Source organism: Octopus bimaculoides, chromosome Z, assembly GCF_046866305.1.
Source record: "Octopus bimaculoides isolate indiv1 chromosome Z, ASM4686630v1, whole genome shotgun sequence".
NCBI lineage: Eukaryota > Metazoa > Mollusca > Cephalopoda > Octopoda > Octopodidae > Octopus > Octopus bimaculoides.
Genome location: NC_142944.1, coordinates 21,350,014 through 21,494,192, shown reverse-complemented (window position 1 = coordinate 21,494,192; position 144,179 = coordinate 21,350,014). Strand labels below are relative to the sequence as shown.

At 36.6% G+C, this 144,179-nt stretch overlaps 1 protein-coding gene across 1 annotated transcript; it reads right to left on the bottom strand.

Annotated features, from left to right (window-relative positions):
- Positions 1–54,323: 54,323 nt before the first annotated feature.
- On the bottom strand, positions 54,324–142,509 carry LOC106874919 (spastin). Its single transcript, XM_089364967.1, has 15 exons — positions 142,418–142,509; positions 131,394–131,477; positions 114,708–114,884; positions 103,957–104,114; positions 102,989–103,115; positions 98,956–99,020; positions 96,540–96,614; positions 88,362–88,433; positions 87,337–87,412; positions 83,162–83,253; positions 79,647–79,726; positions 75,702–75,824; positions 74,467–74,537; positions 70,957–70,997; positions 54,324–55,664 (listed from the first exon to the last, which is right to left on the bottom strand). The coding sequence occupies exons 2-15, from the start codon at positions 131,437–131,439 to the stop codon at positions 55,542–55,544; spliced, it is 1,326 nt and encodes a 441-aa protein (XP_089221093.1). The 5' UTR covers positions 131,440–131,477; positions 142,418–142,509; the 3' UTR covers positions 54,324–55,541.
- Between the last annotated feature and the right edge of the window lie 1,670 nt (positions 142,510–144,179).

Sequence of the window (144,179 nt, the reverse complement as noted above, 5' to 3'; positions counted from 1 at the left end):
TATTAAATCAATATTAGATATAAAATCTAACTTTCAAGCAAAGTGCTTATCCTGCCTGGATTCTTCGTTTTGTTTTTTAACTTAACTCCACAAACTGATCGAGTTTTAAAGCCCTTCCATCCATTTTTACCCCAGATAACATCCTTAATTGTCGTAGTTTATCTGAAATAAATGGATATATTTGAATAAGTGAAATTTATCATTGTTCATTACGAAATATATTGGCATGTATTACATTTGTTTGATTTAATTTCTATCGTTAAAATAATTCGATAATGCATTTAAATGTATGTTAATTTTAAATAAATATTTGTGATTCTTGGTAATAAGGAGTTAAGTGATACATTTTCCCCCAGAGTCATCCACAGGAGTCTATACTTTCACCTATTCTTTTTCTATTTTGCAAAACCATTTTCTAGCTTTTATGTTTTATTTGATTCAGTCATTAAACTGCAGGCATGCTGGGACACCGCCTTGAATTTTTTCAGTCAAAAAAAAAAAAAAATTTGTTGGTGTGTTGCCTGTTTTACCCTTCTACCTTTTGGTTCCAATTATACGTTTTGCATAGAACTGTCCGCAAATTAGTTTCTTGCTGGATAAATCTAGGAACATTCAGTGCCACAATTCGGCCACATTTCTCTAACATACATTTTGCACTTTTTTTTTTTGCACTGTGTGTGTGTATTGGTTTCCTTTGATGTGGGCAAAAGACTTGAGGTGATTTGTGTCCCTGCACAAGTGACGTCTCGGTATTTTTCCCTCAACAACCGCGTGAAGTTTTGTGCCATGTGTTAGGGTTGTGAAGTCTAGATTGGCTTTGACACTTGGTTGATCCGCTTGCATTAACAACTGCACATCCTATCCTGTAACTGTGGGATATTGTTTTTTTTTTTTTACTTCTTTCAAAGAGAACCGCTGCCACCAACCAACCGGTGTTGATTTCTGGTAGTATTTATTCTTATTCAAAGCACTCTTCGGCCAGGGTAAATGGGGATGAGGATGAGTTCGTCACTCGTTTGGGTGGTTGTTGAGACTTTTGGCCGCTCTTCTGGGGTGAACCTCACTTCGACAGTATTTACCATATTTTACCCCTGGCTATATATCTTTTCCTCTTCCAAATTGGTTGCAAATATTTTTCTATCTGTTGATGTGTTGCCTGTTCTACCCTTCTACCTTATGGTTCTAATTATGTGTTTTGTATAGAACTGTCTGCAAATTAGTTTCTTGCTGGACAAATCTAGGAACATTCAGTGCCACAGTTCGGCCACATTTCTCTAACATACATTTTGCACTTTTTAAATACATTTTTATTTCTAAAAAAACTTCATTTATTTGCCGCATCGCGAAAGTGCTAACAGAGGATTTGCATGGTCCGTTTAACCTTCTTTTTTTTTTTAAATTATGTTGTTGGTGGTGTTAATAATGGTGGTGGGTTTGTTGTTGCTACTAGAAGTGGTAGTGTTTTCCGTGCTATATTGTTGTCACTTTTACAGTTAAGTGGTTCTGTTCGGGAGGTAAGTTGTTCTTTTCAGTGGACGAACTACCCTCGTCCGCCACGTTTCTTTTTTATGCAAAAATTGAGGAGCGTGTTAAGCTAAACAAACTCCAATTTAGCCCTTACGGGCTACAGATGGAGAAAAATTAACCAGCTCCCAAAGGTGCTTATTAGTTTATCTATATAACGATAATAAATGTACAATGTATAGCTTTCTGTAACAATATAGCTAACGGGAGCGGTGTGCAATACCTGTCAACTGACTAACAACACCAATAATAATAATAATGGTTTCAAATTTTGCCATTTGTGGGGAGGGGATGAGTCGATTACGTCGACCCAGTGTTTCACTGGTACTTAATTTATCGACCCCGAAAAGGTCAATGGCAAAGTCGGAATTTGAACTGGGGACGTACAGACGGACGAAATACCGCTAAGCATTTTGCCCGGCGTGCTAACGATTCTACCAGCTTGCTGCCTTGATAATAATAAACTAATTTTTGTACAATCTTAACTGCAATTGAATGAGCAAACGAAAATAGTCAGCAATTGATTTATTCTCATGACCCACAAACTTTCAACTATCAATGTGATGAAATATGTTTCAGCATTTAATAACACACACACACACACACACACACACACACACACACACACACACAGAGCTTGGTATTTCTTTTGGTTGAAAATAGGAAGCCCAATTCGTCATCGAAAATATAATTGCTTCGGCATACGAAGGGATACCCAAAAGAAACCGGAATTTTGCAAAGTTATTTTATTCTCATGGTTACACTTTTATCGCCTTCATCATTTGAAGCAATGTATCAGTCCAGGCGCGTTTTCCACTGTTCAAAGCGGTGCTAGAACTCTTGCAAAGTGATGCCTTTTAACGCCTCTGCTTTTTTTTTGGTGGTGGTGGTGGGGGGTTTCTTCACTTCTTCCACTTCTGCAAATTCCATAGCACCAGTTTTCTTTACCAGTGATGATCTTCGAAAAAAAAGGTCCAGATCAATTTCCAATTTTGCTGCAATTCTTCGCTCAAAATTCTTCGCTCTTGGACACATCTATCGTAACAAGTTCATCAATTGTTCACTGATGGTCCTCCAAGATCAGTTCATGAATTTTCACGATGTTTTCATCCATTTGGGAGGTCGACGGTTGCCCCGAACAAAGTTGGTCTTCAAGTGAGCATTCCTAAAGCGTGAAAACCAATCGTAAACTTGTGTTTTGCTCATGGCAGCGTCCTTGTAAGCTGTTTGAAGCATAACAAATCTTTCGGCGGCCATTTTCCCCGGCAGAAAACAGAATTTCACGGAAGCACACTGTTCCTTCGTTTCCGCCATCGCAAAAATCGACGAACAAGGGAGAAGCACTGCAAAACAAAGATGCACCACGTGGCTGTTCGACTTCACTAGACGACGCTGATCGACAGACTGATGCCTGAGAGTCGCATCAAGTGGCTTCTGGCGTCGGAAGCCTGAACTACAACAGGTTTATTCCATGGAGAACGTTTCCGGTTATTTTGGGGTACCTTCGTATGTAAGTACACTGTTTAAATCTTCTCTAATTCAGTAAAAAAAAAAAAAACTTCAACAATGAAGGAACGTTTCTGGTATTTAGTCCTAGTGTATCTAGGACTACATTATCTCATGTATTAATCTTATTTTTATAGTAAGTAAAGCGTGGTTTGAGGGGCGGCTAGTATAAGATCAATTAATAGCTCTTTCTTTTTTCTCTTTCTCGCTCTTACTCACCTTTTCCCCCTCTTTTTGTCTCTTTTTTCTTCTTTCGCCTTTTTTTTTATCTCGCTTTCTCTTGCACACTTCATTTTTACTCCCTATTTTCTTTCTCTTTTTCTTCCCTCTCTTGTTCTCTCTTTTTTTCTTTCTCGTTCGCTCGCTCTCTTTCGCCCTCTCGTTTTCTCTTCCTCGCGTTTTTCTCGTTTTTTTCCTTTCACTTTCTTTATCTCTACCCCCTCCTTCTCTCTCTTCCTCTCTCACATCCCTCTTACCTCCTTCCCTCCCCTTCTGGCTCGCTCTCTTTCGCCCTCTCGTTTTCTCTCCCTCGCGTTTTTCTCGTTTTTTCTTTCACTTTCTTTATCTTTATTCCCTCCCCGTCTCTCTCTCTCACACATCCCTCTCTCCTCCCTCCCCCACTTGCTTGCTCACTTTCTCTCTCTCGTTTTCTCTCCTCGTTTTCTCTTCCACACGTTTTTCTCGTTTTTTTTCTTTCACTTTCTTTATCTCTATCCCCTCCCCCTCTCCCTCTCCCTCCCTCTCTCTCTCTCTCTCTCTCTCTCACACACATCTCTCTCTCCTCCACCTCTCGCTAGCTCACTTTCTCCCTCTCTTTTCCTCTCCCATTTGTCTTTTGCGTTTCCTCTCTCTCTTTCACGTTGTATCCAGTGACATATTGTTCCACTCCTCCTCTCCTTGCCAAACTAAGAATTCGTTATTACTTACGCTTTTGGTGCATCACTTGGTATGTGTACGCATGATTGAACGCACTTGTGTACGTGTAGTAGTAGTAGTAGTTGCGGTTTTTGTTTTTGATTGCCCCACCCACCAACTCTTTAGGTCATCCCCTGAAGAAGTAATTCTATCCGTCCAAAGGCGTTCCAACCATGAACAAGCCGTCTTCTATTCAGATAGAATTTATCCGGAACATTATTTCGACGTGCTCTTACAGCTGACTGCAGAGCGTTCTCCGTCGGTCGAGACGACGAGCATACGGTTGCACGGTCAACTGACTTCCTACTGATGAAATTAACATTATGTGGCTGAGTATTCCTCTGGTGCGTGTACCCTCAATGTAATTCTCAGTCAGAGAGAATTAACATGACACGAGAGGAGACCTTAGAAATACGGGTACGGTCCAGAGAAGAAAAAAATAAACGAGAATGAAAACTCGATCTCAGAAGTTATACTTTATCGGCTCCGAAAGTAATGAAGGCAAAGCTGACTTCGACGCGATTTGAACTCGTAGCACGGAGAGCCGAAACAAATATTGCGAGGCATTCTGTCCGGCATTCTTATGATGCCCCCAATTCTCCGCCTTATTCTTGTTGTCAGAAGGCAAAGACTCAGAACAGATCCTGCAAGGAACAGTTGTGCTAATCCATCGTTCTCAGGTGAAGTACTTAATTTATCAATCCCGAAAAGACGAACAGCAAAGCTGACTTCGGCAGGATTTGATCTCAGGAAATCAGACTCTATTTTTTTCTTTTCAGATAAAATTTATCCAAAACATTATCTCGACGTGCTCCTACAGTTAAAATGACAGCGGAGAGTTCTTCGATCGAATCATGTTAACTGTAAGATCACGTCAAAATATTGTTATTTTGGATAAATTTTATTTGAATAGAAGACGCCAAGACGTTAGTGTGCTTTATGAGATATTTTGCTATTTCTAGCAAATTGAATGACCACATAGAGCCCTGGCATCCTATCTTTTCCATGCCCCATACCACTGGGAAATGTTTGATTAGTTTTCGCACACCCCTACCAAAGTAATAACCTATTTGAAGATGTAAACATCGATTTTTTAATCACTAGTTTATTTTTATCAAATTGAATCGCATACAGTATTGAGGGCGACTAAAATGAGCTGAGCAAATTTAGCTGGTAACCAGTAAAAATCAATCACAGTTGTGAACATGAAGTTCAGTAATTTCTTGCTCCCTGTTTCTCAAATATGACTATCAAAGCATGGAACTTTATTGCTGATTGTCATCCTCAAGTTTGTCTGTGGATTCAGGAATCTCCTAGATTTTCGTCGTGATTGATAAAGAGAACCAAGTCTAGATTCTCACAAGCACGGAGTCGTTTATTCTGCAGGAAAGATGATGGCCTCAGTTTTGGTGGGACGCAAAAGGCACTTTGTTTATTGACTTTCTTCAAAAGAGCCACGCCATCAATGGAGAGTATTATGCCAACTTGCTGAGGCAGTTATGAAAGGCTATCAAGACCAAACACCCAGGAAAACTGATGAAAGGGGTTTTGTTTCATTAGGATAATGCTCCAGCACACAAGTACTTGCTTTCAATGGCAGCTGTGTGTGATTGTGGCTTTGAACCTGTTGATCACCCTCCCTATTTTCCTGATTAGGCCCATTCTAATTACTGTCTGCTCCTCAACATGAAAAAATACTTGGCTGGGAACCGGTATCGTAGTGATGAAGTCATATCTGCTGCGTATGACTTTTTTGACCAACAGGAAGAATGTTTCTTCAGCAATGGGGTCCAAGCACTGTATCACCAATGAAAAGAGTGTGTGAAGTGCAAGGAGTACTTTGTTGAAAACTAAACCTCATTTGCTCACATTCCATGCGAGTATCTTGGTCAGGCTATGAATTTTACAGCCAATCCTCCTAAGTTATTACAAATGGAATGAAAACGCAATTATAGGTCGCTAGTTTCTCTTTTTTTATTTTTCTTTACTTGTTTCAGTCATTTGATTGTGGCCATGATGGAGTACCATCTTGAAGGATTTTAGTCGAACAAATCGTCCCGAGGACTTACTTTTTAAGCCTTAGTACTTATTCAATCGGTTTCTTTTGCTGAACTGCTGAGTTACGGGGATATAAACACACCAACACTGGTTTTCAAGCGGTGATGGGGGAGAAAGACACACAGACATATATATATATGTGTGTGTGTGTGTGTGTGTGTGCGACGGGTTTCATTCAGTTTCCGTCTAACCGAATCCACTCACAAGATTTTAATATACACTTGTCCAAGGTGCCACGCAGTGGGACTGAACCCAGAACCATGTGGTTGGAAAGCAAGCTTCTTACCACACAGTCACGCCTGTTCATAATATCTTGAGCTTTAAATCTTCACAGATAGAACAAGGGCACTCAGAGAGAACAAACCTCTGCCAAGGCAACACCAACGCCCTCTCAATGATTAGCCAGAGATGATTTCTAAAATGAGAATATCTGAAATAAACTCAATTGCTCTCACAAATGAGAATACTAAAAATGAACTCTCAAAAATTAAGTAAAAAAAAACAAAAGAAAAGAACGGAAAAATAATTCAGAATCCTTGTCTGGTACCTGATCGATCCCAATGGAATGTGAAGGTGGGTGTGCGGGCCGTGTTTGTAATGCTGTGTGTGTCGTCTACAGTGGGTACAGGGACAGTTTTCTCTATGAAGGCCATTTTTAGTCTATCCACTGATATAGTGTCATTACGACCATTAAGGTCTATAGTGAAAAATTTATCCGTGCGTGAAAGAAAACAGAAAGGACCTGCGTACGGTGCTGTTAACAGGTTTAACAACAACATTGTGCACAAAAACGTGAGTCCAAGAAGTAAAGCTTCCTTCAAGACAGAGCTAGAAATGCAATTGTCAAGTAGGTAAGAGGTTTTAAACAGGAGTGATATATTAAAAAATTGGTAAAACTAAATATTGTCAAGGATAAATTAAATTTATTACTGTTACTGAATATGTTAGTGTTATTTAATTACTGAATGGTTTTGCTGTCATTTGTTTGTGCAGTTTGATTTCTTGATCCAACAGTTTCTACTAAGGTAGAGACGCGAGTAAAATTAATAGAGAAACGAAAATAAAACTTTGGAAACAGCAACGCCGCCATAACTTACGTAGAAACCAGAGTGTTTTCAAGGGAGATAATCAGAGAAAGCCTTGAAAGGTAATACTTCAAGTAAAGTAGATATAACAAATAATCCAGAATCCTTGTCCGGTACCGGATCAATCCCAAAATCTAATCAGTTTGTGCCAGTCACGAGGCCAAGCATCCCTGAAAGTTTTATCTGAATCCATCCAGCGGTTCTTGAGATATTTTGTCCACGGACAAACAAACTAACAAACAGACAAACAGACAAGACTGAAAACAATACCTCCGCTTTCGCTAAGGTGGAGGTAATAATAAAGTTCTTGGCGTGTTGTATAGAATAGTTAATAATTTTATTCTGAAAAGCACTTTTAATGAAATATATTCTTATCCTTTCTGTTGAATCCCCTGAGGCTATGGGCAGTACCGTTTGGAAATCCCTTATGTAGAGATTCCTCGTTGGTTGAAGCGCGAGCACGAGTGTATTTGCTTAATAGGCGAAGAAATATGTTTTGGAAATATCTTTCAACAGAGAGGAAATGTACCATTGTAGATGCCATAGCAACGATGTCTTATGGGAATGATCTTGTCAAGCGTTTTCTCTTTCTTAACACAATTTATATTATTAGATTTAACAGTATCAAAATAACTTTGAATAAAAATGGAATTAGGTCAGATGCACGAAGGTATTTTAGTGCTGCCAAGCTATTCATACACACACACATATATCCATCAACGTGTTTTTGTTTTTATCGTTGCTGTTGCTGCTATGTTCCTCTTTCCCTAATACTCTGGAAGCAGCTTTTGGGCTGACGTGTACAATTCAGGCTTCCACTTTACTTTTATCCTCCATTTTAGCCCTTGGTTCTGTGATACAAACTTCCTATTTTAAAGTGATCTAAATTAACACCTTCCATCAAAATCTCATGTTAAATTTATTTCAAACACCAGCTTTACCCTTTGGCTGTCCTATGCGTCGCATATGATACATAGGACATACTTCCAAAGTGTCTGTGCATGCATCATATATGATATATATTCTCAGCTTTTTTTTTTTTTTTTTTTTTTTTTTTTTCAACCACCAGAGTAATTGGAAAGCGGTCCTTGCCTTGTTTATTCTCGTCTTAATGTCTTCGTCGGTGCCGCCTGAGAACGTTATCTTACTACCTAAATACGTAAATTCGGCTACATCCTCTAGTTCACCGGTTTCTAGTTTAATACGTTCACTGTATGGAGTGCAAGTGTAATTTCAATAAAGAACAAAATAAGAATTTTTAACACTAATGTAAAAGCGGTGTTATTGTATAAGGCTGAGACATGGAGAACAACAGTTAAGTCAAATAAGCAAATACAATCATTCATCAACAGATGCTTGCGTAGTATACTTAAAATCAGATGGCCCGAACACATAAGCAATATGGAGCTATGGCAAAGAACGAATCAAGTTCCGATTAGAGAGCAAATATTTAAGAAAAAGTGGAAGTGGATTGGTAGCACAATTAAAAAGGACACACCAAATGTAGCGAAAAGCGCTTTACATTGGAATCCGGATGGATATAGAAAGAGGGGTAGGCCTAAGAACTCGTGGCGTAGATCAACACAAAAGGAACTAGAGAAAGGGGGACATTCATGGCAGAGTATAAAGTACAGAAGTAAAAAATTATGCGACATGGAATTCAATTATAAGTGGCCTATACTCCGCGTTGGAGGGCAAGAAAGAAAGAAAGAAAGAAAGAAAGAAAGAGTAATTGGAAACTAATAAAAAGAAAGCTTAACATAACCAAGAACTTATGAAACCAGGGCTAAGTAAAAGTCTGAAAACATGCATGGACATTTAGGACAAACTTGTGAAAATACTTTGGACAAGCAAAGTGTTAATAATCCTTTCAGCCATAAGGCCTGAAATTTTGGGGGAGGAGACAAGTCGATTACATCGACCCCATTGTTTCCCTGGCACTTAAAAGGATGAAAGGCAAAGTCAACCTCGGCGGAATTTGAACTCAGGACATAACTTTCTGCCATTAGGTGTGAAGGGTGCCACAAAGACTATATGGGGCAAACTAGTCTTACCCTAAGAGATTGGATGACAGTCCACTGTCAAAAACTAAGGGATCTCACTGCAAGACAGATGCCACTTAGTGGCCATTTAGTTCTCTGTGCACAAAATAAGTCCCCCAAATTCCTAGTTTTCCCACAAAATAAGTCACCCAAATTCCTAGTTTTCCCACTGTCCAGACAGCACCACTGACCAAACACGGATAAATAAGGAAAATATCCTTATTCAAAAATACAGATCACAACTCAACATACTCTAACATCTCAAAAAATATACTTGGACTGCCGACGCATAAACACAATACCCCTACCCCTTAAGTACACATCCACAACAAACACACACAGAAGTATAAAATCCCCACACATACATATCCATAGACATACGCACAAGCACAATATCCCCACAATATCACAGACACGCATACATAGACACACATCCATAAACACATACATGCACACACACACACCGCCCTGACAATTACAAGACACACTCACACAAATACACCCACACATACACAGATACACACACAAACACACACAAATACAACACAACCCACCCACCCACCCACCCACACGCATATATACACACGCAATACAATTCCAACAATCACAACAAACACCCAGACACACACACATACACACACATACACAAGCACATATATATATATACACACACACACACACACACAAACACACACACACACACACACACACACAAACACACACACACACACACACACACACACACACACACACACACACACACACACACTCACACCATCTTGAACTCTAAAGCCAGTCCAAAAACCACCGAACCATGACAGACTAGCCCAGAAACAAAAAAAAAATCCATTTCATTCCACAAATTATGTAAATGCTTTCCCCCACCAACCAACCTCCCACATTGTTTCTAAAAATAGCAACCATTCTTGCCAAACACACATACAAAACTGGAGATGAAGAAAAAAGGTTGGCCATTCCTCCAAAATTCTGTATAAATATTTAAATATGATTTCTGATGAAGTTTTGACTAAGCAATACACGCTTTCTCCTATCAAATACTGTCTACAAATTCTTTCAGTATATATGTTTCTATACAATCATGATTTTTGATGAACTTATAAATAATTATGAATTTATTTTACTACCTATTTTGAACACTTTTATGTAAACTATTTAAACGCAAAGCCCCTCTTAACATTTTCTTATCATTGGCAAAGATATCACACTTTATCACATTCAAGAATATAAACATGTTTTTTAAGCACAGTACATGCGGAGTCAAACAGAAACACTACCTTTCACCAGCACACCAGGTGAGCCACAGTGTTCTCTCTCCCTAGCGTGCAGCTTCCTGTCTCGGACATGTGAGCATGCGCACAACAACCAAACACGGCATCGCTGGAACTGCGAAGTACACAGTTCTATACAAGGATTTTTTTTCTTTCATAAACTAGGGAATGGGTACTGACATTAAGCTTAAGGATTATATAATGTACAACTATAAAGAAAGAATTAAAGAAAAAAGGACTCGTAATATTGAATGTTATCGATAATATCGAGTGGAAATAAGGGGTGCTGCAATTCTGCAGTGCCTATACACGAGCCGCCACTGCTAGAAACACTGTGAATAATTTTGTCCGTCGCTCTAACAAGTTTGCCTGTCCATGCCGTCTTTAACCTTTAAACGGTGAATATCACCAACTGAAGTCTCAAAAATTATATTTGGATGTAGCCATCATCGAAGGAAAATAAATATTTTATGACGTTCTTCAAAAGATTGTAAATTTTATTGAGTGAGAGACTATCATAGCTTTTGTACTTATTTCAAGTGAAAATAAGTATTAAAAAATGACCCTCAAATAAAAGTTTTTTATTCTTATTTATTATTATTATTATTATTATTATTATTATTATTATTATCTTTTTTGTCCATATGGCACACACATTCATACAACCCTTTCCTGTTGTTTAAGGGTTAATTATTGTATTTATGTTTTAGTTTGGTTTCGATTAACCCAGGGGTCCATTTAAGATTTTGCTATTAAAATTTATCTGCCATGATTTGGCTATACTTCTACAATACACAAAATATTTCAACAATTTTGTTTTATACAATTCCTAATAATATTTAATTATCTAAATATAATATGAAAATTTTTTTTAACATCGAGTGGTTAGAAAAACCCGTCCGAGTGAAATAGGAATTAAAGGGGTCCATAGTTTTTTTTTAAATGGTTGAGAACCATTGGATCGTCCCTGAAATGATATAAACACATGCTTCAGGCCTGTGTTTATACCACTCAGGGTGTATGTTACTTAGAATGTATGAAGCAAGGATTAAGTAAAACATGCTTGGACAAGCAAAGAGTTAATAATGGCAGTTAATTTACTAGATTAATCATTATCTAAAGCAGGTACCACAGATATTTTTCCCAGTGTCGGATTTCTTACAGTCAAAATTTACAGACCCGTGATTCTCTGAACTCTGAGGTCAAATCCTGCCGAAGTCATCTTTGCCTTTCATCTTTTCAGGATCGATAAATTAAGCACTCCACCTGGGGCAGATGAATTAGCACATCTTGTTAGAGGTTCGGGCAAGATGCCATGTAGTGTTTGTTCTGAGTTTGTGCGTTCTGACAAGACATGTGACGACATTGGTAATCTGTATTGATGGCCTTTTCTTCACATGAACATTGGCGGCTGTACAGAGAAGGAAGACTTGCATAAATGGACATCTGCTAGCCTTTCTCAAAAAGGCCTTGTTCCGAAAATGTAGATGTTTAGGCGCATGTGTGTATCCATGTGTAGATTGCATATGTAGATAGATGCATATACTGATAAACGTATAGATGCAGGTGAAGATATATATATACAAGATACAAGTTTATATATATGTGCATATACGTATAGAAGAATGTGTAGAAACGTGTAGACACAGGCGTGACCGTGTGGTAAGAAGCTTGCTTCCCAGCCACATGGTTCAGAGTTCAGTCCCATTGCATGGCACCTTGGGCAAGTATCTTCTGCTATAACCTCGGGCCGACCAAAGCCTTATGAGTGGATTTGGTAGACGGAAACTGATAGAAGCCCGTCGTATATATGTGTGTATGTGTGTGTGTGTGTGTTTGTCTTCCATCACCGCTTGACAACTGGTGTTGGAGTGTTTACGTCTCCATAATTCAGCGGTTTGACAAAAGGCCCTGATGGAATTTTAAAAAATCTTGGGGTCGATTTGTTCGACTAAAACTCTTCAATGAGGTGCCCCAGCATGGCTGCAGTCAAATGACTGAAACAACTAAAAGACAAAAAAAAATAAATAAAAGATACATGTGTAGATGCATGTCGATAAATACATGTTTAGATGTCACATGTAGAGAGATACAGGTATGGGAGCATATGCAGATTAGATACGTGTGTGGATGCACATGCGGGTGCATGGTCAACACAAACTGACCGATGCCTCAAAATAATTCATAATGTAATAAAGGAATTTAAAAAGAAATATAAATTAAAAAAAGAAAAGGAATATAAATTTGCATTTTCTCATAGACCAAAGTACATATCTTTTATTTTTGATCTGTTTCAGTTATTAGACTGCAGCCATACGGGGGCACCACCTTTGAAGAATTTTTCAGTCGAATGAATCGATCCCAATATTTTCTCTTTGTTTTTACAAGTCTGTTACTTACTCTATCGGTCACGTTTGCCGAACTTCTAAGTTACGGGAAAATTAACGCAACAACACAAGTTGATAAACGCAGACACGAACACACACACACACACACACACACACACACACACACACACACACACACACACACACACACACACACAAATATATACATACACACACACACAAATATATACATACACACACACACACACACACACACACACACACACACACACACACAAACACACACACATATACAACGAACTTCTTTCAGTTTCCGTCTACCAAATCCACTCACAAGGCTTTGGTCGGTCCGAGGCTGTAGAAGAAGACACTTGCCCAAGGTGCCACGCAGTGGGACTGAACCCGATTATTTACATATATCAATTAGTGTTATATAAAATCTAAAAACTAATATACAAATCAATCTCGGTAGCTTGTCTAGTTTGGGGAATGTTCTGGAAGAAATGTGAATTGTGTATCTGTTATTTCACGTTCAGCTCTCATATCTTCTTATCATTTTGGACAAAATGAGGTTTACTGTGTTGATGGGTCACCATTGTTTAGGGCTTTAGGGTGGAGGTTGGCACACAACCCCGCTCCGAGTACACATCTCTAGATATTGTTATACTCACAAACAAGTCTTGTTGCCGACTCCACTCATGTGTAGTGTGCTCATTGACGAAATGCATTCTTACTGTGATCATTCCAAGTATTTTAAGTTTATCTAAAACTACATTGCTTAATGAGTTACTTCTTTTTCCAGAGATTATTGAATACGATTTGAGTGAGATTTCGTTGCTATTCCTAACACCTTAAGCGACTATACAGATGTAAGGTTTCCAGATGTGTGGTCTTTAACTCGTTCTCACGTGATGGAAATCAACTTCACCTTCCCTTCTCAGCACTATTTTCTTCCCGTCCAAGAATTACATCTAAAGGCTTCGTTCGATACCAGCATACAGAAAGCTTGTGGAAACATTCAAAAGCCAACAGATGAATTTTATGGTAAATTAGGAATTATATTTATTTCTTTACTCATTATATATATTTGTTCAATGTATTTATATTCTACAGTACAAATTCGCTTTAAAGAATATTTTCCCAGTAACTTTTGCATGATTCTGAAGTACGTTATCTTTCTTATCAGTTTGTTCAGTGGAAACCGTCTAACTGCCGCGAGATTTCAAGGTTAAAATTCTTACGACTTGATTAGAAGAATCTGACTTATTCAAAATCTGCTCAATAAATAATTCAACACCCTTGAGAAAAAATAAAGAAGTAGAATTTAAAAGTACATACACACACACTTGCACACGCACACACACACACACACTTACATACGCACGCACACACACACACACACACATACATGTACGTACATACATACATACATACATGGATACATACATAATGGATACATACATACATACATACATGCATACATACATACATGCATACATACATACATACATGCATATATACATACATACATACATACATACATACATACATACATACATACATACATACATACATATGTGTATATGCATGCAATACACATTATATATAATTTAAAAATAAATGCTTCCACACGCATTATATGTGCGTTTATGTATATTTATAACGAGAGATATATTATATTATATTATATTATATACTGTTCATGTGTGTATTATGTGCTTATGTGGGTATATAAACAGTAGTGGCCAAAATTAGAGAACGAATGTAAAAAATGAAGATATTTACATTTCTGCTTCATTTTTCCGAATGAGATTTTTACTGTATATACTTTAAAGCATGTTCATTCTTTACAATAACTTTTGTAGGAAGTGATTAATAACTAAATAATTTATAATAGAAAAAATGTTTATTTGAAAAATACAAGATGGACAAAATGAAAGAACGTATGACATAAAATTCAAGAAAGCAAAACTTTGCCAGAAATTTTTACAGTTCACATCAATATATTAATGTGTACATTCCTTTATTTTTAAGGACTTCAGCACATCTCCGTCCACAGGATTTGACCAATTTCTCACATTCTTCCAAAAGTTTTTCCTAGAACATCGTAACATTCGGAGGTCGGTGCTCGCTGATCTTATCACCAAGTATCTTTCATAAGTTTTCAATGGGATTAAGGTCAGGACTCTGAGCTGGCCAATGCATTACAGTAATATTTTTCAACTTCAAACACCTTCTTAACTATTTTTGCACTGTAACATGGCGCATTGTCCTGCATAAAGATTGGCTGACGAGTTGGAGATGACCTCATAGCTGGCACAACATGCCGCTGAGCGATGTTTTTGTATATGGCTGCATTGACATTATCAAGAATCCAGATCAAAGACCCAAAACCTGCTGCAGAAATCTTTCTTAACACTTTTAAACACCCACCTCCAAACTTCACTGATTTCTTCTAGCATCTAGGGAACAATCTTTCAATTTTATGACGTCTCACGTATCGTCTACCACCGGAGCCAACCAAATTGAACTTGCTTTCGTCAGTGAAGAACACACGCGAACAGTTGTCGTCCGTCTAAAGTACGTGCTCATTGGCAAAGACTAACCTCACTTTTCGGTTCTTCATACTGACAATAGGTTTAATGGCAGGGAAATAGGCATGCAGTCCAACTTCCTTCAAACGACAAGTCACAGTCTTCCGAGATACATTCATTCTAAAATCACAATTTACTTCCTGCAGTAGTACTGAAACGATCTCTTAACGACAGCCTCTGAATCACACACTTATTTTCTGTGACCTCCCTCGTATTTCGAATGACTCAAACGAGCTTGTTTCTTCATAAAGCTTGAGTTTTCTTGAAACAACACTCTCTGACCTATTAATGTCTTTGGCGGTAGCAGAAATTGCTATTCCTTCTTTTTACAATGTGATCACTCGCTTCCTGAGCCTTTCATCAACTTTACGTCGGTTTACCATGGTTGTTAATTCACTGTTGTTCAGTATAAATATTCATACTGTTAGGTCAACTTAGTTTGCATCGGTCGGAGTGTTGCTAGATTTTACTTCTTGAATTTTACACCATACGTTCTTTCATTTTGTCCATCTTGTATTTTTCAAATAAATATTTTCTCTATTATAAATCATTTAGTTATTAATCACTTCCTACAAAATTTATTGAAAATAATCAACACACTTTAAAGTATATACAGTAAAAATCTCATTCGGAAAAAAAAAGGAGAAATGTAAATATCAGGTCATTAAGAATGAAATGTCAGATTTTCTTATACACCAAGTTTGACAGTCGTTAAATCTAATGTTTTATCCTGACAGTTCTTTGTCTTACAACATTGAAGAGTTACATCATCACTTTTCGAAATGCACTTCATGGTGTCTGATTATATTGTGAGTTTTCTCTTGTAAATCAATTTTTGTGAACCCATAGATAGATCAAAAATTCCTGTTGTCTATGAATATGAGTTCCGTCGTGGAACTAATGCATCCCAAACAGCTCGAAACATCAATGAGGGTGTTTGGTGAAGATGTGGCGAATGAGTGCGCTGTACATCGATGGTTTGAGAAGTTCCGGTCTGATGACTTTACTCTGAGCTGGAAACTGTAGTGGAAGTGAATACATCTCAAACGACGCGTGAGTTAGCAGCAAGGTTTGATGTTCCGATTCTAACTGTATTGGACCATCTGGAACAAATCTGCAAGGTAAAGAAGCTGACAAGTGGATATCACACGAACTGGACGAGCATCAAATGATACGTCTTCTTGAAACTTGCTGTTCTTTGCTGTCACGGCATAAAAGCGAACCATTTTTACATCGTATTGTTACGTGTGATGAAAAATGGATTCTTTTCAACAATAGCAAGCGTTCTGCACGGTGGTTGGATAGAGACGAAATACCAAAACACAATCCGAAAAAGAATATTCACCAAAGAAAGCTAATAGCGTGTGTTTTGTGGTCCAGCGCTGGTGTCATCCACTACAGCTTCATGTGATCTGGTAAGTCAATTACAGCAGATGTACACATCAACCAATTGATTGAAATAATGAGTGAACTTGCAATTAAACAAGTGAAATTGGTCAATAGAGACAGGCCAATTCTCTTGCAAGACAATGCTTGACCACATGTTGCACAAAGAACGCTGATCAAGTTTACAGGAACCGTATTTAGAAGTACTCTGTCACCCACCATATTCACCAGACCTTGCACCAACTATCACGTTTTCCAGGCTTTAGACAACTTTTTGCAAGAAAAAAAACTTCAAATCTGAAGAAGATGCAAAAACAAACAGCCTTTCGTGATTTCATCACCTCTTGCTCTCCAGAATTCTTTGCTACCGGCATAAATAAGCTACTGATAAAATGGCAAAATTGTATTCATAATTGAGGTGCATACTTTGATTAACTGCATTGCTTTTTGTTGAGATGAAGTAAAATAAACTTTCAGTTCAAAATCAGACATTTCATTCTTAATAATTTGGTATCATTAAATTCTATTTTCGTTCACTAATTTTGGTCACTACTATATATATAAAGAATTTGTTAATTTAGATAACAATATCCAAATACTAAGAAGGACCTCAATACTGGTGTTGAGTCAAATATACTAAACATAAATAAGTTGATTATAGCTGCTAATTTCTCCCCTCGAAACAGTCAAACCGTTTGAATGTGTGTGTGTGTGTGTGTGTGTGTGTGTGTGTGTGTGTGTGTGTGTGTGTGCGTTTCCTTCCACCTCCACTTGACAACCGGTTTTGGTGTGTTTACGTCCCTGTAACTTAGCAGTTCGGCACAAGTGGCCGGTAAAATAAGTACGAGGCTTTAAAAAAAATCTTTTAATCCTGTGGTTGAGTCATTCGGTTCAACATTCTTCTAGGTGGTGCCCCAGCATGGCTGCAGTCGAATGACTGAAACAAAAAACCAAAAGATACACACACACACACACACACACACACACACACACACACACACACACACACACACACACATATATATATATATATATATATATATATATATATATATATATATATATATATATAGGAGCACTCCGTCGACGAGGGTCTCAGTTGATCCGATCAACGGAACAGCCTGCTCGTGAAATTAACGTGCAAGTGACTGAGCACTCCACAGACACTGTACCCCTAACGTAGTTCTCAGGGAGACTCAGAGTGACACATAGCGTGACAAGGCCGGCCCTTTGAAATACAGGTACTACTCATTTTTGCCAGCTGAGTGGACTGGAGTGAGGTGAAATAAAGTGTCTTGCTCAAGGACACAACGCGTCGCCGGGAATCGAACTCACGACCTTACGATCGTGGGCCGAATGCCCAAACCACTAAGTCACTACATATATATGTATATATAATACATACACACGCATATAAGCCAGGTCGATACACATGCTCATGCAGATATGGATGGATGGATGGATGGATGGGTGGGTGGGTAGGTGGGTAGGGATTGAAGGTAGGTAGGTAGGTAGGTTGGTAGGTGGGTAAAGAGAGAGATAGATTCATTGACAGGAACATACAGACACACAGATCAGTTAACTTGACGACAGTGTTGATGATAATGATGATGTCAGCCTTAACTAAACAGACCTACTGCCAAAGGCATTCCATCCATGTCTGTCTCGTCTTTTATATATATGTGTGTGTGTGTGCATATGTGTGTACGTATGTATGTATGTATGGGTGTATGTATGTATGTATGTATGTGTGTGTATGTATGTATGTATGTGTGTGTATGTATGTATGTGTGTGTGTATGTATGTATGTGTGTGTGTGTATGTTTGTATGTATGTATGTATGTATGTGTGTGTGTATGTATGTATGTATGTGTGTGTGTATGTTTGTATGTATGTATGTGTGTATGTGTGTATGTATGTATGTATGTATGTATGTATGTATGCGTGTGTGTGTGTGTGTGTGTGTGTGTGTGTGTGTGTGTATGTATTATCCAACCAGTTTTTCGGACGGTAAGGTGTATGATTTGAAAGGAGATTTAGCTGCTATTTCTGAAGGGTCGAGTGACACACGCAAGAGGCTGTATCGTTTGATAATTTCAACATCCTGGATAGTCTTCATGGTGATTCGTCTCAGTGACAATGCTGCAGTGCTAAAATAGAAAAGCAGGGTGTATCTGCACCCAGTTAGGGGGGTGAGCAGCTGTTGAATAATGACGTCATTTTATAAATCATCCCCTCCTCCTCTTCTTGAAAAAAAAAGGGTCAGGAGACATGTTAAAGAAGGCGTGTAATGGTGGAAGTGGTGGTAGTGATGGTGGTGGCGGTGGTGACGGCGGTGGTGACGGCGGTGGTGGTGGTGGCGGTGGTGGTGGTGGTGGTGACGGTGGTGTCATCTGCAAAGCAGGGTGCATAGCTGAAAAGTGACAGCAGTTAATGGAGAGAGAAAGATAAATGTGGGAGATTTACAACAACGCGACGAATACGGCGATGATGATAATGAGGAAGACTAGGATGATGACGACGACGACGACGACTTTGGTGATGGTAGTCACGACGACAGCGACTATGATGACGATGGTGGTGGTGGTGGTGGAGGTGGTAGTAACAATAAAGATGATGATAATGATGACGACAACAGCGACTTTGGCGGTGGTGATGATGATGATGATAATGGTGACGATGATGATGATTATGGTGATGATGGTGATATCTTTTGCCACAGTAATATCGGATGAAGACAGGTTACACGTAGTGTGGTGGTTTACATAAGCTCGAAAATGAAATGGAAACGGGAAAAGAAGGAATGAGGTTAAAAACTATACGTGACGACGAACACGGCGTCGACGACGCCATGGCAACGACGATGCCATGGCAACGACGATGCCACGACGTCCACGAAGCCACCTTGACGGCGGTGTCACGACGTCACGGCGGCGACGACGTCACGGCGGCGACGACGCCATAGCAGCGACGACGTCCACAGCAGCGACGACGTCACGGCAGGGACGACATCGTTGGTTATAATGATGATGATGGTGTCAACGAAAACATGGACACAACAAAAAGGCATACATGTACCCGCACATTGGTGCGGGCGCTATTTGCGGCAAGATCTACTTATTTAAGTGTTTTTAGTACTTTATTCATGAGCAATCACGTCACTCGAACCGTTGTCCATTCGCTAAGTAGGCATGGCTGTGTGGTATGAAGTTTGCTTAACAACGACACGGTTCCGGGTTCAATCTTACTGTACGGCATCTTGAGCAAGCATCTTCTACTACAACCCCGTCTCAACGAAAGCCCTTTGAAGAATTTGGTAAACAGAAACTGAAAGAAGCCCATCGTGTATGTATGTGTGCGTGTGTATGTCTGTGTGTGTGAGCGTGTTGGTGCCTGTATTTGCCCTCCCCACTCCCACGACTTGATAACCGGTGTCGGTGTGTTTACGTCCTCGTAGTGTAGCGGTTCGGCAAAAAGAAGCCGATTGAATAGGTATCAGTTTTTTTTTTTTTTTGTTTTAAAGAAAGAGAAAAACGTTAAATACTAGTTGGTTCAACTAAAAATAGAATTCAAAGCGGTGCCCCAGCATGGCCGCAGTCTAATTACCGAAACAAGTAGAAGATAAGACAGTTCTTTATTTAAGAGATGGCCCACGGGCATATGCCGTAGTGGATAAGAGCGCGGGCTACTAATCCCAAGATTCCGAGTTCGATTCCAGACAGTGACCTGAATAATAAGTGTTTCAGTGAAAGTATCTGAGTCAAGGTATTTATGTTATTTCGTTTTACTTTAACCTCTCATTGAGCTGCCAACATTGTATCATTTGTACAACAACTTCGTTAGTGATTCGCATCAGTGTTGAAATTATAATTTCTAATATTTATTCCGCATATCAGGAATATTTGAGTTAACATACGTAATAAATTTATTCGTATTAACATACGAAACTATTCATGTTTTTGTTTCTTTGTTTTTTCTTTCTTATAAATTATCAACGTCTTTTCTGTTTCCTTGGTTGAAAGTCGAACACATCGGCCATTTTTCTTTGGAAGTTGATTGGGTCGTTTGCTTCCAAGAAAAATTTGGAGACTGTAAAAAATCTTTCGGCTCTATCAAACATCCAAAAGAATGCTGTCAACGTCAAATGGAATAATTAGTCTAGTTTTATGTTATTTCAAGATACGTTACGACCAGCATTCTCAAACAACGATAACATTTCCTTGAAAGAAATTAACTTATAAATTATTCTCTGTGACACACGTATCCAGTTATCGTTTCTTTAAATACTTGTTTTGCCTTCTTATCGTCATATCACGTGTGAAAAGACGATTTCATTTACATAATTTATTTTGGCGCAGGCGTAGCAGCGTGGCCAAGAAGCTTGCTCCCCAACAATGTCGTCTTGCTTTCAGTCCCACTGCGTGGCACCTAGAGAAAATGTCTTCTACTATAGCCCCGAGCCGACCAAAGCCTTATGAGAGGATTTAGTAGACGGAAACTAAAAGAAGCCTGCCATCTGTGTGTGTGTGTTTCTCCCCTGCTACCGCTTGACAACAGCTATCGGTTTTACGTTCTTCCTCGTAATTTAGTGGTTTGCCAAAAAAAGGAGACTGGTTGAATAAATAGTACCGAGCTTTTAAAAAGGAAGTCGACTTGTTCACGGCGGTTCCCCAGCATGGCTGCAGTTCAACGAGTGAAACAAGTAAAAGGAAAACTGTGATATAGTCGAAGACTGGGCCTTTGGAATCCCTAGTTGCCACAAATTTTATGCGATCCCATCTGCCAGTCCTTTCCAAAATTTTAACTGCAGTTATTTTTATGAGTTTCTCCCATTGCAAAATATTGATTTCAAATTTTGGCACAAGGCCAGCAATTTTGGGGTGGGGGGCGAAGTAGGAGGTAAGTCGATTACAGCGACCCCCCAATGCTCAACTGGTACTTATTTCATCAACCCTTAAAGGATGAAAGGCAAAGTCGACCTGGACGGAATTTTCAACCCAGAACGTAAAATTGGACGAAATGCCGCTAAGCATTATGCCCAGCGTGCTAACGACTAATTGCTGCTAATTGCAGCCAAAATTTGTCACACGGCCAGCAATTTTGGGGGAGAGTGTAAGTCAATTAAAGCGACCCCAGTGTTCAACTGGTTCTTATTTTATCGACCCCGAAAGAAAGAAAAGCAAAGTTGACCTGGACTGAATTTTAACCTCAGAAATAACGACGGACGAAATGCCGCTAAGCATTTTACCCGGCGTGCTAACGATTCTAATAACAGCAACGCATTCTTTTTGCTAAATATTGGTTTTAAAATTTGGCACACGGTCAGCAATTTGGTGTGTGCGTGTGTGTGTGTGGGGGGGGTCAGTTGATTACAGCGACCCCAGAGCTCAACTGGTGTTCGAACGCGAAAGGATGAAAAGTAAAGTCGACCTGGTCGTATTTCGGTAATTTCACCTCAATAGACGTCATTGATTGGTTGAAATTACCGAAATACGATGACTTTAACACGAAATAACTTCGAAAATGAAGAATTTTCTTAAAAACGCCAAGAGTAAATGATGTTTTAAATGACACATTCTACCAATATACGAAATTTGAAAGTGTTTAGTTACAAAAAAATTTTTTTTCTATGTGCCAGCCAAAAGGAAAAGATCCTAGTTCTATATTTGTCCTAATCCAACCGTAACCAACACAATACTTTATTAACACATATCTTTTATAAAAGACTTCACTAGCCAAGTATATACTTCTTCAAGGATGATTTAAGGAATTTTTACTGCTATTTCTTGCATGTTAAGTTTGCACAGAAATTCACTCAATGGTTTAACATGTTTTAGTTTTAGTTGAAAAGATAATAATTTTTCATTCAATACATTTGAATTATAGGGCGGTAAGCTGGCAGAATTGTTAGCATGCCGGGCGAAATGCTTAGCGGCATTTCGTCTGTCTTTGTGTTCTGAGTTCCGCCGACGTAGACTTTGTCTTACATCCTTTCGGAATCGATTAAATAAGTACCAGTTACGCAGTGGGGTCGATTTGATCGACTGAATCCCTTTGTCTGTCCTTGTTTGTCCCCTCTATGTTTAGCTTTCTGTGGGCAATAAAGAAACAAATATATTTGAATTATGTCGTGTTCTTTTTTCTTTTTCTTCTTTAAAGAAATAATTTGCTGCTGGAGATTGTTTTATGGCGTATCCAACATGTTCATTTTGTGAGTAATTGTTCTCTGCACAGCACAAAACATTAAAATATACTTTCATATGATTGTAGATCAACTGCTTTCTTAATGTATAATTTTGAACAAGAACAGACCCAATAATTTAGCATTGAAATAATCGCAACAACATCAACAAAAGTAACAACAATCCAGAAAAATGGCGATTACTTTGTTCTGTCGGGTCGTCGTGGTAAGAATATTGATTAAACTCAAAAGCACCAAATTTTGCTATAATTTTCATCTCCAGGAGAAACACTAGCACCACCTCATCATAAGACTCCAGTACAACACCACCAATGATTATTGACTCTAAACTTTGACGTTGTTGTTATTGACGTCGTCATCATCGTCGTCGTCGTTATTGTTGCTTGACCCCCAGCTCAGATCTGATCGGGCATAGGCTTTGTTTAATAAACCGCGATCACAGTGTCAACAATAACATTCACACATACAATACCTAAAACGCAAATCAATACATTTTGCGAGCTTGACAAGCAAAGTGGAAGTTCTGGACAATGTCCCGAAAGTTTTGGCGTCGATTTGCACGTTAATGAGATCTTTCGAGACCTAAGTAGAAAAAATCGAGAACTTAGACGAAACCGGCAGTCAAGTCCAGAAGCTAACGCTGTCATTCAACAGTAACTGGTTGACCGAAAATTTTTGACATGTCTGGGAATATTTCTGGGGTGGTTTTAAGTTCTGTCTATAGGAGCTAGATATTTACGTTATCCAGTGGAATCACATGCACATCAAGAGAACCATTTTTTCTGCTCCTAATATTTCAGTTCTCGAGCCCTTACTATTAGGTTGTCTCCCATGAAATGTCGTATTTCAAATGGGATTCTTATGAGTCATCTATAAATGGATTTTTAATGAGTTTCTATGTATATGCTTGTGTTTACTCACTCTTTTTTTTCTAGATAATACTATTATTCAAAATTGCTACCAACAGCTCTTATGACAATGTTGACAACTGGAACAATACCGAGTGATTTTCTTGTACGAATACAAGTTGCGTCACTCTGCCACCGAAGCTCTACGAAACAACAAGCGGGATTTTGGTAACGATTCTGTTAACATTAGAACTGTTCAGAGATGGTTCCAAAGATTTCATTCAGGAAATGAAAGCCTTCAAATGAACCAAGAGGGAGACCAAAATCAGTTATTCGGCATGATGAATGGAATGTTTTGGTTAAATTGAAATCCGAGAACAACGGTCCGAAAAATCGAACCAGAGCTCTAGATATCTCCCGCAACTGCTTCTCGACACTTGAAGAAAATTGGAAAAGTCAAAAAAATGGATAGGTTTGTTCTCCATCGGCTTAATGAGATTCAAAGAAACAGATGCCTTACAGTGTGTTCCATGTTGATTTCTCAGTTGGAAAGAGAACTATTTTTGTATCGACTAATTACGTGAGATGAGGAATGGATACTCTTTGATAACCAGCAAGAGGACAGGACATTGGTTAGATGCAGGAGAGTCACCAAAACACTACCCAAAACGACCATTGCACCCTAAAAAGTTGATGGTCACTGTATGGAGGTCAACAAAGAGGGTTATTCATTATTCATTTTTGCAACAAGGAAAAACTGTAACAGCAACATATTATTGTCAGCAAATTGATTGTATGCATGAAAAATTAAAAAAGAAGCAACATAAATTAGTGAATAGAGATGGCCCAATTTTGCTTCATGATAATGCACGGCCTCACACTTCTCAAGCTACGGTCCACAAGCTGCAAAGCCTGAATTATGACATTTTGGCACATCCTCCTTATTCTCCTGATATCTCTCCTACTGATTATCACATATTTAAACACTTCAAGCTTGCTATACGCAATAAAGCATTCTTAAATAGAGAAGAGGTAACTGAAGCATTCGAATAGTTTATCAGTGTGCATAAGATGACAAATTCTTTGAAGATGGAATTCATGCCTTAGAGGAACGTTGGATGAAGGTCATAAATGAACAAGATCATATTTTGATTAAATAAATAAATATTCTAAAACTTAAAAACAGTTTTAATGTTTCCTTTTTCAAATGCGATATTTCATGTGAGACAACCTAATAGAAAATACTGGTGTTCATTTCACCGGTTATCCGAATCATCAGCGGCAGTTAGGTGAGAGAGAGAGGGGGGAGAGAGGGGAGGGAAAGAGAGAGAGAGAGGGAGGGAAAGAGAGAGAGGGAGGGAAAGAGAGAGAGAGAGGGAAAGAGAGAGAGAGAGGGAAAGAGAGAGAGAGAGAGAGATGCACGATCTGGCACTATATGAAAAATTGACAACTTTGTGAGGTTCATACAGAAACCGGCTAGTTTTACCCAAACGAAACGATGCAGGTCGACTGTCTTATATATTACCGGAAATAATTATAGGTTGTGGAAGTGTCTTTCAAATGCCTAGATTGGTTGAAACCATTAGCTTAACACACACACACACATGCATGCATGAATACCTACATACATATGCTCATACACATGCATACATATCTCCTTTCGTAAGAGTAAAAGACTTCATTTTAAAAACAGACCTCAATGCTATATATATATATATATATATATATATATATATATATATATATATATATAGCAATAAGAAAATGGAGGGGAATATGTGGTACTCATCAACTTGCAGACGTTGTATTATGTCAATTTACCTGCATATTTTTTAACTAAGAGGACAATAAAAACAATATACAAACACATGTGACATATTATGTCATATCAGTAATTAAAAAGGACATCTAGTGACTGAAGATGGGACAATGTCTTACAGCTGTTTCAGTCTAGGGTTGACATGCATCATTCTATCTATATAACTCCAGTAGGCTGAAGTAATCGATAGATGAAATGGATGAAATAGAGGTACATGTATGATTCTCTAGGCCTCTTCAGAGATTTTATAAAGTTCATGAAGTTAATTTACAATATCCAAATATGATATTATCCCTTAGTGGGTTGGATTCACAACCCCTAATTTACTTGGATTATAAATATATATATATATATATATATATATATATATATATATATTATAGTATAATACATTTATAGGAACTGAATATATAGGCGCAAGCATGTCTGTGTAGTGAATACTTTGTTTCTCAGCCACATGGTTCTGGATACAGTTTAAATGCATGCTACTTTGTGTGTGTGTGTGTGTGTGTGTGTGTGTGTGTGTGTGTGTGTGCGTGTGTGTGTGTGTGTGTGTGTGTGTATTTACATTTGTCTTTCTTTATTCGATTACATTTCACAATCATAACTGAAATTTATGATGTTTTACGTTATTTTTCATTTCAGATTGTGCAAGAGATGAATTAATTAGTTAATCAGAGATTAATTAATTAGTTAATCAAGTTTTCTCCACTTAACCACTTTTCTGACTTTGGGAAACTCGCAAAATGAAACATAAATTATTCAAAATATTCAGTTGTAATAAATGTTGTCTATGAGTACGTAGTTTATGTGTGTGAGATTGTGTGTGTGTGTGTGTGTGTCTCTCTCTCTCTCTCTCTCTCTCTCTCCCTCTCTCTCTCTCTCTCTCTCTCTCTCTCTCTCTCTCTCTCTCTATCTCTCTCATTTTCTCTTTCTCTTTCTCATTCTTCATCTCTTTTCCGATATATACATATATATAACATGCAGCGCAGGAGTGGCTGTATGCTAAGTAGCTTGCTTACCAACCACATGGTTTCGGGTTCAGTCCCACTGCGTGGCACCTTGGGCAAGTGTCTTCTACTATAGCCTCGGGCCGACCAAAGCCTTGTGAGTGGATTTGGTAGACGGAAACTGAAAGAAGCCTGTCGTATATATGTATATATATATATATATGTATGTGTGTTTGTGTGTCTGTGTTTGTCCCCCACCATCGCTTGACAACCGATGCTGGTGTGTTTACGTCCCCATGACTTAGCGGTTCGGCAAAAAGAGACCGTTAGAATAAGTACTAGGCTTACAAAGAATAAGTCCTGGTGTCGATTTGCTCGACTAAAGGCGGGTGCTCCAGCATGACCGCAGTCAAATGACTGAAACAAGTAAAAGAGTAAATAGATATATGACGATATACGTATATATGTGTGTGTGTATATATTTGTGTGTGTGTATGTATATATATATATATATATATATATATATATATATATATATATATATACTCGCAAATGTACTCGTACCTTGGACGGTTTAAGTTGCTTTGGTGGTATTCTTTTCACCAAATGATTAAACTACCGAGAAGGCCTATGAGTAGCACGGCAATCTATGTTTCCGATTAACCTAGGAACGGAAAATCAAATTGAAGGCTGGTTATTCTGCAGGTCGTTGCACTTTAATGACCATGGAGCATATAACTTTGCAAACGATGCAAAGTAGAGCTACAGAAGTGTTTTGGGAGTAGATCACGGATAATGACTACAAAATGTAGTTGTTTTACATGAAAGCAAGATTTCTTGGCAGAAACAGCCTCATAAATGGTGTAAGGAAATTGAAGGAAGACGTTGAAACTTCCCCTCTGCGAGTTTTTATTCTTTTTCAACTGCAAAGGGAGCTATTTTGTCGGAGAGATAAGCTAACAAAATTCCCTTTATTCTGTCTTTCCACATAGCTTGCGCATAAACTAACAGCGAATACTGCATAAATTTAAATTGGTATGGAGCTTTCTGAAAGTTACGTATATCTTTCATTAGTGGAAGCCAAACTCTTATTTAAAGGTTGATTCTTTTGGACGAATAATATGTGATTGTTTTTTAAAAAGTCTAGAACGACAATACTAAAACGTATTTGAAACAATGGACAACAGTCGAAATATCATAATGGATGGGTAAATAAGCATACTTAGACTAATACAACACATTGATAGGTAAACAAAAGTATCAACAAATAGAAGAGAGGGAAGGAAACATCACCTTTCAAATAACTCAGAATAGGTAAAGGTAAGCTTGCCAAAGTTTAATGCAGTTTAAGATTGTTTGGTATTGGATATTCAATTTAATCACCGTGGCAAGTGGGCAGTCGAAATAAATAAATAGACAAAATCATTTCACTTTCATAAAATGATTTAAAACGTATGGAAGACCCTACATAAAAAAAATCTGTGTCCATTTAGGTCCATTTATGCGGGAGCTCTGGGCAAAATGTTTAGTGCATGACCATCCTTGAGACATTAGTAATGTGCGTAAAGTTTGGTGAAAATCGGTTGAGAATTGTGGAAGTGTATGCGTTCAGTGTTCCTAATCAATTTAATCACCGTCGCTGGTGGGCAGTGGAAATAAATAAATAGACGAAATCCTTTCACTTTTATAAAAAGATTAAGAAAGTATGGAAGACCCTACAGATTATAAAACAGCTGATTAATGCAAATGAAGAGGAATCATCTATTGTTGGTTTCCTATCGCTCTAGAGGCCCCGATATCGATTTTTCTAAAATCTAAGTAGCCTATGTTCGGGTCTGGGATAGGAAGCAGCTGTGTACAAAATTTTAAAGAAACTGAATGAAAAATGTAGAAGTTATTGAGGTACATTAAATTTTTGCAAGCACACACACACACACACACACACACACACACACACGCACACACAATAAAATATTCCTTTGAATATTCTTTATAAAGTTTATATATATATATATATATGTGTGTGTGTATATATATATATATATTTATGTGTGTATGTGTGTGTGTGTGTGTGCGTGTATTTCAAAACTGTACAAAAAAGAGACAGAGACAGGTGAGGGAACAACAAGCACCGTGTATTAGTTTGACACTTAGGAAAATTTAAAGACGTTTTCGACGTTTCGAGCCTATGCTCTTCGAAAGAAAGGAATGAGGAAAGAAAACATAAAGACAGAGAAAAGAAAAACGGAGAGAGGGAAAAACGTGTCTGGATTAACAGTTTCACAGACGGGCTTCTTTCAGCTTCCATCTACCAAATCCACTCAAAGGAACTATAGAAGAAGAGATTTGCCGGAGGTGTCACGCGGTTGGAGTGAACCCGGAACCATGTGCTTAGGAAGCAAAGTCTTACCACATAGCCACGCCTGTAAATCTAACCGATATCTTTGGTTTGTTTATCTTTGAAGTCGTCGTATCCATGATTAACATAATTATAAGTAATACATGAATTTTGAATATTTTTGTAAGGTGCGTTTTGATGTGATTCTGTGAAGAACGAAACATATTTTATCCCAGCCCCTTACACACACATTTGCAGTTCTAAGAGGGTTTTAATTCTTATTTCTAGCAATATAGATGCTACCCGGCAACCTCAATTACAACTGTGTGGTGTAAATGTATGTATCTATGTGTGTGGATACCCACCACCACCACTGCTTGACAACTGGTGTTGGTTTGTTTACGTTCTTTTAACTTAGCGGTTCGGTCAAAGACACCGACAGAATGAATACCAGGCTTAAATGTAAAATAAGCACTGGAATTGATTCGTTCGACTAAAATCCAGCATGGTCGCAGTTCAAAGACTCAAACAAGTGAAAGGTAAAAAATAACCCAAGCTGACAACAAACCTTATATTTTTCAGAGTTGTTCTTGTTTCGCCTCTCACCAATTCTCTTCCTGTAAAACACTAATGTTTCTGTACTTGATCTGCTAAAAATAGCAAATAACAATCTTAAAAAAGAATTTCGGTCATTTTGGATGACGTAAATTTTGAGATGTTTTGTCTGTGTGAGAAAAATTCGGATAGTCTTAACTGAAACATCTTTGAGCATCGGTCTACTCAGTGTGATATGATTTGGAGGCTAAACAAATACTAAATAAAAGCTAACATATCCGTCCAGTTGGGATTTAGTTCTGGTGAGTTTTGGGAAAAACGAACGACATGCAACTAAGAGGACAACGAATCGTGTCCTAGCCGGCTACAGAGTAAGTTCACCGCCATCAATTCACCGTGAAGAAAGTTCACCGTGAAGAAAGTTCACCATGAGAAAAGTTCGCCATGAAGAAATTTCACCGCAAGGAAAGTTCACCGAGAAAATATATCCATAGTATCTCACTATTAATAGTTAAAAACTGTTGCATTGAACAAAAATTTTTAAAAAACGGTGAATTGATAACGGTGAATTTTTCCTGCGATGAACTAATGACGGGTGAACTTACCGGACATGATCCCAGCCTGTTTCAAATGTTCACTTAAACTGTAAATAGGTACCACTGCGTGTTAGGCAACTCTGCCGCTTCATGTCTGGTCAATCCATATGTCCACAGTTCAGTCTAGTTAGCTGTGTCTGCCACTACAGTAAGAAGGAGGCTTTCACCCAGCCAACTATTGTCTTATTGCTCTCACATCTAACGACTCAAACGTAATGGAGACAGTAATTTACAAAGACATTTTTCTACACTTACACCTTACATCTCTCTCTCTCCCCTTTCCACTCAATGACCGCAGAACCAGATCCACTGATGATCTATTCTCTTATGTCACTCACCAGAGGATTCTCACTTTAGGGAAGTTCAGTAAAAGCAATGTTGTTACCCTAGGCATCAGCAAAGCATTCGACCATGTCAGGCATGCAAATCTACCAAAAACTACCCACCATCATACTCCATCCTCATTTCTCATCTCTTGAATCCATAGCTTCCTGTCAAATCATACATGTTGACAGAGATCTTTCTGTCTCACTTTCAATCAATTCAGGTGTTCCCCGGGGTTTGGTTTTTCCCCCACTTACTTCCTTCTGTAATTCGTCAATGACCTCCTTACGACTACATCCAGATACAGCTGTTCTTATACAGATAATACAACTCTTCCTTCTTCCTTAGCTTTCCCCAGCCGTTTATCAACTTCACACCAAACCTAAACCTACACTGATTCCATAAACAGAAACCCTGAGAACATCCTTCAGTGAAGCCATGTAAACCTTGTCTCTTTTAACAGCACAAAAACTCAAGCGCTATTCATATCAAGAAAACAACGCCACACAACAGTCTCACTCCATATGAGGGACACTCGGCTAGAGTCTTCACATTCAATTTAAGTCATCACAGTCACTCCGAATCTAGACATCTCTATATTGCTGAGGATCTCTCCTGACAAAAACACATCTTTAGCACAGCTAGGATCACATCCTCCAAACTAGCTCTTCTCTTTAGACTCAGAAAATATTTTAGCCCCAAACAGCTGCTCAAGTTGAACCCACGGTGGAGTATTGCTCTTACATCTGGGACAAAAGCTGCTACTAGGCACACTGATATCTTGGACCGCAATCAATGAAGGATTATTCGACCAATTGGACACACTCCAGCCTCTGGCTCACGGCCATGATGTATCCTCTCTCTATCTTTTCTGCTGCTGCTATAATTGAATAGTCATTACTTCTCAGAGCTGGCTGGTCTTGTACTTCCACCGCTCAGGTATCCCACACCACTCAGCTTCTTTGTTGTATCCAACCACTTTGTTGTATCCAACCACACTTTGCTTGCGCAAACTACTATGCCCAATCCTTTCTCCCTGCACCCAGAACATCATCCCTCTGGAATCTTCATCCAACTCATGTCTTTCCTACGAGTGGTGACCTACAGCAGTTTAAACGGAACATTAACAGCACCGTCCGCACCAATGTTGGAGAGGGGCTGCAAGGAACTGGGTTCTATCCCTCACTTTAGAACTGTGGTTCTCAACTGGGGTCCGTATGGCCCTTGAAGGTCCATATAACGTAATAAAATAGTAAACTGGGGATCCACAATGGTACTTTAAGGACCCCCTGAAAAGATTTTGCTTTAGATGCATGTATTGCAAGAAACAGCGAGATTTCTTTCTCTAATATTTAACAAAGTTCTACGTACACAAGTTAATGGGTGAAAAACAAAACAGGAATTTTGAAAGAAGTTTCTGTTTTAAGCATCGAATGGTTATGGTGTCCACCAGAATAAAATAGTAACGAAAGAGCCCATAGATAAAAAAAAAATGGTTGAGCACCCCTACTTTAGACTCAGTAAATATAACAAATTGCAGCGTGGAAGGTGTTTATAAGCCATTTAAGAAACACACAAAAACCGTCAGATTCACTTCAGCATTTAAATTTAATTTGCCAAAATATTTTCGTCGCTTTGTCAAAATTCTGTGCTGCATCTCTGTGCTGCTGTAAGAGTAGATGCAGCACAGAACTTTGTCAGTGAACAGGTCGCGACGAAAATATTTTGACAAATTAAATTTAAATGTTGAAGTGAATCTGACGGTTTTTGTGTGTTATTTTAAATGGCTTATAAACGCCTTCCACGCTGCAATTGTTTTCGTTCCAGCACACGATCTCAGATCAGGTCACTTGCTATGCAAGTACATCTCCGTAAATGTAACAAAATATTTCATAAAAGTCAAGGAATACGCAAAGCAGCAGCAGCATCAAAAACATATTTCATTCTTTAGAGTGGTTAATTCTTCGTTTAATTCCCATCTATTTCAAGGATAAATTCACCATAACTTTCATACATACTAAAGACATTAGCAAAAGGAGGAAGCGTAAATTTACGATTCAGCCAACATGATAAAAAAAACGAAGAGAATATGTGTTATACAAAAACAGCTGTTGTGGAGAGAATGGAATAGATGTAATGTGTTATAAATATGCTGATATGATATAAAACCACAGAGATTGACGATGAGTAATGCAGTTTGAATGATGTGTATAGTCTGATTAAAATTATTAGCTAGCATCGGCCTGCCATCAACTATCAAATGAATTTGAAACATACACACGCGCGCACGCCAACACAAACACACACACCATAGACACTGTCTCTCTCTCACACACACACACACACAAATGCATACACACGGACAGCAAGTATCACACACCACATACGCATGCACGCACATACATACACACACACACGCATACAGCAACACCTAAAGAAATAACTTAGATGTTTTTGACCTCAACGATGTCAAAAACAGGGCATCTAACGAAACATTTCCAAAAAGTTTATATACAATGTATATATATATATATATATATATATATCATATATATATATATATATATATCATATATATATATATATATATATATATATATATATCATATATATATATATATATATATATATATATATATATATCATATATATATCTATATATATATATATATGATAGATCGTTGACCTACACCATTCAATTTTTTTTCTCCGTACTTTTCTCCTTGTTTTCTCCGTATTCTTTCTGTTGAAGAGCGTAGCTCGAAACGTTAAAGACTTTCCGTATTCCCGAGCGTCATACTAATACATCCTTTTGTTGTTTACACCACCTGTCCTCGTCTGTTGTTGTTTTTTTTTCGTACGTTCTCCCATATATATATATATAGTTCTATATTTAAGAGATGAGGAATTATTTACATTATTTACATTATTTACATTTGACGGATATTTCTCCTCATCTTGTTTGTTGTTAACACAACGTTTCGGCTGATATACCCTCCAGCCTTCGTCAGGTGTCTTGGGGAAATTTCGAACTTGGGTTCTCATTCCTAACCTTGGGGTTAGTAGCCCGCGCTCTTAACCACTACGCCATATGCCCGTGGGCAATTATGAGGTGAATTTTAAGGCTTATAAATCTATTATTTTTCTATCCTTATTTTGAGGGGGCGACAGGGAGCAACTGAAGGCACTAGGTCTCTACTCCCTGGAGCGCAGGCGGGAGAGATATATAATAATATACATATGGAAAATACTGGAAGGACTGGTACCAAACTTTGGCATCAAGTAATACACGAATACCCGCACAGGTCGCCACTGCACGGTACCAAGGGTACCGTCCACTGCATCTCACATAAGAACAAGGTACTGCAACAGCCTCGGTTTCAGAGGACCTCAACTCTTTAATACCCTGCCAAAACATTTGAGAGACCTGCAAGACATGGATATAGAGGTCTTCAAAACAAAACTCGACGCTTTCCTCTCCACGATACCAGACGAACCAATGGCTCGAAATGAGACACAGTTTAGGGCAGCGATGTCAAATTCTCTTATACACCAGATGTGCCATCAAAACTCTTGATTGGACTATATAAGGTAGAGGAGAAGAGCCATGCAAGGAGCGTGAAGAGAGCACAGCATAGAGATGGAAAGTCACGGTGGTGCTCCAGCATGACCACAGCCACTTGGCTGAAACCCATAAATAAATAAATAAATAAAAAAAATATATATATACATATATATGTATATACTTACATATATATACACACACATATACATATATATGCATACATATATTTTTGCGCGCGCGCACCCACGCACACACACACACACATAAACGGGTATGATATAACATTGCTTAGGTGATACTGATTGAGAAGCGAAATATCTATTTGTCTATGTTTGCTGTATTTTCTGTATGTCTTTTCTGAAATTAGTTCTTTTGTAGTAATCACTGTTTGTTAACTCTATGTTCTTCCTTGTTGTAATAAGCTGGTAGGTTTCCGGACAGCGTTTATATTGTTAAAACTGCAGACGCCATCCGATTGAATGACACTGTTCATGTGTCGAAACCATAGCCATATCCGTTTGGGCAGCTGATGATGGGAATGCACATATGTTATGCTTGACTGTGATATTCTTATATCTTAGTCTGGTCATTCTGGGGTTGTACTTTATTCTTGTAAAATGTAAAGTGTTTAGGGATTCATAGTTTGTGGGGATCACTTACACTAATTTTGTTTGGTTTTCATCATAGGTAACCTAATTAGGCTTGGACAATGCTTAGATATTGGTGCCTTCTTTTTTTTTTTGAGGTTCTGCGGCATGTACACACACACTACACCACCTGTCCTCGTCTGTTGTTTTTTTCGTAAATTCTCCCATATATATACACTTATATACACATGCATACATATATATATATATACATGTATTCACATATAAATAAACATATATACATATATACATATATACGCATGCATACACACACACACACATACATATATATATATATATATATATATACACACACACATATACATATATAGCGCAGCTGTTCAGTTCCACTGCGTTGTACCTTGGGCAAGTGTCTTCTACTATAGCCTCGGGCCAACCAACGCCTTGTGAGTAGATTTGGTAAACGGAAACTGAAAGAATCCCGCCGTATATATATATATATATATATATATACACACATCTGTGTGTATGTTTATTCCGTATCCCATCACTGCTTGACAACTGGCGTTGGTATGTTTACGTCCCCGTAATTTAGCGGTTCAGCAAAAAGAGAATACGTACTAGGCTTTAAAAATATAGTCCTGGGGTTGATTCATTCGACTAAAAGCTCTTCAATGCGGTACTCCAGCATGGCCGCAGTCAAATGACTGAAACAAGTAAAAGAATAAGCGTATACACACACATTATATATATTGATCGCTAGCCACTACACATTCTTTTTTTTTCTCTTCCTGTTTCTTTCTGTGGAAGCGCATAGGCTCGAAACGTTAAAGACTTTTTCACTTCCCGAGCGTTAAACGAATACATCTGTTTGTTGTCTACACCACCTGTCTTCGTCTTTTGTTTTGTTGTATTTTTTTGTGTGAATTCTCCCTAGATTTATATATATATATATATATATTTATATAAGGGCATTACTATACAATAACGCCTCACGCCATGAGGGACTCTAAGGTCAGACTACTATAAAAACACATTTTTACCGAATGCGAGGAAATGCAACTCTCAAAGCCAACCCCTTAAAAACGGACTAAATTATAGATCATGATTTGGTAGTTATTGTAGTATTATACAACTTCTACTCGTCAGTATAATATGGTCAAGAAAGGCGCAGGCGAGTTATATGGTAGGAAGTTTGCTTCCCAACAACTTAGTTCCGGATTCAGTGGCATTCCGTAACACCTACTATAGTCATGCGCCCATCAAAGGCTCATGAGAGGATTTGATCTCAGAACACAGATGAAATTGATCGCGTTAGTACATATATTCCTTAGTCAACCTCTTTTTCTTCTTTTTTTTTGGCATACAAAGGATCCAACTAAAGCTAGAAATGTATGACGGGCTGCATTTAGAGGCGGTCTGCAAATAAATCGATGACCATTCCCGATCGCGGACTATTAATTTTTTCCGATCTCCCAATCAAAACATATATAGTAAGTTCGAGTTAGGATTGAGGTTAGGATTAGCGTTAGAGTTATGGTTATATTTCGGTTGGGGTAAGAACAAACCAACTTAAAAGCTTCACTTAAAGAAAAAGAAACAAAAAGTGCAAGGAAAACAAGATATTCCCGTCAATAAAAGCACAAAATACAATGCAAAATCTGAAGAAAATTGAAAAGCATATATTATTTTGTAAATATATGTAAAGGGGACAGCTTCAATGATTGCTTGAAAGTGATATCTCACCCATTACATACAAACATGCACAGAGACGTTTACAATACGTGAATTAACACAACAACAATGATATATAAACAGATATATGAACCTTCTGTCGACGTTTTAGTTTTGGAAAATAACGCAGATATAAGTAACAACTATGAAAAAACATTGAAACAGAAGTAGATGTTATATCTGTAATAGTTAAAATAAACAAACTGTAATGAGCTGTGATTGGAAATAAAGTAGAAGAGGTATGTTGATAGTGTTGACCCATGAAATGAAGAATTTATTGAAGTTTTGAGATGATTTGCTCGTCAGGGAAGATACGAGTTCTTAGACATAAGGTTCTGCTTGAAACATTATTCTCTACTTCATCTCATGCTGCTGCAATATAAACCATTTTTCTTGATATTTCCAAACTAATTCATGCTGACACAAACCACCACTAACTTACCAATTCTAGCGACTATCCTTAACAAGTTCTGATAGTTTGCTTACATTCTTCTAAAAATACATACAAAATCAGCTTAGCTAAATCTCTACTCACTTCCAAAGTTTCACTGAAATTAACATGCTAAAGAAGACTCCTATAAAGAAGAGAAAAAGTAATGATTCATATGCATACGAAGAAAAGTGTTACTACCGTCGACTTACTTGACTATCAAGAAATAGTAGCCAAAGTTCCCTCAAATCACACCTTACCATCTTTAAAACAAATGGAAGAATAAAATATTTTGCCAAATTCTCTTCTGTATGTGTAGGAGTGGCTGTGTGGTAAGTAGCTTGCTTACGAACCACATAGTTCCAGGTTCAGTCCCACTGCGTGGCACCTTGGGCAAGTGTCTTCTACTATAGCCTTGGGTCGACCAAAGCCTTGTGAGTGGATTTAGTAGACGGAAACTGAAAGAAGCCCATCGTATATATATAAATACGTATATATATATATTTGTGTGAGTGTGTGTATGTGTTTCTGTGTCTGTGTTTGTCCCCCCAACATCGCTTGACAACCGATGCTGGTGTGTTTACGTCCCCGTCACTTAGCGGTTCGACAAGAGAGACAGATAGAATAAGTACTAGGCTTACAAAGAATAAGTCCTGGGGACGATTTGCTCGACTAAAGGCAGTACTCCAGCATGACCACAGTCAAATGACTGAAACAAGTAAAAGAATAAAAGAGACTTATTAGTTAATGTCGTCCCTGATAGTCGTATATAAATTCTTCGTCGGTAATGACACCTCAAGCCAATATTTACCTCCAAATTTATTACAAATATTTATCTCTAATTTGCAGAATAAACATCGTCAAACATTGTTTGTTATTAGATTTATATTCCGGCTTTACGCTTTGAGTTCAAATTCCGCCGAGGTCCAACTATGTCTTTCATTCTTTCAGGGTCAGTACCAATTGAGCAGTGAGGTTGATATAATTGACTATAGTACTCTCCACAAAAATTTCAAGCCAAACGCCAGTTGGAGAAAAGATTACTACTACTACTACTGCTGCTGCTGCTGCTGCTGCTACTACTACTACTACTAATAATAATAATAATAATAATAATAATAAGGCGGTGAGCTGGCAGGATCATTAGCACGCGGCCGAAATGCTTAGCGGTATTTCGTCTGTCGCTACGTTCTAAGTTCAAATTCAGCTGAGGTCAACTTTGCCTTTCATCCTTTCGGGGTCGATAAATTAAGTACCAGTTACGCACTGGAGTCGATGTAATCGACTCATCCTCTCCCCCAAAATTGCTGCCCTTGTGGCAAAATGTGAAACCATTATTATTATTATTATTATTTCTGGAAATTATCCATAGGCCCCGGACCAAGCAGATACCGCTATACAAAGCAGCGATCCAACCACGGAAAACCAAACCGAAACCGGCTGCCCTGAGTACAGCTGCCAAGTATTGATGGTCGACCCTATCAAAGACCTTAGACTGATCTGAATTGATCAGAACCCCACCCATGCCAGCTTTGTTCCTACCCTCTCTGTGATGTAGCGCATAAAGTGGAGGTTGTCACGAATAGATCTGTTTGGGATGGTAAATGTGTGCCTTGCCAGTCAGCTTGTCCATGAGAAGCACCAACCTCTTGGCTAACATCTTGGTCAAAATCTTCAACTCTGTATTGAGCAGCATGATAGGCCTGAAATTTTCTATAACATCCCACTTGTTTGGGTCCTTTTTCAGCAGTACTGATGCTGAGTAGAAGTTAGTCCCCTCAAAATTAACCCTTTAGCATTTAAACTGGCCATATCCGGCTGAAATACTCTACCTGTTTTATGGTCAAACTGTCCAGATCTATTCTCTCACACCAACCCTAAAATATATCATTCTAAAAATTAACAGTTACCTCATCAAAATCTCAAAGCTATCAAATAATCCTTTCTACTTTAGGCACAAGGCCCGAAATTTTTGGGGAGGGAGCCAGTTGGTTAGATGAACCCCAGTATGCAACTGATACTTAATCTATCGACCCTGAAAGAATGAAAGGCAAAATTGACCTCGGCGAAATTTGAACTCAGAGCATAAAGACTGACGCTAAGCATTTCACCTGGCATGCTAACGTTTCTGTCAACTCACCACCTTTAATAATCTTTTCTACTCTAGGCACAAAGCCTGAAATTTTGTAGGGAGGAGGACATCAATTAGATCGACCCTAGTATGCAACTGGTACTTAATTTATCGACCTCGAAAGGATGAAAGGCAAAGTCAACCTTGGTGGAATTTGAACTCAGAACATAAAGACAGAAGAAATACCGCTAAGCATTTTGCCCGGGGTGCTAACGCTTCTGCCAGCTCACCACCACCTTAAAGCTATAAAATAATGCATGATTAATTCAAACAACAACGTGAATAAAAAAAGCATTACATTTGACAGAGCAGTTTGGTTGTTAAGGGGTTAAACAACCTGTCTGTGCTTGGTGGCATGATAAAATGCACCCAGTTCACCCTGTAAAGTGTTTGGTGACAGAATGAGTGTTCCGCTGTAAGAATTCTACCAAAACAAGGAATGTACAAGACACAGAAGCAGCCATAAGATGTATCACTATAATAAACCTTCTACAATGGTTGTAACTCAAAATAAGAACTGGGACAAAATAGGGGTACGCTTTAGTCTGCCTTGTACGAAGCAATCTGTCTAGTGCTGATGACAAAAATAAATGCATTAGTGTTCTTTGAAAAGTGGTTGGTGACAGGAAGGGTATCCAGGTTTAGAAGATATGCCCCACTTCCATAAAGAAACAGAAAATACAAGCAAGTTGTGCACTCCACAAGCATCAAAACAGGCTTTCCAACTAGGCAAGGTGTAATATTGAGTAAACTGTTACACCTAATCCTTCTTTCCAAGAATTGCAACCAGTTTGGCTTTCTGTAGAGAATTTGTGTTTTTGAATATTACTGCAGTTTGTAGGAAGTCTTCTTTCATGGTGGTACCAATCCTTCTTAACAATACCTTGATACTATTCTAAATAAGATACAACTTGTCTGGCACTAGAGAAACAATAAAATGTACCTGATGCAAATTGCAAGATATGCACAACACCAAAATTGATCAGTTAACTTTATCATTTTGTTTGTTTGCATGTGTGTGTGTGTGTGTGTGTGTGTGTGTGTGTGTGTGTGTGTGTGTGTGTGTGTGTGTGTGTGTATGAAGGCATGTGGCTAAGTGGTTTGGGTATTTGTAAGAACATGAGTTCAATTCCCAGCGGTATGTTGTGTCCTTGAGCAAGGCACTTTATTTCACATTGCTCCACTCAGCTGACAAAAATGACTTGTATTTCAAAGGGCCAGCCTTGTCACACTGTGTCATGCTGAATCTCCCTTATCGCATTCTCAGAGAATATCCCTGAGAACTACATTAAGGGTACTTGTGTCTGCGGAGTGCTCAGCCACTTGCAGGTTAATTTCATGAAGAGATTGTTCCATTGATTGGAACCCTTGTCATCGTAACTGACAGAGTAACAGTTTCTTTTTGTGTGTGTGTGTGTGTGTGTGTGTGCACCAAATAAGATGGATTGCAACAAGTGATGAGTTCTATTCAACCCATAACAGCAACTGAAAAGTATAACAACATACAAACCAGTTCAAATATGTTTGTTTAAGTCAAAGGCGAGTTTCTTTTGTTTGTTTGTTTTTTTCATCTCCTCAACAAACTGCAGTGAAATGCCTTAATACAAGGCCCGAAATTTTGTGGGAGGGGGTCAGTTGATTAGATCAATCTCAGTATGCAACTGGTACTTAATTTATCGACCCCAAAAGGATGAAAGGCAAAGTTGACCTCGGCGAAATTTGAACTCAGAACATAAAGACACACGAAATGCCGCTAACCATTTCGCCCGGCGTGCTAACGATTCTGCCAGCTCGCCGCCTTTAGAGAATTCTATTAGAATATTACTTCAGTCTGTAGTAAGTCTTCTTTCAAGGCGGCACCATCACCTCTCAATAATACCTTAACATGTGCACATTAAGTTCAAATCCTAGCAGTGTTGACATAGTCCTTCATTCTTCCAGGGTCCATAAAATAAGCAAGTCCTTCATTCTTCCAGGGTCGATAAAATAAGCACCAACCAAATATTGTGATTGGTTCCCAGGGCTACACACTTTTCTCCTACACATGAATTTTGCTCTATTAAAAAAATTAAAAATAGCTGTTAATTTTAGATGAGTTGATTCTGGTTCCACACTGAGAGAAGACCTCCTAGAAACCAAAGAAATCAGACACTTAAAGAATGGAAAGAGTGATAGCATGAGTGACCACCTTATAAGGTTAAACAGTCAAAGACTAGATTAAGAGTTTCACAATGGGTTACCATTGTTGTTATTGTTGTTTGGGTCAGTCCTGATTTAGCAAATCTATGACCAACCAAATGGTGGAACCTTGGGCAAGTGCCTTCAACTTATAGCCTCAGGTCAATCAAAGCCCTGTGAGTGGATTTGGTAGATGGAAACTGAAAAGAAGCTTGTCGTGTGTGTGTGTGTGTGTGTGTGTGTGTGTGTGTGTGTGTGTGTGTGTGTGTCACCATCACTTGACAATCAGTATTGATGAGATTAAATTCTGGTAACTTAGTGGTTCAACAAAATAGACCAATAGAATAAGTATCAGACTTTAAAAAATTAAGTACTGGTGTTGATTTATTTGACTAAAAATTCTTCTATGCAGTGCCCCAGCATGGCCACATTCTAATGGTTGAAACAAGTAAAAGGTAAAAGAGAACTGAGACCATCCCATCTTTTATTCAAAGTACCTCTAGGACTACATTATTTAATGGATGGTATAGTAGTTATTATTCATGGCTGTAGTTGTTGCTTAGTCCCAAGTCAGTTTTGATCCAAAGATGTTCCAAATGTGACCATCTATTTTTTTTCTTCAGTATTTTGTATTCAGCACCATATTACCTGATACACCATCTGCTATTTGAGGAAGATTTAATTTCTACTTCTAGCAACTATAGAAACTCGTCCATTTATCCAATCATTATGTTTATCTATAAGACAGGAATCAACTAAAATGTTACAAGATTTTGTTACATTCAAGGCCAGATTCCTACATAACTTAGCATTTTGTCCAGTCAATTAAAACTAATAATTAACAGACAAGTTAATTGGAGTAAAAATGGAAATATCAAAAACTTTTTTTCTTTTAAATATGTGAAAGATCCTAAATAAATAAACATTTGACAAAATTTCAAGCTCAAATCTTTTATTTGCCCATGAACATTTGCATGCACCAGATAATGTGTACACATATGCACACACACATATATATATATATATGTATTATATGGATGTATGTATGTATACATATTATATGTATGTATATATATGAACTCATGATAATGACTTTGGACATGCAATTAGGCATACAGATCATGCGCTGCTTTCAGACAATCAAATCAAATAATTAATTTGAAAAAATTTCTATCAAATCAACAAAAATTCTGTAATGAACCCATTAGATAGAGGGAGAAAAGGGAGGAGAGGGAGAGAGAGATATAGATGAGAAAGACCACACTAGAGAAAGCGAGATGTGCTTTTATTCATTAACTGACATATTTTACGCAAATTGTATATATTAATTTAGGTCTCAATTTCAATTCCATATCACAGAAATGAAGGTGATTCAAATTAATTTTTTTTATATTAAATTAAAATAAATACTGGTAAAGAAAATTGTTTTAGGCCGATAAAAATGAAAACACAAAGATTGACATGCACACATATATACATACAGCATGATAGATAGATAATGTTGTTTTGGAGCCCTCACCTCCTGAGGAAGTTCTGATGATGCCATTGTGACACATGATGTATCCTGGATATTTTAAGCCTGGCAGAACCCACCCTTCTCTCATTTTGAACACAACCAATTTTTTTCCATGTAGAAAATGAATGAGTGTGTGTATGTGTGTGTGTGTTAGAGAGAGAAGAATCAACCTCAGTACATGGCTGGTATTTTATTTATTGTTCCCCAACTCCCTGACAAAAAAAAAAGGGAAGAACAAAAGGCAAAGTTAACCTTGGCAGGATTTGAACTCAAGAGCACAGTGAATTGGAAGAAATACTACAAAGCATTTCATCTGATACTCTAATGGCTCTGCCAACTGACTGCCTTATAAACACACACGGCCTGTTTCATCTCTTGATTCGTTAGGTGCAGGAATTGAAAAATGAAACTGGTAATCACTGGGAATATATTAAAATTTCTTATAACCAATGTGTGTGTGTACAACTGAAGAATACAAATAAAGTTGTTCTGACCGAAATCCCAGATTCAGTGCAGACTAACTCAAATAATAATGAATTATAACACAAAACACACACCTTACTCTTTATTGTATTTAATGTAATACGGGTGTGCGTTTTATGTGTGTGTATTTGTATATACGGATATAACTAAAGCCTCGTAGAACAACAAACATAATACTATATATAAGAAATGTAGTTCTTGTGTATGCAACTAGTGGAATATATGGTCACAACACAGGCACCAACCCTCTCCAAATTAAATAGTCCCTGCAAGGAAAGATACTCAAATCTGGCATGATTTCGGGAGCAAGAAGAATCTACTAATGTGATCTTTGTTATTGTTATCCAAAAAAATGAATATCTTTTGTCAATGGGACAAACAACACTGCAATCATTACTACTGCCTTATAATTATAATAAAAAGTAATAAAACTGCAAAAACGTTAGAGCACCGGACTAAATGCTTTTTAAGTATTTAGTTAACACCTTTATAATATTTCATTTTAAATTCCACTTAGCTTGACTAAATTTGCCAACACAAAAGATGATACGATGTATATATGTATGTATGTATGTGTATATATATGACAGTTTGAGCTTTGTAAATCAATGCTGCAAGAAAAAAAAAAAAAATGTCACAACTGTATGAGAACTAAAATTATTTTGAGAGACATGCTAAAGTCCAATATATCTTAGTGACTGGACTGCCTGTTTCATCTGTTGATTCTTCAGATGGAGAAATAGAGAAATAAAATTGGTAACCACTGGGAATATACTGAAATTTCTGATAACCAATGTGTGTGTGTGTGTGTGTGTGTGTGTGTGTGTGTGTGTGTGTGTGTGTGTGTGTGTGTGTGTGTGTGTGTGTGTGTGTGTGTGTGTGTGTATATATATATATATATATATATAAATGTGTGCATGTGTGTGTATGTTTCGAATTTACAGAAAACAAAAGACAAATACAGGTGAAGGAACAACAAACAGGTAAGTTTGACACTCAGGAAGAATGGAAAAGTCTTTGATGTTTCGAGCCTATGCTCTTTGATAGAAAGGATTGAGGGGAGGGAAAAAAAAAGGAGAGAGAGAATGAAAAAAAAAAACAAAGAAAAAAATGTGTAGAGATTAACAGTTCAACATGATAAAATGGCTGGAAGAAAGAAGGTGAATGAAAGGGAGATAATAACGGTGACCCGGATGAACTAGGGTGTGCAAGGGCATGTGTGTATGTGTGAATGGGAGCAAGCACATGTGGATGTGTGAGCTTAAAATTGCAGACCTGTGTGTGCGTGTGTGTGTGTGTGTGCATGGGAGCATGTATGTCTGTGTGTGTGTGTGTGTGTATATATATATATATATATATATAGTTAGACAGACAGACAGATATATATATATATATATATATATATATATATATATATATACATACATGGAGGCACATGGCCCGGTGGTTAGGCATGTTGCATTCACAATTGCCAGATCTTGGGTTTGATTCTCAGACCAAGCAGTGTGTTGTATTCTTGAGCAAAATATTTCATTTCATGTTGCTCCAGTTCACTCAGCTTCAAGTGGGTCACCCTGTGATGAACTGACCTTCTGATCAGAGGGAATGTTTGCTTGCTCCATCTAGCCAGTTGGGTGGCATCACTTGGAAGCGAAAATGGTGCAAAGCACAGTGTAACAATGTATAACAACATTTTATAATCAGGTGTATGTGTGTATATATATATATATATATATATATATATATATATATATATATATGGTTTGACTACTATTTTATCACCAAACAGCTACAACACTAGATTAGTCGTTTATTTTACTCTTTAACTCTGCTGCTGCTTTCCAATCTCTACACTGATCTTTCTAAGCCTCCATACTTTCATGTGTGTGTATGAGCATATATGTGTGTGTGTGTGTGTGTGTGTATACACACACACAGAGGTATAAACAGACATGTATACATAACATATATAATATATACACAATGTATAAATACATATATATAAATATATATATATACACATGCATTATAATATATGCATAATAAATATGTAATAAATATCTAAAATGTATACACACACACACATACATAGATATATATACACACACACATATATAAACAAATGCATAAGTTATTATTATATGTATGTATGTATATTATCAGTCGCACATACATGGTGTGTGTTTTTTTTTTATATGCCCATATGTTGTGGCATAGCACCTGGGAAAGCTGCCTGCATAACACCAGTGTCAAATAGGGTTTTTCCCCCTCAATGCTATCCTGCAGCATACAGGTGTATAAACAAAACATGTACTAATTTATGTACAGCCCATAATGTTTACATTATTAGCACTGCTTTTAATTTGCTTATATATATATATATATATATATATATAACAATGCTGATCTATATGGATTAATAAACGATTTATGAAGATATATTGACCAGAACACAGATGCAAGCAAACACTCTTAAAGATTAACAAATACATTTTTTAAAAATCACTCGCCAATGAAATAAATAAACAGAAATTTTTAATTGGTCTAACAAGTAAATTCAGTAAGTGACACCAAAGTTCATACTTCATAAACACTGCATCATTGTTGACAAAAACAAAATTCCAAACACCAGCAAAAAGCCACTCACCCACTAACTACCATTTTGAAGCATCATGCTTAAAGTCTTAAACAAATATTCTTTAATTATACGATACAAACAAGGTGATTTTTTTTGTATGCAGCATTTCTGTTAGAACAGTAGAAATAATGGATAAATTACCCTTACAAGATGCAAAAAGTTGTCAACAAACAGCCTTAGAACTGGAACCCACATCCCCCAAGACTCCAGCTGAATGCTTTACCAATCCAATGCTTCTAATATAAACAAATGTAAGTTTGTTTATATTTATATACATGTGGTTGTTCAATAAGCTATTTAGCATCTAAATCGGCAGATGAAATTTTCAGTGGGTATTTTAGCTTAACATTAAGCTCGAGTTTTGGGGGATGTGGGTTTGAGTCCAAAGGTTGTTTGTTGACAACTTTTTCCACCTTGTAAAGGTAATTTACTCATTATTTCTGCTGCATTCGAAAAAAATATCACCTCTTGTTTGTATTGTACAATACACATTTTGATGCTTCTAATAAAACCAGATGTAAATTTGTTTATATATATATATATGTATATATACACACGTCATTCTTTAAGTAGTTTTTATCATTATATTTACAAGCAACCCTATCTCCATACACACACACACACTAACTCATACAAACACATCTTAAAAATTTTCTAACCATGACCAAACCAAAAACCTCACCAATAGACATATTGCACCGAAGCACCAATATTAGCAAACATCAAAACAAACTTGACCAAATTAAAAAGAAACACATACAAACAGCTGTAATTAGATTAAAAGATAAATCTAGTAAATGTGCAAACCAAACATGCTACCCCTAAACATCGACAAATGGAAGGAATGTCAGCACCACACCACACAAATTAAACAATGAACAGTCAAATATCAAATGCATGAAGAGAAATCAATGAACAGGCATAAACAAGAGACCACACCCATCATTCCAACAAATACAAAGCATTACACCAAAACTGAGCTGTAAACAGTTGGGGACCTGAAGATTGTGATAATGTGAGACCTGAGTTGCAAAACTGAGTTGTAACTGCTGGGGGACCTGAAGATAATAAATTATAATATCAAAATGGGAAACTGGAAAATTTTTTGGTATTATTTATTCACCAAGGTGAATAAATAGCACCAAATAATTTTCCAATCACCTGTTTTGATATCATTACTCAACAGAAAGAATATTCTGGTATTTTCAATTCTTATGCATACCTCACACAAATATAACAACTCATCTACATAATGGTTTTGGAATACTGGAATAAGCAGATGTGCTGCGAGAGGACACAGCTTGGATTTTAATTCTATCTACATAATATATCATAAACTGTGTGTGTGTGTGTCTTCACATCTGTGTCATGACACAATGTCATCACTTTGGCAATAGCTTAGCTGAACGAGTGTTGGTGACAGAAAGGGCATCCAACTGAATACAGCCTAAACAAGGACGCAACGGACCTATGCCAGGATGGAAAAAGTATACATAGTAATGGTGTGCGAGTTCACATGTATGCATGTGTGTGTGTATATATATATATATATATATATATATATATATATACACACACACATATATATAATGCACACATTCCATCCATCTCTACTATTGTTGCTCAACATAGGGAGCAAGCTTTATTGACCACTGTTACTATGCTGAACACCAGGCTACATCTGATATTATATTTTGAATACTTCCACAATCTAACAGGATAAAGGTCACTCAAATGCATTGATGCTATTGGCAGATACACATAACATGGAATTGAGGAAATGCAGAGATTTTTTTATGCTGTGTAGTAAAAGACTTCTTAGTTCTAGTTGAGTGTGTATGTATGTATATATATATATATATATATATATATATATATACATATACATACTAGACTTACCACCCAGCCTTGCCCAGTAAAGTATTCACGGAATTGTTTGTCATGATTGTAGGGTGGGAATTCATGGTACTTATGCATGTATATATATTTAACCTAACTTCTGAACTTATTTAATTGGAACTGTCCAAACAATAGTAATCACTTTACATGAGTAGAACCCTGTTTTTTTAATGATATTTATCCTGAAAATCACCGGTTACTTTTGTTTTAAAGTGAAAGAGAGGGCAAAGTGAAAGATGTATGAACATGTATATGAAATGGACGTGTGTGTGTGCCACTTACACATACATGAGAACAAACACGATCACTCACTCACACACCCTCTTTCTCTCACACACACACATGCATACTTACGTACAAAAAAGATGTACGCATATGTATTGATGTATGTACATATACAGGACGATATACTCCTTCACTCACTCTGGCTCTTTTTCTCTCTCTTTCACAAGTCTATTTCATATACACGTACATACATCTTTTACTTCTTCCTCTCTTTCACTTTAAAACAAAGGTAAATAAATAAAAAAATTTTTACAGAAATTAACGAACTCCAGATGATGAAATCACATTCAGTTAAAAAATATTTTTAAATGATTAAAATACTGCGTACGTCAAAAAGTCAACATTTTTGTTCTTAAAGAACGCAAAGACTATGTTTGCGTATATGTCACAGATAGCGAACATGTGTTTGTGTTGATTGACACGCCATGACATTCATTATATGTGTGTGTATTCTGTATGAGTGTTGATGTCATAGAAGCCATGTATTTTTTCATCAAGAAATAATAAAAGTTGTGTTTAATCATTTAAATAGCGGTCCAAATGTCACAAAAATTTGTACTGCACTGCAGTACAAAAAATTAAGATAAAATATACTATTTCTGAGATATTTCAGTTACACACAAACATCCCTAGAGTTTTAGTATAATCATGATATACATTAAAAGTCAGGGTACAATATGTACCCATTTGCTTGAATGAAGAATAAAACATGGTTTTGGAGAGCTTTATTCTTCTTTCAAGCAAATTGTACATATTGTACACTGATTTTTAATATATATTTTACATATGCGGATTATGTTTGCTGGCCACTTTATTATTATTTTTTAAAGATAATGATAACGTATTTGAATTTATATATATATATATATATAAGACATATTCAGGACTCTATGTGTTATTCAGGTACTAATCTTGTAGCAGTAACAGCTGTAAGTTGATGAAGTTCATAAAATAACTGTTTACTCCTTTTCACCTTATATATATATATATACACATATATATATATTCATACATACACACATTTATATTTGTATAAACACATATTTATACATACACACGTATATACATATTTACCATGACTGTGTGTGGTTAAGAAGTTTGCTTCTTAACTGCATGGTTTCAAGTTATGTAGGTGTGCACTGGCACACGTCTTTGTGTCTGCATAACTACAGACAGTAGTTATGCTGGCACACGTCTTTGTGTCTGCATAACTACAGACAGTAGTTAACTGTCGTTTCCCCTGTCAATGGGTTATCTGCTGGGTTTTCGCCTTCAAAAGATGCAAGGAAAAAGATATCCCTTACTTGAAAAAACAGGTAAGGATTACCTACATGAAGGGCATCCGGCTGTAAAAGAATGTGTCAATGTATGTAGCAATCACAATAATGATCCAACCCAAGACATCTTGGAAAGATGTTAAAGCAAATGGATACACAAGGATATATATATATATATATATATATATATATATAGATATATATATATATATATATATGTATATATATATATATGTATATATATATATATACACACACACACACACACACACTCACACACATAAATACATACATGCACACACACATCATTATGAGTAGATAGATAGGTAGATAGAGATGTGCAATGATCACTGACTTGTTGACCCAGAAACTTAAAGTCCTGTAAGTGAGTCTCCATGATTGTAATATACAATAAATATACACCCCTTGTCATCACATATGTCGATATATATATATATATATATATATATATATATATATATATACATATACACACACACACACTTTATTAAAAAGCAGCAAAAATATCACAAAAACTATTACTCAGAGTTTCATGTTCTTGTTCATCGGACAGAAACATGAAACTCTGAGTAACAGTTTTTGTGACATTTTTGTTGCTTTTTAATAAAGCATATTACTCTACCTCTGGCATTTGAGTACTCTTTTTTCCCACCTTGTTTTGCATTTATGTGCTTACTCTGGTGTATATATATATATATATATATATATATATATATATATATATGTATGTATGTATTTATACTTTTTACATAGATACATTATTATTATTATTATATTATTTTATATAATATATACTTTTTACTCTTTTACTTGCTTCAGTCATTTGACTGTGGCCTTGCTGTGGCACGCCTTTAGTTGAACAAATCGCCCCCAGGACTTATTCTTTGTAAGCCTAGTACTTATTCTATTGGTTACTTTTGCCAAACCACTAAGTTATGGGGACATAAACACACCAACATCAGTTGTCAAGCGATGATGGGGAGACTAACGCAGACACACAAATACATACATACATATATATATATATATATATATATACATACAATGGGCTTCTTTCAGTTTCCGTCAACCAAATCCACTCATAAGGCTTTGGTCGGCCTGAGGATATAGTAAAAGACACTTGCTTAAGATGCTACGCAGTGGGACTGAACCCAGGACCATGTGGTTTAATTTATATTATTAAAAAATTAAAAAATAATAAATTAAACTGATTAGAACTACCAGTGAAATCATTCTTTTTCTTTTTTCAAATATACCCAACTGTATCAAGGATCTCACACATTTTCCTACACATTATATATAATATATATATAAATGATGATGATATGTATATATATATATATATATATATATATACATATATATATAAGAAGATACTTGCCCAAGTTGTTATGCAGAGGGATTGAATCTAGAACCATGCAATTAGGAAGCAAACTTAACACACAGCCACTTACACATGTATGTGTGTCTGTATGTATAGACGCATGTATAGATGCTTGTATGTATGTACGTACGTACGTACACATACTGAAAGAGGAACAAGAAGCTCGAAATGTACATTTTCCCAGTGAAAATCAGTACGGTCAAAAAATTTTAAAAAGTGCTTCACATCTTTCAAGAAGCATAGGATGTATCATGCTATAATAATAATAATAATAATAATAATAATAAAGATAATAATAAATCTCACGAGTCATTAACTCAAACAAAGTTGAGAGGGGGTGTCATTGTCACAAATATGATCGTTGTTGCAATTAATTTTCTTTTCCTACTTATTATTCTTATCATTAGTGTCATTATTGTTAGTAGTAGTAGTAGTAGTAGTAGTAGTAGTAGTTGCAGCAGCAGCACTGGTTCTATTATGTAGATGTCTCTTATAAAAGGGGGAAGAAATAAGGAAAATAAACAAAAAAAGTATCTCCATTTCTAGAAAATGACGACATTCTGAAGATTAAACGCCTGTATTTTTGTGACACCATATTTCATAATGTATAAGTATTCTAAGGTCAAATGAAGTTTTCTTAAAAATACATACAAATATATCTGTATACGCGCACACATTCACACACACACAATCAAAAGTAAGCAGAGATCAAACATGATACTTCACTTTGATGGAAAAATAGTGAAAGAATACACCAAAGGCAAGAAACTGACAAAAGGTCACAAAGTTGTAAGTGTATATTGTAAAGGAGAAGACACATTGCTGGGAATACCTCCTTGTATGAATTCCACTGGAGAATGTCAGACTGAAGACGTAATAGATGTTTGGGAATCATATGGACTAAAGAATGAAATCAAAGTATTAGTCTTTGATACAATTCCATCAAACACAAGAAAGGAAACGGGTATGTGTATGTGTATTTATACATACATACATACATACATACATATATATATATATATATATACATACATGCACACACATGTATATATATTTGGTTGCACAAATGTGCAGAAAAATATTCAATAGAAGTTCAAGGATGTATTCATTTATTGACAGCTGAAGTTGTCACACTGTAACTACTCAGAGTTGCCTCGAGGTACATGATATGAGAACCTTGAAATAGCAACTGAAACTTGAGTGTGAGACACACACACACACACATGCAATTATATACATACATGTATATAGATATATAAATACACATGCATTTATATGCACACATATAAATGTATTTTGAAATAATAGCATGTAATTCAATCTCAAAACAATTTCTCACGAAGATATGTCTAAAATAGTATTGTATTAAAAATATATGTAAATATATGAAACATGACAGTTTAAAAATTTGTTAATAGATCTTACAATCGTTTCACGAAAGTATTGTCATTATAATGGAATCCCTTGTTGATACACATTGATAGATAATACTTCCGCTCGTCAGAGATGGAGAATATATCGAATATATCGAATGTTGTTTTAAAATTAGAAAAATATATGAGAAAGTATTTTTGAAAAATAGATTAAAATTTACTGGGTTACAAAAATACTTTCTCATATATTTTTCTAATTTTAAAACAACATTCGATATATTCTCCATCTCTGATGAGCAGAAGTATTGTCTATCAGTGTGTATCAACAATGGATTCCATTATAATGGCAATACTTTCATGAAACGATTGTAAGATGTATTAACAAATTTTTAAACTGTCATGCTTTATGTTTATATATATTTTTAATACAATACTATATTAGACATATCTTCGTGAGAAATTGTTTTGAGATTGAATTTCATGCTATTATTTTAAAATATAGTATATATACATATATATATATATATATATATATATAAAATCGCTCGTATTAATGTCTAAATACTTTATAGTATTAATATTTTTGACATTTTATACAAAGCGCACTCATTATAAATTCAGTGTATAATATTCTAACAGAATATATTTAATTAATGATATATAAACATATATATATATATATATATATATATATATATATATACCCACACATACAAGCATATATATATTGGTTCAAGCTGGTGCATGGCCACTTTTATTTTTTTTTACTTATCTTAATCATTTGACTGAAACAAGATTAAAAAAATATATATATATATATATATATATATATATATATATATATATATATATATATATATACTCACACACAATTACCTTATGTATGTATGTATGTATGTACATACGTACGTACGTATGTATGTATGAATATATGAGTATATATATAATTATGTGCGTATGCATTATATTTATATATTTGTGTGTCTCCAGTGTTACTAATTACTACACCAGAAAACAATTATTGTTTCAATTAATGTACATTTTTAAAAAAATGTGAACAATTTATAAAATGTTTTCCAAGCGAATCAAAAGACAACAGCCATTTATTGCTAAACAATGTTAACTTGTCAGTGTTGCTTATATTAGAATTAACATAGTGAAACATAACTCATTAGCACATTAATTAATACAGTGAAACATAACTCATTAGTATATTAATCACTTTTGACATATTTTAATTGCTGACCTATTTTTGTGGATCATAAATTACAAACTCGTCATATTTTCCTTTCAAAAGGAGAAAATATTGATATGCAATATGAGATACTTAATTTGCATACATGCATACATACATACAAACATATACTTCTACATACACAGAAACACATACATATATGCATCCATGTGTACTCACTCATAAATACAGGCATACATATATACATACAAACACACATAATTGCATGCATACATATTCACACATGTACATATATACACACACACACATATATACACACACACACCTATATACATGCAACATACGACACATTGTATACAACAAGACAGTCCACTTTCTTTATCGTTGAACCAAAACAGCCAAAGCTCCCTCAAATTACACCAGAGAAAAAAACAGCCAAATCTCCTCCAAATCACATCCTTTGATGGTTTAGTCCTAGTTACCTTTACAAAGGTGGAATGGTCACAGCTGGAATGTCTTTATCATTGGTCTGCTTCATCAGGGATGACTTGAAGTTTAACACATCTCATACACACACACACACACAACATACTACATGCATACATATATACAATATATATGTGCACAAACACCAGCAAATTCATACTGCAAACGTGAACATGGCATACTGCATCAACATACATACACATGCACACACATACTCACACACACAACATACTTTGTGTGCATGTGTGTGTGTGTGTGTATATATATATATATATATATATATATAAAATATATATTAATATTTAGCAGAAGTAACAGTGTGACTCACGGTCTGAGAGTTTGTAAACTGCCACTTATCAAATAAATGAAATATTTTTTTTTTAATTTTTGGTAAGTACCGACATACAAAGCTCTTGGACCTTGAGTCACTCTGTTACTTCTGCTAAATATTAATAAATATATATACATACACACATACTCATGTTTTTAGTTCTATTTTTCCTACTTGCATCAACATACCTATACACACACACCCACACACACACACACAACACACTCAAAGAAAAATTAATAAAGGCCAAAATAACATTCTTGCACCACCGAGAACAACTGTAAAATACAAGAAAGCATTTGTTTTCCTTTTTTTTTCTCCTACCCCAAAGAAATTTTTTTACCACATTTAAATCATTGGTGACTGTTTGTTTGTCTCTTAGTTTCTGTTGAGGTTTCTTCTTTTACTCCTTTTTTTTAAAATTTTCTTTTATTTATTTTTTTATTTTATTTTTTTTTTTGTTTTTGTTTTCTCCCAGAAAATAAAAGTTTTTGCCTGGTGCTTAGATAACAGCTGTAACAGCAACATCGGTTTCAGAAACAAGAATTTGTGGTGGAGGGTAGGGGGAAACAGTTTAAAAACAAAAGATAACAAAAGTATTTACATTAGGACTAGTTGTCCAGAACTGAAAAAAAAATTTTTTAATCAAAAAATTTTAGAAAATTTTTAAAATAAATTTAAAAAAAGGCGGGAAGGAAATGAACTTGAAAAAGAAAACTATACAAAATAAAAAGACTGTCGTTAGATTTCCTTTCTCTTGTCTCAGAAGGAGACAAACATGAAAAAGGTACCCGGTGACTTTTAACCAAGTTTTAACCATTTAGATTATTGCAATGAAAACAGTGTTTGCATATATAATTGGTCCATAAACTCTCCATAATTCTACATACACTAACCATTTTGTCACTCATCTAACCATCAAACAGAAATCCATTTAAACAATATAATTGCAATGCGTGGCATTTACTCTTCAGACAATCTTTGACGCCGACTGTATAAGATATACACACATGCATACGCATGCACACAAACATGCTTTTTTTTAATGCACCTCCTTAGAGGTCTAATTATTAATCAGTTAATATAATTATTTTTACACATACGTACATACATACATACACACATACATATGCAGTATACTAAATGCCGAAATATGTACATGTCAAAACAATGTTTTTTGATATACAACCATATGCAAATAAATATACTTGTTCATCCAATAGAGAAGATATATTAGTGTATGAGTGTTTGCAGACATGTATGTGTATGTATATATTATATATATATATATATTGCACACATACATACATACATGTGTATGTATGTATATATATATATATATATATACATACATACATACACACATATAATATACACGTATACATACACATACATACATGTGTATATATATGTATATATACACACACATACATATGTATGTATGTATATATATATATATATATATATATATAACTTGATATCAACAGGCAGTGTCCAGAGTGTTTTAATTGTTGGGCAAAATTAATGTTTAGCCAAAAAGTTCTGGCAAAGTAAAGAAAGATTTCCACTTAAAACACACAGCATTAACATATTATTATTATTAGTTATCATTATTATTATTGTTATTATTATGTTGTAATATCTCCATAGTGTTGGTTCCATTTGTCGTATTTTTCAAGACTCTCAGGTGGTACACTCCTTCGGATCTTTTTTAATGACTCCAGAAAATCGATCATTTGAATTCTCCGAACCTGTTTAGGAAAGAAAAGGAGAAGGAAAATTAAAATACATTTACATTTATTTTATCAATTTAGCAACTCAAATACAAGGAAGTTCAGTAAAAACTGATGATGTTCTGCTTGCTAACACTGAAACCCATGTTTGTCGAACAGTAGAATTGGTCTACAATATAGACAGGTTCCATTTCCAACCTAGCAGCTAAATTCTGTCTATAGTCAGAAATGGTAACAATTGTCTACATTTTTTTTTGGAAATGGACCCTGACGCACACACATAAAGCTACAAGTAATGGTTGAAAAACCCTTTTGGATATAAAAAGTTGAAATAAGGGTTTTTCAAGCCAATATTTACAAGCTAGACCCTTTCATAGAATCATTGGTAAGTTATCGCCCCCAAACCAAGCATGTAAATTTTAAAATAAAAATCAAAAGTATAATTAATGAGAATTATCTTGATTTAAAAACAATTGTTCCTTTGTTCTTTTGTGTCGTTACTGCCTTTTTATAAGAAATATTTTTTAAAATCTAATGAAAATATTTAATGAAATTGAAAAAGAACAATAAAAGTGCGATCATATTATATTGATATAGTTGGAATAACAACACCTTGGAGAGCCAGAAACTGCCTAGGGGTCAGTATTGACCACTTTGCCAACCCCTGATTTATGGGTTTAAATGTACTTTGAGATCCAATTCCAAAAAGAAATTTATTGCATGTCCTCTCAAAAGTTTATAAATCCTTATGAGATCATCTTCATATTTTAAATTCCTAATTCAGCAGAATGCCTAACCTTTTTCTATTTCATGAGTCCTTACCCATGCAACTTTCACCCATACATAATCTTACTATATAAAAGACAGGATCCTGCTACTATTAGAGAAATGGCCTTGCTCAATATGCAGAAAAGAAGTGGGTAGAAATTCTGCTTAGTCTACCCAGTATAAACTATGGAAACACAAGATGTCTAACAGAATCAAAGGCAAGCAAACAAGAAAAGATGTACAGAAATAGTAAGCAATAGGAACTGGTTCCCTAGATGTTGCTGATAGCTTCTGGTAACCTAACTGCCTTCATTAGTAGTGGATGTTCAGTATAGCAGTCAGAACAAGAACAGGCTAGAGGAAATTTAAGGAGCTATTAACTGCTGGTAACAAAGGGATCTCTTGAAGAGGAGACTGTATAATACTTGTGTATGTAATGTTGCATGGAAGCAAAATGTAGGCACTGAATGTAGGGGACTTGTGAAAATCAGAAAGAATGAAACTAGCATGCTTCACTGGATGTGTAATGTTAGTGTGCTTAACCTTATGGCAGTTAGATCATTATGTCAAATGTAATGCTTATTTATTGATTGTTTAGTTTTAGAATGGCATTGTAGGGTAAGTGTGAGAAGCTACATCTGACCAGTTTTAACATAAAAAGGGTAGAATATTTAAGCTGGATTTAGCTAGTTTAACCCTTTAGCATTCAGATTACTTTATCAAATGTAATGTTTATATATTCACATTGTTTTGAATTAATCATGTATTACCATTGTTTTCAATTAATCATATATTCAATTAATTGTGTATTATCTCAAAGCTTCAAAATTTCAATGATGTGATTGCTTATTTTAAAAATGACACTGTGGGGTAGGTGTGAGGAGCTGATTCTAACCAGTTTGAACATAAAAAAGGTATAATATTTGGGCTAATTATGGCTGGCTTAACACTTCAGCATTCAGATTACTCTGCTCTCAAATGTAATACTTATTTATTCACATTGTTTTGAATTAATGAAGCATTATCTCAGTTTTGAGATTTTAATGATGTAACTGTTTAGTTTTAGAATGACATTGTAGGATAGGTGTGAGAGGCCGGATCTGGCTAGTTTCAATATAAAACAGAATATTTGAGCTGGATATGACCAGTTTAAATGCTAATGGGTTAAATGACAGAGTATGAATGAACTGAAAGAAAAAAAACTAGGCCTAAGGGGAATCAGGTGTAGTGCAAGAGAGAAGGCTATGTTAATATGGGCATGTGATGTGAGTAGAGGTTGTTAGTTGGGTAAAGATATGTAGGATGTCCCCAAAATGGTTGGAACCCTAGGAAAAGAGGGGTCCAGAGAGTCATGGGATGAAATGATGGAGAATGATATTGGGGTGTTAAGCCTCAAAGGGGAGACAGGAGGAATCCTTGATGATTGGTGACATATAATGATGGGGAGGATCTGCCTATATGTGCAAGCATGGTGAAATCATCGTCATCATTTAACATCCACTTTTCCAATGCTTGCATGGAACAGACAGGCTTTGTTTCTATGGCTGGATGCCCTTCCTGTCACCAACCCTTACTTGTTTCCAAGTAAAGTAATCATCATCACCATTTAATGTCTGTTGTCCATACTGGCATGAGTTGAACAGTTTGACCTCAACTAGACCCAACAGAGGGAGTAGCAACTGAAGTTGGCAGCTGTGCAGTGAAAAAGCATTACTAGGGACACAGAGACAGCAACCGTCCATTGGAAACAAAGATGCTGAAAATATCTAGGAAAGTATATACGGAACTAGTCATATGTAGCAGTGGTGGTGGAGAGTGGGTCATAACCAAAACTCAACTTCAGGAATGAAGGAGATGCACCAGACTGATGGATCAAGTTATTGAAGTAACAGAGTTATAGCACAACTGAGGAGGAAAAGGATTATCTTGGACATTAAAGCAAGGTACCACTGATGCCATTTTTCTAGTGTCACAGCTGTAGAAGTTCCTAGCTAAGAGTGAATCATTATATATAAAAATCTGTTAAAGAAGGCCTTTGAGAGGTGAACACTTAGAAAGCTAAGTGTAGATGAATGGCATATGGGAGTTACTCTTTTACTTGTTTCAGTCATTTGACTGTGGCCATGCTGGAGCACTGCCTTTAGTTGAGCAAATCGACCCCAGGACTTATTCTTTGTAAGCCTAGTACTTATTCTATCAGACTCTTTTTGCCGAACCGCTAAGTTACGGGAACTTAAACACACCAGCATCAGTTGTCAAGCAATGCTAGAGAGACAAACACAGACACACACACATATATACATATATACACACATATACGATGGGCTTCTTTGAGTTTCTGTCAACCAAATACACTCACAAGACTTTGGTTGGCCTGAGGCTATAGTTGAAGACACTTGCCAAAGGTGCCACGCAGTGGGACTGAGCCTGGAACCATGTGGTTGTGCAAACTATGTACAGAAATGTTGTTGGTAAGGTAAGAGTTGACAGTGAGTTCAAAGAAGAATTTACTATGTAGGTAGGAGTTCATCAAGACTTAGTCTTCAGCTATTGCTTGTTTACTGTAGTTCTCTAGGCTTTAACAGAGAAGTTCAAAATCCAGCTGACAGATTCAGTTATTTTTGGTTCTCACAAAGATCTATTCTTTTGTTTTTTTACTTATTTCAGTCATCTGACTGCAGCCATGCTGGAGCACTGCCTTGAAGGGTTTTAGTCAAACAAGGACTTATTTTTTAAGCTTAGTACTTATTCTATCAGTCTTTTTTGCCAAACTGCTAAGTTATGGGGATGTAAACACAGTAACACCAGTTGTTAAGCGGTGATGGGGGATAAACAAACACACACACACACACATATGATGGGCTTCTTTCAGTTTCCATCTACCAAATCCACTCACAAGGCTTTTCCAGCCCGAGACTATAGTAGAAGACACTTGCCCAAAATGCCACGCTGTGGGACTGAACTCGGAACCATATTATTTGGAAGCAAGCTTCTTACCACATAGCCATGCCTGCACCTTAGACAAGAAATTCCAAACAATCCTTATATTATGAGAGGTATTAAAGTAAAATCTAGCAAACACTAAAGTTTTAGTTAGCAGAAAAGAAGACAAGACGTTGCTGCCATTATGGAGAGTTCATTCGCAATAAATAAAGGAGCAGGTATCAATTCTACATGGTGTGTACAAAAAGGGCTTTAGCTGCAAAATATGTATATAGGGGTCACAGGCAGCTGGTTGAGAAGGTTGATATCAAATGTAGCAGTTGTACAGGAATAGTTATTATTAACAACATTTGTGTAATGAATACTTTTATAGCTCAGAAGACTTCAATAGACTAATTAATAGTGGAGGCTTATAATTATTCACTTGGTAAGAATTTATACAAGCAATGTAGTACTGTGAGAATGGCTCTTAATTCTGCCAGAAGGGGAAACAACATTCCCTATTTCAAATAAACCCAAATATAAACTTGTAATAAATTTTTTATTTTCTGCCCCTTCTATTTTAGTTCTGTACTCAGACTTCCTCATCAAGTTTCCCACTCAACTTGCAACAAGGGAGATGTATAGAAAATATATAAGGATATGTCATTTGTATGTGGAATATTATTTTCAATTCTTTCGAAACACGCTACCATGCTTCACACATACTTCAAAGTGACAACAAATAGGAAAAATCTATTTGATGTCTCTTCTTTATCTTTCATTACTTGGTACATTTCTCTTTATAAGGCTTAGAATGATATACCATTTATTAACTCAATATTTATGTATTATATTACTACATGATGAATTTCCCCTCCCTTAATATAGCAATGAGCAACAGAAACAATTGTAAACCAATAATGCTAGATCCGAGTGGGGTAAAAAATTCAAGATTAGCAAGGGTTACAGAATATCAGAAGATCAAGTTTGTAAATAAATAGGATCAAACATTTGGAGGTGGTGGGGACATTGAGAGTTGCCACAGATGGTTTTATGAGTCTCGCCCCAACTTGTCACATATATTAATGCAATTTAATATAAGCCATTCAACTGTAGATAACTAGTTGGTAGCCATTGGATACAATTTTTATTTACAAGTATTGGTGAAAAATCTGTGAAGGTAGAATGTAACAAATTGTAAGAAATAAAAATATGAAGATGAAAACAGAGTGAGCGGGGGGAATTTGCATTCACCATTGAGGAAGGTAAACCTTTATGCCTTATCTGCCAAATGTCTCTTAGTCATTACAAAGAGCGAAACTTGAAACACCACTATGAACCAAATCACAAAAACTGTTCACATGATTAACCACCTAAATCAGAACTACAGTAAAACAAGTTGTGTTAAAAACATCACTAAATAGCCAGCAGACACCATTGACAACATTCAGCAAGGAATCCAATACAATGACTGAGGCCAGTGTTTTTTATATCATGGAATATTGCTTGTGTTAAATGCACATATTCTGATTGTGAATTTGTTAAGGAGGATATAGCTGATGTTATTGCCATGGTAGATGCCAATAACACAAAATTTCAATGACTAACAGCACAAATACTGGTTTCGTGTCACTCTACAGAGAGCTGTGTCTCTCAGATCAGTACTGACGTTGCAATCAAAATGAAAAAGGATTCAAAAAATTCCTTTGCATTCAGTTGAATGATTGACAAATCAACAGATATACAAGACAGCCACAATCAACAGAACCTGTTACATTTCTTTGAAGTAATTGAGAAAGAAGGGATGTTGCATTTGGCAGAATTAAATGAAGCAATTTGCAGTATTAACGTCAAAGATGAACTCAGAGCTTAAACAAAAGTTGGTGTTCCACTGAATAAACTTGTCAAAGTTGCAACAGATGAAATGCCTCCAATGGTGGTCAAAAACAAATGCAGGATTAATTGCACTTACACAAAGTGATCCCAGTTTTCCAGTATGAAGATGTTATGAAACCTGTCCTTGAAATTGTGAATTTCATATGCTTAAAAGGGGTAGCTCCACCAACAGTTCAGAAATGTTATTGAAGAACTGAAGCTTGAAGATAAAGCAAATTATGTGTCTTTTTATTGCATTGTGTGGTGGCTATCAACCAGCAATGTCTTGAGCAAGTTTGTTGATCTGTTGGAGCCAATTATTACTTTTCTTAAAGTAAAAATCCTATCTTCAACTGGAAAATGATGAATAGATGTTGATATTCTTTACTGATAAAAATGAATCATCTGCAAACTTTCAACTTGGCACTCAAAGAGAAGGACAAGATTATTTCTGATCTTACTCAGATAGCTTTCGGTCTTCTGAGTAAAATAAAAGCTTTTCAGAGAGAAAATTGTCAAAAAATTTCAGTCAATTTCCTAATCTGAGAAAGAGAGTAAATACGTTACCTGATTACTGATATAAAAGACAACAAACTGGATGAATACAAACATAAATTACAAAGATTGCTTGGTAATTTCGTGATTGTATATATTTTTTTTCCTTTTCCATTTTATTTTTGGTAGTCTAATTTTATGTTACTGAAATGCAAATTCAGACATTTTTTTTTTTCATAAATGCTTCTGTAGTTCTTTACTGTATTGAAAACACCAAAAACCTTTCGTGCATAACCAAAAACTAAAAAGAGTTTAACAGTTTAAATAAAACTGCATTCACGAACAAATATTTTTGCAAACACACAAAATGTGTCTGTAACAATTAAAAGGTATTCTTTTATTTTACTGGTTTCAGTCATTGGACTGCGACCATGCTGGGGCACCTCTTTGAAGTTTTTAGTCAATCATATCAATCTTAGTACTTAGTTCTTCAATTCTGGTATTTCTTTTATGAATCTAAATTGCAGGACTTAAATACAGACAGATACAAATGTAAACATGGGGTAAATTTTGTTCATGTCTTGCAAACAGCTGAACTTTATAACAAGGATGGCTAAACTTGCTTAATGGAAGAATCACATCTAATAAACCATGTTACAGCTTAATAATTTAGCATTCAAATTACTCTGTCAAATGTAATATTTATTTATTCACATTGTTTGGAATTAATCTAGCATTATCTTATAGCTTCAAGCTTTTGATGAAACATCATCATCATCACTTAACGTCCGTTTTCCATGCTGGCATGGGTTGGATGGTTCAACTGGGGTCTGGGAAGCCAGGAGGCTGCACCAGGCTTCCCAGACCCCCAGTTGAAACGGTTGCATATTTTAAAAATGACATTGTAGGATAGGTTGTGACCTCACCAATATGGCTGCCACAAAAAAAGGACCCTGTTGATTCTGTAAAGCAGTTGGTATTAGAAAGGGCATCCAGCCATAGAAACTATGACCACGTCAAAGCAGACATTGGAGCTCAGTGCAGCCCTCTGGCGAGTTGCCTCTTGTTAAACTTTCCAATGCATGCCAGTATGGAAAACATGCTAGATGATGATGATGATTAAAGTCTCTACTGACACTGTTGTCCCAAAATCTTATTCTAGCTTAATGAAAGCTCTTTCAAAATATTCATAAACATTCATATTCTTTAAGAATCCAGAAGGACAACATGACACATCATTCTGCAAATATGTTTAATGTTTAAAAGACAGAGGAGCAGCACTGCTTAGAAAGAAACTAGTCTATTACCAAACACATAGCTCTACATATGCATAGAAATACTCAATGCAGTCTTTGTCACAAATAAAATTTTGAATAACAGGATTTTATGTCTTCCTGCAGACATTAAATTTGCAGTTTTCTGTCTTGTATCATTATCAGCAGCAGCATTGTTTGACATCTGCTTTTCCATGCTTGCATGATGGTGACATTCATTTACAGCTAACACTTGAAATTCAGGAGACAGTAACACACACACTCACTCTGATAGTACATACACACACACACACACACACAATTATATCTCACTTTCCTCTCCTTTCTTTTCCTACTGGGGTAGCCAAGTATCTCCCCTACAGTAAAATACTTTCTCTATCCCTTTATAATACTCTAACCTCTCACCTGGCACAAAGCCACTTACCTCAGTTCCAGTCCCTCTCACCTGAGAGGTCTTCATCATCAAGTTACTAGCTAACTGCTGGTGCCACATAAAATGCACCCAGTACACTCCATAAAGTGGTTGGCATTTTTTTTTTTCAGTTTCCATCTATCTAATCAATTCACAAGGCTTTGCTTAAGCCCAAGGTGCCACACAGTTGAACCAAACCCTAGACCATGTTGTTGGATAGCAAACTTCTTACAAGATAGCCATGCCTGCACCTATGCAACTGTTATATCAAAATTTCCTGTCAATTCTATGAGTTCTTATAGACTGTTATATTTTAGGTCAGAAATATTTAAATAAGTCACTGGTTTAATAAAGGTTCTATCCCATGCTATATAAAACAGGATATCATTTTGACCCCAAATAAATATTCCCATATGAATTATCTCCCTTACATGATTTAATATTTGAAGAAATATTTACAATAAACAAAATTGCTTGAAATTATAAGGTTCCTTTTATAATGATTTTAGTTTTTTTTTTAAATTTTAATTTGTAAAATATATTAGTATTTCCCAAATTCTTTGGCACAAGCTACAATCGTAACACGTTTTCAACAATGATATTCAATTCAGCTTTGTCCATTAAAATCTGACAACCAGCCAATCAGAATTCATGTCTTCTCAAAATTTTTGTAGCTTGTCACGAGTTCCTGAGTCAATTGAACTACAAATGCCCTAAATTCTTGTTCATGGAACTTTCTGGTCAATCCTATTAACAAATACATCCCTGATATAATTTTTCAGGAATCTTCTTGTATTTAGATCACCAAGACATTACATTAAATGTGTATTTAGAGTAGATATTCTTCATGTAAATTGAAGAGATACAACTATTTCTTGTAGACAATGCGACCACATAGTCATCTTAATAGTTACGTCCCTTGGTAACATGTTCGATCTATGATCATGAGTATTCCAGCTGTGACCATCCTGTCTTACATTACATTATTCTACATGTTCTTCTTATCTCAATCCCTAATAGTGAGGGAGCTTACGCTGCTATTTTTAGTATGCTGAATGACAACAAAGAGATTCCCTCTCCAGCTCATTCTGGCCAGTTTTACCCAAGAATGATGACAACATAATTCTGTAGAGTTAAGTATTTCAAAGAACTGAGCAGCACTGACAAACCAATTTTGAAGTGGCAGATGGATAAAGATCAGTTATTGCTAATACAGTATGAAGGATTTTAAGTTTAAAACCATTCCAACTGATGGTGCTGTTAAGAGATATATCTGAAGACTAACTCTTCACTATGGACACAATAGACTAAACACACTGACAGCTTCCACAAAATAGCTGTTTTCTCATCTATCATTGACTCAGGTCACCAGGGTCATTCTTTTGCCATATTTCCCAGCTTCAGAAGGAAGTAGCTGCTTAATAACCATCAGAGAGAGAGAAAAAAAAATCTGTTTTCTCAACACCAAAAGTGCTTCCCAGACAGAAATAGTAAATGGTTTACAGCACAAAAGTAATCACTTTAAATTCTCTAAAATAATATCTGAAGTGGTTTACATGATCAGAAATATAATCTCGAAGTGTTCATGGTGTTATAGTGAGAATCTGATTAAAAGGCAATTAAAAAAAGTAGGAGAAAACTTTTCAAATATAAATAAAGTGGAAGTATACAAAAATAAATGTTATTTTCCATTGAACTGTTAGTTTTGTTTCATCTTGAAAAATAAATATTTATTTTATAGTTTATTGTTGTTTATATTTTGAATTACACATATATTGGGGTACCAAAATCTTTTAAGTGCTCAGGGCCTCTGTGGGTCTTAATCTGGCCATGACTTACAAGCTACATGTTGAGCTGTAACATGTTGAGCAGTAGTTCTTTATAACCAGCTGAGTACAGTGCCACAAGATCACAAAAGGTAATATCCAGATCACATATGAGCAAAAAAGAAAACAAACAATATATAACAATAAAAAAAAGCAACAAACAAATATACAAAGTCAAATTAGGGGGAATGGTTCACACATACACACACACACACACACACAACACACACCACACACAGGTGTGTGTGTGTCATTTATTTTTTATCTGTTTCAATCATTAGACTGCAGCCATGCTGGGGCACTGCCTTGAAGTGTTTTACTTAAACGAATCAACCTTAGTACTTTTTTCTTTTAAGCCTGTTATATTGTTATACTTATTATATTGGGTTTTTTTTGCCAAAATGTTAAGTTACTAGGACATAAACAAACCAACTCTTACTGTCAAAATGATAGTTGAAGACAAACACACACACACACACACACAATGGTCATCTTTCAGTTTCCATCAACTAAATCCACTCACAAGGCTTTAATAGAAGACACTTGGCCAAGATGCCATGCAATGGTAACTGAACCTGCAATCATGGTTGAAGAAGCAAATGCTTTACAACACACTTCTGACTGCACCTAAATATATAAATATAAATAATTCAACCCATGTTAGCATTGAACATGGATGTTTACCCTTTTGACACTGTCTCTTGTTCTTTGATACATTCTTCTATGCTTCCTGTCTTAAAATAATCTAAATTAAATCCTTCCATCAAAATTTCAAAGTTAATTTATGTTCTAAAAACCAGCTTAACAATGAGAAAGCAATTTAAATGAATTCTACAGTAGTTTCTAAATTAAAAGATATGGTTATAAAATGGTTAAATAATGATAATGATGATATATTCTAACACATGCATACATGTGTGCAAGAATGGTAGAATGTGTGTGTGTGTGTGTGTGTGTGTGTGTGTGTGTGTGTGTGTGTGTGTGTGTGTGTGTGCATGCACATGTGTGTGTGTGTGTATCAACATTGTTTTAATGCCTATTTTTCCATATCCACACTATTTGGATGAAATTTGTTGAAGCAGATTTTTCTACAGCCAGATGTCCTTGTTGTGAACACTCACTAGTTTCCAAGTAAGGTAATAATATTTTCAAGGCCAGACAAGTTTCACAGCAGATGGCTTGAAAGTGTAGCTGCTAGAATAAGAATAGCCTGGGCAAAGTTTAGAGAGCTCTTACCCCTGCTGGTGACAAAGGGACTCTCACTCAGAGTAAAAGGCAGACTGTATGACGCATGCGTACGAACAACCATGCTACATGGCAGTGAAACATGGGCTGTAACTGCTGAGGACATACGTAAGCTCGCAAGGAATGACGCCAGTATGCTCCGTTGGATGTGTAATGTCAATGTGAATACCCGTCAGAGTGTAAGTATCTTGAGAGAAAAGCTGAACATTAGAAGCATCAGTTGTGGCGTGCAAGAGAGACGATTGCGCTGGTATGGACATGTGAGAATGGAGGAGGATAGCTGCGTGAAAAAGTGCCACACCCTAACAGTTGAGGGAACCCGTGGAAGAGGTAGGCCCAGGAAGACCTGGGCTGAGGTGGTGAGGCAAGACCTTCGTACATTGGGCCTCACCGAGGCGATGACTACGGACCGAGACCTTTGGAAATGGGCTGTGCGTGAGAAGACCCGGCAAGCCAAGTAAGATCGCTGCCAGTGCCCCTGGACTGGTTCTTGTGCGGGTGGCACATGAGATGCACCATTTTGAGCGTGGCCGTTGCCAGTACCGCCTGACTGGCTCCTGTAGGATTTTCGAGCGAGATCGTTGCCAGTGCCCCTGGACTGGCTTGTGCGGGTGGCACATAAAAAACACCATTTCGAGCGTGGCCGTTTTCGTGCGGGTGACACGTAAAAGCACCCACTACACTCTCTGAGTGGTTGGCGTTAGGAAGGGCATCCAGCTGTAGAAACTCTGCCAAATCAGACTGGAGCCTGGTGTTGCCATCCGGTTTCACCAGTCCTCAGTCAAATCGTCCAACCCATGCTAGCATGGAAAGCGGACGTTAAACGATGATGATGATGATGATGATAGGAAATGGAGGACACTGCTTGTATGATGGTAATCCTGGTATACTACTACTGTCATGTAATGCCAAGAAAAGGAGATAAATATATAGGGGTGCTAAAAACTTCTTGGCTTTAAGGGTATCGCAAAGGGCCTGGTGAGAGGCCCAACCTTCCAAGTCCCTTTACAGGGCTTAGAAAAACTGAAGGACAGCTGCAATAAGTGTGTGAATCTGAGAGGGGAATATGTTGAATAAAATCATAATCAACTGATCCTCCAGTATTTTCTTTTATCCAAAGCCAAGAACCTTTCAGAACTCCCTCGTATACACACACACATAAATACATATATATACACACATATATACATATATATACACACATATATACATATATATATACACACATATATACATATATATGTATACATATACACATATATATACATATACATCATCATCATCATCATCATCATCATCGTTTAACGTCCGCTTTCCATGCTAGCATGGGTTGGACGATTTGACTGAGGACTGGTGAAACCGGATGGCAACACCAGGCTCCAGTCTAATTTGGCAGAGTTTCTACAGCTGGATGCCCTTCCTAACGCCAACCACTCAGAGAGTGTAGTGGGTGCTTTTACGTGTCACCCGCACGAAAACAGCCACGCTCGAAATGGTGTCTTTTATGTGCCACCCGCACAAGCCAGTCCAGGGGCACTGGCAACGATCTCGCTCGAAAATCCTACGGGAGCCAGTCAGGCGGTACTGGCAACGGCCACGCTCAAAATGGTGCATCTCATGTGCCACCCGCACAAGAACCAGTCCAGGGGCACTGGCAACGATCTTACTTGGCTTGCCGGGTCTTCTCACGCACAGCACATTTCCAAAGGTCTCGGTCAGTAGTCATCGCCTCGGTGAGGCCCAATGTACGAAGGTCTTGCCTCACCACCTCAGCCCAGGTCTTCCTGGGCCTACCTCTTCCACGGGTTCCCTCAACTGTTAGGGTGTGGCACTTTTTCACGCAGCTATCTTCATCCATTCTCACCACATGTCCATACCAGTGCAATCGTCTCTCTTGCACACCACAACTGATGCTTCTAATGTTCAGCTTTTCTCTCAAGATACTTACACTCTGACGGGTATTCACATTGACATTACACATCCAACGGAGCATACTGGCTTCATTCCTTGCGAGCTTACGTATGTCCTCAGCAGTTACAGCCCATGTTTCACTGCCATGTAGCATGGCTGTTCGTACGCATGCGTCATACAGTCTGCCTTTTACTCTGAGTGAGAGTCCCTTTGTCGCCAGCAGGGGTAAGAGCTCTCTAAACTTTGCCCAGGCTATTCTTATTCTAGCAGCTACACTTTCAGCGCACCCACCCCCACTACTAACTTGGTCGCCCAGATAGCGGAAGCTATCGACTACCTCTAGTTTTTCACCCTGGAATGAGATAGAAGTTGTTTCCTGTTTGTTTACAGTCTTTATTGCACCTGAACATCTGCCACAAACAAAAACTAACTTGCTAGTTAACCTGCCTTTGATGTTGCTGCACCTCTTATGTGTCCATAGCTTGCACCGGGTACATCTTATAGAGTTACTACCTACTCCTTTTCTACATACTGAGCAGGGCCATCTACCTGAAGGGGTTTGTGTTTTATCTACCTTCCTACTTATTAGGATTTTGGTTTTAGCTAGGTTGACTCTAAGGCCCTTCAATTCTAGACCTTGCTTCCACACCTGAAACTTCTCCTCTAGTTCTGATAGTGACTCCGCAATTAGGGCAAGGTCATCAGCATAGAGGAGCTCCCAGGGGCAACCTGTCTTGAACTCCTCTGTGATTGTCTGGAGGACTATGATAAATAAGAGGGGGCTGAGGACGGAACCTTGGTGGACCCCTACCTCTACCCGGAATTCATTGCTGTACTCATTTCCAACCCTCACCTTACTGGCAGCATCTCTGTACATGGCTCGCACAGCTCTCACTAACCATTCTTCTATCTCAAGTTTCCTCATTGACCACCAGATAAGGGATCGGGGGACCCTGTCAAAGGCTTTCTCCATGTCAACGAAAGCCAGGTACAGAGGTTTATCCTTAGATAGGTATTTCTCCTGCAACTGTCTCACTAGAAATAAGGCATCAGTAGTGCTTTTACCTGGCACGAACCCAAACTGCATCTCATCTAAATTGATTCGCTCCCTAATTAGTTGGGCTATGACCCTCTCTGTAACTTTCATAACCTGATCTAACAGCTTGATGCCTCTGTAATTATTTGTATCTAAAGCGTCACCTTTACCTTTGTAGCAGTTGACTATGATGCTGCTACACCAGTCATTGGGTATGACTCCTTCGTGTATCACCTGGTTCGTAATACGGGTGACTAGGCTATAGCCAACACTGCCAGATATTTTGAGCATCTCTGCAGTGATTCCTGATGGGCCGGGGGCTTTCCCGGTCTTCATACTCTTAATTGCTTTATCTACCCTGGTACTATCAACTCGGATAGCTGGTCCCTCTATTGGGTTGACATACGGCAGGCTCTCTTTCTCCCATTCATTCTCTTTATTAAGCAATCTATCGTAGTGGCATCTCCAGAGCTCTTTCTTTGCATCCTCATTTAATGCAAGCGTACCATCATCCATGCGAACACATTTCTCTCCTACAACATCACTATTCTCTCTCCTACACTGTCTTGCAAAACGAAATACCTCGAATATATATACACACACACATATATATACATATACACACATATATATACACATACACATATATATACACATACACACATACACACATATATACACATATATATATATATATATGTATACACACACACATATACATACATACATATACACATATACGTACATATAAACATATATATATACATATACATACATACCTATATATACATGCATACATACACATATACATACCTATATAAACATACATACACATATACATACATATACATATATACACATATACACATACATACACACACACGTGATGCACTAGTGATAAATATATATAAATATATACACATACACATGCTGATGATAAACATATAGAAATATATTTATATACATGCACAGGTGCTGGTATTACATAAAAATCACCCACTTGTGGAACAGTTGGCATTAGGAAGGGCATCCAGTCATAGAGACCATGCCAGAACAGACAATGGAGCCTAGTGCAACCCCTGGCCTTATCAGTTCTGGTCCAGACGTCCAACCCATTCCAGCATGGAAAACAGATATTAAATGATGACAATGAAGATGACATCCACTCAGATACACACATATATACACATATACAATAAGCTTGTTTCAGTTTCCATCTACAAAATCCTCTCAAAGGCTTTGATCAGCCCAGGGGTATAAAAGACACTTGTCCAGGGTGCCATGCAGTGGAACTGGACTTGGAAAAAATGTAATTGGGAAGTGAACTTCTCAGTCACAGTAACTCCTATGCTTGATCTACATATGCACACACACACACACACACACACACACACACACACACACACACACACACACACACACACACACACAGTAAAATATAGTATTTTTTTCTAAATTTCTCATTAAGAAACAAAATAATAAATCCCAAGATTATAAACCAATGAGGAACTAAAACTTGGGGCTTTTTTTTGTTTTCACTTACCTTACTGGCATCTAAACACTTGACTTCTGATGGAGAAAGTTCTAAAATAAGAGAAAAAAAATAATGAGTTATCATTTAATTTGTTTAACAAATACAAAATGTGAGAATTATATTTACAATATAACTTTAAAATGAGAAACAAAGCCAAAAAGAAGGGTTTCATAAGGCTTCAGATATAAACTGGTAAAGTTAAGTCTCTAAATTCTAGATTTACAGTTGATAATAATCTATATCTATACTATATATAAAACAGAGATGTGTGTGTAATCGCTTTTCACGTGAAATCAACTTCACCAAATGCTTCCATACTTGTGATGCATGAATAATTTGACCTCGGATAAATGTTAGGCTCTTCATTTGATTTTTTTAATTAAAAATAAATAATATTGCTTTATATTTAAGATTCACTTCTTTAAAAAGGTTCTTCAATGTCAACTTCCGGTATTGACGTAACAACGGCAAAAAGCTTCACTCTCTATTTTGCGTGCGAGTGTGTGTGTGAGTGTGTATGAGAGAGAGAGAGAGTAAATACTACATACACACCGCTCTCTCACTCTGTCTCACCCCCCCCCCTTGACTCACTCACACTCTGTCTCTTACAAACACACACATACATAAATGTATACAAACATATTTACAAAGACACACGTGTGTATGCGCGCGCATGCGTGTTTGTAAGAGACAGAGTGTGAGTGAGTCAAGGGCTGTGTTGTCATATGCATACATCCAAAGATGTATGTATATTTATGCATGTACGTATACATGACAACAAACCTCTCTCTCTCACTCACACTCTATCTCTTACAAACACACACATACATAAATGTATACAAACATATTTACAAAGACACACGTGTGTATGCGCGTGCACGTGCGTGCGTGCGTGGGGGGTTCCACAATCGTCATTTATTTCAATTACTCTTGTGAGGATATTCACGTAAATCATTTTTTTCATTTACTCCCCATTTTAATTTTCGTAAAAGTTTCCAAGTACCAATGAGGCTTTTTGGCACATCTTCAATTTTCCCCATTCATGAGAGGCGCCCAGCCATCATTCATCTGAGAGTCCATCTACAGAATGTCCTGAAATTTCTATACAGCATATTTTGCCTTTTTTTCTTCAAGTATATAAGCAACAATTTCATTCCCGAGCAACGCCAGGTGCCTCTGCTAGTATGTTATAAAGACATAAAAATATTTTTTTTTAATTATTTTTGCTTAGATCCAAATAAATCCTGATCAAATTGGTCTATAATCAAATGCCTTCCAATTGTGACCATCATTCCTTTTTTTTCAGGCATGGCATATCTAGGATTATATCATTCAGAGTTTACCTTTTTTTTTTTACCCTTTTGACACCAAACCATCTGAGGCCACCACCCCTGTGCCTGTGATACAAACTTGCTGTTTTAAATTGATCTAAATTAAAACCATTCATCACGATTTCATGCTAATTTATTTTCTAAATACCTAACCTGGTGTTTAAATGCAATTTATTGCTGAAATGCTAAGTTACAGGGGCATAAACAAAGTTATTTCATTAAGTTCTTCATCATTTCCAAAATTTCTTAAAATAAAGACAGTTTATTTCAACAGAAATATCCTAGTCATATGATTTAGCCTCCAGATCTTTCCATCAAGTCTGTGAGAAACCCATCTGATACCAACCCCACCTGAGACCACTCAGTGATTCAAACATCCTGTTTTAAAATGATCCTAAACTAAATCCTTCCACCAAAATTCCATGTTAATTCATGTTCCAAACTACCAGCTTAATAATTATAAAGATATTTTACTAAAACTTTCATTATTTTCAGAATTAACTGAAACAAACACACTGTATTTCAACACTTCTTGTTTGTCCATGTGTTTGGAAAATTTGGTAAAATAAGGGGAGCGGGGTTAAGATGGTAGCGTGCAATTTGAGGTGTCAAGCAATGCGAAATGAAGTGCCTTGCTTAAGGATACAACACACTGTCCATTCTAGGAATCAAACATGTAACTTAATGATCATGAGGACTAGACCTTAACTAGTCATCTATGTTCCTCTGCTTTGAAGAAATTATAGCTTAACAATATTACTCATTATTGTTATTATTATTATATTATATAGCACCATTTGAGCGTGATCGTTACCAGCATCGCCTTACTGGCACTTGCGCTGGTGGCATGTTAGAAAATCATTCGAGCGAGGTCATTGCCAGTGCCCCTGGACTGGCTCCTGTGCAGGTGGCACGTAAAAAACACCATTTGAGCATGGCCGTTGCCAGTACCGCCTGACTGGCCCTCGTGCCGGTGGCACACAGAGCACCCACTACACTCTCAGAGTGGTTGGCGTTAGGAAGGGCATCCAGCTGTAGAAACTCTGCCAAATCAGATCGGAGCCTGGTGCAGCCATCTGGTTTCACCAGTCCTCAGTCAAATCGTCCAACTGATGCTAGCATGGAAAGTGGACGTTAAATGATGATGATGATGATGATTATCATCACTTATTTCTGCTGAGGTTGACCTTGTCTTTCATCCTTCTGGGGTTGATGAAATAAGTACCAGTGGAGTACTGGGGTTGATGTAATTGACTTAGCCCTGCCCCCCAAAATTTCAGGCCTTGTGCCTACATCAGAAAGGATTGTTGCTGCTGCTGCTGCTGCAGTTGCTGTTGTTTTTTTACTTTTCAGTCTAGTCTGGAAAAAGTGCTCTCTATTCGACTCTGACAAAATAGTTGCTTCCTTGATGCAGTTTTAGCAGATATGTCCAACAGATGTTTATATTTTCTATATATGTCTATAGATTTTCTATAGTTCTATAAATTATCTTCAGGCCATTATTACTAGTAATCTTCTCTGGAATTTTATCTCCAATTCAATTTAAAGTTTATTTTCAATTAAATACCTCATCTAATTTGATCTTAATGTCAAATAATTAACATTACATTCAACACATTTAACCCTTTTGATACTAACCCACACAAGACCATCTTTGGTTCTATGGTGCAGAGTTTATGTTTTAAAGAAATCTAGAAAATCTAAATCTTAAAAATTTCCATTGAAATTTTATTATTTTTTTGTTACAAATACCAGAATTTTAGTAACGAGTTATTTTTTTTTTAATTCTTCATTATTTTCAAAAATTAACTGAAGCAAAGACAATGTGTTTCCATAGAAATATGATAATGAAAGAGTTGAATTAATTACAAATGGAAAATGGACGTTAAATGATGATGAAGGTGATGATGATGATTTCATTTCTGGAAAGAGATATCTACAAAATTTAATCAGAAAAGTTACTAAAATTTGTGATTTTCTGAAATTCAATCCAGCAAATGAGATAAAATTAAATGGATATTTGCTAAAAAAAAATTATCATTTAATGTGCAAAAATGTAAAAGAACAAGATTCTTAAATGCTAAGCAAAGATTGCTCTGGCATCAAACTGCAAAATTAATTTCTGATATTTAATAAAATAAATGCGTCACAATATATAATATTAAGAAAAAAAAGAAAAAAACTTTACCTCTTATTGGTCCTAAAGCAGCATCACGTGCCAAAGCAGTAAGGTCACTTCCAGAATATCCGTCAGTTAACCTAAACGAAGAGATGCTTCCTTTAGTAAATTAATCATAACAAAAATATACTTCGTATTGTTTAAAAAGAGAATGGAAGCAACATCAACAATTATTTATTATTCATTAAAAAGGTTATTTCCCAGTTTCTTGCTAATTTAGTTTTTCACAATATATTTATATGTAAAGGAAAACTTCAGATGTGAATTTAGTCACTACAAATGTTATTTCTCAATTTAAACTCTGTATAATTAATAAACTGATATATTCTTTTAGTTTTCCTTTACTTATTTCAATCATCGAATGCAACTCTGATGGAGCAATGGTTTTGAGAATTAAATATACTAAGCCACATAGATTTTCATGCATTAGTGATCTCGAAAAAAAAAGATCAACTTGAACATTGAAGTAAGGGGAAGTAATCAGGTCATATAGTAATACAACTGAATATTTTTATATGTGAATGAGCTGGGTCTCACCCTTTGCTTAAAGACTGAGAATTGTTTAGGGGTATTAAGGACAAGATTCTCGTACCAATAACTCCTATCACAGTTTGGTTCAATACCTTAAACCTAATTATAGAAAGTTTCTTTCGTCTTTTTATGATCAATATATATATGTATATATGCACACGCACACACACGTTTATGAATTTTTGCACGATACCTGATGTGAAATCGTGTGTTGAAACAGATATTGTTATATTTCGAGATGGTCATTTGACTATCCCAAAATATAATATATAATGAGATGAGAAAGGAATAAATGAATATACAATTGTCTTATGAACTTCATTAGCTTACAGTTGTTTCTGACACCTATTTGAGTGCTTGAGTAACCTTACAACAGAAACAGCTGTAAGCTAATGAAGTTCATAAAATAATCATTTGTTCCTTTGTCATTACACTTTCCTATTACCACCCTGTACTTGACTAACAATTTATTCTGAAGCATATGTATAGTGAGTTCTACACCAGATTATTAGCCTCACAATACCTAAGCAATATATATTGCTTAGGTATTATATATAGGTATTATATATAGGTATATATATAGCAAGGTATATATATATATATATATATATATATATATATAGCAAGAGAGAGAGAGAATGTATATATATAGGTATATATATATAGCAAAAGAGAGAGAATGAGAAAAAGAGAACAGAATGTGGTATTCTTACCTAGCAAGGCCTTCCATTTCTAAATTTGTTAGAGGATTACCGTGTTTAGCTAACAAATGTACAAGCATTTGTCTTCGAGTTATATTTTCAGGCATTGTGACATAAACACGCTTAGCAAAGCGACTGAAACAAAACAAAAGCACCGTGATTAATAGCTTTAGTTCTTCAAAAATAGTAGAGACTGATTAAAATGGTTTTAACATGTAATAGAGAGAATAGATTTTACGTTTGAAACTGATACAGCAAATTTGAAAAAAAAATTGTTCACAATAAAACTGGTGGTTCCACATATATAGATGCGTACATTAAGGTACAAGAATAGTGGTGTGGTCAACAATTTTATTTCCCAACCAAGTGGATTTTGGGTTCAGTTCCATTGCATAACACCTCTGGCAAGTGCCATCTACTATAGCCTATAGATCAGCCAAAGTTTTGCGAGTAGATTTGGTAGACAGAACTCAAAGTAGCCCTGTACGCACGCATGCATGCATGCTGAGGTTGACTTTACCTTTCATCCTTTCAGGGTCAATAAAGTACCAGTTGCACACTGGGATTGATGTAATCAACTAGCCCCCTTCTCCCCAAATTTCAGGCCTTGTGCCTATAGTAGAAAGGATTATTAATATTATTACTATCATTAAGGCAGTGAGCTGGCAGAATCGTTAGTATGCTGGATAAAATGTCTTTACATTCTGAGTTCAAATTCTACCAAGGTTGACTTCCATCTTTTGGGGTCAATAAATTAAGTACTAGTCAAATATTGCGGTTGATGTGATCAACTGTTCCCCACCCCACAAATTCCAGTCCTTGTGCCTACAGTAGAAAGGATTATTATTAATATTATTTACATAAGAATGTCGTAAGAATTTAGAAACTTTGAGTTCAGCTATTAACAAATTATTTCGTATTTCTCAAAGTAAATAAAGCTATAAATAATAGTCTCAAATTTTGGCACAAGGCCAGTAATTTGGAGGTAGGGGGAATAATCAATTAGATCAATCCCAGTGTTCAACTGGTACTTATTTTATCAACAGGTATTCCTTTACTTGTTTCAGTCATTTGACTGTGGCCATGCTGGAGCACCACCTTTAGTCAAGCAAATTGACCCCAGGACTTATTCTTTGTAAACCTAGTACTTATTCTATTGGTCTCTTTTGCCAAACCGCTATGCTACAGGGATGTAAACACACCAGCATCAGTTGTCAAACGATGGTGGTGGGGGGGGACAAACACTGACACACAAACATATACACACACATACATATATATATGCGTGGTCGTTGCCAGTGCCGCCTGACTGGCTCCCATGCCAGTGGCACGTAAAAACCACCCACTACACTCACAGAGTGGTTGATGCCAGGGAGGGCATTCAGCTGTAGAAACTCTACCAGATCAGATTGGGGCCTGGTGCAGCCATCTGGTTCACCAGTCCTCAGTCAAACCGTCCAACCCATGCAAGCATGGAAAGCAGACGATATCATCATCATCGTCATTAAATGACGATGATGATATTACACGATGGGCTCCTTTCAGTTTCCGCCTACCAGATCCACTCACAAGGCTTTGGACAGCTTGAGGATATAGTAGAAGTCACTCACCCAAGGTGCCACGCAGTGGGACTCAACCTGGGACCATGTGGTTGGTAAGCAAGCTACTTACCACAACGTTTCTGCTAGCTCACTGCCTTAAAGCTATAAAAATATCAACATGCAAATAGAAAAGTCAAAGGCAGCCTTTGACTTTTTCTATTGCAAGGTTTTTTTTTTAACCCAATATTTACATGTTATTACTATATTTTCTTTCATGGCAAATATTATTTTCCATACTTAAACCACTGACTTCTGGTAGTAAGTACCATGCAGATGGCATCTCTGAAATATTCAATTTCTAAACAATTCTATTTTCTCCATCTTACCAAACATACATTTCTCCATATTTATTGATTGATTGATTAAATCACTGCTGATCCAAGCAAGCTACAAGGGAAGCTATACAATGAAAAGTTCAGAAAAGGGCAGAAATATGCAGAGCTGTTTTCCATGGTTACCAGAAAAATTATTAAAAAAGTATTAGTTACCAAAGATTGTGCTTTTCTTCCACAATTGGTCAGTAAAATAGGTACCAGTCAGGTACTGGGGTTGATACAATTGACTAGACACCTACCCCCAAAATTGCTGGCTTTGTGCCAAAATTAGAAAGAAATATATTATCAAAACAGCGAGTCAACAGACAGAAAATGTTCAGTTGGTCACATTAAACACTGATTGATTGATTAATTAATTAACTGATTAAGTAATAAGTTAACTGAAGATCATTTATAGAACAAATGTTTCAGAGTGCATGTGGTCTGATTGAAAAGTAAAATAAATTAGCTCAAGAGATTAAGTTAGCACTATGTAATACAAAAAACGCGTTTTTTGGTAACTTCTCAAACGCAAATTTTCGAGTTATTCCTCTGCCACTGATGAAGATGACAATGATGATGATGATGGTGTGTGTGTGTATGTTAACCATCAACCTACAAAGACGCACATGCAGCCATAGTATAGAAGTGGCTAAGGGAAATAACTCTCCTCCAATAAGAGTTGGTTGTTTAAAACACTGGCCAATCTCCATCGTTCGACGATGGAGGATTTAACTCATGATTCAACTGAATAATCTGTTCCCGAGTTAACATGTACGTGGCTGAGTATTCTCCAGCCACGGTTACCTTCTTAGGTAGAAACAGTGTGACACAGCGTGCAATGAGGCTGTACCTTTTTTTGAATTACATATACGATCTACCAGACAGACATCTCTGCAGTTTCCACATACCCCACAAGATTTCACTTACAAGGTATGGTTCAACTCGAGACTACAGGAAAAAAATTGCTCTTTCTATAACCTCGACGGTGCCACCCAATGGAATCAAACATGTGACTTCGTGTTTGGGAAGTGGTCATACAGTTAAAATCATTATGATAAACAAATAACAGGTCAAAGTTTTGAGTGAGTGAGAGAAAGAGAGTGTGTGTGTGTGTGATAGTGTGCGTGTAATTTTTATCTTTTACTTGTTTCAGTTATTAGACAACGTCTTGAAGAATTTTTACTCAAATGAATCGACCCCATGACTTAAGCCTGGTAGTTGTTCTATCTGTCTCTATTGCCGAACCGCTAATTTACGGGGACGTAAACATACCAACACCAGTTGTCGAGGTTTGATTAGGGGTGGGCAAACACAGACACACATATATGCGTTTGAGAAGTTGCCAAAAATTCCTTTATATTACAAAGTGCTATCTTATGCACCTCGTTCGTGATTCTCTTGACATAATTTATTTTATTTTTCAATCGAACTACATTCACTCTGAAATATTTGTTCTATATATGATCTCCAATGTGAGTGTGTGTGTGTATATATATATATATATATATATATATATATATATACACACACACGATGGGCTTCTTTCAGTTTGTCTTCCAAATCCACTCACAAGGCTTTGGTTGGCCTGAGGCTACAACAGAAGGCACTTACCCAAGGTGCCATGCAGTGGGACTGAACCCAGAACCATGTGGTTGGAAAGCAAGCTTCTTACCACACAGCTATGCCTGCACCTACATACTATTTCAGGGGTCAGGGAACATTTTTAACCAATTATGCCAAAATATATTTATTTACGCCAACATTACCTTCTTGATTTGAATGGAAGAAAATCATAGATTCTTTGAATTCAAAAGGATTATTGAAGGAACACGTTTTTTATATAATTTTACTTATGTCTAAGTCCTCATTACCCACAAGAATTTCATTTTTACCCAGCTTGGGGTAATTTACCCTGGTTCGCCGACACCTGTTCTATTTGAAAGTCTTGTATTTTGCTGTAAGACAGTGTAAAATTTAAATTTAAAATATCACTACAACAACAACAAAAGAAAGAGATAGGAAAAATGGTTAACAGATACCGTAAAACAGCATCATCTAATTCATGGGGACGATTTGTGGCTCCCATTATTAAAATCCTGTCCTCTGAACTTCCTGATAACTATGAGATGAAATAAAATACATTAAATTTCAAAAGATATTAAAAGGCAAAAATATAATTAATTTTATGCAAAACAATGACATTGAAAAAATGTTTAACTTGCTCTGATCTCATTAAATACTTTTTTGTCTTTTACAAGTTTCAGTCATCAGACTATGGCCATGCTGGAGCAGTGCCTCGAAGAATTTTTAGTCAAATGTATTGACCCCAGTACTTCATTTTTTTGTTAAACTTGGTATTTATTCTATTGGTCACTTTGCCAAACCGCTAAGTTACAGGGATGTAAATACACCTGTTGTCAAGTTTTTTTTTTGGGGGGGGGGGTAGAGCAAAGAGATGCAAAGACATGCAGACACATTATATATATGTATATATATATATATATATATATATATATATATATATATGTGTGTGTGTGTGTGTGTATATGATGGGCTTTTTTCAGCATCCAGCTACCAAATCTACTTAGAAGGGTTTGGTTGGCTGAAGCTATAGTAGAAAAATACACTTGCCCAAGGTGCCACACAATGGGACTGAACCTGGAGTCATGTGGTTGTGAAGCAAGCTGCTTACCACAACCATACCTGCAGCTATAAAATATGTAAGATTTTACATATTTTTGAAGGTAACTGAGAAAAACTATGTGGGATGTTATTTTTCTATTTAATTTCTCCAATATATATATATATATATATATATGAATTTTGCAGGCGTGAAGTGGATTCGATCCACTATACCCAAATTTGAATTAATACTGCGTCAGAACTTTTCCCGCGGTGGAACAACGGTTTTGATCTGACAGCAGTTAGATATGTCCCAGACGCCTTTAGCTAGGCCGAAGCGGTGTCTCCACCACTTGACCCTTTCTGACCTCTTCTACTCCATCAAATCTAGAATAGAATCCTTTGTTCTCACTATCCTTCTTGATAGCTATAAAAACTGGAGACCACAAGCAAAGTTCCTCTTTAGTCACCCGTCGGTGACGCCTCAACAGGCTAGTCACCAGCCGGTGATGCCTCAACAGGCTAGTCACCAGCCGGTGACGCCTCAACAGGCTAGTCACCAGCCGGTGACGCCTCAACAGGCTAGTCACCAGCCGGTGACGCCTCAACAGGCTAGTCACCAGCCGGTGACGACTCAAGGAGAACGAAGTCTGGCTGACCAACTACAACCTTGGCCAGAGGGAGAAAGAAGTTTACTGTCAGCCACTGTGAGACAATGTCGCACACCTTATAACTAATACGAGCTCGCATCCTTTTCTCTATAACACTAGCATCTCTCTCTATATATAAATACTACTATAAGAAAGTGTACATACAGATACAGGCCGAAATTCTTTACCTTGTATGCTTTACATACAAACTGTTATACTATTACACTGGCCTACTCGTCGTGGTATGGCAACTATGCAAGTAACAGTAAATAAATATTTCTATAAAAATGTCGATCATCTTCATCGTTCATCTTATAACCAGTACAATTGGTAAATAATACATATCGTTACAATGGGTGACACATCGACTACACAACACAAAAACATTAACCGTTACATATATATATCACTGCATTGACCAAGCCATCAGATGGTGTTATACACCACAAGTCACTATGTGTTGCATCACAGTGTTGTAGCTTTCAAATGGTGTCATCCTGCTGGCCAGATGGACAGGCCAACATTTCTCCCTGAGCAGAATGTCAGTCTGTTGCAAAGAAACCCATTTGCAGCTGGATGGTTGGGAGCAATGTGAAAGCTTGCTTGGTGAGGAAGAAGGTGAGTTTTGGACATCTTGCAGAATGAGAAATAAGACCTACGAAAGGGCAGAAGAATTGAGAGGAGTCAACAACCATTCAATGGAAGGAAATGTCTGAAATAAAACCCATTCAGTGAGGACTTGCAACCAGCTGGTACTTATTTATCACAGCATAGATGTTGGCATGACTGTGTAGTAAGATGTTTGCTTCCCATCCACATGGTTCCAAGTTAAGTCCCACTGCGTGGCACCTTGGGCAAGTGTCTTCTACTATAGCCCCAGGCTGACCAAAGACTTGTGAGTGGATTTGGAAGATGGAAACTGAAAGAAGCCTGTTGCATGTGTGTGTGTGTTTTTGTGTGCATGTGTCTTTGTCTACCACCGCCATCACTTGACAACCGGTGTTGGTTTATTTACATCCCCATAACTTAGTAGTTTGGCAAAACAGACCAATAGAATAAGTACCAGCAGGTTGCAAGTCTTCACTGAACGGGTTTTATTTCAGACATTTCCTTCCATTGAATGGTTGTTGACTCCTCTCAATTCTTCTGCCCTTTCGTAGGTCTTATTTCTCATTCTGCAAGATGTCCAAAACTCACCTAAGTACCAGGCTTAGGAAAAACAAGAAAAGTACTGGCATCGATTCATTTGACTGAAAATTTTTCAATGCAGTGCTCCAGCATGGCCACAATCTAATAACTGAAACAACTGAAAGGTAAACGATAAAAGTAAAAACAATAATGGCCTAAAGATCTTACAGTTTCATCTATCGACAACTGATAATAAAAGAAAAAATACAATATTTTCAAGTAATGGCCACATTTTTGTTATATCTTGCAAAAAGGACTCCAAATCAACCTTTGAGTTTTGTCTCCAAAGTATTGTGGGTCTGGATTCGGCCCAGAATGTTTTTAATTTACTCATGGAGTTGGCCTGATTCCAAAATGGTATATGTTGGGCTATGGCTTCTAGGAGTAAAGTTGAAAAAGTGTGACACACTGACACATTGACATTCGCATTTATATTAGATAAGTGTGTTTGTTTCTTTAGGTGGGTGGGTGTGTCTGTGTCCATGTGCGTGTGTATGTGCACATGTATAGATATATAGGCATTTGAGTGAAGGTGTGTGGCTTAGTGGCTAGAGTATTTGACTCATGACCTTATGATCATGAGTTCAATTCCCCAGCAGTGTGTCATATTCTTGAGCAAGACACTTTATTTCACATTGCTCCAGTCCACTCAGATGACAAAAATGAATAGTACCTGTAATTCAAAGGGCCAGCCTTATCACATTCTCCATCTCATAGAATCTCTCTGAGAACTACATTAAGGGTACATGTGTCTGGAGTGCTCAGCCACTTGTATGTTAATTTCACGAGCAGGCTGTTCCATTAAATGGATCAACTGATACCATTGTTGTAACTGACAGAGTGCCACAGATATGCATTTGTATGTGTGCATTCTACATATCAGCATTTATTTTAAACCCTTATAAGACAACTTGACCAGTCTATTAGCCCACCATTCCAGTGGTAGAATTAAAACAGAGCTAATGTTTCTAAGAATATATCTATACTTCTACTCCATTAGTATAGAAACAATAGTGAACTTCACCTCCAAGAGTTTAATTAACAACTTTGATTTCAAAATGTTAAATTGAAAAGTAACAATGAATGTTTCTTACCCCATCAAATTCTATCAGGAATTCTGTTTTTAAGCGACGACTAGCTTCATTCTCTCCTTCTCTCCTTTCACAAAGTAAGGAGTCGATTTCATCTACAAAGCAAAAATACATTATTGATGATGATAATATGTAACTTCAGCACATGGTCACACATTTATAGCAAAGAATATTGTCAGTGAATCAATCTTAATATGTTACTGAAACTTTCAAATATAGAACATTAAATAATAATAATAACAACGATAGTAATAATAATAATAATAATAATGCCCAGATGCAGTAGCTGGCAGTGGCTCTCATGGCTTCTGATCTTAATTGATTGGAAGTGTTATCATGTACATTGTTTTGTCTTGGTATAAAAGATGGGCTACCACAAATATTCTGCTCAATACCACAGATTTGCTTGTCAGTTGTTTGACCTTAACCAGTTGAGCATGTCCCTTGGTGGCTGACGATATGTGCATCTCTGATCATGAGCAGAAGTAGTAAGGGAACATCATAGCCATGTGTTGAGAGGAATTCTTTGTGGTTTGAATAATTCACCTTTGGAAACATAGGTGTTTTGCTCATCATCCTTAAGCAATCCTTATTCAGGAACCTTTTGAATAGGATGGGCTACTTGACCCGAAGAAAATTCTAACTGGGCCCTGCTTTGCAAGGTCATGCACTGTTTACCTTGATATGAAATCACGATGTCGTGCACATATGGTTGTGATGCATGTGCCTGGTATACCCTTATCAGACGGGTAGTCGTGATGGGTATACTGGGCTTTGTATATTTGTACCCCAATGTCACTCTGATGGCATGCACTGCTCTCTCACTCAATAATAATAATCCTTTCTACTACAGGCACAAGGCTTGAGTTTTTTTTTTTTTTCGGTAGAGGTGAGGAGGGTTGAAGTTTAGTTGATTACATCAACCTCGATGCTCAACTGGTGTTTATTTCATTGACTCCAAAAGGATGAAAGGTAAAGCTGACTTTGGTGGAATTTAAATTCAGACCATAAAGCCTTAATGATGATGATGATGATGACGACGATTACTATTATATTAAATAACAATAAATAAATATCATTTCAGGCATGAGCTCAAGGCATGAAATTTGACAGAGAAAGTCAGTCAATAGCATCGCCCACAGTACTCAACTGGTACTTTATTTTATGAACCCTGAAAGGATGAAAGCAAAGTTGACCTTGGTGGGATTTGAACTCAGAACATAAAGACAAGAACAAATTACTGGAAGGCATTTTGTATTGTGCTCAATAGCAATGATTTATCTCTATAATACAGGAACAAGGCCAGAAATTTTAGACAAAGAAGCAGTCACTTAGACTGATCCCTACCCCAGTTATTATGTGGTAGTATATTTTATAAACGTTAAAGTTGACCCTAATGAACTTTCAAATTCAAAATGTAAAGATTTGTTACTAAATACCCCCATGGTGTTTCATCCATTATGCTAATGATTATACTACTAATAATAATAATCATCATCATCATCATCATCATCATTATCATCATCATTGCTTAACATCCACCTTCCATGCAGGCATGGGTGGAACAGTTTGACAGGAGCCAGCCAGGCAGAAGCCTGCACCAGACTTCTGCAACTGTTACGGCAGGATTTTTACAGCTGGTTGCCCTTCCTAGCACCATCCACACATCATCGTGGACTTAGTGCTTTTTACGTGGCACAAGCAAAGGCAAGGCTTTTACAGACAGATGCCCTTTCAAACGCCAACTAATACTGCAATGAAATAATACATTAATCTTGATTTCACCCCTTTACAAAGGGCCCAATTGAAAATAAAAAAAAAAAATTGTCAGCTTGAGATATGATAAGTCACCTCTCCTCACAGCTTCAGAATTTATTTTACATATTTTATTCACTACTTTCACTTTTATCATTTATTTGCTTTAGTCATTGGATGGTGGCCATGCTGAGGCACCACCTTGAAGGGCACAGTCAGGCAAACCGCACCCCCTCCCCACACATACACACTAGTACTTATTTTTTTTTAAAGTCTCGTACTTATTCTATTAGTCTCTTTTGCCAGACCACTAACTAATGGGAATGTAAACAAACCCACACCAGCTGTGAAGCAGTGGTAGGAAGCAAAGACAAATGTAGACGTGTGTGTGTGTGTAAAGCTCATGGCTTCAGAGCTAAAGAAGCTGCACTCTTGGAAGAGCCCTGCTTCTCACATGGACAACTGTATGTTGGCTGCTCAAGAGTGGGCAGCAACAAAAAACTTATTTGTATATGCTCCACAAGGGAAAACAAGGAACATAGTTTACAATGAGGTGTTATAATCACAACAGCAAGAAAGTATGTACATGATCACCTTCTTTTACGAAACTTCATTGACTTTCATATATTTATATTGATATACATATATATACGTGTGTTTGGGTGCGTGTGTGTATATACATCTCTATATGTAAAGATGATGCGTAGTCTAGATGGCGTTTTTAGATTTCATTATTCTCTTTAACCCGGGCAACGCCGGGTATTTCTGCTAGTAGAATATAATTTCCAAATTTCATAAAGATCCGTTCAGTACTTTTGACGTAGTTTTGGATAAGAAAACAAATGACTAATGTGTGTGTTTGTGTGCATGTGTTTGTGTGCATGTGTTTGTGTGCATGTGTTTGTGTGTGATGGGTGTATATATGTATAGATATCTGTATGCATGTATATATATATGTATATATGTGTACATATTACATGTACATCTATATATATATATATATATATACATGTGTATACATATACATGTATGCATATAGATCTATATCTATATATATATATCTATGCATATACGTGTACATATACATGTATATGTATACATATACATCTCTTTCTCTCTTTCTCTCTCTCTGAAAGTATCTGTCATTACAGTATCGAAATGTGATTGTTTCATTTAGTAGAATAGTTTCATTTTTAAAGTGAAAGTATTTGACATGAGTGTTTTTGTTTCACTTTTGATACGTAATACTTAAATAGCGGAGGAGATATTATGTTGCCGTGGGCTCGAACTCTGCAAGAAGTGAAAAATTTTTTTGACTAAAACACAACTGGAACCCTAAGTAAGGCATCTGTAAAATTTGAATGAAATTGGTTGCGTAGTTCTCGAGTGTTAGGGATTCACACAGACAGACAAACAGACAGACAGACAGACAGACAGACACACATTCTCATTTTTATATATATAGATATCAGGCTTCTTTCAGCTTCCATCCATCAAATCCACTCACAAGACTTTGGTTGGCCTGAAACTATAGTAGAATTCTATTTACATCCCATAACAGTGATTAAGTAAAAGAAACGGATCTAGTTTAAAACGGGGGCACCAGTATTTTCTTAACGAAACACTAATGAAACTTGGGACACTGGTAGAATGTGTCATATAAAACATCTTTTACTCTTAGTCTTCTTAACAAAAAAAAGGAATTCGCAAGTTATTCCATGTTAAAGTTGTCGTATTTCTGTAATTTCAACCAATCACTGACGTCTATTCAACTGAATAGAGATACTGCTGGGCGGTCATAAAAATGTTATTCCCTGTGACATATTTCATCCGCTTTAATCGTAATTTATACGCATATATTGTTTATATAATAAATTACGCTGTGCGTATCTATGTGTGTAACAATTTTAGAGTTCGGATTCTAGAGTTAGGGTTAGTTTTAGGGTTAGGGGATTAATATGATATACACCGTTACAGCGCTAACTGTTTTCAACTGAATAGACGTCAGTGATTAGTAGAAATTATCGAAATAAGACAATTTTTTACCTGAAATAAATTCGAATACAAAAATTTTTTTCTGTTCTATAACACAAAATAGATAAGTATACGAAGTTTGAAAGTCTTTCGGTACCAAAAACACTACATAAAACATTAATGAAAACTGGTGCCCCTGTTTTAAACTAGATCCAAAGAAACTAATAGAATTAACAAAGAAAAAAATGTAATTACTGGTTTTCAATTTTTTCAAGGCATTGCTCCAGCGACAGAAGTATAAAACAAAACAAAAACACTTTTCTAGAGTTCTTGAAGAAATTATTTAATACCATTTTCAATCTTCTGTTTTCTTCATAAGTATTTATCTCAATGTATCTTCTCATTGGTTTATTAACAAGTATATAAAGATTCAAAAATTTACACATTACCCATAAAAATCACAGCAGGCTGTAGTTCCCTGGCGACAGCAAAGAGGGCGCGGACTAATTTTTCTCCTTCTCCAACCTGTTGAGAAAAAAATTGATTAACTAAAATATTATATACAATTAAAAATATCACTGTAAATTACAAATATAAAATATAAATTACATTTAAATATCACACACACACACATATATATTATATTATATTATATTACAATTGTTGCACTGACACTCAACTCTGGTTGCATGGTTTCTTATAGCAGAAACAGTTGTAAGCTAATGAACGTGATTATGTACCTCCTGTTCTATTATCGTTTATATAATGATTAATATTTTGTATCTTATTCAACAGAAGTTATAAAAGTAATTCGAAGGCAAAGAATTTCATGCATTGATACTTATTAAACTTTGATAAGTGCTGATGCACGAAACTTTCGGTCCTTAAGTCACTTGTGTAAACATTCTGCTGGTCAAATATTAAGTGGATTTTGACTTCTATTTCTGTTCTTATGACCAAATACCTCTCTCTTTCCCTCTCTTTAGTATCATCCAAATCTTTTGTGAGTTAACATGGGATCACTTGGTGACAATGTAACCTTCATTTGACTAAGGTATTTTAACATGGATTTTATTTGATCTATTCCCAAAATTTGGATTTTTATTCCCATACACAGCAACCCAGGCTGCTAACCATAAAGTAACTTATTTTCTGCTTATCAAATTTAGATATAGGAAACATTTACAACCTATTGTTCCTGAAAGTTATTTTTTATATCCTCTACGGATTGTTTGAAGCTCACCAACTTCCTACACCTTGGATTTTATTTTTACACACACACACACACACAAACACACATGTATTATTGCATTTGATTTATCTATAACTAATTTAGCCCTCTCCTTTGACACATGAACTCTGAAAATGCTTTTGTGTGTGTCTGTGTCTGTGCATGGTCAATAATTTACTTTCATCCAACAAAACCCTAATCTTTTGTAGTGTGGAGGGTAAATGGAAATGATACAATACTCACATATTTGGAAGTTAAACTGGCAGCACTAATATTGAAGAATGTAGCATTTGATTCATTTGCTACGGCTTTGGCCTGGAATGGAAACAAGATAAATAAATGGACATTTTCCAAAAATTTTACCAGAAGAAAACATACTTGACAATAGAATATAAAAAGAAAATATAATATATAAATATTAAAAAGTATGTAGACAGATCCTCTGCCAATTTCAGCTGTGGCTATACTAATAGTTGAATCAGTTGAAGTAACAGTTCATTGTATTAAAGTGTTAGTGGCTAAGTATTCCATAGTCATTTGTTACTTAAATGTAATTCTAAAATAGAATTGGAAGACTCATCAAGCTAAGTGAAATCGTAGTCATGGCCTTTACCAGTGTCATGTGAATGGCACCTGTGAAATCGTAACTGTCGCCATTGCTGGTAACATGATCTTCAAATCTTGGGCCTCATGGAGGCCAAAGTAACTGAGACCTTTGGTAATATGCTGCACTTGAGAAAACTCATCAAGCCAAGTAAAAAAGTAGTCACAGCTGTTACCAGTGATATGTAAATAGCACCCATGAAACCATAGTCATGGCTATTGCTGGTGTCATGTAAATGGCACATAAAAAGCACCCATTATACTCTTGGAGTGGTTGGTGTTAGTAAGGGCATCCAGCCGTAGAAACCATGGCAAGTCAGACTGGAACCTGGTGCAGCTCTCCAGCTTGCTAGCTCTAGCACTCAGCATACACTATAAAGTGGTTGGCACTAGGAAGGGCATCCAGCTGTAGAAACCTGGTGCAGCCCTCCAGCTTAACAGTTTCAGTCAAACCATCTAACCCATGCCAGCATGGAAAGCAGACGTTAAATAGTAATGATGAATTAGGCACAGGCTTGGTTGTGCAGTTGAGAAACTTGCTTCTCTACCACATGGTTCCAAGTTCAGTCCCACTGCAAGGCACTTTGGAAAAATGTCTCCAACTGTAGTTCTGGGCTTTGTGAGTCAATTTAGTAGATGGAAACTGAAAAAAAACCTGTTGTGTGTGTGCATGCATGTTTGTGTCTTCTTGTCTTAACATAACATGATAATTGTAAAGAAGTACCAGTGTTGTGAAAGCAGTATCATTCATTTCCAATATTCTGCAATAAATATGTCTGGCCGTGGGGAGATATTTTACCTTGCTTGGAAACAGGTGAGGGTTGGCAACAGAAAAGGCATCTAGCTGTAGAAGATTTGCCTCAATAAATTCTGTCCAACCCATGCAAGCATGGAAAAGTGAACATCAAAATGATTATGATGAGTCAGTGTGATACAATGATGTCACAAGGCTGTACCTTTTCAATTACCAATACACCACTCTAACTTCCATACATTTTCTGTCAACCAATTCTCACCAATACTTACACTGACCCATGGCTAACAGAGGGAAGGACACTTATTCAATGTGCCACACAGTATTAATGAACAAAGACCTCATAATTGCAACAATAACTTTGTAACCATTCCACTCATCTCAACTGCTGGGACCTCATTTTACTTAAGAACTTTATAATACCATGTCACAAATAATACATAACTGCTACAATAGTAGATTATTATAATCCAGTATATTAGTTTTTTGTATTTAATTTTTATCATTATCATTTAACGTCTATGTTCCATACTGGCATGGGTTTGACAGGATCCGATGGGTTCAAGGACAGTTTCGTACTCCACTGTCTGCTTTGGCATGATTTCTACAACTGCTTACCTTTCCTGAAACCAACAACTTTACAGTGTTGACAAGGTACCTTTCTCCCGGTATCGACACTTAAGGTTGTCATGCTGCTTGCAAGACTACAAAATCCGAAGGAGAAGGATTAGCTTTATGCTAAGGGATCAAGTTCTTGTAGAGCTGCATGGCTACTCACATTCAGATGAGGAGAAAATGATCAGCATTGGTATATAATAAATCATCTAAAAAATTATAATGCTTTATTACATTATTATTTTCTTATTAAAAGTGTGTGGAGAAAATCTTTGTAGCCAAACAGTACCATGTATTACACATGGTACTGTATACATACATCTAATTTTAATATTGATTTGTTTGTTCAGAGTTTTACTCGTTTTGGTGGGAAAATGCATCATCATTTTTAAAGTTTTAGTTAAAATATCAGAGTTGTCTCCCTTGTCTCTCAGTCTTCCAGATCAACCCATTCTCAAGCTTTTAGCTAGGGATTCTTTAGGAACTCTTATCGGTTTCCTGACGCCTATCCCTCCGACCAACACCACTCCGTTGAAAAATTAGTAAATTTCTTCGGTGGACATTGGAATTAGACACTGAGGGAAAATGGCTGTAACTTTTTTATTTTTTAATTTTGGCGATTTTCGTTTTCGATAATGTGTTCTATATGTCACGGTCATGCGATTCCCCTAAAAAAATTTTTGGACCCCCCTCCCCCCTCCCTTGATATGCTAGAAATAACAGCTAAACGCGGACAATCCAAATCTTGCATTGGTCCAGATGGACTATATGTAATCTGAACCCCCCCCCCCCCTTATTTATTTTTTTTACGGAATCCCACGTTTTAGGCTATGGACATTCCGATTCTGAAAAAAAATTGTTTGAAACATTTCAATTCCACCCCCTCCCCTCACCAAGCAGGCTATTTACATGCTAGAAATAACAGCCAAATCTGGTTAGGGTTAGGGTTAGGGTCAGGGTTAGGGTTAGGTTTACCCTAACCCTAACTCAAAACCTAACCCTAACCCCGTTTGCCAAAGCGCATTTTTTCTTTCATATTTATTTACATATAGTCCATTTGGACCAATGCAAGATTTGGATTGTCCGCATTTAGCTGTTATTTCTAGCATATCAAGTTTCGTAGTGGGGACTCCACATATGATCCTTTTTCTGTTTCAATATAAATGTAAGCCGTTCATTTTCACATCTAAGTTGCGAGGCTATTCGTACGACCTGGACATGTAGAACACAATGTCAAAAATGAAAATCATCAAACACCCCCCCCCCGTGTGTGTGTGTGCGGGGGGAGGGGGATTTGGGGTCCAAAATTTTTTTTAGGGGGAATCGCATGACCGTGACATATAGAACACATTATCGAAAGCGAAAGTCGTCAAAATTAAAAAATAAAAAAGTTGCAGCCATTTTCCCTCAGTGTCTAATTCCAATGTCCACCATTTCTTCTATTGGTTTTCCCCAATAGAACCTAAACAGATAAACAGTTTATCGCTTCATCATAATGTGCAAGAAAGCGAGGCTCTCACATTTTTAAATAAATTAACATTTCTCGGTTTACTACTTCGAATATGTTGATACACATGTTATTGTTGAATACTTTAGAATAGATCTGAAATAAAAATCATCATCTTGCTGCTGTCGCCACCGCCCTTTTAACGTTCACTTTTCCATACTTGCACGAGTCTGATGGAATTCGTTGGAACAGCTTTTCAACGGCCGGATACCCTTCCATTTACAAATGCTCACCTATGATATTTTCCCCGTGACAACCAGACACGTTTTCATGGAAACGAAAAACATTGCCGTACGACAATGACATTCGTTTACAACTATCGCACAATGTCAAGGCAAGGAGACTGTAACACACACACACACACACACACACACACACACACACATGCTTGTCTGGTCGCCGCTAGATGGAAGTTGTTCGCTCCCTTGTTTGCAATATATTGGACACATTGTGTCATTAACCATCTGCAGGAGGTATCTACCGGAGGTTATTCCAACAAATCCACATCGATATAGTTGGACCCTTAACTTCATGTGAAGATAACATTTATTTGTTGACATGTATAGATCGTTTCTCGAGATGGCCAGAAGCTTATCCCATCAAAGATATTTCTGCAAAAACTATAGTAAAAACCTGAATGTGTGTGTCTGTATAACTTAAAATCTCTCAATACAGCGAAACTCAAATGTAAATCTCCCAACATAAAACCATGTTATCGCACCTGAGGTGTCCTCTATGCACTGTGTGTTGCACCTGGTGTTATTGCATCGTTTCACGCCCACAAGGGAGCAGTGCATCTTGAAGATAAAACAAATGTTGTGGTAATATAAAAAAATGTTGTTGGTACATTCCGTCTTCTCTATTTATCTTTAATATATACCCAACATCCATCCTGGAATCCCTGAAATTGTTACAATGATATTTGCTAAGCATCGCTCATGATGCCTGGTAGCCATAAGTGGTGAACGGGCTCCGCGGACACACGACCTGGGACTTACTCTGAAATAAAGGTTTCGATACTGTATTTTCTTTACCTTAATTCTTAAATCTCATACATACCGGTGACTGGTAATAAAGTCACAATTTATGGGATCCGGACAAAACCCACCTACACCACCCACCCTCCCAGACAAAATCCCTGACTTTTTTTCCTGGATTTACACACATGACGGGTTTCTTTCACTTTCTGTCTAAAAGTCCAACCACAAGGCTTTGGTCGGCTCAGAGTTATAGTTACTTCACTATATTTCACTCTAGGCTACTTGTCTAATGTAACAGAAATAACTGGATCGATCCACACACACACACAATTGTAAATAGACGAGACGCGAACTTTAAAGTTACATTTCAAATTTTAAAATAGCGTCAGTAAGAATTGAAACGCCTGAAACAGTTCCTATGCCAGTTTCGATTACTTTTTCTGATGAGTTGTAGTGCAATTGAGCACTGTAACAACAATAAATTTAACATTATCATTTTTATATCTCTTTTTTTTTTCAACCAGAAGGAGCCTAATGTACCTGCAAGAAACAACAGCTAAATATCACTCAAACCAAACTGTCTTAAAACAAAAGACTGATACCAATGGATATAATGTAGTACTACATGAATACTGTGTGAAAATAAGACGAGGTGGTCATGGCTTTTGTCAGCTAGTGGGACTAAAATGGGCTAAAACAAGATAGAAATTTCAAACCGTTCATTGTTGTCAATGAAGTTACCTCCCCTGAAATATTTTACACCAGAGTCGTTACTGCTGATTTAAAAGAATATTTCATTTCAATGATAACGGAGTGGTAAAAGGTTTTCTCTCCAACCACAAGGTTCTGCGTTCTGGGTTCAATTCCACTGTATGCCACCTTCAGCGAGTGTCTTCCACTATGGCCTGAAGCTGATCGAAGCCTTGTGAGTGGATTTGGCAGACGGAAACTGAAAGAAACCCGTCGTGTGTATATATATATATATATATATTTATATATTGGCGTTTTCAAACTTCTTTTTTATAAATATATATATATATATATATGTGTGTGTGTGTGTGTGCGCGCGCTTTGTGTCTGTGTTTTCCCTCACCCCCACCACTTGAAACTGATGGTGTGTTTACAGCCTCGTAACTTAGCGCTTCGGCAAGAGAGACAGACAGAATAAATACCAGACTTCAAATAGAAATTAGTATTGTTGTCGATTCGTTTGACCAAGATTCTTCAAGGCGGTGCCCCAGCATGGCCGCGGTTTAATGAGTGAAGCAAGTAAAAGATACAAGAACTACATAAAGGTTCCTGCACCTCACTTTACAAAATCTTTTATGAAAAACCACAATCGTTGCCACCATCATCACCACTGCAACCAACACTAACACCACAACCACCATCACCATCATCTTAAAGCAGTGTATTACAAATCTTGCTTTATGGATGCTAGCAGAATTTTCTTTTTCATTTTTCTTTCTACATTTCCTTTCTTTTATTTCTTTATTTCAAATTTTACATTATTTTTTTTTATTTCAGGAATCAAAAATTGATTTTTTCCCCCTTCAGATATTATAATAAAATTATTTTGCATCCAAATTTCTCTTGCCAATGGCAAAGCATCAATTTATATTAAACTGCATCAATTGATTCTGCAAGGCAGTATCAAACCCAAGAGAAAATGAAGCCAATTACAGAACATTTATTTGACCCGCTAGAAACAGCAAGAAAACCTTCTTCAATTTACAGCCATCTTAAAAAGAAAAATCATATAGTCCAGCATAATACACTATCATTATCATCATCATCATCTAATGTCCATTTTCCATGCTGGTATAGGCTGGATGGTTTGACTGAAAACTGGTAAGCTGGGGGAGTTGCACCAGGTTCCAATCTGGTTTGACATGGTGTCTAAAGCTGGATGACCTTCCTAATGCCAACCACTCCAAGAGTATAATGGGTGCTTTTTTACATGCCATTTGCATGGTTGCCAGTTATGAAACACTGACATTGGCTGCGATTACGATTTCACTTGACTTGACAGGTCTTCTCAACCACAAGAAAATAAGATGGCCATAACTGGAACGTCTTTGATCATAGGCCAGTCTAGCACAGTGGTTCTTAACCAGTGTCCAAGATTTTGTTGCCAAAGTTTATGTGCAATAAATTGGTTATACTTCTACAATGCACAAAATACTTAAAAACAATTGTTTTTATAGAATTCCTAATAATAATTAATTATAAAATATATAGTGGTATTCTTTTAAAACTTCAAATGGTTATGGGAGTCCAGTAGAGTAGAATAGGAATCAAAGGGGTTCACAGACAGAAAATGGTTGGACACTGGTTCTGAGTTCAAATCCTAATGGGGTCAAATTTGCCTTTCATCCTTCTTAGGACATTATCATCACCATCATTTACCATTCATGTTCCATGCTGGCATGGGTTGAACAGTTCAACAGGATCTGATATGTCTAAGGACTGCATTGAGTTCCAATGTCTGCTTTGGTATGGTTTCTACATCATCCAAATTGACCTGCAGCTAAACAATAAAACCAGTACCAAACCCCCAAGATTCCATCGAGATAACTTCAGAAACCAAAGTGTCTTGGCAGAAATATCAAACAAACTTAATCTTCCTTCACAAATGTAACAAATCTCATCATCATCATCATCATCATCGTTTAACGTCCGCTTTCCATGCTAGCATGGGTTGGACGATTTGACTGAGGACTGGTGAACCAGATGGCAACACCAGGCTCCAATCTAATTTGGCAGAGTTTCTACAGCTGGATGCCCTTCCTAACGCCAACCACTCAGAGAGTGTAGTGGGTGCTTTTACGTGTCACCCGCACGAGAACGGCCACGCTCGAAATGGTGTCTTTTATGTGCCACCCGCACAAGCCAGTCCAGGGGCACTGGCAATGATCTCACTCGAAAATCCTACGGGAGCCAGTCAGGCGGTACTGGCAACGGCCACGCTCAAAATGGTGCATCTCATGTGCCACCCGCACAAGAGCCAGTCCAGGGGCACTGGCAACGATCTTACTTGGCTTGCCGGGTCTTCTCACGTACAGCACATTTCCAAAGGTCTCGGTCAGTAGTCATCGCCTCGGTGAGGCCCAATGTACGAAGGACTTGCCTCACCACCTCAGCCCAGGTCTTCCTGGGCCTACCTCTTCCACGGGTTCCCTCAACTGTTAGGGTGTGGCACTTTTTCACGCAGCTATTCTCACCACATGTCTATACCAGCGCAATCGTCTCTCTTGCACACCACAACTGATGCTTCTAATGTTCAGCTTTTCTCTCAAGATACTTACACTCTGACGGGTTCTTTTGTTTCAGTCATTCGACTGTGGCCATGCTGGAGCACCACTTTAAAAGTGTTTTAGTCAAAGAAATTGATCCCAGGACTTATTCTTTGCACTATTAAGATTGCCATGCAATTCACAAGGTTATGAAAGCTGGTGAGGAAATAGGGATTCAGTTCCATTCCTCAGGAATGAGAGGTGTGTGGGAAGGGTCTTGTAGAAGGATCAGCATGGCTACTCTCATCTAGAGGGAGTATGTTGGAGATGTTGATTAAGAAAAAAGCACCACCAAAGGTAAGGCAATAGGAGTGGAGGAACTATAAGAACACCAAACCAGATTCCTTGTAGTGATTATTCCAGTTCTTTGCCTTCTGAGTTCAAATATTATAATGGTCTTCTTGGTTCACAAACTAATTATATGGTCCACCATCACCAACACCACTACCACCACCACCACCTGGCATTTTGGGTGTCTTCAGTGAACCTGCTTTCTCTTTCTTCTTCCTCCCCACTCTCTCTCTCCCTACCTCTCTCTTACTAGTTTTGTAAACCTTGTAAAGGGGTCATGAACATTGGCCTTCCTTTGTAACCCCCAACCAAAAAAATAACAAAAGCATTTACAACAGGAACAAAATCTGAAACTATATTAATATAAGAACATACCAGCATGGTTTTACCATTTCCTGGGGGGCCAAAGAGTAATAATCCTCTCGCAGGTGCCCTCAATCCAGTAAAAAGCTGAAACAATAGAAATTAAAGCAAATTAACAATAACAAAAAAAAAAATGAGACAAAAATTAACAATTATAATTAATCAATAACTAGTCATTTCAAAATACGAGTGTTTTATTATATTGAAAATATTAATATTTTAAAAAGTCTGAATTTGAATGTTTGACTTCACAAAATTTGAGTTTATCTTTTACTTGTTTCTTTCATTAATCTGTGACCATGCTGGAGCAACACTTTGGAAGATTTAGACATACAAATCAACCCTAGTACTTTTTTTAAAAAAGTCTGGTACTTATTCTGTTAGAAAATGAATGCTCAACACCACATTGATAGATAATGGTACTCATCTCCATTTTGGAGATGCTTGAACAATTGTTAAGATCATTTCACATGAAACCATTCGTTACCTTGTTAGCCCACGAACAAAGCATGCATGCATACACACACACACACACACATACACGTAAAGGTAAGATCCAAGGATCGAGGTGTAGGAAGTTAGTAAGCTTTGAGCAGTCCATAGAAAATATAAAAAAACAACTTTCAGGAACAATAGTAGTTTATTGGCACAGAAGGTTGGCGCATTTCAATCAAATCCCCAACAAATTAACACAGGATCTCCTAACAATAATGTAAACTTCATATAATCAAGGTATCGTTAGCCTCAGTAGCTTGCAGTCTACCCCTCGTTTGGATAATTTACTACTTCTGAGGTTCTGCCAGCTGTGAAACAAATGTAGCTTGGATTTTATCAACTCCATTCCATAATTTTTGAATATATACATATATATATATATATATATATTCCTTTTCTTTTCTTTTTTTTGCTGTAGTTTCAGCTCATAGCTGCAGCCAGGCTGATACACCCCCATTTTGGTACACTGTTATTACTGAGAGCCTCCTCCAACATGTGGCACTTGGTGAAGAATGGAGTTTGATGTAGCTACCCTCATTTGCACCTCTTGCTGTGAGGTAGGTTCATCTGGAACTCTCGACAGGAAGAGGTCTAGCTTTGATTTAAAAACGCCTACATCTATTTTGTGCAGGTTCCTCAGGCCCTTTGGGAGAATATTAAAAAGCTGTAGGCCCCTGAAACTCAGGCTGTTGCAGTAACTGGTCCTGAAGCATGATGGCATTGTTGGGATATTTGACACTATGCAATGTCAACCCATCTGGTATTGGTGGAGCTTTCAATGCCAAAATTTGGCACAATTCCTTCCAGATGTATATTACTGCATATCTCTCCCGCCTTCTCTCCAGGAAGTAGAGTTTTAGATGTTTCAGCTGTTTATATATATATATCATCATTTAACGTCCACTCTCCATACTGGCATGGGTTAGACAGTTTAACTGGAGCTGATGAGCCAGGGAGCTGCACCAGGTTCCAGTCTGATTTGGCATGGTTTCTACACCTGGATGACCTTCCTAGTGCCAACCACTCTAGAAGTGTAATGGGTGTTTTTAAGTGTCACTGGCACAGGTGCCATTTACATGACACTGGCAGCAACCACAACTACAATCCACGGGTGGGTGTCATTTATATGCTACTGGCAACGACCACGACTACAATGCATGAGTGTCATTTACATGGCACAAGCAGCAACCATGACTACAATTCATATATATATAATATATATATATTGTGTGTGTGTGTGTGTGTCCACAAGCGTGCATGCATGTAATTATATGTTTCCAATGTTACATCACTAAAGAAATAATCAAACCCATAGTTACAAATTGTGACTTTCTTCTGAAATAAATGCAGAGCAGCCTACTATTCAGTGAACATCACTGTTACATTCTTTTCACAGGGCACCAGACACAAATATTAATAATTTCTATATAGCAGGCGTTGCTGTGTGGTAAGTAGCTTGCTTGCTAACCACATGGTTCTGGGTTCAGTCCCACTGTGTGGCACCTTGGACAAGTGTCTTCTACTATAGCCACAGGTTGAGAAAAACCTTCTGAGTGAATTTAGTAGACGGAAACTGAAAGCAGCCCATTGTATATATGTGTGTGTGTGTGTGTGTGTGTGTGTGTGTGTGTGTGTGTGTGTGAGTCTTTGTGTCTGTGTTTGTCTCCACTCCACTGCTTGACAACCGGTGCTGGTGTGTTGATGTCCCTTTAACTTAGCAGTTTGGCAAAACAGACCGATAGAATAAGTACCACCAGGCTTACAAAGAATAAGTCCTGGGGTCAGTTTGCTCGAATAAAAATCCTTCAAGGTGTTGCTCCAGCATGGCTGCAGTTAAATGACTGAAACAAGTAAAAGAATAAAAGAATCATATGTGTAAACGTAAAACTAATGACTAGTGGTCAGGATGAAGGTCAAGCAGCAAAATAATTACCTCAGGTCGCAGGGAAGGTAGAATAACAATTTCTTGCAGGGCTTGTTTAGCAATTTGTTGTCCAGCTAAAAACATTAAAAACAGAATTTGAAATTTTAAAAGTAATACTAAAAAAAATCACACAACAGTAAACTGTACGGATATACGAATTATTCATCATCATCATTTAATGTCCGCTTTCCATGCTAGCATGGGTTGGACGATTTGACTGGGGACTGGCAAACCAGATGGCTGCACCAGACTCCAATCTGATTTGGCGGAGTTTCTACAGCTGAATGCCCTTCCTAACGTCAACCACTCCAAGAGTGTAGTGGGTGCTTTTTACGTGCCACCCGGAACAAGGGCCAGTTTGGCAGTACTGACAATGGTCACGCTCAAATGGTGTTTTTTTACGTGCCACCTGTACAGGGGTCAGTCCAATGTTTTGTTTACATGCCTCTGGCATGAGTGCCAGTAAGGCGAAGCTGGAAACGATCGCGCTCAAATGGTGCTTTTTACGTGCCACCGTATTATATAAATTTAACATATTGGATTTGAAAGGAGGAAAACTGAAACCTGTCATGTGTATATCTATCTCTCAATCATCATCATAATCATTTGACATTCATTTTCCATGCTGGCATAGGTTGGGCAGTTAGACAGGAGCTGGCAAACCAGAGGACAGCTCCCAGCTCTACTGCATGTTTTTGGTAGGGTTTTTTATGGCTGGATGCACTTCCTAATGCCAACTGCCTTATAGAGTGACCTGGGTGCTTTTTACATGGCACCAACACCAGCAAGGTCTGCTTAGGCATGGTTTTTACAGCTGGGTGTCTTCCAAATACAAACCACTTTACAGAGTGAACAGAATACTTTTTATATAGCACCAGCACTGGCAGGGTCATCAAGTAACTTGCAAGGCAAAGATCCCTTGTGTGTGTGTGTGTGTGTGTGTGTGTGTGTGTATGGAGGGGTATCATATATATATATATATATATCATCATCATCATATATATATATCATCATCATCGTTTAATGTCCATCTTCCATGCATGCATGAGCAGGATGGCTGACAGGAGTTGGCCAGGTAGAAAATTTACTTTAAGCTACTGTGTCTGTTTTGGCAAGGATTTTTCAGCTAGATTTTACAGCTTCTTAACACCAAACACTCTGCAGAGTGTATGTGTGTGTGTGTATATATATATATATATATATATATATATATATACATACATACACATATATATATACACACACACACATACAAACACATACACACACATGCGTGAGTGTGTGTGTATGTGAGAGTGTGAGTGAGTGTATGTGTGTGTGAGTGAGAGAGAAGGAGAGAGAGTGCGTATGTGTGTAGGTTTTGCTGTCTCCATTCCTTGACCTTACATGATAGTTGTAAACAAATGACATCATTATGCATGTGGTCAGTCATTTCCAGTCAGTCTATGAGAAAATATTACTTTGCTTGGAAACAGGTGAGGGTTGGTGACAGGGAGGGTATCCAGCCATAGCAAATCTGCCTCAGTAAATCCCATCCAACTCAAGTGAGAATGAAAAAGTAAACATTGAAACTATGATGATGAAAGAAGCTGTTAATATCAATATCATCATCATCATCATCTATATAGTAATCATTGATGATGTATTCAATATACAATGTAAGGTGGCAAGCTGACAGAAACATTAGCGTGCCGGGCAAAATGTTTAGTGGTATTTCACCTGTCAATACATTCTGAGTTCAAATTCCGCTGAGGTCGACTTTGCCTTTCATCCTTTCGGAATTGATAAATTAAGTACCAGTTGTGTACTGGGGTCGATCTAATTGACTGCATCCAACTCCCCCAAAATTCCGGGATTTGTGCCTAGAGTACAGAAGATTCTATATACAGTGTATCAGAATCCATCACACCCTTGTCATATCTGCAAACCTCACATCTATAAAGATGACTTGTTAGTGTACAGGTAGGGAAGGACTGCCATGGAATGACGAAGAGGTGCAAAATATCCACAACTTCTATTTCTGATTCAGTAGTTTTGGGGTTAAGAATAACTTGTTTTGGGAGAAAATATGTTCAAACAATTCTAAATTTGTGGAAATTTTCCTTGCATATACCATAAGAAATATAAAAGCTTTATAATTGATCTTTGTTTGCATAAGACCTGATATCTTTCCTGCATCCATATTTTGGTTTATTTGCCATTAACTTAAAATGTATAACTATTTCCTCTGTAATAAAATATTCCAAGTCTCTGCTGCTGCTTCTTTTATGACTTAGACAGAGGATGGCAGACAATGTCCAAGACAAACCATTTTTGCAGGATCTCTGAGACTGGTAACAGTAGGAGAAAAGGAAGATGGTGCCACAAATCATGAGTAGACACAGGTAGTCACATTAGGAAGCAATGGGTTGAGATAAAAATTTATCCTTATACCAGAAACATAATCTGGATGCTTGTACTAGAGTGGACCCTGATAAAGGAACCCTGTAAAGGTCCAAATTATAGTATCAACACAGGAAACATTAAGTCTACTGGCAACTCGTATCAATATATATATATATCATCATCATCATCATCATCGTTTAACGTCCGCTTTCCATGCTAGCATGGGTTGGACGATTTGACTGAGGACTGGTGCAACCGGATGGCTACATCAGGCTCCAATCTAATTTGGCAGAGTTTCTACAGCTGGATGCCCTTCCTAACGCCAACCACTCAGAGAGTGTAGTGGGTGCTTTTACGTGTCACCCGCACGAAAACGGCCACGCTCGAAATGGTGTCTTTTATGTGCCACCCGCACAAGAGCCAGTCCAAGGGCACTGGCAACGATCTCGCTGTAGGGTTTTCGAGCGAGATCGTTGCCAGTGCCCCTGGATTGGCTTGTGCGGGTGGCACATAAAAGACACCATTTCGAGCGTGGCCGTTTTCGTGCGGGTGACACGTAAAAGCACCCACTACACTCTCTGAGTGGTTGGCGTTAGGAAGGGCATCCAGCTGTAGAAACTCTGCCAAATTAGATTGGAGCCTGGTGTAGCCATCCGGTTGCACCAGTCCTCAGTCATATATATATATATATATATATATATATATATATATATATATATATATTCATATATATATATATCATCATCATCATCATCATCGTTTAACGTCCGCTTTCCATGCTAGCATGGGTTGGACGATTTGACTGAGGACTGGTGCAACCGGATGGCTACATCAGGCTCCAATCTAATTTGGCAGAGTTTCTACAGCTGGATGCCCTTCCTAACGCCAACCACTCAGAGAGTGTAGTGGGTGCTTTTACGTGTCACCCGCACGAAAACGGCCACGCTCGAAATGGTGTCTTTTATGTGCCACCCGCACAAGAGCCAGTCCAAGGGCACTGGCAACGATCTCGCTGTAGGGTTTCATATAAATAAATATATATGTATATCAATGTGTGTTCATATAGACAAATATCATCATCATCGTTGTTTAACGTCCGCCTTCCATGCTAGCATGGGTTGGACGATTTGACTGAGGACTGGTGAACCAGATGGCTACACCAGGCTCCAATCTGATCTGGCAGAGTTTCTACAGCTGGATGCCCTTCCTAACACCAACCACTCAGAGAGTGTAGTGGGTGCTTTTACATGCCACCAGCACGAAGGCCAGTCAGGTGGTACTGGCAACGGCCACGCTCAAAATGGTGTTTTTTACGTGCCACCTGCATAGGAGCCAGTCCAGTCGCACTGGTAACAATCTCGCTCAAATGTTTTCTAATGTGCCACCAGCACAAATGCCAGTAAAGCGATGCTGGTAACGATTATATCAATATGTATTCATGTAGACAAATATATATATATCAATGACAATTATTAAGATCAGTAAATATATATATATATATATATATATATATATATATATATATATATATATATCATATCTATCCTGACAAATATATATATATATCAATATGACAATTATTAAACTCACTGTATATATATCAATATGTCACTTATTAAGATTAGTAGAAATGAAATAAAATAAATATGAAACTTACCAACATCATTAAATGCAACCGGTGGGCCCGAATCAACAATCTCATTTAATATGAGGTTAGCCAATTTTTTGTCAACGTTTTTAAAACTAGCAGGTAACTGCTTTTCTTTTTTCGGAGAGCTTTTCATCTGAAAGAAAACAGTTTTAATAAGATCTCATACCAATTTTCTAAAACGTATTTGTTCCTCTAAAATTCCTCGATTCTCCTGAATATATATGAAAGGTTACATTGAGAACCGGACAACAGGAGAATACTAGATAATATAATGTTACTTTTAAATTTATATCAATCTTTTAGCAATTAAACCGACCATATCCAGCCCAAATATTCTATCTGTTTTATGTTCAAACATGCTAGATGCAGCCTCTCACACCTACTCCGCAAAAAACAAAAATATTCTAAAAACAATCACATCATTGAAATCTCAAAGCTATAAGATACTACATGATCAATTTAAAACAATGAGAATAAATAAGTACTAAATTTCACAGAGTAATCTGAATGCTAAAAGGTGAAATGACATAACATTACAGGCATTTTAGAGAAAATGCTTGTCTATTTTTTCTAACTTAATTTACTGTCACTGTTGGTTACAACGATCCAGTTGATGTGATCAATGGAACAACCTGCTCATGAAATCAACATGCAAGTGGCTTAGCACCCCACAGACACTGTGGAGAACTGTACCCTTAATGTAGTTCTCAGGGAGATTCAGTGTGACACAGAGTATGACAAGGCTGACCCTTTGAAATACAAGTACAACTCATTTTTGCCAGCTGAGTGGACTTAATTTACAAAAACTTAATATGACAAAAATGTAAAAGTTTAAGACCCATAAAATCAGATAAAATATATAGAATTTTTATTGCATAAAAACAAAATTGTTTTGCCTTAACAACGGTAGCCATAAAAAGAAATCCAATCATATTGACTTTGTCCAAATGAAATAATAATAAAAAGTTACTTACATCAGGTTGTGATAACTGTCGTTTGTGAACCTGTTTTTTAGGTGATAAAGTAGGACTTTCTCGCAGGGTTGAAGTTGATGTACTTCTAGTTCGAGGTAACGTGTTGCTTTTATGCACTAGTAATTGATTTTTGGATGGCTTTAATGGTTTTGTTGCAACTAAAAGTATAAAAATAATCAATCATTTAATACAAGATGATAACATTGTCTCTTTTTCTTATTAATCCAACTCCTTCTACTCCTCTCTCTCCCTGTTTTTCTCCCTCTCCAATCATGTTTCTACAACATGTTTCTCTCTTCTCCATTCATTTCCCCCCTTCACTTTTATCTTCCATTATCCACATCCACCACATCTCCTTACCATATATTATTTTTTTTTAATAGTAACACTGCCTCACAAGCTAGTATAACACCCTAAGTGGTTGTCATAATTTTGGCTCAAGTCAACCACTATCTAAGCAAATCTATAACACTGTGTAACAAAATTTTTATTTCTATTTTATTGTCTTTGGTCAATGTTATTTCCTATTTGCTTCTATCTAGAAACCAAAGGAAATGACTATTATTCCCTTCAAACTTTGCTTTTGTGATCGGGACATCAAGGTTTTGAAACTGATCTATATTCCATTACATTTCAGACATATTCAGCACTGAGTTGCTGAAGCAGAAATATCATTATAGTAAATATTCTGCTCAATACCACTGATTAGCTTTTCAGTTGCTTAACCTTAATTATTTGAGCATATCCCTTAGTAGTTGACAATTTGTACATCTCTGATGATGAGCAGGAGTAGTGGGGGGAGCATCATAGCCATGTGTTGAGAGAAATTCTTTGGGGTTTGAATAAACGTAACAAAAGCAAATTTTGATGGAAATATTAGCCATTTTTCATACATCCTAGGGGTAAGCAAATAGGAAATAACAGTTGCTACTGAAGGACAAAAACTGTGTTAGACAGCATAATCAAAGGTGTTTCCAGTCTTGACCATCCAACCTTTCCCCAGGCACAGTTCATTCAGAACAATATTATCAAATACGTCTCTCTCTCTCTATTCCTCCATGCTAAGGTGTGGTATGAAGAATATTTGGTTAATATCCTTCATACCACTTACTTACTTACTTCTTGCAAGTTGAGCAACTACATAGAGGCTCAATCACCCCTTCAAGAGCTGACAACAAAATTTAAAAACACATTTTCTCAAGATGAAGTTAGTGAATTATTCTTTGAAGTCTGCCAGCCACAACTGAAGACAACATTATAGACAGTTCTTTTAAGTTTGACTATAAATTGGACACTTTGCGTCTTTTTTTTTTTTTTACTTTTTCCAGTTATTAGACTGTGGCCATGCTGGTGCATCACCATGAAGAATTTTTAGTTGAATGTATTGACCCCCAGTACTTAATTTTTTAAAGCCTGGTACTTATTCTATCAGTTCTTTTGCCAAACCACTAAGTTACAGGAATGTAAACAACAGCACCAGTTGTCAAGCAGTGATGGTGGGGACAAACACACACACACACACACACACACACACACTTCTTTCAGTTTCCATCTACCAAATCCACTCAAAAGGTTTTGGTTAGTTCAGGGTTATAGTAGATGGTCTTTGTCCAAGGTGCCATGCAATGGGACTGAACCACAAACCATGTGGTTGGGAAGCAACCATGCATGCAAGCACTCTTCCACATTTTAGGACCAAAAGTCACCAGCTTAAGCATTGTTGGCACAGAAATCTTCTCCATCCCAGTCTTTGAAGCTCTGCCACTATGTGTGTGTGGGTAGGTAGGGGTTCAATCTGCAAGAAACAGTACCTATTCCCTAGGTGCAACACAGCTGAGAAATAGACGGGATGGTCATAACTGGAACACCACTGACTATAGATTTGCTTAATAAGGACCGACCTGTGGTTAAACAACAATATTCTTGAGAGGAAACTATGTCTTTCATTAATTATAATTCCAGATATCCAGGTACCATATTATACATCATCAGTAAACAGTGAGACTTTCTTTGTCTTTTGCATTTTCATCCTCTACCAATTCATTTGCTTAAATTTCAAGCTCTTAGCGAGCAACACAGAACATTTCCAATGTTAATACATTAATTACTTCTGTTATCTTTTACTATTTACTTGCTTTAGTCATTGCAGGATTTAGTCGAACAAATCACCTCTAGTACTTATATTTTCTTAAGTCTGGTACTACTTATTCTGTCTCTTTTGCTGAACTGTTAAATTGTGGAAATGTAAACAAACTAACATTGGTTGTCAAATGGTAATGAGGGACAAACATAAAGACACACACACACACACACACACACACACACAAATCTACAAAAATCCACTCACAAGGTTTTGGTCAGCCTGGAGGTATAGCAGAAGACACTTTTCCCAAGGTGCCATGCAGTGGGACTTAACCAAGAGTCATGTGGTTCAGAAGCAAACTTTTTATCAGAGATTTATGCAAATAATGATTTTCTGGTCTCAGATAGCATGATATGAGAGAGAGAGAGAAAGTCATGCCTATGGAGCATGCTAACTTAAGAAATTTGAAAGCTGGCTGTTGCCAGTGTCATGTGAATGACCCCATGAAATCATAATTGTAGCCATTACCAGTAGCATGATCTTCAAATGTCAGGCCTCACAGAGATGATGACAAGTGATCAAGACCTTTTGGTAATATGCTGTGCTTATGAAGACTCATCAAGCCAAATGAAATTGTAGTTGTGGCCATTGCTGATGTCATGTAAATGGCACGTAAAATGCACCCATTACACTCTCTGAGTGATTGGCATAAGGAAGGGCATCCAATCAGAAAGCATGCCAAAGCAGACTGGAACCTGGTGTAGCCCTCCGGCTTACCAGTTCCAGTCAAACCCATGCTAGCATGGAAAGTGGACATTAAATGATGATGATGATGACAATTGCATTCCATGCTAAAACTACTTCAAAATTTTGCCTGCTAGTGTGCGTGTGTGTGTGTGTGTGTGTGTGTTTGTGTGCGTGCGCATGTGTATGTTTGTGGCAGTTAAAAACTGATTAGTATAGCTTTATATGACTTTCCAAAATTCTATAGACAAAACAGACACTTTGCAAATATCAATCACTCATGTGGGAAATGATATCTCAGACTTGAGTGAGATCAGCAGCAGAGTAATGCTAGAGTTGCTACGCAACAAGAATTCTCAGTAGATGCCCACTAACAATAATTGATTACAATAAGAGTGAATCAAGGTCCAGAGTAAGGTTCTACCAGGAGAATGGCAGCTAATATAGTGGAGCCTACTTCTGGAAGCTGGTGATGGTTGTTGCACAGAACAGCACAGAATATCCATCCATCACAGTCAGATGATTGTACACTTTAAACTAATGTTCCCCTGTGTGTGTGTGTGTGTGTGTGTGTGTGTGTGTGTGTGCACGTGTGTGTGTACATGTATATGTGTACATGCATGTGTTTCTATGCATGCATGTTTATACATGTATGTATGTGTGTGTGTGTGCATGTATGTGTAAATGCATGTGTTTTCATGTGTGAGTATATATCTTCTACTATAATAATACTCGTATTTTTCTCTATCACAACATATGAGAAAGGAAGGGATAAATAAATAAGGAAGGAAGGAGTGATGGCAAACTGATAGTGGAAGCGTTTCAAATGTGTGTGTATGTAAAAGGGAGTCATGTGTGTGTGTGTGTGTGTGCAATGGAAGTGGGACAGTGAACATTCAACGCTGAAAAGAAAAATCAAACAGCATTTCAACTCTGTGTGAGTATATGTGTGTATGTGTGTGCGTGTACAAGGGGAAGTATGTGAATGTATGTATGAATCAGCGTTCTTTCAGTAACAAACGATGATTGATGTCACATCTGAAAAGACAACCACTAGATAACATTGACAAGTGTATTAATTTGATTTACCATCCATATTTATATATAAAACACTACAATTAGCCATTATTTTTGACAGCACGGGGCCAACTAATAATAATAGTAATAATAATAATTATCATGCTTGTAACATAGTGGATTTTGCTGAAAGGCACCCAAGGGTCATGTAATGATGTTAAACTGGGTGATAGATTAATTCCACAACCTAATAACTGCTCTTCAATGAAATGAAGTACTGAAAGTGCTTTAATCTTTTAGCATTTAATCTGACTAAATCCAGCCCAAATAATTTACCTGTTTCATGTTCAAACTGACCAGATTCAACCTCTCACACCTATCCTACACTGTCATTCTAAAAATATACAAACACACCATTGAAATTTTGAAGCTACAAGATAATGCATGATTAATTCAAAACAATGTGAATTAATAAGCATTACATTTGACAGAGCAATCAGAAATGCTAAACAAATGTTTGCAAAATTATTCTAAATCATATCAAAACACTTATAAAGTCAATAACAGTTTTTCCAATCTAATCTATACAAATGCTTGTTAATACAGTTTTGTTTTGTTTACTGTTTGTTTATCATGCTAACATGGCTTAGATTGGAATAAATTTGAAGCAGGATTTTCATGGCTACGATCATTTCTTGTTTGCCAAACCTTGTTTGTTTTTCAAGTAAAAGATTATTTTTTTTTTATTGCAGGCAAATTTGAGGTTGCAGAGCTAGCAGGCAATCTGTAGTAGCCTAACCACAAACAACACTGACATCAACTATTTTTATATTTCTAGGTAGTTTTGTAAACATTCACACACAAGCAAACAAATATACACACACCACAAACACATACACAAATGTCAGGCTTCCACAAAGTTTTCCATTAGCAATTTCCTCCTCACAAAGCATTGGTTGACCTAGGGTTATAAAAGAAAATACTTCCCAAGCTGTTGCACCATTCTCTAAATAATTAAATTCAAACATTGTTCATAAATGAGAAAACAAGATTAGTAACACGTTAGCATTTGTTACCTTCAAAGAACTGTAAGATGTTAAAAATGAAGGAATTAGTGATTAGTAACTTGATCCATCAAAGCTTTCTCATATAAAAGATGGTATTAGAAAAATATTAGTAAGTCATTAATCCTTTACATATCCAAAGCATTTCCATAAGTCTGTCCTAAATGTCCATGCTTATTAGCAAACTTTTAGCTAGCTGTCATTTCATGCGTTTTGAGTAATATAAAGCTTTCCTTTCATAAGTCTTGAGTTACACTGGTAGTTGAAAAAAAACAATAAGAATTGGGAATGTTCATCATCTTTGACTTATGGCTACCAGGGAAACACAGGACAGGCAAAGGGTTAAAAGAGAGAGAGAGAGAGAGAAAAGAAACTGAAGACTTAGAATATTTTAGTTTGGAAGTCATGCAGTAACCACAACCAGTTATTAAAGAAATAACAAGGATAATGAAATGAACAGATTAGAAGAAATGGAATTCCTGCTGTAAAGTATGAAATGTGAGTACCAAGCGTTCCATGAAAACATGCTATGTTAAACACAGAACCATGTGATAATGACAAGTTTCTAGATTCACCTATATTTCACCCAACGTTTTATAAATGTCTTCTTGGTAAAAAGTTTTTCCAATATTTCAAACTACTTTAGTCTCATTATTTCATAAATTTATTATTGAATATACTTTTTCCTAAATCTCTCACCCCTAGACACACTTGCCATGAGGCATGTGTGCATCAAATCTCATTAAATATTAACATTTGCTTTTACAGCCTTCCCCAGCAGTCAACTTTAATTTCTCTAATCATGGAAGCAATTGGCAAACTAGAAAAGTAGAGAAGTTGCCCCTGATATAAATAATTCCTATGACTTAGTATACTGCTTACTGATTGTTGTTGCTGTTTAACCACAGGTCAAATCTGACCTATGATCAAAAGCACTCCAGCCATAATGATCTCAATCCTCTCTCAGATATTGCCTAATAAATGTATGCCTTCTTTTCAAGACAATGGGGTGAGAGGCCACTTTATTGGCACATATGTAAATGTAGAAATACCCTCACTGCTGATTAAACAACAACAACAAAAATCTTAGATTATACACATCTGTCGCTATATCTCTTACATACATATATATTATACATATGTATATGAATGTATGTGTGTGTGTGTATATATCATCATCATCATCGTTTAACGTCTGCTTTCCATGCTAGCATGGGTTAGACGATTTGACTGAGGACTGGTGAACCAGATAGCTGCACCAGGCTCCAATCTGATCTGGTGGAGTTTCTACAGCTGGATGCCCTTCCTAACGCCAACCACTCCGAGAGTGTAGTGGGTGTTTTACGTGCCACCGGCACGAGTGACAGTCACACAGTACTGGCAACAGCCAAGCTCAAAATGGTGTTTTTTACGTGCCACCTGCACAGGAGCCAGTCCAGCGGCATTGGCAACAACCTCGCTCGAATATTTTTTCGCATGCCACCAGCACAAGTGCCAGTAAGGCGACACTGGTAACGATCACGCTCAAATGGTGCTATTTATGTGCCACTGGCACAGAAGCTAGACAGCTGCTCCGGCAATGATCACACTTGGACAGTGCTGTTAGTGCTCCACTGGCACAGGTACCAGTCATCAAATTTGGAGGGATATATTATCAGGGCAGATACCATATTAGCTCTCAGTTAAATTCCAGTTAACAGCTGCACCGACAATATTGCAAGGTTGCATTTGCAACAGTGAGTAGTCACTGCAGCAGAAACACGTGTAAGTCATTGTGCTGAGACCCCCTTTGGTCATGACTGACCATGGGATTGCACCTAGAAAGTTACCCTTCAAGGCACAAGTCTGGGCAAGGTTGTTTATGGAACAACCCATGCATACCGACCACCCCTCTCCACGCCACCAGTGTTATCCAAGGGAATGGCAAAGGCCAATACAGTTTGGCACCTGTGACATCACAACCCATTTCTACAGCTGAGTGAACTGGAGCAATGTGAAATAAAGTGTCTTGCTCAAGAACACAACACGCAACCTGATCTGGGATTCGAACTCACAACTTCGCGATCGTAAGCTCGACGCTCTAACCACTGAGCCATTTGCCTTCTTAGGTCATTGTAATATGCTGTATATAACTATAAAATAAATTTTGTAGATGTACAAGTCTCCATATTCTCTATTATTTATTTATATATACATATATATATATATACATATGTGTGTGTGTGTATATATATATATATATATATGGCTTAGTGGTTAGATCATGATTTCAATTCCTAGACCAGATGGTCTTGGAATTTTACATTGCTCTGCAATCACTTCAACATCTGACACATGGCACACCGTGTACCTGTTCAGGCACGAACATTTGATCACCATAGACAAATCATTTGTGCAAGTTGTTCAGCAAAAGCTGAATACTCATATGTCATCTTCAAAAGAAGAATCCATCGTGTATGTGTGTGTGTGTGTAATAAGCAACCCTTGGGGTTTGTTATTTCACAAGCTGCATGATGACCTCAACAATGCCAGTGTCAAGTCAAAAACACCTAGTATACACTGCACTGTAGGAGTAGTTGGTATGAGGAAGGGCATCCAGCCATAGAAACCAAGACAGAGCACACACTGAGCTCAATGCAGTCCTTAGACCCGGCAGATCCTATCAAACCATCTAACACATGCCAGCATGGAACATGGACATATGACGGTGGTGATGATGATGCTGAAGATGATCATATATGTAATTGGATATGTATATAAGTACATAACTCTTAGTGAAATCTAATACTTGTTGTTCGGTAATTCAATAATCATTTCCATATTGTGCTAAGAACAATACCAAATTATACTTTACTTTGCAAAAGCTAATTAAACTGATAGAAAGGCCAGGAGAAACTGATGAAAATGTTAGGTCTCAGATGGTAAACAAATTCACCGATACATTATCCAGCAAGACAACAGTGGTGATGAAGAAGATAATAATAATAATAATAATAATAATAATAATAATAATAATAATAATCCTTTCCACTAAAGTCACAATTTTGGGGGAGGGGACTAGTTGATTATATTTACCCCATTACTCAACTGGTACTTAATTTTATCGACCCCGAGAGGATGAAAGGCAAAGTCAACCTCTGCAGAATTTGAACTCAGAACATAAACATGGACAAAACATAATAATAATGCTTTCTACTAAAGGCACAAAGCCTGAAATTTTGGGGGAGGGGGACTAGTCAATTACATTGACCCCAGTGTTTCACTGGTACTTAATTTATCAACCCTGAAAGGATGAAAGGCAAAGTCGACCTTGGCAGAATTTATACTCAGAATGTAGCAATGGTCGAAATACTGCTAATCATTTTGCCTGGTGTGCTAACAATATTGCCAGCTCACCACCTTAAATAATGATAACAAAAATAATTTATACTATAGGTACAAGGCCCAGAAGTTTTGTAGGAAGGGGACTAGTCAATTATATCATCCCCAGAGCTGAACTGGTACCTATTTTATTGACTCCAAAAGGATGAAAGATAAGGTCGACCTTAGAATTTGAACTTGGAACATAAACCCAGAAGAAATGCCACTGAGCATTTTGTTTGGTATTGCTAACAATTCTGCCAGCTCTAAATTAATGATAATAATAATAATAATTGCTTCTGATTTAGGCACAAGTCCATCAATTTTGAGGGGAGGGGTTAGTTGATCAACTTCAGTATTTGATTGGCACTTTATTTTTATTTTTTCAACTCCAAAAGGTTGAAAATGAAAACTGGATTTGAACTCAGAAGATTGTGCAATGCAACTTTATGTTGTAAAGCATTTTGTCCAACACTTTAACAATTCTGCCAATCTACTTCCCTTGCTCCTGATGATGATAATAATAATAATAATAATAATAATGGTTTCAAATTTTGCCACAAGGGCAGCAATTTTTGGGGAGGGAATGAGTCAATTACATTGACCCCAGTGTTTAACTGATACTTATTTTATCAAACCCGAAAGGATGAAAGGTAAAGTCAACCTCGGCGGAATTTGAACTCAGAACATGGCAACTGCTAAGCATTTCGCCAAGTGTACTAACAATTCTGCCAATAATAATAATAATAATAATAATAATAATAATAATAATAATAATGGTTTCAAATTTTGGCACAAGGCCAGCAAATTCAGGCATGAGAGTAAGTTGACTGCATTGACCTTAGTGCTCAACTGGTACTTATTTTATCAAACCTTAAATACTGCCTCCATGGCCTATACCATATATAGTGCTGTAAGCTAATGCTACAAAATATTTTGACCAATGCTCTAATAATTCTGTGAATCAATAATAATAATAATTTTGCACATTGACACCAGACCAGAAATTTGTGGGAGGGAAACAGACAATTACATCAATTTCATCTAAGGATGACAGCCAAAGTTAATGTTGGCAGAATTTGAACTTGGAACATAATGATGGATGAAATGCCACTAAGCATTTCACCCAGTGTGCTAACAATTCTGCCAGCTCACCCCTTTATAATAATGATAATAATAAGAACAACAACAACATCAGCGGAGTGAGTTGGGGATCAATAGAAGCATTAGAATATTGGACAGAGTGTAGCACACATTCCAACTCTTTACATTCTTAGTTCAAATCCTACAAAGATTAACTTTACCTTTCATTCTCCTTCTGAGGTCAATAAAATAAAGTATGAGAATCAATGTAATTGTCTATCCATCCACCCCAACACACACACACACACAAATTTCTGGTCTGGTGCTAAAGCACAAAATTATCATTATTGTTATTATTATTATTGATTGGCAGAATTATTAGAGCATTGATCAAAATATCATGTAGCATTAGCTTACACCATTATATATGGTATTGGTCATTGATGTAGTATTTAATTAAAATATCCATCTATTTATCATACTTAATGTACACACATACTCAATAGTTACTGCAGTTTTTATCTTGAGATCTGTTATGGACTTGCAGCATTAAAAACAGAATAAATATCATGCGGAGTGACAAAAAATACATCTCAGCAGAGGCCAATAGGAATACTAGACATTTCAACCATTTTGGACCTTTTCAATGGTGCATACTTGCAGCCAACCACATAATTAAATGAGAATTCATTATTTCTGATATAGGAAAAAGAGAGTAAAACATTCACTGATGTTGCAAATAGCTGCCTGGTTGATTAAATATCCAGCATATGCAATTGAAGCAGAACTTATGTTTTAACTTTAAACACTGCCAAAATTGACTTTGACATTTATACCTTCCAAGGTCGATAAAATAAAATACTTGTTACCTACTGGGATCAATTTAACCTTAGCATGCTTAGGGCGCAACAGGGTGTTGTAGCTGTAGACACATTGTGTTACATTGCGAAGGGAGAAAATCAGTACGGCAACATGATGCATCTATAGCATGCTAAAGGTTAATTGACAAACCCACTTCCCCCAGAACTTGTGTCCTTGTGTCTATGTCAATTTTTTTTTTCCCCTCAACTTTACTCTCATATTATAAAATAGCTGGATAAAAAAAAAAAACGAGTCTGACTCCCATAGCCTTTCTGTAGTAATAAATGAAAGATCAATAGCCAATAAAAGATCCTTTGAGACATTGGAACAATCCTGATCCGAGATATTTATTTACCACCACCAACACCATAAAACATTTATGGTTCCATCAAAAGTGAATGTCAAACTTGTCAATAACATGCATATATGATTCTGTGTCTAACAACATGGCATAATAATAATAATAATAAAAATAATAATAATAATAACGTGAGGAAGCGATATATGAGTTGAGGGATGAAGAATGGCTGTTGCTCTACCTGGATGAGGCAATGATGATGATGATGATGAACATGAATATATACTGGGGTGATGTATAGGGCTAATGATGTGGCTGTTATCATGTTTTCTTTTCAGTTGCGGTGTCATCGGTTTGCCTTTCATGTCACAATTTTCTCGATCCATGCCATCTGTGCCAGACACTTTCAATAAATTTTCTAAAAACGGGGAAAACATAAAGTCACAAAATTAAAAGGAAATAATAATGATAATCAAAAGTAATAATGGTAATAATAATCTTTGAAATTTTTTGCCCCAGTAGGTTCTCAGAAATAAATCTTGGTTCATCCATTCAGATTCACTGATGATACTAACATCTAATTGGCCCCTCAAGTGATAAATAATCTATTATATATACATATATATATTAAATGGAACAATCTACCACTTTAAAATATTATTAAAATTATGAGTGTGTGTGTGTGTTTTGTTAGGAGCTTCAACAATATCAAGGGCAATAACTCTGCAGCTTTCATCAAAAGTACACATTCCATCAATGAAGGAGCCAACAAGAAAACGTCTATGAAGTCACTGAAAATGCTAGAAATGTTTGTGAAATTTCCCCCCAAATTACACTCTCACTAACTTAAAATGAAAAAAATAGAATTAACACACTGGATAACAGAGTCCTAGATGTTGCAAAAGAAAAGAGGAGGGGGACGGGTAAAAGCTGAAACACCTCTGTAATCATTGATCTGCTTAACACTAGCATTCACATTATTCTGTCAAAAGTAATACTTTGAGAAGGTAACTGTTAATGTTTTACAATGATATTGTAAGGTTGGTGTAAGAGGCCAGATTTAGCCAGTTTGAACATAAAAGAAGTAGAATATTTTGATTGGATATTGACAAGTCTCTTAACCTCTTGGAGGTCATTGGGGCAATACAGCCATGCAGTGTATCTAGGGTGAGAAAGCCTGGCAGAGCCCATTCCTCTGTAGTGTTTTTGCTCAAGAACACAATACATCATCCAGTCCAGGAATTGAAACCACAATCTTATAGTTGTGAGTCCAACACCCTAACCACTAAACCACACACCTCCACTAGTTTAAAGGGTTAAAGTGGAATGACCTAAGATTAAACAACAGTTTTATTGATTTGGAAAGATCTCATTTAAAATTGATTTGAAGCCAAACATTAAGATTTTAGAAAAATTACCTAGAAATAGTGGGGGGGGGGGGTTCACTATCATGAGAAAGTGACTGGAGTTTTACTGGCACATAACCATTATCACTTAACATCTACTTTTCCATGCTTACATGGGTCAGACGAAATTTGTTAAAGTGAATTTTGTACAGCCTGCATGCCCTCCCTGTTCCCAACTCTCACCTGTTTCCAAGTAAGGTGATATTTCTCCATGACAACCCATTGCTTGGAAGACTTGAAATTAAGGAAACCTCTTGCATGCCAGTGACACCTGCTTACAACTATCACATGATGTCAAAGTAGGGAGACAGCAAAACATGCACATACAATGGGATTCTTTCAGTTTCCCTGCGGTTTCAATTCCTGGACTTTGGTTGACCCAGTGCTATAATGGAAGCTACAATGGGACTTAATCTGAAACCAAATGGTTGGGAAGTAAACCTCTTACCACTCAGCCACACTCATCACAAGATAAAATAACCACGTTCAGAAATGGCAAAATTCCTGTAGTAGGTTTGAACCCTTGAAGCAGGTAGTGCAATGTCTCATTCACTGGACTATCTTAACACTTTACTCACAATGTTGCTTCTATTTTTTCGTTAGCTTTATTTTTTATTTCAGTCATTTGACTGGGTCCATGCTGGAGCACTGCCTTTTAGTCAAAATCAACCCTTGGACTTATTCTTCATAAGCCTGGTACTTATTCTATCGATCTCTTCCACTGAACTGCTAAGGTTACAGGGGCATAGCCACACCAACATCAGTTGTCAAGGGAGTGGGGACAAACACAGACACACAAATACATATATACAACAGGCTTCTTTCAGTTTCTCTACCAAATCCACTCACAAGGTTTTGGTTGGCCCAAGGCTAGAGTAGATGACACTTGCCCAGAGTGCCACACAGTGAGACTGAACCTGGAACCACATGGTTAGAAAGCAAGCTTCTTAAAACACAGCCACTCATAATATTTTAAAGCTGATAATACCAAAGTCTCATGTTTAAAATTTCTAATTGTGCATCCAAATTTTCTTTATTTTTACCGGAAAGATTTGATATATATATATATATATATATATCCATTGAGTGCTGTCAGAAAAAATACTTATAATACTTATAAAAATATATTATATCAATAATATATTTTTATTTTGGTCAAGTCAGTCCCTTGCTACAGTTCCACCTGTAGGAGTACAGGATCTTTAGACAAGTTATGAGAACATATATATATATTATGGATATACAAATAGGGGCAGGTGGAGCCGTGTAGTAAGAAGTTTGCTTCCCAATCTCATAGTTCTGGGTTCAGTCCACTGCATAGTACCTTAGGCAAGTATCTTCTACTATAGCCTCAGGTTGACCAAAGCCTTGTGAGAGAATTTGGTAGAGGGAAACTGAAAGAAACATGGTGTGTGTGTGTGTGTGTGTGTGTGTGTGTGTGTGTGTGTGTGTGTGTTTATGCCTGTGTTTTGTCCCCCATTGGTGCTTGATGACCAGTGTTGGTTTGTTTACATAACTTAGCAGCTCAGCAAAAGTTACTGATAGAATAAGTACCAAACTTTAAAAAAAAAAAAAGCACTGGGGTCAACCCATTAAAGTAAAAATTCTTCAAGATGGTGCCCCAGCATGGTCACAGTCTAATGACATTATATATATGATGGATTCTCTCACCGTGAACAACAAATAAGGGTTCAGTGAAGTAAAGCAGTAATCATGTTCTATGGACACAAATGTGTCTCTTGAGACCTGCTGGTTAAAATGTCAGGCAGTGGTACCTGATTCAAATCTTTGATTAAAGTGCAAATTACAGAGAAATATCTAAGAATTTAGAAACAATTACAAATACTAAAAGAAGACAAGCCACTGATTCCATTGTCAAGTATGTCTATCAGAAGAACGTTTCATACTTAACATGTTTAAACAAAGAAATAATGTTGGAGTTAGTCAGTCTCTCACACCCAGAGAATAAGTTTTAAAAAACATACAAATCAATAAATAAAAAAGAAAAAGAAAAATTCCGGAAATTTACATCAAAGAATTTTTACATGTCAACAAATGTCAAAGCTGGTTCCAAAGGCTAGAAATGGTAATTCCAATTTGACAGAGTATTTCAAGCTCTTATCGATATCATTAACTCAATTGAAAAGATGCAAATCCTTTGATACAGAGTTCATACAAGCAACAAGGGAACAACAATGCTTCGATAAATGTCAAATATATGTTATACACTAAAGTACACACACACATACACATTTGGTTATGCACTATTAAACAAGACATAGTTATCTAAACTCAATAACGTGTGTGCTTGTGTGTGTGGACAAGCAATTGACAAAGACATCAGAGAGTGAGAATCATTACTTTCTGGTAATCGTTCAACTTCTCTGTGCTCCAAGTTCAAATCTTACCAAGGTCAACTTTTTCATCCCTTTGAAACCAATTCTTCTCTCTCTCTCTTTCTCTCTCTCTCTCTCTCTCTCTCTCTCTCTCTCTCTCTCTCTCTCTCTCTCTCTCTCTCTCTCTTTCTTTCTTTCTTTCTCTCTCTCTCTGCTTGTCTAACTTTCTCTTCTGCAAGAAATTGGCTGTGGTTAGATCTGGAGAGGGGGGGGGGAGAGGTTTCACTATGTTTAAGAATACCCATGGTACACTAAATATCATGAAAGCACCCCTACAGCATCAAATCAAGGTGAAGATGGATGCATGGGTACACACACACACACACATGCATGCACTGCTCAACCAGACACAATAACATCATGCTTGTTTTTCTAAAGACATCTGAATCAACTAAGGCTTAATAAGGCCTATTTTAGCAGAAAATAAAGTAACAGAGGGAAAATATTGCCTTAAAAGTTAACAGTAAGTAAATTACTTTAATTCTTTATTTTCTTAACTTTTGTCATTAAACAAATGATTACAACAGCTTTTTATAACGAATATTCAGTCACTTATACATTAACTGAATGAACCCAGCATTCCAGTTGATTGAGCAGCTGTACAGTTGTGGCTAGAAATTCTGACAGAAATTGTGGTGCGTGTGTGTATATGTGCACATGCATATTAAACTTACATGCAGTGTTTTAATTTATAAGTCATTGTACAACTCTAGGAGGATATATTGAGGTAGAAATGTTAGATGAAGTGATGGGGAAGGAAAATAAAAAAAGGCTGTTAATGTATAAAAAGAGATTAGTATGTATGAGAGGGGGTGAGTAGGGATCATCCAGGGTACACCTGATTAATTAATGTCTTGATAAGTTTCATATCCTAAGGTACTCCAGCTTGACAGCCTATGATTAAATGATGCCTTGATAAACTTCCTATCTGAATAATTCTTTAGAAGAAAAATCAATTAGCAGACCACTTTATTTCTCTTCTTCTTGTTTAGTTTCCAGTCAGCTCTCATCAAACAAACCAATGAGCACAGGTATTCTAGTCAAAACCACCTCTTTTATACATCGTATAATGTGTCCTTTTTAAAGAAGCAATTTAAATGAGATTCAATCAGTTTCTAATCAGTGGTGATACTATTTATTAACTATGAAAATACTGTTTATTAGCTATGATGATATTGTTTATTAGCTAAGGTGATACTGTTTATTAACTGTGAAAACACTGTTTACTAGCTATGACGATACTAGCTAGGCACAGACATGGCTGTGTAGTAAGAAGCTTGCTTCTCAACCACATGGTTCAGGGTTCAGTCTCACTGGGTGGTACTTTGTGCAAGTGTCTTCTGCTATAACCTTGGGGCAACCAAAGCTTTGTGAAAGGATTTGGTAGATGGAAACTGAAAGAAGCCCATCATATATACATACATACATACATATATATATACATATACATATATATATATATATATATATATATATATATATATATATATCCGTCCAACCCATGCCAGCATGGAAAAGACAAACGATGATGATGATGATGATGATGATGATGATGATATATATATATATATATATATATATATATATATATATATATATATATATATATATATATGTCTGTATGTCTGTGTTTGTCCCACCACCATTGCTTGATAACCAATGTTGGTGTGTTTATGTCCCCGTAACTTAGCAGTCCAGTAAAAAGAGACCAATAGAATAAGTACTAGGCTTACAAAGAATAAGTCCTTGGATCGATTTCTTTAACTAAAGGCGATGCTCCCACATGGCCACAGTCAAGTGACTGAAACAAGTAAAAGAATAGTTTTTTTGGCTAAGGTGATACTGTTTATTAACTGTGAAAACACTGTTTACTAGCTAAGATGATGTGGAAGTATGTGGCTTAGTGGTTGGGGTGTTGAACTCAATCATAAGATTGTGGTTTCGATTCCTGAACCAAGTGGCATGTTGTGTTCTTGAGCAAAACACTTCATTTCACGTTACTCCAGTCCACTCAGCTGGCAAAAGTGAGTAATTCTGTGATGGACTGGTAACTCGGAAAGGATCTTTATCCTTATCCTAATCAGTGGAGCAGCTATGTGCAGGCTTGATGTGTTGGTAGTATTGGTAAGGTTGTCCTCTTGGAGGATAAGACACAGTGGCACTTTAAAGTCAGGGGTAACTGGACATGTTTTCGCGTAAACAGTAAACTAATATCAACTTAAGACTAGAACATCAGATTGATGTTTGAATTAAACAGAATTATTAAGATAACAGACTTACTTTTCAGTCATAAATAACTTTTTAATTACAGTTACTTGCACTTTATATTACCAATAGTTTTCCAATGTTTCTATTTCATTACCACATGAATATAGTCTAGAGACCCATAACCATTGAAACAGATTGTGTAATGATGTAGTAAGCTTGTGCAAGCCATAAAATTGTGTATTGATGTAGTATATCTAGGCCAATGAAATATATTTATTAGCACTTTAGCATTCAGATTACTCTATCATATGTAATGTTTATATATTCACATTGTTGTGAATTGATCCTGCATTATCTTGTAACTTCAAAATTTGGATGATGTGATTGCTTATTTTTACATTGTAGGGTAGGTGTTAGGGGCCAGATGTGGCCAATCTGAACATAAAATAAGCAGAATATTTTGGCCAGATGTGGCGAATTTAAATGTTGAAGGATTAATCATAGTGCTCCCATCATTTATAGTGAACTCTACCTAGCCATAGTACCTACTAACAGCTCAGAGAGTGCATTGTTTGTGTTACCACTTACAGAATCTTCTGAAAGTTGTCTGTCAGACTGTAACCAAAACTAAAGAGATTTAATTTTGTCAATAATTATAAAGTTTTGAACTGGAACTTCAGACTTTGATGGCAGAACTTTGGCTCACATGAAATCTGGCATCACTTTCAAATCAATCAGCAAAACATTGCAATGAAGAAATGAAACAGTTTTGCTTCTTTTAAAATAAGTAGCAATTCTAATTCCAAGAAATAAAGAAAATCAAATACAGAACGGCACTATCTGTAGAGAGATTATGAAGAAACAGTAAAAGAGACGAGAGATTATTTACTTTACAACAATTTAGTTTGTTTCTTTTGTAGCAATGATTGTAGGGTAACATGATAAAATGGCAGGTCAAATACGGATGGGATCCAGATAATATAAAGAATTATTATATAAATGTGATGGGTAAGCTTGGGTTTGATTCCAAGACCAGGTCACATGTCTCCTTTGTCCCAATCTACTCAGATGAAAATTTGTACCAGCCAAATGCTGCTGAAATCCTCACTCATTCCAGCTGTCACATTTTTGATGTTAGACACCCTCTTGACCCTCTCATATCTGATCCATTTTATGTCTGCTAGTGACAACACAGGCACCAAAGAATATTAGTGAAAATATGGTACATACTACCAAATCAAATTCAGTTGTGAGTGAGGAATGAGTAAGAGGGATGGATATTCATTTGAATTTATCCTAGTATATGACTAATACATATTTTCTTGATCCTTACTGAATAACGGGTAAAGTAAAACTGAATCAGAATTTGAACTCAGACTATAGTGATACACAAGTATACACTGCAAGGTATTACATATATGTAACCATTTCATCAACTGTTTTAAGACGATACATTAATTATATAAGTTAATTAATATTTATGAACAGCAAAATTGTACTAATAACTTAGGATAATATCATCATCATCATTTAACGTATGTTGTCCATGCTGGCATGGGTTATTAATTATAAAACTGATGAATGGAATTGATAATTACTAACTGAAAAATACAACTACTAAGTTACAAAGTGAAGTATTAACAGCAGATATGTCATTGGCTTCATGAAGCAGCAACATTCATTCACCCTCCTACTAAGTGCTTATTTTCTCTATTAATCAATCTATCCTACTAATCTCTAAGAATTATTATCCTGTCTATAATGAAACTGATTGCCAAAACGTGGAAGATGAAAGCCACTACAGTACCTGTTATCATAGGGGTACTCAGAGTAATAAAGATAGGAACAGACCAACTCATAGACATGATACCAAGAAAAACTTGCTTGAAAACAAAGAAGGAAACAGAAAATAACCCTAATGGACACTGTGCAGATAAGTATTCAGTCAAACTTAATAGTTATTTATTCACATAAATAAAAATTAGTCATGCATTACTTTGTAGCTTTGAGATTTCAACGATGTGATTGTTTAATTTTAAAATAATATCATTAGGTAAGTATGAGAAGCCGGATCTAGTCAGTCTGAAGATAAAACTGGTAGATTATTTTTGGCTGGATATGACCAGCTTAAATGCTAAAGGGTTAAACTTGTACTAGTTTTATGGCACTTTTATTGAAAACTTGTGTCACGTTTTTTGTCATTTTTTTTTTATTAAATTTATCAAGTCTTAGCACTTCTCAACATCATATAATCACCCAATGTACTAAGAGCATTATCTATCTAAGGAGTCTCGGTGGCACTCAGGGGACAGTATGTACATACGTACACACACCAGATATCAGGAAAAATTTTTCCCCATAATAATAATCCTTTCTACTATAGGCACAAGGCCTGAAATTTTTTTGGGGGGGTGGGGGATTATGGCCAATTACATCAACCTCAGCGTTTAATTGGTATTTATTTTATTGTTTCCTTAAAGGATAAACAGCAAAGTCAACCTTGAGAAAATTCCAACTCAGAACATACAGCTGGTAAAAAAATACAGCAAAGTATTTTGTCTGGTGTGGTAACAATTCCACCAGTTATCCAATTTTTTCATCATCTATGATAATAAAAGCGAAATTCTGTGTGTCTGGGACCCCTGTATCTCAGTCAACATTTGCTGTACATAGGCATATTATACCTTTTTGGAATCAGGATGATCCCAGTATTGAAAATCTGCCCTTTGTTTGGTTCTTGAACATCCAGCATTGGGATCTGATTTAAAAGCATTTAGGTTGCTATTTCTAGCAGGTAAAGTATGGCTGATTCATGCCATTTTGGTTGACATTTGTCAGATGATGTCAGAGATCAAAGGAGAGATAAATGACATCTGCTTTGTTAATTTTATGCCAAGATAAGAAGTTTGGGACAAATTAACCAACAATTGGAATTCAACTTGAGACTGGAACAATAGAATGATTGCATTTCAGAATTATTTCTCATCCATCCTCAAGCTCTGATCAAATATCACCGGGGTATATAGAGGTACCACCAGTCATTTTTGACATATTATAGTCATGCTATTTAGCTCTGTTTAGTTTTGGGCTGCAGACCCAATTAGCCCTCCGCAGAAGCTAGAATAAAAGCCTGCATGGTGCGTGGCTTTTAAGCTAATGATATTAATAAAAATGTTGAACAACATGTTATAAACATGAATCTGGTGCAGTAAAGATCAACAGGGCTTAAATCACAAATTTATAGCCTGCCATGTGATTGCTTTACTGCTTACACAACATTCTATTCTAAATAAGATACTATATATTATGCTAATTAAATGTTTATTTTATCTTCACAAGATAATCCACCCAGGTAGGTGATACCGACAAAGTAAAAGACCACCCTGCCATTGTTTGATGTTTGTGATGAATCAAACAATTAATTAACGTTTATTTTATATGATATTAGATCTTATAAACTAATTTGAAGCAGTGGGTCTGTTTATCTTTTCTATCAAAGTCAAATTGATATTGCAGAGTGGGGAGCATGGCTTCATGGTTGATAAATATTTTGCAATCACAGGGTTCTGTGTGGCATTTTGAAGAAGACATTTAAATGAAGTTTGGTAAGTAATAAAGGTTGTGTGTAAACCCATCATTGTGCATGTGTGTGTGTGTGTGTGTGTGTGTGTGTGTGTGTGTGTGTATGAGAGAGAGAGAGAGAGAGAGAGAGAGAGAGAGAGGAATGGTCAAACAAAACCAGTGCACTGAACTGCCGCTTGACTTACATCCTTTGACACCAAGATCAAGTTTGCCCTTCTCCTCCTCTCACAAGACCGACCATAGACTTAAAAGTACCAGACACAGTAATGGGTGTGACAGTATTGATAAAAATCTTTGCAGGCTCTACTCAAAGATGATTGATGGTGTGATGATGGAAGATGATGATTATGATGGTGGTGGTGGTGACAAAGGTAGTAGTGATGAAGAAGCATAAGAAGTGGTGGTGGTGGTGGTGGTGCTGCTGCTGGTGCTGGTGGTGCTGTAACTAAGCATGGTATTTTGTTGGTGATGGAGGTGGGGATAGTGCGACACAAAATATGAAAGGAATCTTAATATATTTCAACTATCTTTTCTCCTCTTTTTTTTTTTTTTTTTGACAGGGAGGGTGGTTAATAAATATCAAAAATTAAAATAAATATTTTTAATATTACAACATTAACAACTGAGTACTGTAGAGAATTCCATAAGTGTGATTAATATGACATAAGTATAAGCATTGTAACATGAAAGAATTATAACATTACCCTTTCTGTTACCATATTTCTTTTAAAATATGCTGCTTTTGTTTCAATTAATTTTGAAATTAATGAGGAATTTGCTAAACTTTGTCATGAAGTTAGTGACTGGAACATAAATTAAAATTTTGATGGAAGGTTTTTTTTTTTAAATTATTTTAGATTCATTTAAAATGTGAAGTTTGTGTCATATCCCCAGGTGTAGTTTCAGTTGGATTGGTACCAAACGAATTAAAAGAGTATATCAGATACTAAGGACCTTCTCTAAAAGAACCAGATGTTAACATGCTAATATTAAATAAGTTAGACAACAGCAAACAAGCTTGGTTTGACATAACAGGAAAAATTACAAAAATATTTCCCAAGACAGAGACACACAGCATGAAGATTAATGCCATATTGCCATATATCGCATTGTAATATGTCTCTACTCGCTGGCATATTAACAACAATGCTGTACCATTATATACAAACATAAATATCTCTGATGACCTAAAAGTCTTTTATAAGTCAGTATTTGGCTCTGATTTCAAAATGTGAAATTGATATATGCTAAATAATTCCCTAGATGGGTGATAGATCGTTTTCGGGTAACATTCTCATGTTATCTAGTATTGTTTGTTTTTCTGGTTCAAGTCTCTCTTCATACTGACAGCCAAGTAAACTGCAGCAATGTAGAATATAGTGTTCTGTCTAGAAATAAAACATTAACAGTAATTTTGAACCAATGATGTAAAGTGCACAGTTCAATTGTTTATCCACTTTGTTATTTCACATCTTCATTAGATATAGAACTGAAACAACCATGGAGTTAGTAACAAACTTTATCTTCAAAGAAAGAGCCAATAGTTGGGCAGAGCTCCTCAAATTTCTACAAGATTTCTTTGTTATATCAAAGTGGTACTGAAAGGCCTACACTAATTTAATGAATTCTAAAAGGGTTCAGAACTCAAACATTTGAAGATAGATTTAAAAGATTCTCTGGTGCAACATTTCCTGGATGTCATAGATCAATGATCTGTGCAAAGGACAATACAAACACAGATAGATCATGAGCCTCCACCAACTCCTTGATCCATCACAGTTAGTAATATGAGACAATAAATAATATGAACCTCAATGCCTACAATATTCTTCATAACACCAGAAAACACATGAAGAATTGGTTGTAACAACAAGAGCTTAAATTAACCAGAGAAGTAAAGAACCCTGCACTAGATTATCAAAAATACATATGAAGTGGGTTAATATATAACAAACTTCCTTGGTTCTTCCACCAAATTTTTGTCAGATGGCCAAATAATTTAAATTACATTTCATAATTAGAAGAATCTTTCAGTAGATTGGAAGAGCACATATTCTGGTCTCTTTTTCTCTCTTTCACATTCACCCTACTACAGCAAACTATAGTTAGCCATGCAATGAAGAATTCCCTGGCTGAATGAAAAGAAAATTCTTCAGAGTCATAGCAGAACCAGTTCTTCTTTACAGTTCATCTGCATAGACTGACAAAAAAAAACAAAAACAATAGAAATCAAACTTGATGAGGCATACACATGTATGTTGCATGATTGTTCTCAGCAAATCATGGAAACATCATCCAACAAAAAAAGCACTTTATGGAAATATTCCCAACCCATTAGCAATCATTCAAGAGCAGAGGACAAGATATAATGGTCACTGCTATTGAAGCAAAGATAGATTAGTATCAGAGATCCATCTGTGGATTTAGAGCCATGGAAATTCTCATATCAGGTGACTCAGAATGATGTACATTGATCGACTTTCTTGTGACATTGAGTTACAAATAGAAGACCTCAAAAATGCTTGGCAACAAAAGGGGGTTTTGGTCCGAGCTACCTACTCAAAATGAATGATAGTATGCTATGTATGTATATGGCACAAACAAATATCAAAGTAAGATAATCTGTGACTTTCCTGCATTATCATTATTATTATTATTATCATCATCATCATCATCATCATCATCATCATTATTATTAACGATAATAATAATAATAATAGTTTCAAATTTTTCCACAGGGGCAGCAATTTTGGGGGAGGGGAATGAGTTGAGTACATCAACCCCAGTGCTCAACTGGTACTTAATTAATTGACCCCGAAAGGACGAAAGGCAAAGTTGACCCCAACGGCATTTGAACACAGAATGTGAAGGCAAACAAAATGCCACAAAGCATTTCACCCGGTGTGCTAACGATTCTGCCAGCTCATCACCTTAATAATAATAATAATAATAATAATAATAATAATAATAATAATAATAATAATGATCCTTTCTACTATAGGCACAAGGCCTGAAATTTTGGGGAAGAGGGCTAGTTGAGCACATCAATCCCAATGCTCAACTCTTATTGTATTGACCACCAAAAGGATGAAATGCAAAGTCGATAGCAGTAGCATTTGAAATCAGAACACAGAGATGGAAGAAATGGCATAAAGCATTTTAATAATAATAATAATAATAATAATAATAATAATAATAATGTCAAAGAAGCTTGCAAATTCACAAGGGAACTTGGCATTAATCCTGAATTAGATGAAGAACCTGAAAGCACTTCCACGAAAAAAGCAAAATGGATCAAACAGATTGCAAAAAAGGACAAGCAGAAACAAACTGAAGCCTTTGCATGGACAGTATATATATATACTTTGAAGCTGAAATGCTGATGTAGACCAAGCAACAACCCATCAGTGACTGAGAAGCTCAGGACTGAAAGCAGAGAGTGAAGGTTTCATATTGGTGGCACAAGATCAAAGCTTGCTTACCAAAAACTACCAGGCTAATATTCTTCAAAACAGTTCTAACCCTAAATGCAGATTCTGCAATAAATTTGATGAAACGATAGACCATCTCATCTCGCAATGTCCTGTGCTGACACCAAACGAATACAAAAGTCACCATGAAAGGGTAGGACAGTATTTACATTGGAAAATATGTAAACACCACAAAATCAGCACTCCCACTTACTGGTATGAACATCATCCTGAGCCAGTCGCTGAAATGTCAGTATTCTCAGATTTTCCAGTCAACACCAACAGAACGATCCATGTTAATCAACCAGACATAGTCATTAAAGACATGGAAGAAAATACTTGTAGACTAATAGATGTAAGTGTTCCCAAATTAAGTAAATATAAGGACCTGGAAATTGAAATACAAAAGATGTGGCATCTTAAAGAGAGAACTGTTCCTGTTATTGTGGCTGCCTTAGATATAAGGAAGGGATGTCAGAAACATCAAGATAACATCCCAGGAGAACCATGTTTCAGAGAAATATAAAAGATTGTGCTGACAAGTACTGCCTACATCCTAAGAAAAACCCTATCAATTTAAATGTCTGTGTTGTATTACATGAAAATATTTTGCTACTACCCCTGCCACATCCCCTCCCCAAGCTTTCAGTCATACTGCAACATCTCTTATCCTTCACTCGCCCTAGGATGCTGGGTATGTCTTGGTGAGTGATTGTAAACATGCAGATTAAAAGCTAATAATAATAATAATAATAATAATAATAATAATAGGCTACAAATCTGAGGGACAAGGGTTAGTTGAGTAAGTCAACTCCAATACTTAACTGGAATATATCAAGTCTGGAAGGGTGAGAAGAAAAGCTAAACAAGGTGAGATTTGAACTTAGATCATAAAGAACTGTAAATAAATGAAAACCATCTTTGACTGCCACTAATGGCTCTGCCATCCACCACGCTATTAATAATAATAACAATAATAATAATTTCTTAATGAGGCACAAAACCAGAAGTTAGAGATAAGAGGGGTTAGTAGATTAAATTGATTTCAGTACTTTGCTGGAACTTTATTTTATTGACTACATTCCCATAAGAATGATAAATATGTAGGAATATGGATTATCTTGATCTGAGGTATTTGGTTGTATTCCAATATATTCTGAGTTCAAATCCTGCCAAAGTTAACTTTGTCTTTCATGCTTCCAAGGTTGACAAAATAAGTACCAATCATACATTAAGGTTTAGATTTTATTAACAATACTCTCTCCCAAAATATATACTCTATCTAAAAATTAATGTTCATTAGAAACTGTTGTTATTCAAGCGATAAGTTAGCGAATCCTCAGTGTTGGACAAAATGCTTTGAAGTATTTCTTCCATTTCTTTACTTTCTGAGTTTAAATTCCACCAAGGTTAATTTTGCCTTTCATATCAACCCAGGTGGTTGATAAAAATAAAGTATCAGTCAAGTACTAGGATCAATGGCATCAACTAACCCACTCCCTCAAAATTGTTGGCCTTATGCCAAAATCAGAAATAACAGCAACAACAGCAGCAGCAGCAGAGCTATCCCCCAAAACTGTTCTATTGGGGACGGCAAGGATTTTGAAATTGATACTTGGATGTTAAGTATCTTCCACAATACTTAACATCTAGGTACCAAGTCTTATAATTCGTGAAATAAGACCCTGAGAGACCCTGTGAGATCTTTGACAACAGGATGTGGTCTGATCTCACAAAATTACCTAGGAAAAGTGAGATCGAGAGCTCTGAGAAGTAAAATAATAATAATAAAGCAGTGAGCTGGCAGAAACGTTAGCATGCTGGGCGAAATGCTTAGCAGTATTTCATCTGCCGCTACATTCTGAGTTCAAATTCCGCCGAGGTCGTCTTTGCCTTTCATCCTTTCGGGGTTGATAAATTAAGTACCAGTTGTGTATTGGGGTTGATCTAATCGATTGGCACCCTCCCCCAAAATTTAGGGCCTTGTGCCTAGAGTAAAAAAGAATAATAATGTCAGGATGGTCCTGAATATATGAACTGAACTCTCAGGATAAAATTGCACTCCCTGGCGGTACCAGTTGTCTATAGACTTAATGTCATCAACTGGAATCTGAATGATCTCCAGCAGATGGACATAAAGATCAGTAAACTGCTGATACTAAACAAGATACACCACCCAAAATCAGATGTCCACAAATTCTATCTCCCACGAAAGGAAGGCAGGGAAGGCTTAATCCAGCTTAAAACATCCTACAAAACAACCACAATAGAACTGCAAGTGCACATCCAAAGTAACAGTGACTGGATGATAGAGCCGGTAAGGCAACATGAAAAGAGTAGGAAACTGCATTCAATCTCGAAAGAGGCATCTAAATACAGGCAAGAGCTTAACCTCTTTGATTATGATGATGATAAGGACATACCACCCACTAAGGCAGCAAAAAAGTGTAAAACAAAAGCCAAACAAGAAAGCCTGAAGGAACTATCAAGACTGTGGCTAGAAAAACCATTGCATGGGCAATACCCTAAATGAGCTGGGGAAGCTAGTGTAGATATAAGAAGAACCTATCAGTGGCTGCAGAATGTTGGTTTGAAAGTTGAAACAGAAGGATTTATCCTAGCAGCACAAGATCAGAGTCTCCTCACCCAAAACTATCAAGCTAATGTCACACACAATGAGGTAAACACAAAAGTGTAGACTCTCCAATGACAAACTTAAGAGTATTGACCACATTGTTGCCAGTTACTCAGTCCTTGCTCTTACAGAATATAAACCAGGGATGATTGAGTTGGCCAATACTAGCACTGGGGAATATGCTGTCACTATGATATCCCATACCCTAAGAACTGGTATGAACACCATCCAGAGCCAGTCACTGAGGGAGAGAATGTTACCATCCTATGGGATTATGAGACATATACAGACAGGAAAATAAATGCTAACAGACCACATATCATCATCAAAGACCTAAGACAAAAAACATGCCTGCTAGAAATATCCCAGCAAAGGAATTTGAAAAACTGTCGAAATAAGGACTTTGAGATTGAGATATCTAGGATGTGGCAATTAAAAACCAAAACCATCCCTGTTGTTATAGGTGCCCTGGAAGGATCAAGAAAGGTACTGACAAGTTTTTTGACCAGATCTCTGTGAAACCAACAATCTATGCAACTCAAAAAATTGTGTTGATATCAACCGTCCACATTCTCAGGAAGCTTCTCTCTATCTAATGTCTTAGGCCACTGGTTGAGATCAGGTCAGAAGATGAAATAAAATGCAAATCAATCAGAAAATAATAATAATAATGGTTTCAAATTTTGGCTCAAGGCCAGCAATTTTGGGGAGGGGTAGATCAATTACATCAACCCCAATGTTCAACTGGTACTTATTTAATCAACCCCAAAGGGATAAAAGGCAAAGTAGACCCTGGCAGAATCTGAACTCAGAACGTAAAGAGAGATGAAATGCTGCTAAGCATTTTGCTTAACATACTAACAATTCTGCCAACTCAATCCTTTTCACTTTAGGCACAAGGTCCAAAATTTGGTGGCAGGAGCTCATCAACTCCAGTGTTCAACTGACACTTATTTTATTGATCCCAAAAGGATGATAAGCAAAGTCAACCTCAGAGGAATTTGAACCCAGAATGTAAAACCAAGAAGAAATGCTGCTAAGCATTTTTTCCAGTGTGCTAACGATCCTGCCAGCCTATCATCTTAATAGCAACAAAATACCTGTACAATTAATAACTCACTTCAAAATGCATTATAATTATTTTTTTTGTAATTAATAAGCTTTTGGTTTTCTTAATTTATGATGACATGAAAATAATTTTCTACATCAAGAAAGAATGTGAAAACTTACCCAGAACTTCCAGGCGGTCTTTGGCCATAACAAGGTTAGTTGACATTTTATCTTTCAACCGTTTGGCACGGTCCCAGGCATCTCCTGTGAGGAAAAAAAAACATCAAGAAAAGTGAAAATAAAAGGAAATATATGAAATTGTATCATCACTATTAAGTCACAGAAAGGAAAAAAAAAACTTGGAAAATTCTTCAATAAATTTGAAAAGAAAACCAAATTCAATAGTGCTCTACACCTTATCTTCCAAGTATAAAGCTCCTGCCTCCCCAGTCAGGGTTTGTAGTTTTGCGTATTTCATGGCAACCTCACTAGTGCTGGTACCATAGTAAAACCTACACAGTACATGCTGTAAAGTGTTTGGTATTAGGAAGGGCATCCAGCCATAGAAACCATGCCAAAGCAGACACTGGAGTATGATGCAGTCCTTGATTCCAATGGACCCTCTCAAACCACCCAATCCATGTCAGCCTGGAACATGGACATTAAATAATGATGACAATGATGATGCTTGTTGTTACACTAGGATTATTAAGGTAGTGAACCACATAGTCTTAAGTTCAAATTTTACCACAAAAGTACCTCTGCTGCTATCACTAACCCTGGCTCAACAGACAGGTTCCATTTCAGTGTTACATATGAATAGTTGACATTAAAGAAAATAACAGATTTCTTTGTAAAAACAATTGCTCCAAAACACAGATGGCCAAATATTCCAATAATGATAATATCCTTGCTAGTGTAGATAACTAGTTGCAAAACTACATACTACCATCATCATCATTTGATGCTTGTTTCCCATGCTGGTATAGGTTGAAAGATCTTATGAGTTGGGGGCTGCATCATGCATGGTTTCTAAGGCTGGATGTCCATCTTGACCCCAACCACTATGCAGAGTGTACAGGATGCATGTTTTTTCTCTTCTTTTCTTTTTTCTTCACTAGTGAATATTCCCTAGTGATTTGCAAAATCTAGAGTGACTCCTAATAACTAACGGAGATAGAGGAGAGGGTGTAATGTCTCGGCAGGGTGATAAGAGAGAGTAAGATGAGAGGAACAGATTTATTGTGATAGAGTGGTAGCAGAGAGAGTAATAGAGTAGTAGAATAGGCATAAAGTGGAGGAGAGCATGTGGCTTAAAACATGGGAAAGAGGAGTCAGTGAAAGGGGGTTGTTAAGAAAAGATGAGGACAGAGAGGAAAGGTGTTAGGGTAGGTTATGTTGTGAAAGACCTAGGGTTATCTTACGTCATAAAGGCAAATGTGGATGGAAGACATGGGGTAAAGGGATAGGAAGGGAGCAATAGGCAGGGTAGAGATGAATCATGTGAGAGCCACCAAAGGAAAGAGAGGTGAGGTGGATCATGGAAATAGGCCGGAGGAGGAGGAGTAAAGACAAGAAGGTGCTGAGGAATGCAGAAGGGTATGAGAAGGCAGTGAGAGAAAATGACAGAGGGTTGAGGGGCAGTGGGTGAGAACTAGGAGAGTAATAATGGGGAAAGAGAGGTCGGAGGGTATCAGAGATAAAAGAGGAGGGGAAGAGCAGTGTGTGAATGCAAAGAAAGTATCCAAGAAATAAGGAAGGCTGTGGAGAAAGGATGGTGAAAGAGGGGTTGAAGGAATCTGTAGGTTTAAAGAATCTACAGTTCTTATATTAACCCTTTAGTGTACCAGCTATGTCAGGCCCTTGTTTTATTCTACATTGTTTTATGTTCAAACCAGCCAGATCTAACCTCTTGCATATATCCTACATCATTCTAAAAATAAACAATTATGTAACTAAGAGATAATGCCTAATTAATTGAAACAATGTGAATAAGCAGTACATTTGTCAGAGTAATCTAAATGCTAAAGGGTTAATTATCTTTGACTTGACACAAGATAAATTTTTTTTATATATTTGGAAAGAAGTACAGCTAACTGAATCCACTCTAATATATTACAGTGATGGATTCAACCAGTATAAACTAAAGAGGAAGTCTCTCATTATATATGCTAAATCTCTCAAATTACACTCTATAATCTTTAAAAAGAACACAGTGGAGGAGGATGCCCGAGAACAGAGGATGGTCACAGCTGAAGTATTTACAAACATAGGTATGATCTGGAGTTAATCAATGATATTATCTAATAAAATCTCCCCCAGCATGACCATGGTCAACAGGATGGAACTTAGAAAAAACACTAAAATATTAACCATGAAGCATGGAAGGCCCCAGGTTGACCTCATCAGAATTTGAACTGAGAACCTGGAAGGAACAAACTATATACTGTAAGGCCTCTTGCATATCATTATTTCTGTCATCTTGTTTATGTATAGCTTATATTAAATGAATATAATAAAGGTGGTGAGGTGACAGAATCGTTAGCATGCCAGACAAAATGCTTAGCAGCATTTCATCCATCTTTACATTCTAAGTTCAAATTCCGCCGAGGTCAGCTCTGCCTTGCATTCTCTTAGAATCAATTAAGTATCAGTTAAACACTGAGGTTGATGTAAACTGACTAGCATCCACCCCTAAAAAATTTCAGGTGTTGAACCTATAGCAGAAAGGATTAACTCTTTTGAGACAACCTGCTTGAGACCACCCCAGGTTCTATGACACAAACTTACTGTCTTAAAGTGGTCTAAATTATAATCTTCTATTAGAATTATATGTTAATTTATTCCAGTTATCAGCTTAATAATGAGAGAGTTATTTTACCAAATTATCCATTTTAAAAATTAATTGAAACAAAAGCATTATATGTCATCAGAAATATAGTAACAAAAGAGTTAATGAATAAAAAGCATATTTTTACTGTTGACTGATTCTTTCTAATCTACCCAAATACCTCAATATTTTATAGGCAAAATATAAACATTAACCCAGGAGCATTTAAATTGGCCATATCCGACCAAAAGAATCTACATGTTTTATCTTCAAACTGGTGAAATCTGGCTTCTCACACTTACTCTACAATGTTATTCTAGAAGTAAACAATTGTGCCATTGGAATGTATGAAAATGTATGAAAAATTCAAAACAAAGCGGGCAAATAAGCATTATATTTGACAAAGTAATCTGAATGCTAAAGAATTAAGCCAGCCATATCCAACTAAAATATTCTACCTGCTTAATCTTCAAGCTAACTAGATCTGGCCTCTCACACTTCCCCTACAATAGTACTCTAAAAGTAAATAATCACTTCATTGAAACCTCAAAGCTCTGAGATAATGTATGATTAATTCAAAGAGTGGATAAATAACCATTACATTTGACAGAATAATCTGAATGATAAAAGGTTAAATACTTTGTTTTAATTCTTGTGATACAAATCTGCCTGAAAACACTGTTGGCTCTATGACTTAAATCTCCTGCTTTAAAGTAATCTAATAAAGTAATCTTCCATTAAATTCCATATTAACTTATGTTACAAATACCAGCTTAAAAACAACAAAATTATTTTACTAAATCCTTAATTATTTTCAAAAATTATTTTAAACAAAAGATGTGTATTTTTACAGAAATACAGTAATATGAGGGTTAATATATTAATGGCATATCCAGGATTCCTCTAGACAATATTTCAAAAGAAAAATGGAGATTGCCTTCTAGTTACTGTTAATATGTACAATCATATGTGTGTCTCACTTTCTCTGTGTGTGTGTGTGTCTCTCTCTCCAACTCTCATCTGTTTCCAAGTAATAATTTCCCATGGCTGGGTATGTTTTCACAGAATAATGAAAATGAGTGACACTGTATGTATAGTGGTGACACTCATTTACAATTATCATGCAGGGTCAGTATAAGGTGATACACACACACACACACACCTGATGGTCTACTTTCAGTTTCCATCTACCAAATCTACCAACAAAGTCTTGATCAGCCCAGTCTTTAATCATAGAAAAGACTTGTCAAAGGAACCATGAAGTAGGACTGAACCTGAAATCAAGTGGTATGGAGGCAAACTTCTTAACCACTAAGCAACACGTAATTACAAGAATATTCAGCATTGCCTGAGAATTAAAGTACTCTGTTGTTGACCAATTAGCAGAATTTAAACAATAGTTAATCTGCATAAAATTATTATTAAACACATTGTTTATACTATTTCTAACAGATTTTATTTTCCAGTTCCAAAACTTTATTTGTGTTTCATTAATTCAATAATTTACTATAAATGAAATGACAGTATATATAATTATTGATTGCCTTAGGCAATTATTGATTTTCTAATTTATTTAACTGAATTTTGTGTTACAATGTAATCGCATTACATGTGGTTAAGTTTGTAATTATGATCCTGCTACAAACTATTAGCTTTGTATACTCTCAGGAACCATCAAATTGCATGTCTCTAAGACTGTTTGACACCAATAGAAGTAATCCCACCCATAGGTGTCAAAATCACATTGATATCCATTAGACAGTGAAGAAGGCTGATTGTATTCTTAAAATTGATTGAGTATTTGAAGATGTGGTTTATATGTGTTCATAAGTTTAAATGTTAGATGTTGACATTTACTAGAAGTGTTTACCTGTAGAACTTTTTTAAATTTCTTTTTTCTTTTTTTTTTTCTACAGGTTCTTATGATAAACATTTGATTCTGAAATTGTAAAAGTTCTCACTTTATTTGATACCATTTTAAATTGTAGTGGTTTAGGATATTTAATTTGATGAAACCAGTTTTTAGGTGAGCAGTATGCCTACCTTGTTAATTTAATGGAATAGGATAAATGGTATACGTAGCATATATATATATATATATATATATATATATATATATATATATATCACCTCATCATCATTCTTTAACATTCATTTTCCTTGCTGGCATATAAATATATATATAATCATCATCATCCATTAGATTTCATTTTCCATACTGGCATATATATATAAGCACCCCAATGTCATGCAAATGGCATCCAATTGGCGTTAGAAAGGGTATCAAGCCATAGAAAACTATTCCAAATCAGCTGTGAGTCTGGTGCAGCCTTTGAGCGTGCCAGCCCAGTCAAACCATCCAACCCAAGTCATCATGGACAACAGACATTAAATGATGATGATGACTATATATATATATATATATATATATATAGATGACAAAATTTAATCATCACTAATTTTGACCATATATGCTACAAGCACATATGGTCACAACTAGCAACAAATTTTGCCTATATGATTTATATTGTGTCCAGCTGCCCAAATTAATTTTATACTATATACATACATATATATATATAGGTTCAAAAAAGAAAAACGACAAAAAACAACAACGCGAAGACGTGATACAGATTGTGTTACTGGACGCTCAGGAAAAGAAAGAAAGAGAATTTGACGTTTCGAGCGGAGCTCTTCGTTGGAAACATAGGACAGTCCAAAGAAGGGAAGACGGAGGAAGAAAAAATTGCCAACGATATCCATGGGGTTACATTGTGGAATGGCCAGAAGGGAAAGGGTGGAGAAGAAGTTCTTTCTAAGACAGTAGAATGCAAGAGAGGGAGGTAAGTATGTGTGCGTGCGCACGGGTCCGTGTGTGTGTGTGTGTAATAACAGAACATGTATGTGCATATGTGTGTGTGTGTGGTTTGGCTATTTATCTGTTAGTGTGTGTGTGTGTTTGTGTTGCTTAACTTTGTGGAAGGAATTTGTAGCAGGAATAATTTGGGAGTGGTTTTGGGCAATGGTCAGTAGAAAGTGGGCAAGCAGTTTTTGAATGTGTGTGTGTGCGTGTATGTGTATGTTGTGTGAGTGTGTTTTTCTTGCAGTATATATATATATATATATATATATATATATATATATATTCTATAGAAAATAAAGGAATTTTCTCAAGCACATGATGGCTATGAAGACAGGTTAGAAAATCAAGTAAATACCCTTTAGAAGAATAAAAGTGGTCAGTAAGCCTCTACAGAGAATCAAATTCTGTAAGGTCCAGCACTTATATGAGTTTGTTTACAATGCTACTTTCATACATCATAACTTTCAATTTTTTCTTTCTTTTTCTTTTTTAAACATCTTTTATTTTACAGCTTAGTAACTAGTAACTGATGAAGTGTCTAGCATAGTGGTTCTCAACTGGGATCCATGTAAGAATTTTTTTTCGGGGAGGGGGGGGATACAAGCAAAATAGTACATTGGGTCCACAAAAAAATTGTGCTTTAGATGTATTTATTGCAAGAAACAGCTAGGTTTCTTTCACTAGCATTTTACAAAGTTCAGCCTACACAAGTTAAATGTGCAAAAAACAAAATAGGAACTTTGAAAGAAGTATCTGTAAAACTAGTTTTTAAACATCGAATGGTTATGAGGTCCCATCAGAATAAAATAGTAATCAAAAGGGTCCACAGATATAAAAAGAAATGCTCTAGAAGCTGATTTTTGCAGTTATATACATAGATAACAAGAAGTTATACAGTCCATCTTGATCATCTGTGGTTGAGTAAATTATCCAGTAAGGTCTTCCATACCACTCATCTCACTCACTCTGTAGTTGGAAGACACTATACTAGTAACCTCATCTGGACCCTTAACTACAGCACTAATACTGATTTCAAATTTTGCCACAAGGCCAGCAATTTCAGGGCAGTTGGGTATGTCGATTAAATCAACCCCAGAAATCAGCTGGTACTTATTTTATCAACCTTGGAAGGGCAAAAAGTCAAAGTTGACCATAGCAGAATTGGAATTCAGAATGTTAAGATGGGTGAAATGCTGTTAAGTTTTTTGCCCAGCTTGCTAATGATTCTGCCAGATTGCCATCTAAACTACAACATACTGGTTTCAAATTTTGACACAAAACCAGCAATTTCTGGGAAAGGACTAAATTGATTACATCAACACCAGTGATAAACTGGTACTTATTTAAGTACCTAAAAGGGATGAAAAATGAAGTTGACCCTAGTGGAATTTGAACTCAGAACAAAAGACAGACAAAATGCTGCTAATCATTTTGCCTGGCATGCTAACAATTCTGCTAGCTCACCACCTAAACTACAGCACCAATATTGCCAAGTGTTACTACTTTTGATACCAACTGGCCTAAAACTGCCCCTGGTCCTATGTTACAAATTTGTTTTAAAATTATCTAAGTTAAAACCTTTCATCAAATTTCCATGTTAATATATGTTCCAAATACAAGCTTAATAACGATGAGGTTATTATACTAAATTCATTAATTTCAAAATTAATTGAAACCAGGATGGTGTAGTTCTTCAGAAATATGGTCACAAAAGGGTTAAGCTGTTATACTGATTTAGCATAACAGTTTGCCATTATCATAAAATTATGATAATGGTGATTTACTTCAGTGAGTAAATGTGGATGTACAGAGTATGGGTGTAGAAATTTATTTAGAAAAATATTGATGAAAGAATTATTTAACATCATCTGATCTACGAAAGAGGAAAACAGAATTTTAAAAAAAAAAAAATACTGATAACAATAACGAAGAAAATTATTTGAAAACATTAACAACAACACTATAATTAAGAAATTAGAAACAGGTTTATCAAAACATTTAGTTAATAATTGGATAGTTTATCAAGTTTTATGGATTAGCATGCTTTTCTTTTTAGTTGTTCATTTTATTTCTTTTCTTTTTTTCAGTCTGGTCAATCAAATCTACTGGAATTGAACTGGAAATTCATAGAAACCAATCAATCATCAATGAAGCAGAATCATTTCCAAAAGATGTTTAGAAGCTGAAGAAACTGTCAATAAATGGATTAAAGTATTAGCCTAATTAGTGAAGGATAATTAGTGCAATAAAACACAACTACCTAGTATGTACACACACATATATAGATGCAAGCATGGCTGTGTGATAAGTTTGCTTCCTAACCACTTGGTTCCAGGTTCATTGGGCAAGTGTTTTTTTGTACCATAGCCCTGGGTCAACAAAAGCCTTGTGAGTGGATTTGGCAGACAAAATCTGAAAGAAGCCCACCACGTGTGAGTGAGTGAGTGAGTGAGTGAGTGAGTGAGTGAGTGAGTGAGTGAGTGAGTGAGTGAGTGAGTGAGTGAGTGAGTGAGTGAGTGAGTGAGTGTGAGTGTGAGTGTGAGTGTGAGTGTGTGTGTGTGTGTGTGTGTGTGTGTGTGTGTGTGTGTGTGTGTGTGTGTCCTCCACCACCAGTGTTGGGATGTTTGCTTTCTTGTAACTTAGAAGTTCGGCAAAAGAGACTGACAATAAATATCAGGCTTAAAGAGAAAATTAAGTATTGGGATCAATTTATTCAATTAAAATTCTCATGGCTGCAGTCTAATGACTGAAACATGTAAAAGATATAAACTACACACACATACCCGCACATTCAAACATGATATGAAACAGACGTTGTGTGTTTACAAAGTTCAATTCAAAACTACATGTTACAGTTTCAAGTCCAATTCCAATATACGGCACTTTGGGCAAATACCTTCTATGCCAATATGAGTAAAATTTGATAACTACAAATGTTTCTCTCTCTCTGTCTCCCTATCTCTCTTCCTGTTTTTCTCCCTGCCTGTCTCCGTCCGTCTGTCACTGTCTGTCTGTCTTTATCTGTCTATCTCTGTCTGTCTGTTGCTGTCTGTCTGTCTCTGCCTGTCTGGTTGTTTGCCTCTGTCTGTCTGTCTGTCGCTGTCTGTCTGTCTCTCTCTCTCTCTCTGTTTGTTTGTCTCTGTCTGTCTCTGTCCGTTCGCCTCTGTCCGTTCGCCTCTGTCTGTCTGTCCCTGCCTGCCTGTCTCTGTCTATCTGTCTCTTTCTGTCTGTCTGTCTATCTGTCTTTGCATGTGTGCATGATCAAACAAAAAATTCCATATGGCTCCACCTGATTTATGTCTCTTTATGACACAGTGATCTTCGTCCTTTACAAGATCAATAAGATAAGTACTAAGAGGGAAAGGGGTTAGTTTACACGCAGTTCACCATCATAAAAAAGAATGACAGTAAATTTGAAAAGAAACAAAAAGTGACATATCAAAATTTCATGAAAATAACATTATAAGTTATTGGATATTGCTAGCATGAAAAGAAGATTATAAGACACTAGATATTGCTAGCTTCCTGTTAATCTTCCACTCAATTTTATTGATCCAAATGATGACAGCATCCATACGCAAACTGTAGAAGAGCGGTGGATGCTTGCCAAGAGGAAATTTATGCTACAATTTGGAACTTGTGATGATTTTTATTTACATTATACTTTCATGAGCAGATGTAGAGAAACAAATTTTGAGATCATGATAAAGTATTCACAAATTTCATTACATGCATTAAAGACTATGTTTTCCTGTAAATATGATTGTTTTCATCTTACATGAAAACTATACATATATTTTATATGTATGAGGTGGTACAAAAAAATTCCCGGACTAGTTCTGTAGTGCACCAACAGATGGCAGCACACAAGCGCATGTGCAGTGAGAGCTAGCAGTAACCTTCATGAAGCAGTGTGCCAAGTGACATCACTGTGTTTACTTTGCAAGTTGTGAAATTTGTGTTTTTGTGATCACATGAATGCTGTAGCCAGAAATTTCATCATACACAGGAACAATCAGCCAACATGAAATTTTGCATTAAACTTGGGAAGTCTGCTACACTGACATTGAACATGCTTTCAGAAAGCTTATAGCAACAAGGCAATGGGCTGTACATAATGTTTCAAGTGGCATAAGCACTTCAAGAGCAGAAGAATGTCCCTAGAAGACAATAAGTGATCTGGAAGACCTGCTGCCACAAGTGTCATCTCCTGGAAATGAGAAAATTCATCAGCTTGTGCATGAAGATCATCAGAGGACGATATTGCTGATAGCGTTGGTTTGTCTTATGGGCCTGTGCAGGCAATTCTAACATCTGAATTGAACATGCAGCATGTCTCTGCCAAGTTTGTCCCCCACCTGCTGATTGCTGAACAGAAAGAACATCATGTCAAAGTCTGTCAAGATCTCTGTAAGCATGCTACTGTTGATCTGACCTTCATAATTGAGGATCAACACCAGTGATGAGAGTTGGGTCTATGGGTATGACCCTGAGATGAAGCAGCAGTCATCACAATGGAAGAGCCCTTTATTTCCACAACTGAAGGAGGCACAATAGAGCTGCAGCTCAATCAAGAGAATGTTCATTGTTTTTGTTTTTTTTCAACATTTGTGGTATTATGCATTGAGAATTTGTACTCTGGGGCCAGACTGTCAATGAGGGTTCTACTACAACGTTTTGAAGTATTTGAGGGAGGACATTCAGCGAAAAAGACTGGATCTCTGGAGCTCAAAGAACTGGATTCTTCATGACAACAATGCACCCTTTCACTATTTTCTCTTCACTTGTGAGGTTCTCATCAAAAACAACTGGGCACCGCTTCTGTACCCATTCAATTTGCCAGATTTGGCATCTGTCAACTTCCATCTTTTCCCCAAGATGAAAATGCAGTTCAAAGGTCGCCATTTTAACACAGTTGTCAATATCCAGAGCGAATCGCAGAAGCTCCTCTACTCGCTTGCAGAAAACAACTACCAGGCCAGGTTCCAAAAGTGGCAGGACAGATGTATTACTGTGCAAGATGACTATTTCGAAGAAGATGATGTTAAAACTTAGTTAAATAAGTTACTTTTTATTAAGCATAGCTAGTCCAGGAACTTTTTGATACTACCTATATATGTTCTTTATATTGGTTATGTCACATACATTGTTTACAAAAAAATTATACAATTATACAATTCCAATTTGTATCACAATTTACTTTTTTTTAGGACAATTTACTTTCACTTTTCTTTTACAATGGTCAATGCATATAAACAAGGAGCTCAATATAGCTGATTGCAGACCCATTAAGGCAATGCCCAAGCATAGCAAGTGCAAAGATTGAAACCAGAAAAAGAATCAAAAGTATATACGTGTATGTATGCAGGTGGGCGTGTGCTTGAGATTGTGTGTGTGTGTGTGTGTGAATGTGGAAAATAGTAAATGCTGATAACTAGAACAAAGTGATTTCACACCAGTCTTAAAGTGAAACAATGACTAATTAAAACTGAAAAATGTATTTTTATTTACCTTGGCCGTTAACATCAACCGAAATACCTTTTTCAAGTTCAGTGATACCTTTCCTGTAGAATTCTATTGCTAACTCCTTACGGCCTGCAACAGATAAAATATTAACAATATAAATATTAGAACAAAAAAGAAAAAAAATCGCTCATTATCACAAATCAAACTTTTGTAGTAACATAGTGAATATCTGAAAAAGTGTTCTTCCTACCATGCCCACCCTACATAACCAGAAATGATATCACATTAGCAATGTTATAACAACTGTCAAAAGAAAACCATTTCTTTCTTTGTTCTAACAGGTCAACAAACAACCCACTGAGGACTTCCTTAATAAGTGGTATGTTATTGTGATCACCCCAGTTACAGATCAGTTCTTAATTGATCAGCACTTGTGGAATCTGAACTCATAACACACAGGATTATAACTGTGTATATTACAAAGTACACTATTGTTTCTGGCACTCCACTGCTTTGGGTAAAAAAAGTTCAACGAGAGTTTTTAGTAACAATATAACTATATGGTTTGGCATTCAGTTCCACTGCATGGTACCTTGAGCAAGTGCCTTTTGTTTTAGCCTTGGTTGATGAATGCCTCGTGAGTGAATTTGGTAGGTGGAAACTATGTCAAAGCTTATCGTGTGTGTGTGTGTGTGTGTGTGTGTGTGTGTGTGTGTGTGTGTGTGTGTGTGTGTTCCTCATTTATATATCCATTTTCCTATGCTTGCATCGGTTGAATAGATCTTCTCCAAAAGTAATAACCTGCCACTTGTTAAGGCCCTGAGGTCACCTTTCACCAATTCTGCCTCTTCTACTAGTTCCTTCTACTTGAACCATTAGGCAATTCTATACCCAACTGCTATTCTCCATACACATCACAAGGCCTGGAACTAATGCAGTCTCATCTACAAAACACAATGTCTGATTTCTCATATAGCAGGTTTTCATCTCTGCTTTCTTTCATGTACATTCACATTGCACATCAAGTGCAATACTCTCTTCATGTTTCTCTAGCTTTTCTTACATTCTCAGCATTTAGCACCTGTCTCAGAACCATGCAACATCACAGTTCATACACAAGTATCTATCCTTCAGTCTAAATGAACGCTGTACATATTTAACATATCTCTCTCTCTCTCTTTTGTATCTTCTAATTGAAGCTCATCTCCCACTACTGCCCAGTTTCCACTCCTAATATATATCCTTCAAACAGTCTAACAGAGTGAGAAATCATTCATTAAGAATGAAATGTCAACAGAAGTAAAAGCACCTGAAAAATCTTTCACTGTTTCTCTTGTTATATTTTGCTATATCTTGCTGCTACATTTTGGATATAGTCACCTCCAGTCCTAATTCATGGCAAGCTTTATTCCATTAATGACATCATTTGCTGCAAATTACAACCATATTTCCATCTCAAATGAAACCTTGACTCTGTTGGTCCACACTTTATTCTACACACCTTATCTACTCCTTGCTTATACAAACCAATAAGGGATCTTTGACAAAGTTATTTGTCCTGCTAGAAACAGCAGCCAAATTTTTCTCAACCAAGCTAATACCTATAAAAGAAAAGGCCATATTGGATAATGTAGCCCTAGATATGCTATGGCATTTTGTACACTTTGTTACTATTAGTTTGTTGTGTTACCCATTAGGCCTTTTGATGTTGGTACCTGCTCCAGACTAGCAACATTTTTTTGTGGTTTCCAACAAATTCAGCATTGAAAAACAGGTCACTGCTTTATAACATGAATTCCTGTGTTAG

Bases quoted from the DNA above. Each gene is read 5' to 3' on its own strand.
- LOC106874919 (XM_089364967.1), bottom strand. From the start codon at position 131,439: ATGTCAACTAACCTTGTTATGGCCAAAGACCGCCTGGAAGTTCTGG. The intron at 79,727-83,161 runs GTAAGAAACATT...TTCATCTCATAG, and splicing joins TCCTGATAGAATTTGATGGG to TTATCAGGAAGTTCAGAGGA. The intron at 70,998-74,466 runs GTAAAGTTTTTT...CTCTTATTTTAG, and splicing joins TGCTTTAGGACCAATAAGAG to AACTTTCTCCATCAGAAGTC.